Source organism: Rutilus rutilus (assembly GCF_951802725.1).
Source record: "Rutilus rutilus genome assembly, chromosome: 8".
Lineage (NCBI taxonomy): Eukaryota > Metazoa > Chordata > Actinopteri > Cypriniformes > Leuciscidae > Rutilus > Rutilus rutilus.
Genome location: NC_140222.1, coordinates 35,298,885 through 35,443,063, shown reverse-complemented (window position 1 = coordinate 35,443,063; position 144,179 = coordinate 35,298,885). Strand labels below are relative to the sequence as shown.

General features: G+C 38.0%; 6 protein-coding genes and 1 long non-coding RNA gene across 10 annotated transcripts in view; 6 read left to right on the top strand and 1 right to left on the bottom strand.

Moving 5' to 3' along the window:
• Positions 1–34,139, bottom strand: part of tp53bp2b (tumor protein p53 binding protein, 2b) — a 43,533-nt gene extending 9,394 nt beyond the window's left edge. Inside the window, exons 1-6 of one of the 3 annotated variants that reach the window (XM_084415998.1) lie at positions 34,054–34,139; positions 7,290–7,437; positions 6,159–6,272; positions 3,518–3,594; positions 2,133–2,234; positions 1,509–1,686 (exon numbers count right to left, since the gene is read on the bottom strand). In XM_084415998.1, coding sequence (XP_084272124.1) covers positions 1,509–1,686; positions 2,133–2,234; positions 3,518–3,594; positions 6,159–6,272; positions 7,290–7,437; positions 34,054–34,125 — 691 coding nt within the window. In that variant the 5' untranslated portion in view covers positions 34,126–34,139. Of the gene's footprint in view, positions 1–1,508; positions 1,687–2,132; positions 2,235–3,517; positions 3,595–6,158; positions 6,273–7,289; positions 7,438–16,912; positions 17,451–34,053 lie in introns of those variants that run through there. The other 2 variants (XM_084415997.1, XM_084415999.1) reach the window with 2 other exon arrangements.
• Positions 34,140–35,539: 1,400 nt separating this feature from the next.
• LOC311294914 (uncharacterized protein) lies at positions 35,540–43,021 on the top strand. The gene is made up of 8 exons (XM_084416000.1): positions 35,540–35,919; positions 38,586–38,694; positions 38,845–38,966; positions 39,404–39,502; positions 39,612–39,808; positions 40,119–40,182; positions 40,276–40,338; positions 41,556–43,021. Exons 1-8 carry the CDS (start codon positions 35,692–35,694, stop codon positions 42,747–42,749), a joined length of 2,076 nt encoding a protein of 691 aa, XP_084272126.1. The 5' UTR covers positions 35,540–35,691; the 3' UTR covers positions 42,750–43,021.
• A 35,204-nt stretch (positions 43,022–78,225) lies between these two features.
• On the top strand, positions 78,226–98,643 carry col8a1b (collagen, type VIII, alpha 1b). Its single transcript, XM_084416655.1, has 3 exons — positions 78,226–78,299; positions 94,563–94,857; positions 95,245–98,643. Exons 2-3 carry the CDS (start codon positions 94,566–94,568, stop codon positions 97,152–97,154), a joined length of 2,202 nt encoding a protein of 733 aa, XP_084272781.1. The 5' UTR covers positions 78,226–78,299; positions 94,563–94,565; the 3' UTR covers positions 97,155–98,643.
• Positions 98,644–99,744: 1,101 nt separating this feature from the next.
• On the top strand, positions 99,745–103,252 carry jagn1b (jagunal homolog 1b). The gene is made up of 3 exons (XM_084416654.1): positions 99,745–99,878; positions 100,868–100,982; positions 102,351–103,252. Exons 2-3 carry the CDS (start codon positions 100,894–100,896, stop codon positions 102,811–102,813), a joined length of 552 nt encoding a protein of 183 aa, XP_084272780.1. The 5' UTR covers positions 99,745–99,878; positions 100,868–100,893; the 3' UTR covers positions 102,814–103,252.
• Positions 103,253–108,045: 4,793 nt separating this feature from the next.
• Positions 108,046–119,643, top strand: LOC311295328 (adhesion G-protein coupled receptor G7-like). Of its 2 annotated transcripts, XM_084416649.1 has the most exons (15): positions 108,046–108,151; positions 108,754–108,855; positions 110,797–110,912; positions 111,286–111,423; positions 112,431–112,522; positions 113,904–114,040; positions 114,149–114,280; positions 114,377–114,537; positions 115,428–115,577; positions 115,884–115,996; positions 116,917–117,245; positions 117,645–117,726; positions 118,295–118,453; positions 118,680–118,839; positions 118,970–119,643. In XM_084416649.1, the coding sequence occupies exons 3-15, from the start codon at positions 110,808–110,810 to the stop codon at positions 119,066–119,068; spliced, it is 1,857 nt and encodes a 618-aa protein (XP_084272775.1). In that variant the 5' UTR covers positions 108,046–108,151; positions 108,754–108,855; positions 110,797–110,807; the 3' UTR covers positions 119,069–119,643. The 2 variants fall into 2 exon arrangements, with proteins under 2 accessions (XP_084272775.1, XP_084272776.1); XM_084416650.1 differs by lacking the exon at positions 108,046–108,151 and having other exon boundaries at positions 108,729–108,855.
• A 7,210-nt stretch (positions 119,644–126,853) lies between these two features.
• On the top strand, positions 126,854–129,269 carry LOC311295334. Its single transcript, XR_014628307.1, has 3 exons — positions 126,854–126,944; positions 127,068–127,217; positions 129,184–129,269. It is a non-coding gene; the product is annotated as an uncharacterized lncRNA (long non-coding RNA).
• A 4,350-nt stretch (positions 129,270–133,619) lies between these two features.
• Positions 133,620–139,871, top strand: LOC311295651 (adhesion G-protein coupled receptor G7-like; the record flags this gene model as incomplete). The annotated part of the gene is made up of 5 exons (XM_084417116.1): positions 133,620–133,899; positions 136,845–136,926; positions 139,193–139,351; positions 139,446–139,605; positions 139,701–139,871. The coding sequence occupies 5 exons, from the start codon at positions 133,620–133,622 to the stop codon at positions 139,869–139,871; spliced, it is 852 nt and encodes a 283-aa protein (XP_084273242.1).
• Between the last annotated feature and the right edge of the window lie 4,308 nt (positions 139,872–144,179).

Here is a 144,179-nt window from a genome sequence, read left to right as displayed (position 1 = left end):
TAATGGCAGTTTTATATACAGAAACAGCAGAATGAACTTTTCCATTAGTGGGCAAATGACCCACAACAAATTACATCTTCATAAAATGATTTTGGAAAAAGTCCTTTTTAAAAAAAACTTTTTAAATTATAAATATGGATGAATGTCTAGCTTTCAAATTAGACACCTCAATATAGATTATAATTAAAGTAAATCTGAACTATTCAGTAGAAAACCTAATTAGCTGATCAAACCAATTGGCTTGGATTTCTATTTTTAATAATTTATAAAAAAAAATATATATATATAAATAATAATTTCATAAAATACATAAAAGTTTGTAAATATATAATGTGTGTGTGTGTGTGTGTGTGTGTGTGTGTATATATATATATATATATACAGTGCTATGCATAAGTGAATACACCCATGCTAAAGTTGACTAAAAAGAGGAATAAAAAAATCATATTTTGGAAATTGAACTTAATGCCTTAATTAAAAAAATTAGGGAAAAATCCAACCTTTAAGGACACCAATTTTCTTTGTGAATGAATAATGTATCGTAAATAAATAAATGTTCTTCCTTAAAATACAGGGTGCATAAGTGAGGACACCCCTATGTTAAATTCCCATAGAGGCAGGCAGATTTTTATTTTTAAGTATTTAAAAAAAATTTTTTTTAGGATACTATGCATCCTGATGAAGTTCCCTTGGCCTTTGGAATTAAAATAGCCCCACATCATCACATAGCCTTCACCATACCTAGAGATTGGCATGGTTTTATTTCAGTTAGCCTAATAGCTAGTTTGATTTGCATTGAGAGATGATCTTATGGAAAGTACCCCATGCCAATCTCTAGGTATGGTGAAGGCTATGTGATGATGTGGGGCTATTTTAATTCCAAAGGCCAAGGGAACTTTATCAGATGCATAGTATCCTAAAAAAAAATTAAAAAAATACTTAAAAATAAAAATCTGCCTGCCTCTATGGGAATTTAACATAGGGGTGTACTCACTTATGCACCATGTATTTTAAGGAAGAACATTTATTTATTTACGATACATTATTCATTCACAAAGAAAATTGGTGTCCTTAAAGGTTGGATTTTTCCTAATTTTTTAAATTAAGGCATTAAGTTCAATTTCCAAAATATTATTTTTTATTCCTCTTTTTAGTCAACTTTAGCATGGGTGTATTCACTTATGCATTGCACTGTATATATACACATACACTCAGACTTTTATGTTAGACGCGATTAATCGATTTGACAGCACTAATAATAATCTATAATTTTCTTTAGTGATAATCGTTTTAGTAAAATGAATTGCTTTATTTTAGAAAACAGATCATTTCTACACCACTGCACCAAACAAAACAGCAAAAATAAAGACTATTTTTAAACTGGCATCCCAAACACTCTCCCTCTAATTTCACCTTGAACCAATATCCTTCAAAGAAGGTCAATGTTACAGTACATGCAGTTTCAGCGTTTCTAACCTACTTTCTCTAACGAGTTTACTGTTTCTGACCTAGTTTACTATTGCTGATGCGTTTCTGTTCCACTTGTCCTTTCAGAGCTCGAACCCTGCGCAGCTTGGCCTCCTGGTTCTCTGCGTTCTCCCGCAGCATTCGCAGTTTCTCCTGCTCGGACGCCTGCTGTTGCTGCTGCCGCTGGTCCTGCAGCTTCAGGAATCGCAGTCGCTGTTCCTGTGAGGAGGCGTCAGTTCACAATCTCAGCGAAACTCATTTGCAGACACCATTAAGCTTCAGAACTATGTGCCTACTGTTTTCAATCATGCTGATAATAAATAACAGCTCTGATATGGAGAACATGACAAATATGATGATAACTGCGTTCACTGTATGATACTATGCAGTCGTTTTATTCAAATGCTCAACTTGTGACACCATTTCATGTATGACTTGGTCAGGAGATGGTGTTCTTTTCCATACAGCCTTGGTCTCCATTCATTTACATTGTATGGAAAAAGCAGCTTGGACATTCGGCTAAATATCTCCTTTTGTGTTTGATGGAAGACAGAAAGTCATACAGGTTTGGAATGAGTAAATTACTTAAATTTTTTCAAGTGTCCCTTTAAGTTGTAAAAAAACCCCGCTGACTAATAATTTTTGCCAATGGCGCAGTGGGCTACCTTTGTGGCCAGAAGCTGTTGTTGTGCGTTGATCTGTTGTTGTTGCCGTGACGCCATCTCTTGCAACTCACTGAGGGTGATGTCCATATGAGGGGCCGCCATCTAAAACAATATCAGATTTTGCTATTTTATACAGGACAGCTTTATTTGAAACATTCTAAATAGGGATGCATGGATATGAAAATTCTGGCCGATACCGATAACTCTTTATATTAGAAAGCCGATAACCGATATATTGGCTGATAAATCTGAATCCAAATTTTTATATAATTTTTGAGAGCCTGATTACAAAAACAAAAGTCTCACCATTAAAATCCATGTCCCAAGCACACAATTGTAATAATAATTTAATTGTATGTAGCCTATATGACAGACTTGCATGTTGCACTTTACGGTATTTTCCTTTTTTGAAGTGATTCCCAATCATATTTCAAGCAATTAAATCATGGCGAACACTGCGCATCTGAAGTGACTCAGCTGAAGGAAATCCATTATTTATCGCTTTAATATATCGGCCAAATTTTCTTATCGGGCGATAACTATATATATATATATATACCGATATGGTGGCCGATATATCATGCATCCCTAATTTTAAACGTTGTTTTAAAGGAACTTAATATGGTAAAACTTTGTTGTCAGGTCACGTATACGATATACGCAATTATACATGTTACATGCAATTATATGTGGTTTGCTTTTCGAAATCTTTAAATGTATCTTGAGTACGGGGGATTAAACTATGAGTGGTCCCTCATTCCCAAAGTCTAATTTACGGTCTCCTCAGTTTTTAATCACGTTTAACGATTAATTAAACAAATTCTCTAAATTATAAAAATGCTTTGCAATGTCATAATTCATTACAGCCCATTTAAGAACATTATCTATTTAATCTTTACCAGTATATATGTGCACATTTTACAGAAAGTTTATAATTTATGCCTGAGTTAGCAACCGTAACCAAGGGGGGCGGAGCTTAGCAGATTAAAGTCCGCGTGAACCGGAAGTTGCAAACGACTTTTCTCCAGTGCTGTGACGTATTTCCCAGTGAAAAGGAATATTGAACAGAGGGCAGGGTTTTACTCTAGTGCTCCTCCTCTCCATCTCTCGCTCATTACAGACTAACAATTTGAGGGGAGTGGTTAAGCATTTCCCAAACCAAGCCGTCAAACCTACGTCATCAGGGAAGGTCCTCCAAGGCAGAGGGGAGGGGCATTTTCAGATTTTGATTAAAGATTACAAAGCCAAAAAAATGTTTTTCTGTGTTTTAACTGGCACGGATTAATTGTTCACCACAAGACTAGTAATATGCGCTAACAAAGTAAATAGGGTCCATTTTGATTTCAGTTGGACTTTAACAAATCTTTAAGGGAATTCATACTCACTCCATTTTCCATGTGTCTGTCCATTGTCCCCTTCCCTGCATTTCTCTTGGCAAGAGACTCTTGAGCTCTGTGACCTCCTGTAGTCAGAGAGAGTTAGCAGTGTTAGCAGCATGTTAGCAGTTATTGCTCATACTTAGGGTTAAGGATGTATATTAAGCTTTACCGGATAACTAGTAAAGAACCGTTTTTGCAAAGAACATAAATGATACCTCAAATCATGCAGCTTGTTGAGGAGGAGGGCATATTAAGACTTTGACTCAAAGCTCAACAGTTAGCATTTAGCAAACTAGCATTTGAACACACTAACAATAAAGGTCAGGAATAATGGATTTAGCCTGAAAGAAAGTGGCTGTGCTTGGGTGAACCTCATTACATAATGACTGTTTGGCTGGGGAAAACAACTAGTGCTCAATTATCCTGCATATGACTGCCTGTGCCAGGGTCCCACTTACATAACATCAACACTGGCACTGCTAGCGCCGCTTATGTGGGTTACTGGATAAAACAGTCTAGGAGTGAAACAATGCCCAAATAATACTCTTGGTCACAGTCTGACACCACAGGGGTCCTAATCAGGGCTTACAGATTACACAAGCATAGGGTTTTACCTCAATTCTGTGTGAAAACAAACCACAAACACCACGGATACGAGTCAAACTGCGTGTAATTGACATAATTATGCTCGACAGGAAAATAAGGAACTCTTTGTGAGGTAAAGCCAGGCGTACAGAGCCGATATCACTCGCATTGTTGTGTAACAGCCGGTCTTTGTCCGGAGAAGAAGGCCAAAGTCACTCAGAGAAATCTGAAACCTCACACATGGTTTCACATGACTGGGATGCATAAACTTCTCAGGGGAACAGGGAGGATTCACTTCAAACACGCCGTGTAAACAAACTACTAGAAATTGCGATAAAAGGAATTCATGAGTTAAAAATAACATGCAAAACAACCAACCAAAAATGTGTTTTATACTATATGTTATATATGTTTTATATATAATTTTTTTGTTAAAAAAAAAACATGCAAAATAACTGACAATTTTTTTTATATATATTATAAATTTGTATATTTCTAATTACAAAAATATAATATAATATAATATAATAATAAAAAGAAAAATTCAGTGGTACCAAAACTTCAATAATAAATACCAAATAAAAACAGTAAAAAATATTAAAATATAAAATATTTTAAAAAAGGGTATTTATAAAAAATAACAATAACTAAATAAATAATAAATAAAAATAACATGCAAAAAAAAAAAAAAAAAAAAAAACATTATTATAATATAATATAAAATAATTTAACTTGCTTACAAATGACTTAACTTACATAAAAGTACCAAATAAAAACAATTTATTTATAGTTTGTGGCACTTGTCACAAGAATTTTTGTGCTATTTATGTGTTTAATTATGTGGGAGCGGCAAAAATTAAATAAGAATTAGAAAGAAATTGTGTGCGTGCAGGACATGTATGTGTATTGGATGTGTGCGTGTGTGAATGCGTGTGGGCATGTGTGTTATTGACTGAATTCTTGGATGCATTTGGATGGAAAGTGATGACTCACACACACACACACACACACGCACACACACACACACACACAATGAGTGTCAGTGTTTGAACTACACGGTTCATTACTTTCACACAGGTGTTCCTTCACAAACTGCACTCTGCAGTATGAGCTGTACATGTCAATATTATCTTAATTGTTTCTGTGATTAAATGAATAACCAATCAGATTCTCAGAAGTTGTTTTTTTGTTTGTTTGTTTTCTCACATGTGCCTCCTCTGGTGTTTCAGAACATATCGTCCATTGTGTGTGCATGTTTATAGGACACAAGATAAAGATCCATTCTGATCTATTCCAGAGCCCCCCACCCTTAGGCAGTGCCCACAAAACAAGCTGTTCTGCAGTAAATTATTCATGCCCCAACACAGCCATAACCATGTCAAATTTACAACCTCTCTATTCACAGTCTCCTATAAAAGGAAATGACATTCACGCCTATCCGCAACAACAGCATGTCCACACTGACAGCAGACCGCCGACCGGGAGAGGATGTAATCGAACGTGCCCGTGATTTGGTATGGAAAAAGAGCCGGTCTATATTCAAATGGCCATCCAACCATCCAACAGATAATAATCCAACCATGCAGTAAATCATTCACACTATCAAACATTCTCCACCTCTTTTGCATTGCTACTGTCTTCAGTATTCAAAATCAGACATAGAAACTAAAAGTAGGTAATTGGGACCTTTTGTAAATCCATATTTTCAAAAGTTAGATTTTTATATATATATATATATATATACTGTATATATATATATATATATATAGAGAGAGAGAGAGAGAGAGAGAGAGGTATTAAAGAACAAATTATAGCTTTTACTTTTATTTTATAATTTTATTTATAATAAAAAAAATCATATTCACTATGAAATACACGGGCGCCAAAAATGCATCCTCATGATAAAAGGCAAAAGTTGAAATGTGTACATTAACATATAGTAAACATATTCTTTTTTGCATGTATGCATACGAGGAACAAAAGTGGCACCAGTTTTGTAAAATGACTTTTTTTCTGAAAGATTTTGGTGACTTCTGAAAGCATTGACCTTTCTCATTCTCACCTGTATCGTGGCCAGGTGCTCGGTCATGGCGCAGGAAGAATCGCACCTCCGCCCTTTGCTGACCCCAGCGCTGCAGCACTTCGATAATTCGCTCGCTGTCACCAATCACACGCTCTGAGAGAGGAGCCGACCAATAGGTAAGAAGTGATGCAAATTAGGTGGCAAAGATCCATTCTAGAGTGATGCATCACTGCACATTTAAACCACAGTCACATGGACAGGTGCAGCAAGATGATTTCTATCAGTTTTATTTCTGTAATGACTTTGCTAAAGGAATAGTTCACCCCAAAAAACGAACTTTCTGTCATTTATTCACCTTCAAGTCATTTCAAACCTGCATGACGTTCTTTCTTCCGTGAAACACAAAAGGAGATATTTTGAGAAATGTTCATGCTGCTCTATTACCTATGAAAGCTTGTTTCCGCCACTGAATAAAACATTTTAAGAGATAATTGCGACTTTTTATCTCACAATTGCGAGTTTACATCTCGCAATTCTGACTTTATTTCTCAGAATTGCGAGATATAAAGTCAGAATTGCGTGAAATAAAGTCGCAATTGCGTCTTATAAAGTCAGAATTCTGACTTTCTAACACATAATTGCGAGTTTATATCTCGCAATTCTGACATCTTTTCTCAGAATTGTGAGATATAAAGTCCAATTCTAAGGGGAAAAAAAAGACTGCCTTTTTTTTTTTTACCTCAGAATAGTTTATATCTCCCAATTCTGACTTTATAATACGCAATTGCGACTTTATATCATGCAATTCTGACTTTATATCTCCCAATTGTGTATTATAAAGTCAGAATTGCGTGATATAAAGTCGCAATTGCGTGTTATAAAGTCAGAATTCTGACTTTATAAGACGCAATTGCGACTTTATTTCTCAGAATTGCGTTAAATGTAAACTCGCAATTGTGAGATAAAAAGTCGCAATTATCTCTAAAAATGTTTTATTCTGTGGCGGAAACAAGCTTCCATAATTACCTGTAAGTTTTAAACTTGATAAATAATGACAGAATTGTAATTTTTTGATTGCTACCTTAAAGTCACATCAAATCAAAACAATTATTGGAATGAAGTTGCTCAATAAGATAAAAAAAAAACACAAAAATGCAAGTCAGCACATACCAGATCCTCTCCACATCTCGGCCAGATAGCAGTCCACCTCCCCCGGCTCTTTACACATTTCCACCACATCTCGACACAGCGTCTCCGGCGTGATGGGAAGCTCCGTGAAGTGCTTGTCGTTGTTGCTGAGGTACACCGTTAGGAACATCTGAGTCAGCAAAAAAAGACACAACATGGGACGTTACAACAGAGGACAGAAAAACATTCTACAGAAGAACATTTTTTTTGTTCCTCAGAGTCAGTGAACTTCGATTCTCTAGTTCTTTATAAAGCCATCGATGTACTTGTGTTTTAAAAAACCCAGAACAGATTTCAATACTCTCAACTGAAGCAGTGTTATTTTAACCCTCTAGTCTAGTGCTCTTCGGTCATTTTTGACTGCATTTTCTTTTTTTTTACACTTCATCAGAAGGGGTTTTGGTGTGAACACAAAATCATGAACATGATTCCTAAAGGTTAAATGGTCCTGAAAAAAAGGCAAACTTGCACTCCTCATGGTCAAAATTGGCCACATTGAAAATAAATTGTAAACGAATTTCATCAATTTCATTAATTTTCAATTTCATTAGTTTTGCACTGCGCCCAAACAAAATCTTACTGAAAGCTAATTTTTTGGATGTTTTTTCTCATTTAGATTTATGGTTTTGATTTTCCTCGCAGTTTCAGAGTAAAACATGTTTCGAAAAATATACATTTCATATAAAAGTTGAAAAGAGTACTTTTGTGCATTTTTCATAACAATAAAACTTCTATAACTTTTTAAGTTCACTTTTTTCTCACTTCAGCCAAATGTCTTCTTTAAAAAGACAAACTAAAGTCTGTGCTCTTAAGCATTCAAGATTTAGGACAGTGTAAGTTGGAAACTATGCTCAAAAAGTGACTAAATGGATTAGAACTACTGCATAAATATAATTTAGTACCACAAAATCCCCTAAAAATACTAACTATTAAATAAAAAAAAACATTACTGAACTAATATACAGTACATTAGTTTCACTGAAGCAAAAAAGGAGGCGCACCAGAGAGTTTTTAATATTATTTACATACTATTAAAGAATTTATTCATATTTTAAATTAGCTTTTAATTTTATATTTTCATTGTTCATTGGAATTTTAAATGAGTTTTTAAGTAATTTGATTTGTTTTTGTAAAATTTCTATTTAGCCTTTAATTTATTTGAATTTAACTTTTAGTTATTTTAGTATCAAGTATTCAAATCAAACTTATTATATTTCAGTTAGCTGCCAAGGCAACATTTCTAATTTTCATTTAAGTTTTTTAAGTGTTTAAAAGTGTATATTTTAGTTCAGCTTAAATTTTTATAATTCTGTTATGTGCTTCTGTAATGTTTTTGTTATATTTCAGATTATCTTTCAGATTATCAGCTCTTTTTATTTCAGTTAGGTGCCAAGGCAACATTTCAATATATATATTTTTAATCATTTTAGTGTTAGTTTTATTTAATAATAACCTAGAATGTAACAATTACTTTTTTATCCATACAGACTGACTCAAAATCCATATACAGCAGAATAAAGTTTCTTGAAGAGGTTCTTCACTTACATACATGAATATAGCTTTATTATGAATGCTCTCAACCATCCAGACCTATTATAGATATGTGACTATGCAACACATTCTCACAACTCGTTACATATTGACGCTTGGCCAGGACCCCTCGGCGTCACTTTTAAAGGGTAGCCCTTTAGCTTCATTTTTTGACGTGCAGGGTACTCCATTGCTTTCAATGAGAAACCCATGGCGTCATATTGGGAGTGAGAACGTGTTGCACTATGCTCACGTAATGTTCTAATACAGCAGTGCGTGTGGGTGAAAATGCCAAGATGGATGGTTGACAGCAAAAGAAATGCTGTATTTCTGTCTTGGCACTTTAATTGCAGCCGGCACAGATGGCTGTCACATCAATAGGGTTCTTATCCAGAAATAAAACACAAGCATGGGGTCATAATTAGGCAGAAAGCAAGGAGGTAATTGATTTATAATTACGAAGGAGGAAAAAAGACAAGGTTATTGCCAATGTGGGTAACAGCATTAATAAAAAAAATACTATACCTTATATAAATTCATGACAAAATGAATGTGATTTATTATTAAATAAACGTAAAAAACCGAATGAATAACAAAGACATGGCCTAAACTCAACATCTTTACCAATAAAGAATAAGCATATTTTTGAAGGACAATTCTGCAAGTGTGTGTTTATTTTCAGACTATCGGCAGCAGAGTTATTATCACTGCTGATAGAGTGCAAAAACACTCAGCAGTTCTCTGCTTCTATGTGTGTGTGTGTGTGTGTGTGTGTATGTGTTTACATGCTTTGGCAAGCGAAGCTGAGGTACTACTGTCACACCAGATGGGCAGAAGCGGCTCTTCAACCTTAACACTGGGACAGGAAACAGTCCTGCGTGAGAATTCCTGAACGCACATATTTTATTACACGCTTCTCTGGGATACTTGATTCTGATTGGTCAATTGCCGCATTCTGCAGTCAAGTGTTTTTGTATAAAAATTTCCGGCAACCGATTTCTTACACTGTGCTACTTTTATTTATATCACGTTCAGTCTATATGCACGTAGTGTTTCTTTACAAAGTGACATCGCCAACTACTGGCCTGGCATGAATAATACAGCGTTTTAGTCGTTTTCACGGATCCGTGTGAACGGGGATAGTTTTGACAACGTTGTCGTCTGTACGCAAAAAACACAAAGGAAAAACGTTTCAGTTTTTAGTACATCGTTGTCGTGTAAACATACCCTAAAACTAGAACTATTAAAGATGGTTCTCGTTCATTGAAATAAAGGTTAAATAAATAAAAAAATGTAGATGAAAAACTTAAAACTTAAAGAAAATTAGTAATGTTGCCTTGACAACTAGGCTAAATTAAAATATGTAAAAAATAATAATAATAATAATTTAAATGAATACTGAAAATTTTAAATAAAAGCTAATTCACAATGTATGTTATTCTAATATTATTTTCAAAGTTCTAGACTGGGAAAAGCCAGAAAATGTATTTTTGACTCATGTGGATGAAAGACAACAACTCCCAGAATGCACTTGCTTCGCTGCCCTACGAGGCCACTCCCAAGCCACGCCTACCGGTTACAGAGGGCAGTATCGGAAGAAATGATACAACTAGGCTACTAGTCGACTCTAAACTGAAAAGACGCCATTTTAGCGTGAGATCCCCCATCCCCTTAAGGGTGGGTTGAAAACATGCGGAACGAGCTCCTCCTACTGGCTGTAGTCTCGAGCCTCTGGACAAAAAAGCCTCAGATGATGCTAAATGACGTTTTTTGCGTCATCGGAGGTTTTTTTCCAGACACACAATACAGAAATCTCTCGTCTCAGGGGGACATGAGGGAGGGAAGCACGATCATTTGAAAATACTACCGGGTTTCTACTGATACAAAGCTTAATGCTAATCGGTGAAGTATCCCTTTAAGTTTTTCATATTTATATTTGATTTCAGCTTTATGTTACTTAACAAAAAGTAGTTTTAGTTTAGCTAACAAAAACAGCACTGCAATTCACCCACAAGCATTTTCCTGAACGTAATTCTCGATTGCGAGTCGGATGCTGTTGCAGACCACCGCAAACAGCTGTCATTAAGAAATTCCTTATTGCAGTTTTTAAAATAGCTAGACTTGTCCAAACAGTTATCAGTATTCCTGATCTGTGCAACATTGGCGTCGTGACATTCATCCGCCGTCACACACAGCTGTGCGAAAAGGGTTTAAGAGGCTTTCTCTCCTTCAATGCGCACACACACTTACACACATCAAGTCTAATCTGGCTTTCTAATGCGCACACGACTGCTAAAGCACTTGTATCCGCGCCTACTGTCATGCTGCAAGCATGTATAAATAAATGTTCAACAAGATTCAGTCAGGAATATCTGTGGTTAGGCTTGTAATCCAGCAGTCTTGTTGATCCAAAAGGGCCAGTAAAAATTAGGACCTCCACAGAAATGGCCACGAATGACAATAAAGGCTTCAAAAAGTCATCAAATAGGATCCAGTGAAAAAAGATAATCTTAGTGCCGGCATAAAGATTACGGTTTATATCAGGCAAATATGGAATTCTGCAACTAAATTACAGATAAAAGATTAAGAAATGGTTGCTATAAAGGTTCTATATTGGCATTGATGGTTCCATGAAAAACCTTTAACATTCATAGAAACTTTCCATTAAACAAAAGGTTCTTTATAGTGGAAAAAGGTTATTTAGATTATTAAAAGAATTCCTTTAAGGTTCTTTGGAGAACATAAAATGGATCTTCTATGCACTTAAAAAAAAAATAAAGGTTGCAAAAGTTGTTGTTGTTTTTTCACAGCGATGCCATACAGTAGATAGAAGAAGCATTTTTGGTTCCACAAAGAATTTTTAGTGAACAGTTCTTAGAAGAACCATTTTCTCTACAGTGTGAAGAACATTTAGAAGAACTTAAGAGAATCTTTTGTGCAATGTAAAGGTTCCATGGATGTTAAAGTTTCTTCATGGAACTTTCAATGCCAATAAAAAACAATAATTTTTAAGAATATTGCATCAAAAACCTCCTCTTGTAACCCCTTATTTTCAAGAGTGTAGACCGTAGCCCTACTTGTTAAGTTAGATGAATGAGTCTAAGAAGATGAATGAGTATATGTCTGTCAGACCAGTCTGTATGAATCTCTTGGGATGACCAATGAAAGCTTTTATTAGATGAATGTTTGCTGGGAATGGAATTTCATTAATCTCCCTTTAATGTATATCTTCCTCTAATGCACTTATGTTGTAAACTGCATACGTCTAAATCATGCTAAACACTAACCTCATTTGTCTCTGGGTTATGGTTTATAAGATGAGCTCTTAAAAGATCCTAATTGAATTATGGAAGGAGCATATTGTCTCATGGTGACTTGCAAACCGCAGACCTCTTACATATTTCCCTTTTCGGAGGGAATTCTTTCTCGAATGGTGGTGTAAATTTTGTCTTGGAAGCCATTGCTAAAAATGGTAAAATGTTACAATTAATTAAACACATTTATCCATTTCCCAAGACATACCCAATAGCTGACGTGGCTATTTTCCAAATTTCAAAGACAGTACCCTGGTTTCCATTACGGATTTGCGTAAAACTTTTACGATATTTTTCTAAATGTCGATAAAAAACTATTGCGAAATGATGCCGTTTCCATTAACCGATGTTATGAGACTAAAACACATTTTTTCCTCTCGCGATAAGTCATTACAAACATCATGGCAAGGAATGTTGGTAGGTTTACGTATATCGTAGCCACCGCACTAGCCATTATTTTGAATCAACAGAGACGTAGGCATGTTATCCAAGCATTGATGGCAAGGAAAGTCCCTTATACTTGGGAGCGGAACACACCTCACATGAGCGTAAAAACTTTTTAGCGATGTATGGGAGTTTCGCAAAATTTACGTATTTTCAAATCGCAATTTCAATTTGTGCAATTTGAAGGGTAATGGAAACGCAGCTAGTGATCAGTCTTTGTGTCCTCCTGTCAAAGTAGGACATGTGTCTAAATATCTGTCCGCATGACGAAAAGTGCTTTTGAATCAGCGTTTGATTCCATAGGGCATTAAATCCTAGAGAGATCACTGCTGTTATAGAAAAGCCCTTGTTCCAGAAGGCCAGCCTGCGGCAGTGATCCCAAACTTGATCCCTAGAGTAATATTTCTGAGAAATCTTAAATGACATGATGCTGTCCTAGGGCATGGAACAGAGATTTAGGATTACAGTATTATAGCACTTTTTTGCAACAAGACACTGTTTTTGTTGCCACAGGTAACCACAGGTGATGTAATGGATTTGAATAGTCAAATATCCTGGCATTTACCATCAGCTGACAAGCATTAAACTCTCATTGAATATTCACCAAATGTCCTGGAGACTTTCCATACAGGTTCATTTAAGTAATAAACTTAATTTAGTTTAAAGGTTTAAAGAGAAGGTTAACCCCAAAATGGTATTTCTCTTATTTATTCACTTTCTTCAATACTATACAACACAAAAATGACATTTTGAAGAGTGTTTCAGCTTTTTGTCCATACAATGAAAGCGAATGGGGTCCAAAACAACTCTGGACCACAGTCACATAAAAACACTAAGTTTCAAGAGGAATTTTTACGCTGGTTAGTGTTGGTATAGGCTAGCTGGTCAAAGCCAGGTTAAACTGGATGTTGGTTAAGCTAGTTAAGCTAGTTACCCAACAATGTCAGTTTTCTCAGCAGACTTTACACTCTATCCTTTCTTATCTCCAGTTAATAATGACACATAACTTCTCTAACTGACCTGATTTTATTTATGCATCGCCTTGTATGTGTTCCCTACACATTTCAAAAAGCAAACAGTATGTAGGCCAGTTCAGTGGGCCATTTTAAGTGGACAAGAAAAAGGACATCGTTCTCTTGCAATTCAAAGTCAAAGGCGTAGCCCTGGGCAACTTCGCATTTCGTGCACCAAAAGAATAAACACTAAACAAAAGGCATGATGACAAAACCATATCTTTGTCAACAGTGCATTTGCAATTGAGTGCGTAGCTTTGACGCAATGACATTCAGGTTAACGCCTGTACTCATTAACCCTAAAGTATCTTAAAACTAACCAAGCAAAGAAAGCAAACAAAACCTCAAGAATTAAATGGCATTTACAACATATATCCATAATAGGAACCATTCTTCATTATTTTTCTTGTTGTCAAATGCTGAAAACAGTAGATGCATTGTTCAGATGGGTAGCCTAAATGAGATTGTCTGTTCTACAACATACAATGTACATTCACAGCCTGTATTGCATGGTTTTCATTAACTGTAAAGGTTAATTGCCTTGACTATTGGACCTTGTGCAAGGGTGGGCAGTAATCACATTCGACAGGATGAATGAAAAGCGGTCAGCCACAAAGTCGAAGAAAAGCCACTATGCCAACACATAGAGGTAATCCAACGAACGCAGAGAGCATCAATTATTCAGTCTGATCACTACAAGAGCATCCATCAATACTTGCTCTGATCGGACATGGTTTACACGATAATGTGCCTTTAATTTAGGCTCTCATGCTTTGTTAGGAAGTAGCTTCTCCGTGCTTCTGTAAGTCACAGGACAGAACCCGCAGATTCAGCAGGCTGTCAGCCTGCAGTGTGTGTGAGGATACAGGCCCAGAATCAGCCATATGGCCCCTGCAGTGGATTGACACAAAGCACGACTAATATGAGGATTAGTCTTGAGTTCATACACTACAACTCCAACCCCCACGCACACTAAACCTCCAAAACCCTTTGGCCACCAGGAGAATAAAGGTGGTTTAATAAAAATGCTGAAGCTTCAAAAATATAGTCAACTCGCTCGAGGAACTGGTTTAGTTTGACCGCTGCTAGTCTAAAGGACAGGTGAGCGGACTTCATATGCGCTCTGTTCAGCAGTACAGACCCTATTTATTGTAGCTAGAAACATCTTAAAGGTCAAAGTTAAAACATTTCGAGTGCCTGATTACCGGTTGGTCCTTGGGAGCCAAGTTTTCCAAACACACTTCTCTGCATAGCAGCAATGTTGTTGTGTGGAATGTGATCTTGGCAACAGTTGCCGTGGCAACCGGCCGCGGCAATTCTGGTCATTGTTTCCCACCGAGGCCTCAGGTGGCTGAAAGGGCCCGACAACAATCAGCGATATTTATAACTCCTAATGCACAGCCTTTGAACTGAAGTGGGATACGGAATTAAATTACTACAAGCTAATCTTATTCCACAAGTGCTCCCGGCCCGAGACATCTATTCACCTGTCAAATCAATTTAGAGCCTTGAAAATAGCTGCTCTGGGTACTTTTCTAATCGACACAAAATGCATGACCACACAAGGACCCTTCAATGCGTTTCAACAGAGGGAAGCTATGCAACCCAAATCAACTTCCTCTAGGGGAAGTATAAACAATGCCTTGATATTCTCAATGCAGTTTTAGTTCAAAACGCACTGAGGAGGACAATGCAGGTTACTTCAGTAAAATGTCACACTAAGAGGAATATCCCACTTCTACTTTTTTTTCTTTTTTTTATCACAATTGTTGTTCCTTTGAGACTTAAGGCAGCTAGTAATTCACAGCAAAAAACAATGAACTCAGCGTCTGAGGTACGGAAAGATTTATGGGGTGGACAAAGAACAAAGTCACAATTCAGATAATTCAGACTGCTGAAAGAATATGCTTTGTAACAAGCTCATATACACTGCGGTTCTCTCAAACACAGTGTACGACTTCAAAATAGCTGCCTTACTTAAGTTAAGATTATCTAGGATCTAAAACTGACCATGACTCAAACTGAAATGATCATCTATGATCTTTACAAGCTAAATATACCATGCAGTTGTATCCACCTCAAACACACAACAATGCTACTGACCAGGACAAGTGTAAAAATATAACTAAATGTTGTAGTATGTTAAAACATGTCTCAGAATAGTGTATTTCCATTGAGACAATTCCAGAAAAATCTAAACGCCTAAAGAGGTTGTGTCCGCAGGTCATTATTTGCATTATTTGCATTTGAAAATCCATCAAATGAAAACTCATAATGTCCCATTCCATTATACACAGGGATTATAATTCACATTAACGTTATAAATCCATGGATACTGACGGTTCATCCAGATTGAAGGCAAACATCCGGTGACAAAGCCAATGGAGATTAAGGACTTTCTTGAAAATGAACCCATAGAGCAATGAGTTTTACCCAGAACTGTATCTTCATTAGAAATGTAATATAATGGAAAGATCAAAATGACAAATAGCCTTTGTGATCGTTGTGGTTAGAGGTGACACGATCATATGTTTGTGAATGGTTGGTGTATGAATGCGTGACACACCAACACACACCATTAGTGACTCACCCATAAGAGTAGAGACAGCAACGAGATGGCAGGTGCCTTAGCACACTAAAAACTCATTTCACTACATATATTATAATCTCAAAACATAACCAAGCTACGTTAACATCAAATTACTCTTTGTGCCAAGTACATTGTCTAACCTTAAGGGTCTGTCAGGTAAATTATATTGTGCCACACATCTTAAAATCGTAGCTTTGCTGAACAATCTTGATTATTTGGTTACATTATTTGTTTATATAATAATAGTCATATTTGCATATGAACATTCCATGAAAACTTATTTTATCCAAAGAGATGCTATTCTAGTAGAAAGTAAGATCTACATACAATCATTTTTGCAATTCAAATTCTTCCTGTTGATCAGTTATTTTTTATTTTTATTGTTTCAACACTTACTGAAATCAATTAAAAGATAAGCAATATTCTGTGTTTATTATTAGACAACAGGATATGAAATCTAAACAAGACAAACAGGCTATTCAACCTCTGCCTCCTATTTATTCAATAGAATCCCCTTTATCACCATTATGGTGCCTGGGAATGTGTATCTGTTATCATCCATCTGAATCTGATCAATGCAACTTGGATGAAAAAAAAGAAAAGAAAAGACATTTACCTAATGAAATCGAGTTGCTCAATGACAAAGAAGCAATGTTGATGCATGGAGATGAAAATCATTGTACATCAGCGTATTATAGCTTGATCTCGACTTACCGGCATCATATTGAAATTGACCTCCAGATATTGTATATCCTAATATTGTAGAAATTGGTCTCCAAATAAGTGTTCTTATTGTTGCTGTTTTATATGCAGGTGAATTGAGCACGTACTATCCTCTTCTTTTACGTATCATTATTTTAGATTAGTCTCCTCTGATGTTGTCCGACAATATTGCAGTGTTGATTAATTATAGAAACCTGTTGCAGAATGAACCCGAGATGAACTCGGTAAATACAGTAAAGTTTCTTGCACGAATCGCTCAGACTTAGGGAACCGCAGACCGCTGATCACACCGAACCATTTGCGACGCAGCGACTCGCTACCGCTATACGATACAAGCGATATAAAACATAACGGTATTCCGCGAACGTCTTGTATCATCTACTGTCCGCTAAGCTGATGGCAGGTCCACATTATATCCGTGCGAGAGAGTTTTTTTCGCTGGATCAACAAACGCAACCCAACCCAAGATGACGCTGCGCGAGATTCCGAATATCCACGGTGACGGCGCGTGCATGACAAACTCCGCCTCGCGCCACCCGCGCGCTTCCCGCCCACTTCACCATCATCCTCATCTCCTCAGGAGCCCGTTCAGCGCTCAACTAAGACACGGTTTGCGGATTTTATTTGTCTAATGTGCCCCACACTATAGAAGCCTTTTAGTAATATTACAGAAACAAACGCGCGTTAAATAGACTCAAGACCATTGCTGCCGTTACAAAACATTTCATTAAGTTTCATTGCACAGTACGATTAGCCTATACATAAGCTAGCTATAACTTACAAATACTTACAAAATGCAAACAAAACGTGAAGAAATACCATATAGGTAGCCTAATAGCCTAAATTAGAAATGACAAAAAATAGTCATCAAACACTCACTAGATTACCTGACCAACCAAGAAGTTGAAGTTGAATATGGAAATGTACCAGAAATAGCATGTGTTGCTGAACATGGTAATTTATGACAATACTGAATTTCTATGGACATTTTATGCATAAAGATGATCATCATTCAGTCATTTAGGCTACATGTCTAAGTACCCTATGACACCAAGTATTGTAGTGCCACTACATTGGTTTGATCAGGGCAAACAAGAATACGAGAATAAATGAACATAAGCATTTATATCAGATATTTGACAAGAATATATTGTCAACTGACCTGGGCTGTGTTTCTCAAAAGCATCTTGAGCTAAGTAAGTTTGGGTATGTCATTTTATGCCCCACTTGCCAAAATGGGGGTTGCATTAAAAGAGTTTAATCGTAGAGACCATTGGTGGCAATATGATCAACTTAGGCTTACGATGCTTTTGAAAACTGCAGCCTTGAAATACTCGGGTAAGGGCTGTTGTACACCAGTGGGAAGTCTGTAATGGCAGTACTGGAGGAGATAACTTTAGTAGGATGGAAATACCTCTGTTATCTTAACTATAAGTGTAATGTCTTTTCAGCACTGCGCTTGAGATGAGAGCCAGGTGGGGGTTTGCATGAAAACATGGTCTGAGAATGCAGTAAAATGGTGTTACAGTATGTGGTGCAAACCATTGCCATAAAGACAAGAAACCCCTTGAGGAAAAGCTGCTATAATCGTGGTTTAACTCCAGGGAGGAAAACTCCAGGGATGAACTGCCTTAGGAGAACGGCATTAATCAAACGTACCTTAAAATATACTGTCTGATCCGATTTTACACTTTTCAAAGCACTTTACATGATAGTGATACCTCATTTGTCCCGCTGAGGGAAATTTGGGCGTACATATAAAGCTAAGAAGTCAACGGATTAATAACAATCACACAGTCATGTCTTGTAACAGTCAAATTTGTAGCCAAAGGAACAAATTAATACTTACAGTTGTATCTAAACCTTGGGAATTTGAACAAGCCCTAAAATGAGAAGAACTATTTAGCTACGTTTCTTAGCAATGTGATCGAAATGTGATCGAAATTTTGATCTGGCAAATTAAAAAGGAAAGAGTCACCTATTGCTCATATATATCATAAGAATCCACCAAGATACCGCCTAAAACCCCCTAGCAACCATTTAGCAATGCCCTAGTAACCTTCCAGAACACCCTAGCAACGTGGATGCAGCTTCTGATTGGAGAAGCACCAGATTTCCTTTGGAAAATGTAAAACCTATAAACAGTACAAGCTTAAATCACACACTTACAAAAAAGGTTCAGTGGGGTTCTATATAGAACCATATAGGGTTCTTGACTCGATTTTAAAGAACACCTTATGGCAAAAAAGTTCTATGTGTAAGGAGAGATGCCATAAATGATTGCATAATACTTTCAAGTTCAGTGGGTCATTTCATATCTTTTCCACTTTTAGTGCTTGCAGCGCAATGTCTCTACTATTTCTCTTTACTTCCTGTTTCTTTTGTCCTTTCGTATCTCTCTTCCTCTCTCTGTCTTTCTTGACCTTGCGGAGCACCCATGATTGATGGGTTGGGGACAATGTTATGACAGGTTCTGGATGTTCTAGATTAATGATGTTTGGCTCAGATTTACAGGTATTTGGCTGTAAAACTGCCTCTGTTGTATGGACATCATAGATTTTAGGGCAATTTTCAAAGTAAAAGCTGTCAAAAGGTTGTTTAGGAGGACATACTGAATCTGTTTCTTTTCAATATACTGCTGATTTTCTTCTTTTTTTGTGTTCATTCTGTCCTCTACTGGACAAAAGCAGTTATGACAGATGTCTAACCACTCCCCAAAGAAAGGTCCCATCCTGTTAGTCAATGTTCACAGACAACACATCTCAGACAAATATTGCTGATCTAGGATTAGGTTGGACTTGTCCTTTGTTTCTTTACCTTAAATTATAAAACTGAGCCAGAAACTGCTGTTGTAGATTCACAGTCACCAGGGGGCATGACATCAGACCTTATTTAGTTTATGAGTTTCAGACAGGGCGGTGTATGTTGTGACGGATGGTCTGGGCTGAGCAGGTGGAGGGATGTTGTTGACTACCGCCAGATGACACTTGTCTCTGAATGTCCCAAAAAAGCAGGCAAATGACCTCTAAAAGCTACAAGTCATTTTTTATACATTACATATTATAATGTCAGTATCATTACTTAGGCCTAAACCAACATTTGCAAACATTTTTACTTATCACATATTTTTTTCATAGGTTTCAAAGGATCAACATGCATTTATGCTGTACTTACAAAAGAAAATTAAACTGATTGCACTTGACTGAACTTTTTTTCTCATGATCTTAAAAACCTTTTGAGCATAAAATTATTTAACTGCTACACATTAGTTTTGTAGACATGCAAAATGTATCAACTACTACCTATTTCTCAGGTAGTATGAAAATAAATGATTTATTATAATACATTAAAATGACTAAATAAATAAATTAAACAAAATCTTTATGCATAAAAAATAAACATTTTAATGAACAATGTAGCAGCGTCCTCTTTAATACTGTTCTAAAACATCAAGCATGCAAAGGTGTAATCCAGACAAAGAGTGGCTACTTCAGGTAAGTTTTGTTATACTATATATATATATATATATATATATATATATATAATTTTCAGTATTTTACATGCATATAGTATACTAACATAATACTGACAAATATGTAAATAATCTTTTCTTTAGGTGTAGATAAAACTGAGGAAATTACTATATTACAGTCCACTACATTAAAGTGTATTCTTTGAGGTGAGCCTTCACTCTTCAATTATTATTCAATTAGTGTACAAACATTATTGTGATTGATTAGATCAAGATGTTGTAATGTATTTTTTTTTTTCACTAGATGGCGCTACGAAGAAGCATTTAAAACAGTGGAATAGAATGGGACAGCGCTTCTATTCATATGATGCAGACTCAGTGAACCTGTGGCCATGGTTGCATGCCATGTGCAGTAACTCACTGCTACTCTCAAACTGTAATGTGCCATTATCTTCCACGCAAATTTGTATTTACTGTGTTTGAGTATGGAAGTAAATTAATGCCAAATGTTTTTGAAACAAAAAAGCCTGTGCATTTTAATGCATTGTATTTTTAGGGCTTTCATTTTTATGGGCTGAAATTCAGCATGGTTGAATATTTAAGCTGTGAATATTTCAATTCAAAACATTTCAAACACATTTTCATTATTCAAAATTCAATAATCCATATTCACCTTTTATATTTCACTTCCAAAATATTCAAACTGTTTAAAAATAAACAGCAATTTTCGTTCCATTTTATTTCGCTTTGCAGATTCGCCTCCACAAATTCAGTGGTTCAAATTCGACAGAAAATTCAACGTTGACATCCAGGAACTGCAGGAAAAGCAGTAGATTACCGAGCATAATCTCCATCTGCTGTTAGTCAACCTCACCAGCAGGTGGTGCAAAAGCGCGTGTTATTGACGAAGAAGACCAGAGCAACAGTTAGAGCAAGCCATTCAATCATAAAAAGTTATTTACAGCAATGTAAAGTGTATTTGTGATTATTATGATGGCTGTTTTAACGTGTGTTAACTATTCAGTGTCTTCACGGTTACTTTTCCTGTGTAGCCTACATGCATCTTTCTCTACCATGAACGAGATTATAATGTTATTCCCCCGATGCGGATGTACAGATCCAATGTTACATTTGAGGTAGACATATATTTCTCTTGGTTGTTTAGTTGCCTTAACTTTATATTGCGCCAATGTGCTGCATGCAGTAGGCTATTAGGGTTTCCCTCAATACTTCAGGATTCCCCTGCTGGACATATAAAACGCTTAACTTAGCTTAATGGACTAATACAGTGATAGAAAAGACCAAACTCGCAGGCAAGCAGATGGACTCAGAATATGAACTTAACGCGCAAAGTTTAATGCTGAGTGTTTCCCAGTGATATACTGGCATAAAGTTGGCTTGACATTGGACAGTCGCACATTTAGGGACCGTCTCTAAAGTTACATACGACATTGGTATACACGTTTCTAACTTCAATTGCATTTGAAGAGAATGACTTACAGTCATAAAACCAACAGTAAAGTGTTCATGTAGGTGTCAGGCATAATGCGTACCTTTTATATTTTTTGATATTTATTGAAATAAATTGAAGTTTGAATTTATATGTTGAATTTCAGCCCATAAAAATGCAAGCCCTAAAAATACAATGCATTAAAATTCAAGTAGTGAATTCAACAGGCTTTTTTGTTTCAAGAACATTTGGCTTCATTTTACTTCCATATTTGAGGCTGCGTGTTGTGATTGCTTGAGTATGTGAAGGCCAAGGATCTTGCTACACTACTGTGGTACGTACATTATTTAAAACACAGTAGGCATATCTACTTCATCATTTACATGTTTCATCATTTCTACAAAATCTGTAGACGTAAATGCATTTATTCTATAACCAGAAATGTTTTATCAGGGGTGCAAAGCAGAGTTATCCGTTCTAAAGAAAAAGTGTCACCCCAATTTCCACAGAGCGTGAACCACTGCCCATTGTGCTTGTGTGTGTGTGTGTGTGAGGGAGGGAGTGTTTTTTTTTTTATAAATCCGAAAAAAATCATTATATTTCAAGATGTGCGCAAGAAAAATGTCCAAGTCAATGATGTGAATGAATGAATGACTTGAATGCATGACATCATATATGTTTCCTGATGCATGTTTTGTCTGTTGCCACAGGGAAAGGACAGCAGAGAACAAGAACAGAGGAAGGGAAGCGAAAAATAATAGGAGTGTGCTTCTTCTGCTGTTTAATCTCCAGACAGTCCCTAATTTCTCTAATTATCAAGCTGCTAAGCAAACAGAGGCAAGCAGGCAGGAATTGGCCGTCTCCTGCGGCTTACACTTCAGGGGGTCGTGTCTAATTTGAGGGAAGACCTGGTCCATCTCTTGCACGAACACATCTAGGGCTAACACACCCCTACCAGCGCGGCCCCTCCCTTACAACCCCTACCCACATGCACCAGCTTTATGGCAGATGGCGTAGTTCACCCTCCCTCTGAACCTCCATTCCACCCCCACCCTCGGCAGCTTTTGTGCCCCTGTGCGTGCAGTGTTAGGGGGCTGCGAGAACAACAGCCCTCCCCACTGCTTCCTCCCGCCCTGGCCCTATTGTAAATGGGGTTCTGGCTTCATGCATGGCGCTGCGATCAGGTGCCCTAACAGGGTTGTCAGCGCCCGAAAAATCGTTTTAATCCCAGCGGTGGCGCGTCAGGGCCACTGGAGTTCGTAGTACTTTCCGAACACACTTGACCGGGTTTGATCCCGAACCATTTGGAGAATCTCAAGAATATTCTAAAGGCCTGTTGCAGTTTGTTGCAGTACTGAATGTTTTCAATAACTTAGTATTGACTTGTTTGCTTAAGTGTTGAGCATATGGTTGCACAAATTCATAAGTTACCGAATTCTACTTGCCAGTACATCAATTTAAGCTTTTTTGGTTTGGTTCCTTTGCCTGGGTTCCTTCGTAGTTCTTCGCTGCAACTAAATACCCAATGTAGGGTAGTGCAGCGGGCAAATATTCTGCTTGGTCAAGAGCATTGAGATGGAAAAACCTTGATCAAAGTCAGAAGTAAAAAAATTATACTCACTAGTGCTTTAATTGAGGCTTCGTCCAGTGTCATTTCTTTGCCAGGGTTTGTTCCTACAAAGCCCTTTTTTGCAACCAAACACTTGACAAAAATGGCAAATACAAGCAAAATTCTGCTTGGTCATGAGTGTTATGTAACTGCTAAGGGACTTCTGTTTCCCTGAGGTCATCTCCATGACAACAGGGTTCAAGTCTCTTGGGGCCTTTGGCACACGCGACCCTTCTGCAGGGCAAGACCCCTGGGGCCTGGGGGTGGGGACACGTGTGGGTTAAAGGTCACTGGACACTACGGACACTGAAAGCGAATTGGGAAAGGGTTACGGTGACACGGGCCGAGGTCGCCTCAGAAAATGCCTTGCATCTCCATAGCATTAGTTGCGGTCAAAGAAGTCCTTTCTGGCCGTCAAACCCATGATGACCCTTGGAGTGGATGGCACACGCCACCAATTTAATCTGATAGACCGCTAACTCACAATCCTGTTTCACCCTCTAGTTTCTTTCTTGAATAAATCTGTGATCTACATCTCGTGCCAAGTAGGTGAATCTTTGCTTATGTTGCATTCTGCTGCCCCTTGAGATTTTAGCAGAGATTTGAGATACGGCCTGCCACTGGTTTTCGAACAGATGCCCCTCTCCGAGGCCGTAACCACCCTCGACTTTGAGGAGGACACGTATGGCTCAATATTAAGAATAGTGGATGATTCTTGAACTTTTACTTTTTTGGCTACATCCTTGCCCCCTTTCCCTTCAGTTTCAGGCTACTTTTCATGGTTTGGTCCTTACATTGTAGGCAACAGAGCAAGGAGCCAAATAGGGAAGGGAAGGTGGACAGGGGAAAAAAAATCAATACTTAGCGTGTCCAGTGGCATATACGGATGACGAATGCGGCAACAGAAGACACGAAGATCAGTTGGCCAATGTGGAGAGAGAGAGAAAGAGAGAGAGAGAGAGAGAGAGAGAGAGAGAGAGAGAGAAGAATGAATCAAGAATAAAAAAAAATACAGGGAATGAGTTGGGAAAAGAGTTGGGCCCCCACTCTCTCCTTCCTCTTCCCATTGTTTTTCCCTTTTTCTTTTTTTGTGAACTGTAACGTGTTCCTCAGTTCGCTTTGTTATTGCCTGACAACCTGCTGACACTGACCCACTAACTCCCTGAAATTCTTGTTGCCTCTCCCACAGTCGTTCTTTTTTGGTTTCGCATCCATATTTCTGTCTCACATCCTCACCGTATCATATTGTTATAGTTACTATTTGTTACTTTCTCAACAAGTTAAAAGAGTCTGGGAAGGGAAAGAAGAGAGAAAAGAAGGGCGTCGGGATGAGATTTGTGGCTGTGGTCATTCCAGCAGCTCTTGTCCCACCTGCCATCCGTTCATGATGGAGGGGGTGAAAGAAGAGTAGAGTGGGGAGCTGCATCTCTCTTTCCCTCAGCTAACTCACCCTGACAGGCGGGAACGCAGACTGCAGAGAGGAGGAGGATGAGAAGGAGGCGCCTCAGCCCACACCCTCCAATCAAATGCTCCCTTCTCTCTCAGCCAGTGGCAGCAGGGCAAAACCAGTAGCAGGGCTAAAGCTAGTGGTCCTCTCTTCTCCTCTCCTCTTTTGCCTTCTCTTTTCCTAACACTCTAGGCATGGAGTACTATTCCTCCATCTCCTGGGCGTCACGCCTCTCTCCTCCACCCTGGCTGACCACTGCAGTGCATCCACGAGGTACTCTCTCCCTCTCTTTCTGATTTTCTTTCTCCCTTCCTTTGGCTCTCTCTCACGTACATTCTCTTTGGCTTGTTGCTATCGTAGATTGTTCAAAATAACTTTTTGGTGAATCCGATGCTGTCATCGTACTCTGTTTTGTCCTACTAATGAAACAGGACCTGTACATGTTGGAAATTACGAAATATTTAATTGTGAAAATTGCAACTTTCATTGCAACTAATTATCCAAAATTCATTATGTTGCTCTCATCGGTTAAGTTCTGCCTTGCATAATTTATGCACCGCATTGCTCTCTGGGTTGGAAAGTAGTAAACAATCATTTATGTTTTGAACCCACTGTGAATAGCATGTGCTGTGGTGCAAAATATTCCCTCTCATCACACTTGATCGTAACACGATGGAATTCAATTGCACAACTTTTCTTTTTCAACGTTTAATTTTTTTTGACTATTCTGCCTGTTATGTATTCAAGAAAAAAAAGCTGTCGAAACGTGCATGAAATAAGCGGAGGAGCGATATGCAGATATTCCTTCACAAATGCATTTTCTGCATTTATTTTTCAACAGAGCGTAAACGATTCAACAGAGCATTTTTTTTACTACCTCTCTCAGACAAAGTTCAGTTTTTAATAGCTAGATATCTGTTTAGAGCAGCATGGCACACTTATGTATGGCCTCTCAAATGGAGAACGCATTTCCAGGCTGCACATTTCTAAAACCAGTGTGTCCACCCCCTCTTCTGTCTCTTGTATTGATTGGTTAATGGCATTATTTGTGGAGTGTGCCTCTCTGGACGTAAGACCTTTTTGGCCCCCTCGCTGTATTTGTGTGTGTGTGTGTGTGTGTTTGGCAAATAAAAGGCCATTGAGGCCTGACCGATGGTCATCTTTCAGCATTATTTGCTTTCACACCAAAGGTCAGGGGGGGTCATAAGAAGTCAAAGAGTAATAAGTTTAACCCTGATAGGGCCAAGGTCACTCACAGCGTGACTCCAACGACACCTAATCAATACGCCCCTCACACCATCCTCTTCCTCATATTCTGAGCAAGACTCTTTCCCTCTAAACAAGCCTCTCATACCACCATGTGCAGACCTAAAGGTGTTACAAATATTCCTTGAAATACCTTGTTTTATTTTCAATCTTATGCCACTTGTTTTATGTCAAATGTTTTGTGAAGGCTTTTTACGATTCTTTTTTGGTTTTAAAGCCATTCAAAGATCTTCGTGTCGTCTTCGGTGCAGCGAGCCAATTGTTGGAGGCAGCGCAGGGCAACACCCACCCGACAGATTTGTGAACCTTCTGGAAATTATTCACTCTGTGCTTCTGCACCTGCACATGTCGTTCTTAAACCTCATTCTTAAACTGATAATCCTTTCACAAAATCTAATATCACTGTTAAAATTTCGTTTAAAAAAAATGGCACCGCCATAGAAAGTCTTTAGACAGTGTTGCACTGCAGTTAGGTGTGGATTTCGACTTTACGTCACAAGTCCTGAGAGAAAAACAGCAGGTGTTTGTGCACCATACCTTTGCGATAGAGACCAACTAATTGTTTAAACATGAACCAAGTATGAAAAACGTTAGTGTGGGAAGGCCACCGTCTGGGCCACTGTGTACGATAAGAGCCTCCATCTTCACTGAGTCAGCCATTTTACTACAGTACTAATCATCTTCTGGGCATCCAGTCTACACATGCTGACACTAATCCCGATATTTTTACTTTTTTTAACAAAGATTTTCAATCAATTTTGCGAAGCTTTTGTAAAGTACACTCTAGTAGACTCTTCGCTATGTATGAAAATCGAAAGGCTTGAACATGCGATCAGAATTGCGATTTTGCGCAATTTTTTTCCGTCAAAATAGTGAGCCAAATTTTAATGACAGCATTCTAGAGTAGTAAATATACACTTACCATAAAAAAAATTCAAATTTTTTGTACTATCTGTATTGTCGTAAATATAGTCATACAAGGCAAAAAACGACTGTGTCGGATTCATTTATTCAAGTTTTCCTAATTTGTTTATTTGCATTCAGGTAAGCAGATACACAAAGTATGCTCTGATCTTTTAGCATTGAAACCAGGTTGACAAAATTTACAACACCAGAGTCTACAAAAAAAAACGACTATTAACTCACATAACTAATAAGCAAATGCTCAAGGATCCTCTGATCATCTTGTAGTGTTAAAAATAGGTTGATGAATTGCAGCCTACACAAAAACCTGAAAAAAAAAAGAAAAAAAAAGAAAAAAGTAAGCAATCTACTTTGTGAAATACTGATTTAAACACGCACTCTCTGTTTGCGTAAACCATGCTGTCAAAACATGCGTTATCTCATTAACCTGAACCTCTCTCAGCAAGGGAAACTTAAGAAGAGCAGCGTTATAATACAGGCTATGTGGGATATATTTCTGTAAACAGCCCTACTGAACAGTGTCACCCCTTCAACCAGGCCACATACACTCAGTGCTCTTTAACACGCACATACTACATTCCTCCTGTCCCGCCGGACAGAACAAGGGGAAAGAGGGAAAAGGGAAGTGTCTTTTTCACATCTCTCCGTCTGTCTCTCTATCTGAAAAAGAAAATCCTTATGATGGCAGCTCTTTCAAGAAAACCAAGCAATGGTTAAACAGGAAGAAGTGACCTGCAGGGTGGAGCGCCTATCAGGCAAGCTGAAGATAGATCAATGAAGGGGGGCCATTGGAAGAAGGAGAGCCGTGTGCTGCTCTACAGTCAGAGAGATAGGGTGGGATTTCACAGGCTAGCAGCACATGCTCTCACCACGCCGAGAGCTGAAAGACGTATAGTACACGTGTGTGTGTGTGTGTGTGTTTGCACTAGAAGGCCCTGGCGTCTTGGGACTGTTGCTTTTGAGGAAAAGGCAAGGTAAGACGCTTTTACCACAATATACTGATAATATCCTGCTATTGCACATTTATCTTCGGACAGGGCTCGACTGGTTGGTTTCGAAAGCAAAAAGTGCGACGCAAAACGTGTTTAGTACCTTGGCTATGTTTAGTTCTTCAAACAACAAGATATCAATGTAAATGGTACGTTTTGCAAATTTGATATTTTTATGTTTAGTTTTTTTTTTTTTCGTAAAAATGTGCTTTGTCACCATGGGCCCCTTGCCCATATGGCACCTCCAGTAATTCAGTTGATTGCAGTAATGCATTCATTGATTGATTACTGAAGCCTCTACTGTACAAGCACATCTGCTCACTTCACAATGAGACGAAGACTAACCTTAATAGTACTACTACTAAAAAAAAAATTAAATATGATTTTACTTAATATTATTTTAAAATGGTCAAATAAAAAAAATATTCAACATAAAATGTAATTTTTATAGACAAATAGGAGTGTGATTAAATAAATGAATTAAAATACACATGTTTTAGACTGCAATACGTTTAGTTACCAATTTGTCACACAGCTGGGCTGGTGGAAATTGTCGCAGGTACGGATTTAAAAACATACATGTGACAGGGTGTGAATGTGTAAATGTGCAAGTTACTGTGTGTAATATACTATATAAATTATCTAGTACATATTGGAACATTTGTTTGATAATAGTATGGTTAAATTTAGGCTGGGGGTCTATCACAAAAGGCCTCTTTCGTCCGTAAGCTATCACTAATTAAAGATGACTATTGCTCTAATTATGAAAACGTCTAAGACGTCCAGGGTACCAGAGTAGCAAGACTTCAGAGAACACAATATAACAGCCCTCATTAATGAGACAAGTGCAACACCATAGATCCTTCTGTCAAGGTCTGGTCATATTGTCTTTTTTTGTTTTCAATTTTCTACCAGACAATACGACGACAGAGGGGGGTCCCAGGCTACATCCACTGCCAAAGAAGCTGTTCCACTTTTTCAATTGTTTTTTTTCCTCTCGCCCTCTGCCCCTGGTGGGAAAGTATTTAGGACTTTAGGTCTGTGACAAATAAAAATGTCATCCCTGCTCAAGTCTGCCGTGATTGTTTGTGGGCAAACTGGTGCTCTGAGGTCTTGAGATGTTGCCTTACAGTGAGGGCAGATGCTGGGAATGGCTCCGTCCCCTTCACACGCCACCTTTGGTCAAGCCCAAGTTCTGGAACACCACTGGCCGTTCCTTAACAATACCACTCTCGGCACAGGGGGTCTTCTCAAACCCAGAGCTCAAACAAATGCACATAGAAACACCATTGTACAGTAGAAGCCTTTTGAATATGACCACCAGCTGACACATCTCATCTCAGTTTAAGGGAGGAAGAAAGTGGTTGGAGAAAAGTGACTCAAAAACAAGAAAGGGGGCCGTTCACACAGAACGTGCTTTTCCATTCTACTGGGCTACTTTTCCATTGTTTTTCAATATAAACACACTCGTGTCTTTTGTATATATATAATTTATAAAACTGCATTCCAAAAAAACGGCGTTCAAGTTCAAAGAAGTTCAACTTTTAAAAAGTGTCTCTAGATCTCGCGCTTTTTCGTTTTACTGACCTGCGGCTCACGTTTCTAACAATACAAAAAAAAAAAAAAAGAGTGTGTATGAGGTGGGAATTAGACGATTTAGCATGGTGGAAGAAAAAAATGACAAGAACAACAGAACAAAATCCAATTAAAATGATTTTTTTCCCATTAAAACAACTGGGCTTTTGGAAAATAACGATATTCATAAAACATGCGCCACTAGAGATTTAATGGGAGGGGCACATTTTTGTTTTGAAAGGACCAATTCTTAGATACGACATATCATACAGGCAAACATTAAATGGTTTATGATAAAACTGTAATGTGTTTTCTCGTATGCTTTAATATGTAAAAAAACACACACAAAAAAACACATTCACACCTATGTGGAATCCTTTTGTCGGAAAACATTCACCGAGCACATTACGGAGACAAAAACACATTAGACGACTCAGCATTGGACATTCAGCATATCGGTTCAACATAAAAATGGCAAAAATCATCTCACATTTTCCAGACATATTTATAGTGCCAAAGACAAATGTTGTTCCACCCTTTATTTCCGGCTCAAGCTGTTGTTGTCCGATAGTTATGATCGAAAATATCTTAATTGACTGGACTTTGCAATTACAACACACTTGCCATGTCAGATGTATTCGTTCACATTTTTTAGTTAATGTGTATTTTTCCCCCTTAAGACAGTGAACATATTAAATTTTAAAAAAAAATCTATCTTGCTACATTATTTAAAAATAAGCATGTCACTTTTGATGTTCTGAACCTTAAATTAGCGAACAGAGCATTTCGAATTTTTATTAAAGTTTCCACACAGTCAGATTTGAGAGATATATAGATAGATAGAAGTTTTCAGTTTAAGGTGCATTAAAAAAGGCTAAATAACAAAAGTATAACCTACAACATACTGAAGTGCTCATGTTTTCCTTTTAGATTCTTTGGTGGGTATCAGGTGTTCAGTAGTAAATCACTTTTTCAGCAATAGTTGAAATGGTCAGTAATGCAACTCCCACAAGAGCTAAGCCCCTCATGCTTTGTAAAAGCTCTACTAGTTTTGGAAGAACTGGCCTTTGATCTGGCCTACACGACTTAGTCTAGCAAACACAGAACGGCTACTCTCTCTCTCCCTCCCTCATTCCCTCTCCCTCACTCCTTTCTTCCGTCTTTCTCAATTTGTTGCAGTGTTCAGGGGTGTCAAAGGACCCGAGCTGTGACTCTAAAGAAGAGACGGCGAGTGGGACATACACATCGGACGCTCTGACAATACAGGCTCAGGTTCCTGTGAGTTTGCCATGGCGACCAGCGGGCCCTGACAGCAGCGGGGATCACAGTCTTGCTGAGGAAGGGTGTGTGTGTGTGTGTGTAGATGAGGGGGTGTGGGGGTTATTGGGGGACACACGCCAGATGCCTTGGGGAGACGCCCTTCAGCTCACCAGCTGGGAGAGGCTAAACTGCCCCTCACGCGTCGGTTTTCGGCCTTAACGGATTAGAGCGTTTGTTTACGGCACACTTCGACTATCATGCGCTCACAAACACAAAAACAACAATATATAAAACAGTGCTTCTCAATTGGATTCAGGACCTAATACTGTAGCAAAACTGCTTATCGTAAAACATAAACATTTTCTTAAAGTCAGCATCTCTGGGAGTACTTATTTATGGAATATTGCAGTGTTTATTATAAATGATTCATCTGTTTTGTTCACAACATTGTGTCCTCATAACGACATCTCTTCTCTCCTCGCCTCCAGCAACTAGTAAGTCAGATGAGGTCGAAGCAATAGCAAACGACAACAATCGGATCAAGGATTTTTTTTCTCGTTCGAGAAGCCATTTTGTTTCAATATACTTCAAAATAGGGAAGAAAAGACAATCGTGACTTCCGTTTCATGCCGAATTTAACTCTTTCCCTGCCATTGACAAGATAACTCGTCATTTATCCCTGCCAATGACAACTTTTTATGGCTTTCCACATTATCACTGCTATACGCTAGGGGACGCTATTATATGGACGCTTGTTTCCGCCACAGAATAAAACATTTTAAAAAGATAATTGCGACTTTTCTCACAATTGCGAGTTTACGTCTCCCAATACCGACTTTATAACACGCAATTGAAATCTTTTCTCAGAATTGTGAGATAAAAACTTGCAATTGCGATCAATTATATAGACTGACTTTTTTCCTCAGAAATGCGAGTTTATATCTCACAATTCTGACTTTATATCTCTCAATTGCATGTTATAATGTCCAGAATTGCGAGTTTATTTCTCACAATTGCGACTTTATATCACGCAATTTTGAGAAAAAATTTCAGAATTGTGAGATAAAAAGTCGCAATTACCTTTTTTATTTTTAATTCTGCGGCGGAAACAAGTTTCCATACTATTACGCCTCTCCTGAACGGAATACGTCTACAGAACGTAGACGTACGTAGAGATGCGCCTACAAAATCTCCAGATAAAAACACAGGCAAAGAAGCAGAAACTAATCGCATATGTATGAAAAATAATGTGATCATCAACAATAAACAGCATATAAATCAAGTGGTATAGGACTGTGCAAGCATTAGGTTGATGATCTTTCTGAATATGATCCAGATGTAGTCTTCAACAAAAACGCGATTTTCTCAGCTTTTTGCTTAAAAATGTTGCTTTAAAAAAAAAAACGTACCCATATTCAAGTGTTGATAAAAAAGAATGCATGATTTTTTTTTAAATATCTTGCATGTTTAGATATACATACAACAAAATATTCTGGGAAACTTTTGTGAAAATTACAAAAAATGCTGGCGTAGGCTGTCTACACTAAAAAAAAAAACGCTGGCGGCGAAAGAGTTAAAATCGAACATTGACATTTATTAATATTAGCCTGAACTGTCCAACTCGATAGTTTCATGCTCAATTCATCATTAACATGTGCATGGCTATAGCGCAAACCATATTCATCCTTGCTGCCGACTATATTTAATGTAGTCTGTGATGTATTTTATTTACCTTGCAAAATTTTGAAGTTAACCGCGTCATGCAAACTGTCCAAGCGTCTCTACCAAGGGAAATTTGCGCCAATCTGAATGCTCTGACTTTAAAGTTGCCATGAAATAAAACTTCTCCCTATCTGCATGTTATTGTTCTTATTGCAAACATTCACCAGTGAATAAGTTCAATTTATTTATAAATGTTTTGACCTCGTAAACAAAATGTCAAACATAACCATGCTAGACTTCTCCAATCATTAAGTCCGCTTAAACACCACCCTTTTCTTACAGTTTAGTGGTGCAGGTATGACGTCAGAACCAGGACCATGTTTGGGTCAAATATGGACAAACCCAAATGTTAGGTTTAAAAATGGAATTTAAACATTTAAACCAACGGTTGCGTTTTTCCATATTTGACCCAAACATGGGTTGAAATGACCCAGCATTTATTAGAGTGAAGTCTAATTCGCCGCTGCTTCCTTCGAGATTTTCCAATGGGGTTTTGTAATGGAGATCTTCGATTTATGTGTAAAATAACGTCTGTGGTAAACATAACTTGACTGTACATTGACGTTTTGCTCTACAGCATAAATTACACACCCATAATGAAAACGTGAGTTTTGAAGCAGTTATGTTCATTTTTGAAAATGTACGTTTTTAATAACTAACTAGATAAGGCAGTTTGGGGTGTGAGTGTGTGCAGTGTATGTTGTAGAACAAAATTGCAATTAAAGTCAAGTTATGTTTACCAAAGGCTTTATTTTACACATAAATAAAAAAACATTATAAAACCCCATAGGAAAATCTTGAAAGAACCAAGGGCAAATAAGACTTCTGGGTTCTGACGTCATTCCTACACCACTCTGTTGACCGCAAGCATGCATTTAGATCTGCCTCCAGTCGACACAACCAAAAAAACAAGTCTTGGCCCACATTTTTTCTTTTTCAATAACGCGCTTTACTTGGATGTATTTTAAAAAGATATGTGTCCCCCCCCCCCCCCCCCCACACACACACACTCCCTAAAAGTTGGTAAGCATTGTTTTTCTATCCTGCAACCTATTTTGGGGCCACGACCCACCAGTTGAGAACCACTGATAATGCTCAGTTCAAACCCAATCTCTTTGTTATTGACTAGCATCACAACAAGCAGCTAAAGATGCGATGAGCCGACTGGGTAATCTCTGCAGGCAACTGTGATGTGATTACAGTCTCACATTGACCTGTAGAGGTTGAGTAGTCTGTTTACACCCAAAACCTGAGAGAAAACCACCTGAATCTGACTTTTACTTCGACACTACATCTGTGCTAATCTAATGCTAAGATGCTAATCTGTTATTTTACAATAGCTGCTTCACTTTTACACCAAAAGTTGATCAACATGCGCTTACAGCTCTCGAATAGCTAAAGTAGTTTGAATGTGTTACCTTTTCTGGGACGTGAACATCTGTGCGCCCCCTGCTGGAGGACCCCGGTCTCACGCGGCTGAGTTTTGGCATAATCTCAGCTGGCAACTGTGAGTAGTGTGTCACCCCTCTCACAGGCGCTGCTGGGGTTCTGTCACACACAGCACCCGCACACCATGAAGAAATGTCAGCAGTCTTCATCGGATACAATAGAGAAACCTGTTGAAAAGAAACCTGTGGAAAAGAAGCTTTAATTAAAAATGTAAATGTTTATGTTTGTTATTCATTCAATTGTAAATTCACAGACTTGTTCGTCCATCAAAATCTATCCATTCATCAGTAAATTATGGGTATCTGCTGTGGTGGTACTGGAGGAAGTTCATTGTTCCTGATCTAAGAGAACTTTCTGATGTTGGTGATACTGCATCAGGAACTGATTGGATGATATTTAGGAGCCATCAGTTCTTGATGCACTCCCTTCAGCATCGAAAGAGACACCTATCTTTTCACTTTACAAGTCAGTGAGCAGTACTAAACTATAAGATAAATAGCTTAATATTGTAATTGTTTTGAGAAGTTTGTATAGATATTAAAGCTGCAGCACTAAACATTCACAATCTGTTTGTTTGAGTGGCAAGATTGTCGCTGTTTTTTATTGTATTTTATTGTAGCATTGCTTAAACACATCCTGTACAATACTATAACATATTGTACATTCATTGTTTTGTGCTTTGTTTTTTATTAACAAGTTGTTCCACTGTCTTCAATAAAGTTATAATGATGCTTTACATTTATTTCTGAATAGAAATTGTCTCTGCTCTGACACCAAACCTTTCACTTATAGCTACTAAATACTTTAAGATACTTACCAATTTGCTTAGTATTCTGACTACAGACGATTCTGACACAGTCAGCAACACTAATAGTCTAGTCTCAGACTAGTGCATGTTTGAGCTGTTTTAAATGAAAGCAATTGCACTTACACATCTTAAAATATGCCAGTGCTATTGTTTTGTCTTAAGATTGACATCAGTGATGGATTTTTTAAGGCACATTTTAAAAAGCTACTTAAATATCCTAATCTAATCCCTGTCTGTGAAACCAGGCCTAGAGATGCCACACTAAATGTCATTGCATTAGAGAACAAAATATGGATACATATTTGTTAAATATCTTTAATGTTTTTAATATTTAATAAATACCACTTGGGTTGATATTCTGAACGAAACGACATCTACACATAAATATACCAAATATTTTGGAGGATACAACGTGGCCAGTCATCACAGCTTTTGGCGCCCTCTGCCGATTAATTCATTGCAGCAGAGCTGAAGAGGCCTTGCGTAAAGATAAACATTTATTTTTTGAACAGTGACGCTAGTATATATGGTATAGAAAAGAAAAGTAATATTTACTAGCGAAAATCAGCTAAAAAGCTATCTGTCATGATGAGTTAAACTGCTTGATAACAATGAGCGCTACAAGTAGCTTGTGCTGCTGTCTAGTGGCCGTCAAATGCCATTCCATGGATCAGCACATGGAGTAACTTTGCTTCTTTCTCCCCGAACTGCAGTTTGAGAGCTTGTTGCATTGTCCTTAAACCAAACCCAGCAACTTTTTAGCAAGTTAAAAAAAATAATAAAACCCGGGGCAGCTAATATGAGCTCGAGGAGAGGCAAATGGAAACGTACCAAAAATCCGTACCAAAATCATTCGGATGATTCGCCTTCACTAGTGCGATCAATACTCGATGGACATCCAAACAGTGTACCTGCCGGGCGACAGTTAGAGAGGACACCTCCATCCAAAATTGAAAGAGTCACAACACACCGGCATCCCAGCAAACCAGATGATTCTCCAACATCAGAAAAAGAGCCATGTGGCCAGGTAAACAATCAAACAAACATGCATACACAACGGAGGTATTTATCAGTCGGCTATGTTTACAAATACAGGTGTTAAAAATGCGATTGCTACGTGATGTAGACATTTACTTTTCGTTTAGCCATATTACCCTTTTGGCCTGTCCTCACCTCTGTTTCCAACTTCTTGATGCATTAGCAAATATTGGAAATATACTGATAGGACTGATAGACTGAACACATTTTTTTTAATTATTATTTTGTATGGTTTTTGACGTAATGATTAAATGACCATGACACTGCAACAATAAAACCATGATGTGTTTTATATGTATTCTTATTCTTAATATTTCTGAATGTGTATAATTATAAATAAAATAAAAACAATGTCATATTTACGGTGGCCGAGAGTGCTCTGCAACTGAAAAAACAAACAAAAAAAACATGCAAATAGAAGAAATACTAGCAAATTAAGAAAACATCTTTATCAGTTTGACAACACGTGTGCTCCAAATACTCAAAACACAACCAAATACAGAAATACTCACAACGCAACTAAATACATAAAGGTGCTGTAAATACTCGCAATACAGAAACGTGCTGCAAATACTCACAACGCAACCAAATACAGAAACGCACTGCAAATACTAACGCAACATAATACAGAAATACGCTGCAAGTACTCAAAACACAACAAAATACAGAAATGTGCTTAACATACTCACAACGCAACATAATACAGAAACGTGCTACAAATACTCACAACGCAACATAATACAGAAACGTGCTGCAAATACTCACAACGCAACCAAATACAGAAACGCACTGCAAATACTAACGCAACATAATACAGAAATACGCTGCAAATACTCAAAACACAACAAAATACAGAAATGTGCTTAACATACTCACAATGCAACCAAATATGGAAACACGCTGCAAATACTCACAACGCAACATACAGAAATGCGCTGCAAATACTCACAACACAACAAAATACAGAAATGTCCTGCACATACTCACAACGCAACCAAATACAGGAACGCGCTACAAATACTCGCAACGCAAAAAATACAGAAACGTGCTGCAAATACTCAACGCAACCAAATACAGAAACATGCTGCAAATACTCGCAATGCAACCAAATACAGAAACACACTAACTCACAACGCAACCAAATACAGAAACGCGCTGCATATACAACGCAACCAAATACAGAAACACGCTACAAATAGTCACAACGCAACCAAATACAGAAATACTCAAAACGCAACCAAATACAGAAACGCGCTGCATATACAACGCGACCAAATACAGAAACGCACTGCAAATACTCCCAACGCAACCAAATACAGAAATACTCCCAACGCAACCAAATACAGAAACGTGCTACAAATACTCTCAACGCAACATAATACAGAAACGCGATGCAAATAGTCACAACGCAACCTAATACAGAAACGCGCTGCAAATACTCAACGCAACCAAATACAGAAACGCACTGCAAATACTCACAACACAACATAATACAGAAATGCGCTGCAAATACTCACAACACAACAAAATACAGAAATGTGCTTAACATACTAACAACGCAACTAAATACAGAAACGCACTACAACGCTCACAACGCAACCTAATACAGAAACGCGCTGCAAATACTCAGCGCAACCAAATACAGAAACGCACTGCAAATACTCACAACGCAATCAAATACAGAAATACTCACAACGCAACCAAATACAGAAATGCACACAACACAACCAAATACAGAAATACTCACAACGCAACCAAATACAGAAATGCACACAACACAACCAAATACAGAAATGCACACAACACAACCAAATACAGAAATGCACACAACACAACCAAATACAGAAATGCACACAACACAACACAACCAAATACAGAAACACGCTGCAAATACTCACAACGCAACCAAATACAGAAACATGCTGCAAATACTCACAACACAACCAAATACAGAAACATGCTGCAAATACTCACAACGCAACCAAATACAGAAACATGCTGCAAATACTCACAACACAACCAAATACAGACAGTTTTGAGTATTTGCAGCTCGTTTCTGTATTTGGTTGTGAGTATTTGCAGCACGTTTCTGTATTATGTTGCGTTGTGAGGATTTGCAGCTTGTTCCTGTATTTGGTTGTGTTGTGAGGATTTGCAGCACATAAAGATGTTTTTTCTTAATTTGCTGGTGTTTTTCTATTTGCATGTGTTTTCTTCAGTTGCAGTGCATTGAGCTTTCTTGGCCATCGGAAATATTGTTATAAATTTCAAAGATTAATAGTAGCCTAGATTATTTTTCTTTTTTTTTTACATTGTTTATTTTTTTTGAGTGGATTTTTAAAAAAAATTTTTTGTCTAGTTTAATAAAGATACACATTTATCACATGAGAATGAGACAAGTTGAATGATTATTAAAACAATATATTTAATAATGTGTGAATAATATTGTTGAGGTAAAAAATAGAATGATAACATTCATATTAATAATTATGAAGTAAAAGCTAGCATTTTGGCTTTATCTTTAGATTTTACTTGACATTAAAAATACTTACGTTATTATTTTAGCTTGCGATAAAACTATGCATTTTATTATTGTTTTAGAATTTTCACATTTTTAAGATAATAACATTTCATAATTAGTTCATTCTTTCCAAGGAAACAACTAAACGCATTTCTTGCAATGGCTCAAATGATGTTCTCCAGCAGCCCAAAGTTAAAGATGAGAGGATGTCCATCAGGAGGTCTAGTTCTACAGCTGCATCAGGTGATTTCATTTGATCACTGGCATAAGAAATCAAATTCACTTATCTCTCGGTTTCTAAATTTGTAAGTATTGATATCACACGACATATATGCACTGGTTCTTGTTGAGTATCATATTATTGCTTTAACATTCTCTTTTATGGATATACAGCAATAACTGGGAATGCAGACCCTGAAACCTTCATCCAGGGAATGCAGGGATACCAGTGGACAGACACAGACCTGGAGTTTATCTATCAAACCAAATTGAAAAAGCAAGTTCAACAGGCGCAGGTTAATGAATGCATATTTAAAAAAAAGAAAAATTAGCGCACACTAAAAACGGCCTACTATTTAAAAACAATACACGTTATGCAATGCTAAACCATTCCAACTGTAGCGAGTGGTGTCATGTTGTAATCAGAAAGAAAATATGGTTATTTACTATGTTTAATCCAATGTTTTTGTCAAAAATTAAAGTTTATATGTTACTTATTAATTTGCATGTGCACTTTTTTGCAAATATAATTTGTCACCTGGTATTCTTTGAACATAGAAATGTTGCATACTGTGAATGCATACTGCATAAATTAGTAGTATGGTATTATGATATTTTGAACATCCTCTCTTATTTTTCCCATTTATGCTTGTACTGATCATCTGAATATTATCATCATAAGATTTTCTTTTTCAAGAATTGAATTGAACCAAGAGAACGATATTGTTTACAGCAAGAGTTAAGCGACATGCAGAAGTCTCTGAAGAGCACGAAACAAATGCGGGACATGGCCCTTGCTGCGCGTGACAAAATACAAACAGAGCTCTCTAAGGTCTCTGATACATTTGCCATGCATTTTTCTCTTCAAACGTGCCATTTTAATAATGTGATACCTATGAAACACCTGTCTGATCTCAATACTTGTGGTTCTGGTGTTTCAGGTGCCGTCGTGCGAACGGATACAGCAAATTTCCATGGAAATACTTAAGAGGCACCACAGCTCTAGTCAGCTGGAAGGGCTTGATTTTAAAGCTCTTATTGCTAAACTGAAGGTTGCTGATGTGCATTGTACTACTGCTGAGGAGAAGACAGAGGTCAGCATACTCAAGACGGTGGTGGAAAAAGCACAAGTAGTGAGGTATTAACCCAACAACTTGTACACAGTGGTTTTGACATTTTCGAATGGTACTTATGCAAAACTCGTTAGCATGATGCTAGGATATTGGCATGCGCTTGCTAACATGTTTTGGATGGTTTTAAGAACGTTGCCCACCCCAAACCCTTCTTGTCTCGTTCAGTCAGTGTATGTCTATGGGATGTTCTTTCCAGTTTTATATTGTCCACCAGGAAACTGTTAGCTCAATTGCTAATTTATCAATTCTACACTTCTCCTCAACAAGCTAAAGCAGATTAGCAGCATTTTAGATTTACGTTTATTTTATTTGTAGGGAAAAGGTGGAGCAACTCACGAAGGACATTGAGAAGGACAAGGAGAACATCAACCAAATCAAGGTGATTGCTAGCAAGAGCATGTCCTCATTGTTTGAAATTAGTAGGTTTAAAGTGTTAAAAAAAGCACTAGAGATGATCCTTTTTTCCGCGAAGGTAAATGTACATGCGCTTACATCAGAAATATCTGCACTGGAATCCAAGATGTCCGGTAAAGAGGTTAGTGGATCACTTTTAACCAATATTTGTTATTGATACTATTAGCACTTTGCAGACATTCAAACAAAATAAGACTTAAAGGGATTGTTCACTCTAAAATTAAAATTAAGTCATCATTTACTGACACTGGTGATGTTCTAATGTGTCGCCCTGAAAAAGCACACAATTTGTGAGAAACGCAACATGAAATACAATGCCTAGAAATCTGTGTACTTTCTTCACTGAATCCAATATCACCGGACTGGAACTCCGTTGCGTGATGTAAACGCAGATAACGTCTTGTTACGACAAACACAACTGATATGTTCACCTCAGAGAAGAAGGGTTCCTGGATTGTATTTCATGTCTCGTTTTTGTTAATCTTGATTTCTCACAACTTGTGTGTTTTTCTGTGCGAGTCTGAGTGAACTGTGACACTAATGGAGTCTCATGAATGCACAGTCGAGAACAGAAGACCCAACAGTCAAGGTCAGGAATTTTGTTAAATAATACATAAAATTTTGGTATGTTTTTTTCCAAACTCTATCGTATACTTATGGTGGTTGAGGAGATTCCCCCTTCCATTTAAAAGTGCTTTGAGTGCAGAGAAAAGCGCTATATAAATGTAATGAATTATTATTATTATTATAATTATTATTATTATTATACCCCCAGAACACTTACATGAATATACAACATGTGTCGCATGGGATCATTTTGTGATACTTTTGCCTCTTTTTAAAAAAAGCTTGACGCTGGTCGCCATTCACTGCCATTATATGAATGAGCGTGAGCGGAACATAATTATTTTCTTCTTCTTTTGTTCATAAAAGAAAGAAGGGCATATGGCATTAGAACAAGTACATTATGACTTAATTTTCATTTGAGGGTAAACTCTCTAAGGACCGTTTACACCAAGGGCAATAACTATAATGATAACTATAAAGCTTTAGTAATCGTACTAATTCTATGAGAATAGTCAAGACAACTCACAAGATTTAACGATAACGACACAGAGGAACAATATAATTGAATCACTTTCAGAACTATTTTTTTAACAATAAAAACATTGGCAGCAAATCAGAATCCACCTGACTTTAAAAGAGCTCAAGCATTGAAAGCTGCAGACAACAAATCTGGAGCACGCTTATAATAAACTTTATCGTTCTTGGTGTGACCGGGCCTTAATCTGTAGCTACAAATTTATAGTCAATGACAAATACTTTTGGCTCGCATAGGAGGCACTTCAGTCAACTAAACCACGGCAAAAAGTCCACAGAGGCCCTAAAGCCTCCGCTGCCCCTTCTGCCCCTAAACCCCTGAAAACCCCTGCAGTCCAAAAACTCTCCAAACAGCCTGCTGCTCCTTCTACTCCAAAACTCTCCAAAGATCCTGCTGCTCCTTCTACTCCAAAACTCTCCAAAGATCCTGCTGCTCCTTCTACTCCAATACCCTCCAAACATCCTGCTGCTCCTTCTACTCCAATACCCTCCAAACATCCTGCTGCTCCTTCTACTCCAAAACTCTCCAAAGATCCTGCTGCTCCTTCTACTCCAAAACCCTCCAAACATCCTGCTGCTCCTTCTACTCCAAAACCCTCCAAACATCCTGCTGCTCCTTCTACTCCAAAACCCTCCAAACATCCCGCTGCTCCTTCTACTCCAAAACTCTCCAAACATCCCGCTGCTCCTTCTACTCCAAAACTCTCCAAAGATCCTGCTGCTGCTTCTACTCCAGAACCCTCCAAACATCCCGCTGCTCCTTCTACTCCAAAACCCGCCAAAGATCCTGCTACTCCTTCTACTCCAGAACCCTCCAAACAATCTGCTGCTCCTACTCCAAAACCCTCCAAATCTCCTTTTGCAGCTTCTACTCCAAAACCTTCCAAAAATCCCACTGCTCCTTCTACTCCAAAATTCTCCGAACATCCTGCTGCTTCTTCTACTCCAAAACCTTCCAAAAATCCCTCTGCTCCTTCTGCTCCAAAACCCTCCAAAAATCCCACTGCTCCTTCTGCTCCAAAACCCACCAAACCTCCTGCTGCAGCTTCTGCTCCAAAACCCACCAAACCTCCTGCTGCTGCTTCTGCTCCAAAACCCTCCAAAAATCCCACTGCTCCAAAACCCTCCAAACCTCCTGCTGCTGCTTCTGCTCCAAAACCCTCCAAAAATCCCACTGCTCCAAAACCCTCCAAACCTCCTGCTGCTGCTTCTGCTCCAGAACCCTCTAAACATCCTGCTGCTTCTTCTGCTCTAAAAACCTTCAAACATCCCGCTCCTCCTTCTGCTCCAAAACCCTCCAAACCTCGTGCCACCCTAAAGGCACAGACTGCCTCAAAACCCTCCAAAACCACCACTGGCTCAAAGATCCCGGAGGCTGATGTTGTTGGCCTCCGCCGCTCTAGAAGAATCGCTGCTAAGAAAGAGAAGTGAAGAATTTGCTCAGAAATGCTCTATATGAGTAAAGTTCACCTCAGGAAGTCTTCTTCATGTGTTCTTACTCTCATTTATTACAAGCCTTGTTTTACTCTGCAATGACTTAGTTTAGACTTTTAGACCTAGAGGAAATATTGTGGTGCCCTCTAGTGGATATTTTGAGCTTAGAGTTTATGGACACTCAATGGTGGTTATTCACAAATCAGATGTACTTCTGTCAGAATTTACTTCACAGTTTAATGAAACTACATTAAAATGTCTTGAACATTAATGTGTTTTCTGTTCTTTTCTCCACGTTAAGAGTGTGTTTTCTTTGACGATGAATAAATGTTTTTCAGACATCTGGGTTATGTGTTGTAGAAAGCCCTGGCTTCTTCAGAATGTCTGAGAAGTTCAGAGTGGTCAAGTTTTGGAACATGGGTGCTTGAACTGGATTTTCCAGCAGGTGGCCTGCTTCTATACAAACTGTTTGTTTTAGCTATGTAGACTTTTGACCAGATCCTGCTCCTGGAGAGCCACTGTCCTGCAATGTTTAGCTCCAACCCCAATTAAACACACACGAACCAGCTTATCAAGGCCTTGTCAGGAATACTAGAAATTTCCAGATGCGTGTTGAGGCAAGTTGGAGCTAAACTCTGCAGGACATTGGCCCTTCAGGAGAATTGGCCCTTTAGACAAATACTTTTTCATAAGATCTGGACTAACTCATTTCTTTGTGGTGCTTTCCTTTCCTTTACAAAAACTCACTACCACAAATAACTAGGATGTTCTGGTGGCTGTGAGGACATTGCTGTGCAATTGCTGAAATGTTTTTGTTGGTTGTTAGCATGTTGCTATTTTCCTGTGGCGTTTTGGGCGCTTTCTAAGCTGTTTTAGAGTGTTGCTGTGTAGTTGCCATTGCATTGCTGTGTGATTTAATAACATGTTCTATGTTGGTAGTTGTTAGCGCATTGCTATTTGGTTGCTTCTGCATTCCGTGTGGATTCTTGGACCTGGTTAGATGGTTGTTAGTGTATTTCTTAGTGGTTGCTAGTGTGTTCTGGCTGGATTTTAGGGTGTTCTGAGTAGTTGTCAGCGCAATGCTAATTTACCTACCAAGTCCTTAGCGTGCTATATGAGACGGCTTTCATCTATATTGATCATTAGCTTTATATTACTACAAGTCACACTTAAGAGCCATTCACACCTAGAATGATAACTATATTAGCGTTCACACCAATGGACAATTTTGTTTATCATGAGTACGTTTGCAATTTGTCGTCTGATGCTTTAAATGCTAAATGGCTGTCAATGTTTTTATCATTCATCAGCTGGAAAAAAATCTTTCTGAAAGTGATTCAGCGTTATTGTTCCTCTGTGTTGTTATCATTATAGTTGTGGTGTGGACTTCCCTATTCAACTCATTGAATTAGAATGACGATTAAAACTTTTAAGTTATGTCCCAGCAAACACAGAACGTTCCCCTAATTATATGTATTTGGTTCCTGTTTGATTATTTTTTTGGGGGGAACTAAATTGTAATGTTCTGGAACATTCTTTTTAGGTTTTATTCTTTGCAACCATAAAATAATGTTCCCAGAACGTTGCAAGGAGGTTATTTTTAAATAACCAAAAAATATCTTATACAGAATGTTCCCTAATGGTAATTTTTAGGTTATTATTTTGTAACCATGTAATAATGTTCCCATTATCGTCTTTAGTGTGAATGGCTCCTTCACAACTCATAAAGTTAGTTTTGATTGAATGTTGTTGGGGATGATATAATGTTGATTATTTTGTGGTGATTTTTACCTCATTATAATGTTCAGACTGGAATTGTACACACACATAAATGGTTGGAACATTGAAGGACTGTAGAGGAAACACATTAACGCTTTGCTGACTCAATCAGAGTCACCCGTTATTGTTGGCTTAGAAAAAGTGGATGAGAGACCGAGAAAGAGTCCAAATGTGGTTAACATATCATACGGCAGGGAACAACTTCCACAGGGCTTACATCAACAGATTTCTGCTGGATCAGTTAAAATCGGCGTTGAAGCCGGGTACACTTTCAAAACAGTTGATTTTGGAAATTTTGTTTAAGTTTTCTCAACGCTAATGTCTTCCAGACACTAAATGGTTTCAGACTGTACTTCATCTTCAGCATTTCAGAGAAAATACAAGTTTGTATCTCACCAGCTTTGCTAATCACTTTCATAACATAAATATAAGGGCTTTCGATCAATTAAACATTTGAATGCAGACATTGAGGGAAGGAAGTTCCCCCCAATAATTAGAAATGACCACACTAAACAATATTTTATATTCTTGATATTGCTACAAGAAGTTTTAAAAGTTGCATTTTTAGGCTGCTAGTGGTCTAACAGCGCTTGTCAATGTCAAAATGATTGTGATGGCTAATCAGATCAAAGGAGGCAGGCCTTACTGTTCACAGAAGAGTGTGCGAATTCCAACGCGGCACTTTAAGTGGTGAAAGAGTGTGTTGTAAGTAGCTAATTTAAGTAATATTTGACAATTAATTATATAATATTTGACAGCAAAAGACAGTAATATCCAGTGATGCAAACTACTCAACTTTTTTTAATGCAATTACACTGTTTCCAATTGAACACATGCTATTATTCCAAACGTCCTGCTGCTCATTCTACTCCAGAACCCTCCAAACCTCCCGCTGCTCCTTCTACTCAAAAACCCTCCAAACATTCTGCTGCTCCTTCTACTCCGAAACCCTCTAAACCTCCCACTGCTCCTTCTCCAAAACCCTCCAAACCTCCCGCTGCTCCTTCTCCAAAACCCTCCAAACCTCCAGCTGCTTCTTTGCTCCAAAACCCTCCAAACATCCCGCTGCTGCTTGTACTCCAGAACTATCCAGTCCTCCTAATGCTCCATCCACTCAAAAACCCTCCTAACATCCTGCTGCTGCTGCTTCTACTCCAAAACCCTCCAAAGATCCTGCTGCTTCTTCTACTCCAAAACCCTCCAAACATTCTGCTGCTCCTTCTACCCTCAAAACAAAACCTTTGGTCCCCCCAATGTTCAAGACATGGTAACATCCTTTTTTTAATGAAATTGATTACTTATTTTACAATCTGAAGACTGATCTTTTCTTTATGTAAACCTATCATATGGCTTCAGAAGTTTTGGAATATTATTCATAAGTTGTGCGATCAACTACCTTATGCTTTTTTTTTTCATTTTTGGAGCTTGACACCAAAAGGTCACCATTCACTTTCATTAAGGAAAAGGGCAACGTGAACTTTCTGCTAAATATCTTATTTGTTTTCCATTGAAAACAAAGTCATTCAGGTTCGGAATGACACGAGGGTGAGTAATTGGTGAAACTATTTTATATTTTTGGATGTACTGTGCCTTTAAGAGGTTAGAATGGGAAGTTAGATTTTTTTCCAGCCTTTTACAGACAGACATTGGACAGTCTTCGCATGATATACCAAGATAGGATGCTTAAATATTTGAGTGAAAGATGCCTGCAAAAAAATGCCCAGCTGTACCAACAAGCTGTTTCCAGACCCATCAAAGGCCTTTATAGAGAGACAGAACAGAGGGAACACACACTGGCATTAAATTATAGTCACTGCAAGGTGTCCCTCTGGCCAGTGTCTCAATCTAAAGCAAACTCAAATGTCACTGGTGACCTCATGGTTAAGATGGAAAGATTTCTTTCTCTTTGCTTTCACGAGTGCAGCCATCTGCTGTTCGCTCTCTGATTTCATCAGTGGAACATTGAGACAGACCCGGTTAAAAGGTGAATTCCTGGTCTTTGCATGTGTCGAGTGTAGCCAGGCTTTATGACAGGTCTTGAGGGTCAGTCTGGCCTTTACGTTATAAAATAAAGCTCTCCATAATAATCAACCATAAAATAAATTCACTGCTTGTCCATCAGAATTTTACATTCCTACAAGAAATATGTTGTACAAGTTCAGTGGTACTTTTGTCGGTATTGCATTATTTAATTCACTTTAACTATTGCACCCCCTCCCTCCCTTTTTTTCTGTTTGTGTGTATCTGAATCAAATTTGTATGTAGTGCGAACAAGGCCTTAATGTGTCAATGACTCTGTCAAATACATCAACCGCAAGTTTCAGGATGAATCCTGTTTACCTTGCACATTCTGGTGCAAGGAATCGTGGGAAACATAGGACTCACCAATTGCTCCAGAATTTATGCCGCCTTCATTACTTTGGTCAGATGGGTTTCACGTTATCCCTTTACTGAACCTGAGGAATATTTGACCAAACAAATATGTTTTTGAAACATGGCCAGTATTGGACTCCATGAGCTGAAGGACATTGTGTTTGCTTTTTATTCTTGTAATTTTAGTTCTCTTGTCAGTTGAATCTGGAACATATATAGTTCATTGACAAAGATAAATAAATGGAGGAATCATGTGATTGCGAACAACCACCTTCTTTCATATCTTTAACGGTCTTTTTTGGTCTGCAATAGTACTTCATTTATGAGGCCGAGCTAGTTCAGGGTGCTGTTAGCATGCTAGGTCCTCATGAAAGCCTATTATTACGATGATAAATGCGTTGAGCTGGAAGCCACATGTGTTGGTGTAAGAGATTAGCTTCTGTTTTCCTAGTATTAGCGGTGAGTCCTCAGACAAGGTCAGCACAGGAGATTGCAGGCCCACAGAAAGCCAGCTGTCCTCCTAGTCCGATGTATACCACCGATCTAATTTAAAATCCATTGTACCATTAAAACTAACTCCTGTATTATGAGACGACTAGCTCAGGGTCAGTCCTTGATTAATCAGCCACGAACTGTGATTTACTTCCAGCCCAAATAAAGCATGTTCCTTTGTTTTGGCTAGTAAGACTGATAGGAGCTTGTATTAGAACAACCCAGCTTCTTTGATCTCATACACTGATCCTTTAATTGTAGTCATTGTACTCAAGGATTTCAAATGGACATGTTAAGGAATCCAAAACACACCTTTTCACTGAACCACACTGAGTGCACTTCCCATTGCAGCCACTAGAGGTCAGTGTGGTGCCAGAAGGGGCTTGTGTAAACTTTTGATAATTCAGCCAAGGTTTGGCTTGTTAGCATGGCCTTAGCATCAGCAATGAAAGCATTTTACAGAATCCATGTATTTTGATTAAGCAATTTTAGAAGTTAAAATTGCTAAAATTGTTACAATTGAAGTAGAAGTTCAAAATTGCTTTAGAAGCAATTTTATTGCATTATATTGCAGTAGATATTTTACCAGTGTGCAATTTGTTTTTAGAGGCCTCTAAAAATGTGAAATAGACATTTTTCCTTGTTTAGTGCATACATACATTTGTGATTGGTTTTGGACTAGGGCTGAATTCAGAATAGCATATTAACAGTGTTGGGGAAAATTACTTTGAAAAGTAATGTTACAATATTGCACTACTCCCTGAAAAAGTAACTAATTGTGTTACTTGGTTACTTTTTATTTAAAGTAATGTACGGTTACTTTTGCGTTACTTTTTCTCACCTGGGCTGGGTGTTTGTTTGTTTTTTAATAAGAAAGAAAAGTTCAATAGGCCCCCTGTGGTGAAAATCATGCTTTTAATGTTGTTTATATGTCTATGTGGTGTTTTTAATATGCTTTAAGACAAACCATTTTCTCTTTAAAACTGCAGTGATCTAAAGACCGTCTCAAAAACGCGGTTTGAAATCGCTGGTGTTTCTGACCTAACAAACTACCTTGTAACCAATCAGGTCAACGAGTGGATCTCTGAGCTGGAGTGAGTGAGTGGAGGCGGGATTAATTTACATATTCATAGAACCGCGTATACTAAACGAGGTAAGGGTGTAGAGTTACATTTAAGCTATTTTAAAGGGATAGTTCACTTTGAAATTAATTTTTGATATGTTTTAGCTTACCTCAAGGGCATCCAAGATGTAGGTGTCTTTGTTTCCGCAGTAGTTTCAATTTTGATATTTTTAGGTCAAACCGTTCTTGTCTGTCAGTCATATAATGCAGGTCTATGGTCACTGTCTCAAAACACAAGCACAGAGTCCAAATTAAAACAATTCCCCATCGTCCAAATGAAACAATTCCCCATCATAAGTACACATTGATGGCCTAAGACACGAAACGAGCGGTTTGTGTGAGAAAACGAACAGTATTTATATCGTTGTTATCTCTTGAAAACAGCACGCGTCCAAATGATCTGACGGCGCGGGCGGGTATAGATATATACATAGATGTCGCCTTGGCTACTGCAGTTCATTGGAACGAAACCGTAGCCAAGCGACATCTAGTGTATATATCTATACCCGCCCGCTGGCGGGTATAGATGTATATACACTAGATGTCGCCTTCGCTACTGCAGTTCATTGGAACGAAACCGTAGCCAAGGCGACATCTATGTATATATCTATACCCGCCCGCGCCGTCAGATCATTTGGACGTGTGCTGTGTTCAAGAGATAACAACGATATAAATACTGTTCGTTTTCTCACACAAACCGCTCGTTTCGTGTCTTAGGCCATCAATGTGTACTTACGATGGGGAATTGTTTCATTTGGACGATGGGGAATTGTTTTAATTTGGACTCTGTGCTTGTGTTTTGAGCCAGTGACCATCGACCTGCATTATATGACTGACAGACAAGAACGGTTTGACCAAAAAATATCAAAATTGAAACTACTGCGGAAACAAAGACACCTACATCTTGGATGCCCTTGAGGTAAGCTAAAACATATCAAAAAATAATTTCAAAGTGAACTATCTCTTTAAGGCATGAAGACTTTTTTTTTCAAGGAATTTTTTTTTTTTAAATATGTAATTTTGGTGATCAAAGAAGAGTTTTAAGTGATACAATTATTGACTACAGGAAGACTTTAAATGATTACGTTTCAGGCTGAAATAGATACAAATACACGCCTGAACAGTAGAGGGCGCATCTCAAACAAACCTTTCAGCTGGGCTGCCATTCTGGACTACAGAAGAATAAGATGCAGGAAAATAAAGTTCAACACACTTCAGCAATAAAAACAACAATAACAACAAACACAAATGTGATGTTTAACCAAAGTAATTTTTGCTTATTCTTTGTATGGTTGAATTGGATCATGTAAAGTCAGCATCAAAAACATTGGTTAATAAAGTGAGATTAAATGCATAAAGTATATTTGAGTTAAGATATTTAATTATTGCAGGTTTGTGTAGAGTTTGTATTCTACTGTTTTAATTCATTTTGAGCAATACTGAATCTGGTTTTGTGCATGTGAGATGAGTAAATGCCTGCTCACATTTAGTCTAGAACTACAATACCATCATGTTTACACACTTGCGCAAACAACGTATCTGCACTTACTTACGATTTCTCTCAACATGGGGACAGGGGAGCTGTCAGTCAATAAATAGGAAAACAAAGTAACTTGAGTCACTTATTTGAAACTGTATCTCTGATATTTTGTTGTAAATTTAAAAGTAATGCATTACTAGTTACTTGAAAAAAATAATCTTATGTAACTCGCATTACTTGTACTGCATTACCACAACACTGCATATTACTCTGACTTTTTCTGCCATATCAATGCATTTTTAATGGGTTTTTGGTTAAATGCTTTTATTTGTCTTGAAACAGGCGGTTGCTAACATTTTCTAACTTGCAGATTTTAAATAAAGATCAAAAGAGTTGTTGGAAGATGCGACCATGGTGTAGTTTATTTATAACCTTTAGCTTTTTATTTCTGGCGATTGTACTGTATTTAGGCTTCAAAATTCATAAAAGCTGCGCTCATTTGTGAAGATTTTCTGCAGAAATCCTAAAAGACAAAATCTTTTTGGCTTTCTGTTGAGGGAACAAGGAACTGAACAAAAACTGAGCGCTTGAGTGTGTTTTGATTCATCCCACTTAAATCTTTTGAATCCTCTAAAAATATTAGTTCAGATTCATTCACTGATTCAGAGATTCATTGATTCTGATTCATTAAGAAATTATTTCTACAGAATATGTTATGTCTGCAGGGGTGACAAAAGTGAGTGTTTTTGAGTCTTATGAGTGAGTCATTGAATCATTCTCAACTGATTTGAACAAAGTTGACTAAAACAATTTGTACAAGTCTACTAAAAACTCAAGAAAGAGTGCATTCAAGAGTTATGCATCATAAATGCTTTCCATGCATAGTACACCAAAGCAGAGTTATACATTTTTCCCTCCATTTTGTTTGGTTTGCTTGACAGTAGATCCTTGATTTGTTCATTTATAATACGTCATGTTAAAAGTTGCAATGCTCTAGTAGAGACAGTCACTTTAGCCCAGTCATTCCACCACATAAAGCCTGCCTGTCTCCCCATGTAATGTTTGTTGTTTGGGTTTGGAGATGATCTATAGTCATCTCCTGAAGCCAAGAAAAATCTCATAAAAGTGTATTAGAGGGATGAAGGGGCTTAACTTTTGAATGTGGCGGCGGTCGCGTGAAGTCTGGCCAGGCGGTGTGAAGCATGCATAGCTGGTTCTACAAGTAAGGGAAGTGTGAAACCAGGCGTGCAGATGGCCCTGCCAACCCTGATACAATCCCAAAAATGAAAGCCCTGGTTCTGAGAGACTGTCTGACAGGGTTATTTGATGGTCTTCTAAAGTATCCCCCAAAATCTAAGCTTATCTCCCTGGAACTGATTATTTTAGTCTAGCCAAACACACTGCGGGTGTTACATTCAGACTACATTAAAGGAGAAGTTCAACCAAAAATGAAAACTTTTTGGACTCACCCTCTGAATTTACTCACCCTCATGTCATTCAAAACTGGTGAATAGCATCATGAAAGTGGTCCATTCAACTTTTGAGCTATTTTCTAAGTCTTCTGAAGTCATACGATAGATTTGAGTGGGGAACAGTCATAAATCACTGATTTTTATTCGTGAAGGAATCCTTTTTCTCAGTTTTGTGAACTAGTTCACTGAAAAGATCCAGAATCATTTGTTCACAAATCGATCATTGCTACTCTAATGAACTTTTATGAACATACCACAAACAGCTAAAGCGGATGTCAAGGTTTTAAGTAAATAATTTTTCTTCAAATATTTGTATTACAGCCTGGTTTTACAGACAGGGCTTTGAATAAGCCAGGATTAGACCTTAGTTCAATTAGGACATAGCTTTTATAAATGTGCCTTAGAGAAAACATGACTGATGTGTATCTTGAGACAAAACAATGGGACTGACATATTATTTTAAGATATGTAAGTGCAAGCTACTTTCAGTTAAAACAGCTCAAACATGCATTTTAGTCTGAGACTAGACTTATTCTTAAACCAGGGGCATAAGTCTTTAATTTTGTTTATTTTTTTATTTTAGAGTCCCCATACACATTCATTACAGTGAACTGTTGAAATTCTTCAAAAAATCCTACTTTGTGTTCCACTGATGAAAAAAAAAAAGTCATACAGGTTTGGAACAACATGAGGGTGAGTATAATCACATCATTTACATTTTGGGGTGAACTGTCCCTTTAAATCCACGCTAGTCCTCCAGCAGCATTGAAAACATTCTTCTGCTAGTTGCACATGCGTGAGTTTTATTTTCGCTTTAAATCAGAATAGGCATTTATAGTGGAGATAGTAAGCCTGCAGGACATTTATTACTCCAATATTCATATGACAGGAAACACACTGATATGTCAACAAAAAGATCTACTTTTCTCAAGATAAGCTCATATTAATGTCTGTTTTAATGCTGAATGAGTTACGGAGCTAGCACACCGGCTAGCACATTTATTATGACATGCTCCATAGAGAATGTGCAATAATGTTTATAGTAACCTCTATCGCAAATTAGAAATTTAATTTATACTATTTATTAAAATATGGTAAAACAATTTAAGTGATATAATTATACTCTTAAAGGTACAGTACACCCATAAATTGAAATAATTTACTCACCTTGGTTTTGTTCCAAGTCCATATTTCCTTGCATGCGGTTTGTTCCTCACAGCGTATGGCTTCCGAAGACTTGTATCATTGCACACATAAAGTCATATAAACTACTTGCATGGCACTTTTCTGCAGTATGAATCACCAATCACTTTCATTGAATGGAAAATAGCAACACGGATGTTCTCCCTAACTTTGTGTTTCATGGATTAAGGAAACCAATACAGGTTTGGAACAACTTGAGGGTGAGTAAATGATGATAAAACAGACATTTTGGTGAATTATCCCTTTAAATTCTAAATAAATCATGTTCATCTATGCTTTTCAATTGGCTTGGTTGCATATAAGGCCTAAACGCGAGGCAGCAGGAAAGGCCTGAAGTCATTTGTTTTACTACTCCATGAGGAATGCTTTCAGGAAGAAAGTGGTTTCAGGAGGAAGGGGGAAACAGGAGTGTTGAACGAAGTCTCAAATGTGCACTGGCAACAATTTGTAGGGAAGGCAGTAGAATAAAGCACATGAGACTAAACATTTGGACAGCGTCTAAGTACACACTCTGTTCAGGATAGGAAGAGGGTGATGGGGGTCACTGGTCCAGCTGAGAAACTCTGAAACCTTGCATTCTTCAAATCCTCAGCCTGGAAATTCATGAGGTGCGCTTTGTTGCGTTGTGGATTATTTGCTTCCCAGTTACTCTGGAAAAATCTATTGTAACATACCAGGCACTGAAACCCGCTATCAGACTAAACATGTGAACATTTGGCCTTTCAGAGATACACAAACCAGTTTGTTCCTCAATGGCTATTGGATCTTGAACACTCAATAAGCATCAACTGGAAACCCTGCTATCTTTGCCATGAGTATCAGATGTAAACTGAGAGGTTGCTGTGGTTGTGTCCTGGATGACGCTTCACTAGTGGTCTTGAGATGAGATCCCATGATGCACTGGGTTATGGATATCTAAAGAACTAGTAGGTTTCCTTTTTCTTCTTGAACTCTTTCAGCTGGAGCAGCTATAGCTCCATAGGAAAATAAGGGGGTGTCTACACAATACCGTTTTCAACTAAATGGAAAACTTTTTCTGCATTTTGGCCATTCGTTTACATGACAATGGCGTTTTGGAGGCCTGAAAGTGCAATTTTGAAACTCCCTTTAAGTTTTAGCTTAAGTTTAGCTGGCTCTTATTCGTCCCAATAGGACCTGTGGTTTTAAATGTTAAACTGACACCTATTGGCCTGGATGTACAGTATGAAGGTCATTCACCAATTACTGCCTACACACTTTTTTTTTTTTTTTTTTTTTTACATATAATTTTTATTGTTTATATAAGGGGTCAAGCATCTGTAGCCCACTATTGTATCTTCTGGTTTCTTATTTTCTTATTATATGGCACCCCTATGAACCGTACATAGGAAAATTGTGAAATTTGGCACCCTGATTGTGGCTTTCCTGAATAGTAACCTGACCAAATTTGGGGTCTCTAGGACCAACTCTATAGCGCCACCACCAGTTAAAAAATAAAATCTCTGTTATAACTTTTGAACCCTTTGTTTTAGAAAACATTCTAACAATTCTAATTTCGGTAACACTTTATTTTGATGCTCCCCAACGGACATCCTACTGACTAGAGTAACTTTGCAATTACATGTCAGCTTGTTTTACTAACCAGAACCCTAAGGACGCCAAACACTCTACTAACAGTCCATTATAGTCTACTTATACTTTAATGAAAGTTAGTTGACATGTAGTTGCAAAAGTTATTTATAGTTAGTAGAATGTCTAAAGTGGACCATCAAAATAAAGTGTAACCCTAATTTCACATTCAATCAATACAATGGTTGACAATGTGCTGTGTTTAGGTTTTATTTTTTTCACTACTACTTCAAATTTGTTCAGATTCTTCCCAAAATTGGCTCAGATAATCACTGGACCAAGCCACACGGAAATGACCAAACAAAATATCTATGTTCAAAAAAGTTATGATGATGTGAACTTTCAGATGTTGACCAAAAATTGGATGCAAAATTGGAGAGTGTATCTCGAAAATACTTTGATCTATTGAAACAAAAGTAGGTATGATATGATTCATTATCACTATGAGTGTACGTGCAAATTTGCGTTGAAATAGTTGTTGAAAGTCGAAGTTGAAAATTGGTGTGCATCTTATCTGGTGGACGTATTAACATGTCTTTCAATCAGACTCAGATACTTCCAGAAACATGGCCGCCAGCCATAATAACTTGGCCGGTTGCATGTCAATGTGATGTGATAATATGTCTAATAACTAATATGATGTTTCATTTAACGTGGTTGAACACAATTTTAATTACATTTCTTCTAAGTGATCTTCATTTCTATGTGTAAAACATTTCATAAGTAAAAAATGACTCTGTGCTCCTTTAAGAGCAACTAATTTGGCAAAATGTATTCACCTTTTTTCTCACAAGCCTACTGCGTTCTGAATTATGGGAGGCACTTCCGGTTTGGGAAAGTTACACTCAAAAAGAGCAAAACAAATCATTTCAGATTATAAGGTTATAATCATTATCTGTCAGTTTGACCGAATAAGCTGTAAAATTTCCTTATAAAGAATAATGTAACGTTTGGTATTTTAATGTGACAGGGTATTGCGAGAATATTTATGGCAAGAGCTCTTTTCAGTCACTGCGTTCTTTTCCTCCTGATTATTTCATTTTTTCCTTTGAATTCCGCTGTAACGGTATGAAAAAAGACAACATATATTTCATATTTGTGGTCTGTTCTCCTGATTTAATTTATGATATATCCCATTAATAATTAACTGGAATGCACAAAGAATCTCACGTTTTTCTCCCCAAGTCCTCGTGTCTCTTTCCAGGTTTGTTTTCATATGGATGCTTTAAAATGTAATTCTCTCCCCCTTTCAGTTCTAATTATATTAGCAGTGTTTACTGGATTGTTTCTGAATCAAGTAAATCTGTCACTTTGAAATATTCTCACTTAATGTTAAAGGTAATGATTTTTTTATTTTATTTAGGCAACATATGTTACATAATACACACATATATTACTACAGTCCCAGACAGCAACATAGTGTCAGCCCAGATCCGGCCCACATCTGGTTCGTGTGGAATCCACGTGCACCAGATCTGGGCCAACACTAGGTTGCTGTCTGGGGTGATATTAAACATGCCATTGCTACGGAGGGTAATTTAAGGTCTGTTGAAAGTAATTTGTTAATGCTTTTACATTTTTAAGTTTTCTTTTAATATTCAATAGTTGAAAGGTGAGTAGAATAATGTCACCGCGTTGTGCCCAGTTTTCTTTTTTAAAGCTTATTGCGTTCATAAAGCGAGCCGTTCACTGGTTGTTTACAGTTTAACGGAAGTTATTCCCACAAAGCGTCATGGGACGTAGCATTTTTTAACCGAAACAGGGTGACAAGTCAAAATAAATAACTTGGAATCAAACACTTAACATAATTATCACTGCCACAAAATAAATCCATATTCACCCTCCGAAGGCAGTTGAGATATTGTGAAGGGAAACGGATGGTGTTAGCTTCTGCCTTGGAAGCCATATGACACCCTAGGGACTCCTCTTCCATCATCGGTAGCCCTCCCCATCCCAGATGAGCTTTGATTATCGTAAATCTCCCAGCCTGCAGCCGTAGCGCTCCTGCCAGGGTTGATAGATAGTGAGGAGCCGCATGGTGTGTACACTGGCACGGGGCTGTATGAGCATGTGTCCAATATGTGTTTGGAATATTTGCGGAGCTGTCTGAGACGCTCATGGCCTCGGTATTCAAAAATAAACGGTAGGACGGTAGAAAGAGACAGAGTGAGTCGGCCTCTAGAGCTGATAGAGGCGAGGGAATATTTGCATCTGCGACAGACTACGACATGTCTGGAAATCCCACTAAAAACCCTTGCAGGTTCTTTCAAGTCTGTTTACAGATGTTGCTGGAGGTTTGATTTGTCCGGGTTGTGACCCTCGATGTTCCAGCGGTTGTTTTGAGGTCCAAAATTTGAGCCTTCTTAACCACCCAAAGCCATTCAGATTCTATCGGAAACTTGCCGTAATTCCTCGTTTGATACATTTGGCTGATAAGAGTGTTTACATTGTTCACAGTTTGATTGAGAGAGCGACCATTAACCATTTTGGAATAATCAATGTTATTCCATTCCACAAAGTCTTAAAGGAGAACTCAAAATAGAATGCATTTGACATTGTCTGTCAGAGCGTCTGCTTTCGCTTACAGTGTGTGACTGTGATCTCGAGGTTGACTGACTGACACACACACACACACACTGTCTTGTTCACACTGCCAGGATAAACGTGTTGCATTGAGGAGTCATGGAGGGAAAAAAACAAAAGTAGTCAAAAAGTAGGCTACTGACTTCGGTACCAAGTCGGTACTGAAATTTAAAAATGTGATGATACCAGCATTTCCCTCTAGCATTTTGAGCGCTGTTGAATGGGTTTTTAAACACAGCTGATTGGCCATTGTGTTGATGCCCTCAACATATATGTCTCTGATTGGCCATTGTGTTGATGCCCTCAACATATTTGTCTCTGATAGGCCATTGTTTTGACGCCCTCAACATATATGTCTGTGATTGGCCATTGTGTTGATGCCCTCAACATATACAGTGGGTACGGAATGTATTCAGACCCCCTTAAATTTTTCACTCTTTGTTATATTGCAGCCATTTGCTAAAATCATTTAAGTTCATTTTTTTTTCCTCATTATTGTACACACAGCACCCCATATTGACAGAAAAACACAGAATTGTTGACATTTTTGCACATTTATTAAAAAAGAAAAACTGAAATATCACATGGTCCTAAGTATTCAGACTCTTTGCTCAGTATTTAGTAGAAGCACCCTTTTGATCTAATACAGCCATGAGTCGTTTTGGGAAAGATGCAACAAGTTTTTCACACCTGGATTTGGGTATCCTCTGCCATTCCTCCTTGCAGATCCTCTCCAGTTCTGTCAGGTTGGATGGTAAACGTTGGTGGACAGCCATTTTCAGGTCTCTCCAGAGATGCTCAATTGGGTTTAAGTCAGGGCTCTGGCTGGGCCATTCAAGAACAGTCACGGAGTTGTTGTGAAGCCACTCCTTCGTTATTTTAGCTGTGTGCTTAGGGTCATTGTCTTGTTGGAAGGTGAACCTTCGGCCCAGTCTGAGGTCCAGAGCACTCTGGAGAAGGTTTTCGTCCAGGATATCCCTGTACTTGGCCGCATTCATCTTTCCCTCGATTGCAACCAGTCGTCCTGTCCCTGCAGCTGAAAAACACCCCCACAGCATGATGCTGCCACCACCATGCTTCACTGTTGAGACTGTTTTGGACAGGTGATGAGCAGTGCCAGGTTTTCTCGACACATACCGCTTAGAATTAAGGCCAAAAAGTTCTATCTTGGTCTCATCAGACCAGAGAATCTTATTTATCACGATCTTGGAGTCCTTCAGGTGTGCTTTCATGTGTCTTGCACTGAGGAGAGGCTTCCGTCGGGCCACTCTGCCATAAAGCCCCGACTGGTGGATGGCTGCAGTGATGGTTGACTTACTACAACTTTCTCCCATCTTCCGACTGCATCTCTGGAGCTCAGCCACAGTGATATTTGGGTTCTTCTTTACCTCTCTCACCAAGGCTCTTCTCCCCCGATAGCTCAGTTTGGCCAGACGGCCAGCTCTAGGAAGGGTTCTGGTCGTCCCAAACGTCTTCCATTTAAGGATTATGGAGGCCACTGTGCTCTTAGGAACCTTAAGTGCAGCAGAATTCTTTTTGTAACCATGGCCAGATCTGTGCCTTGCCACAATTCTGTCTCTGAGCTCTTCAGGCAGTTCCTTTGACCTCATGATTCTCATTTGTGCTGACATGCACTGTGAGCTGTAAGGTCTTATATAGACAGGTGTGTGGCTTTCCTAATCAAGTCCAATCACTATAATCAAACACAGCTGGACTCAAATGAAGGTGTAGAACCATCTCAAGGATGATCAGAAGAAATGGACAGCACCAGAGTTAAATATATGAGTGTCACAGCAAAGGGTCTGAATACTTAGGACCATGTGATATTTCAGTTTTTCTTTTTTAATAAATGTGCAAAAATGTCAACAATTCTGTGTTTTTCTGTCAATATGGGGTGCTGTGTGTACAATAATGAGGAAAAAAATGAACTTAAATGATTTTAGCAAATGGCTGCAATATAACAAAGAGGGAAAAATTTAAGGGGGTCTGAATACTTTCCGTACCCACTGTATGTCTCTGATTGGCCATTGTGTTGACGCGCTCAACATATATGTCTCTGATTGGCCATTGCGTTGACGCGCTCAACATATATGTCTCTGATTGGCCATTGTGTTGACGCGCTCAACATATATGTCTCTGATTGGCCATTGTGTTGACACGCTCAACATATATGTCTGTGATTGGCTACAATGATCAACAATGACATCTTTGACGTTCTTCACCGAGCGCTTACACAGATGCACAAAGGAGCGTTTAAAAGCAAACATCTATCAGCGGATCCCTAATATATCCACTGATAAATGGATGCGCTGATAGACGCATGCTTTCAAACGCTCCCGTGTGCATCTGTGTAAGCGCTCGGTGAAGAGCGTCAAAGACAACATGTTTTTGAAGCATTGATCATTGTAGCCAATCACAGACATACAGTGCAATGCATAAGTGAATACACCTATGCTAAAGTTGACTAAAAAGAGGAATAAAAAATCATATTTTGGAAATTGAACTTAATGCCTTAATTTAAAAAATTAGGAAAAATCCAACCTTTAAGGACACCAATTTTCTTTGTGAATGAATAATGTATCGTAAATAAATAAATGTTCTTCCTTAAAATACATGGTGCATAAGTGAGTACACCCCTATGTTAAATTCCCATAGAGGCAGGCAGATTTTTATTTTTAAGTTTTTTTTATTTATTTTTATTTTAGGATACTATGCATCCTGATAAAGTTCCCTTGGCCTTTGGAATTAAAATAGCCCCACATCATCACATAGCCTTCACCATACCTAGAGATTGGCATGGAGTACTTTCCATAAGATCATCTCTCAATGCAAATCAAACTAGCTTTTAGGCTAACTGAAATAAAATCATGCCAATCTCTAGGTATGGTGAAGGCTATGTGATGATGTGGGGCTATTTTAATTCCAAAGGCCAAGGGAACTTTATCAGGATGCATAGTATCCTAAAATAAAAATAAATAAAAAAAACTTAAAAATAAAAATCTGCCTGCCTCTATGGGAATTTAACATAGGGGTGTACTCACTTATGCACCATGTATTTTAAGGAAGAACATTTATTTATTTACGATACATTATTCATTCACAAAGAAAATTGGTGTCCTTAAAGGTTGGATTTTTCCTAATTTTTTAAATTAAGGCATTAAGTTCAATTTCCAAAATATGATTTTTTATTCCTCTTTTTAGTCAACTTTAGCATGGGTGTATTCACTTATGCATTGCACTGTATACAGTATGTCTCTGATTGGCCATTGTGTTGAGCATGTCAACGTGTGTTGAGGTGTTTAAGAATCTGTTTCACAGTGCTCAAAATGCTAGAGGGAAATGCTGGTATCGTCACATTTTTACATTTCGGTACCGAAGTTGTTACTTTTGACAACTGTACATTTACATGCTTCATAAACACTGTCTGATTCTAAAGCAATTCCTTGTGGAGACAACAGACGTTAATCTCTAGATATGGCTTGGGTTGATGTATGTCTGTAGCCTGGGCTTCCCCATGCTGCCTTGCGTGCAGCGCGATTTTATTCACGCTGCTAGGCAGCCTGGATTCCATGGACCAGATTTTCGCCTCAGCGAGGGGACCAATCACAGAACGGGGAGGGAGCAGCAAGACGATGACGACGTCTATGCGACACACCGAAGCAGTTTGTTTATATCTATGGATCCAACATGGCAGCAGACGCGAAGTTACCTTTCGATGCAGCCTTAGATAGTGTTCCAAGTAGTTTAGTCGCTGAACGCCATCGTGTACACATAAATCTCTGACCCATCGTCTTCTTCCTCGTCGAATTTCTGTCGCTCTACATACGTCATCTGGTATAATTGAAACGATTGGCTATGAGCACAGTACAGTACGTACAGGCGCATTTGATAGACATTCGTAGCGCCCAATAAACGGCTCTGGGCATTCGTAAACCACGCCTCAAATACGAGAAAACGAACATGTGGTTCCCAGACCACGTCTCAATGAGACGAGGTCTGACGTTAGCCAGACTAGTATGTCTGCAGGCAAAACCCACAAATTTGATTGCTTAGAAAAGTAACAGCACACCTCTCCTCAACAGGCCACAGATTTTGAAGTATCCAAATAGTGCCAGATAAGTGTGTGTGTGAGTTCATGTCTTGCTTCAGCAATCTCTTTTCACCACCCATCTCTCTGTTTCTCTCCTATATAAACACACTCACACTTACTCGGCCATGAAATGTGCGTTAGTGTTTTAATTTCCATATTTTCTGTAAACACACATCATCATACCGAGGCTGAGACCAGTCGTATTTGTTCAGATGGAGTCGGGCAGTGATACTGAACTGAAAGCGCTTGAAGTTTTGGGCCGGATTTCAGAACTGGACGCTACATGGGAATATGACAGGACTTTGGTTTGGTATCAAAGACACATCTGTTAGGACCATTAAACATTCGCATTTACTTGAAAAGGCTAATACTTAACAGAGGTTTACAAACTGACGTGTATAAAAACAGTCCAGCATTTTGTTTGACACGCAACCCTGTCCGGCTTCAGCATCTGTCCAATTCAAACAGGGTTTGTTTGCGTAATCGATACAAGCGGAATAATTCCTAGTAGTTTCTCAAGTTTTATTAGTCAGCTGCGGCGGCATGCGGTTGGTGGTGTTTTTTTTTTGCGGGGGAAATGTTAGGCATGTGTTTATATTTGAAATTGTCTGTGAATGTCGTGAGAATGAGGATCCTGCCCGTGGTTCGTAAACACGCCGAACCTGAAAAGAAATAAGCACTTCTCATCTCAGCGATATTCAGATGAAGTAAGAAAATACTTATCGATCTCTGTGAAGTCGTTGCCAATTGAAATTCTCCATCAATTTGAGCAAAACCTCTCGTTAAAAGTCCCAGCCTTTGCTAAACTACTTTAAACAGTCAGTTCCTGTGATTATGAGCAAATGAGTTGAGCCAAGGCCATTGGGAACATGATGGAGTGCTCATATTGCAGAGAACATTGCAATTTAAAGGTATAGTTCTCACGAAAATTTAAATTCAGTGTTTTGGGTGGTTGCCAGTGGCGTTGATAAATGCAGTTGGTAGTTGCGTACCACCCCAAATCAAAAGAGTCCACCCTCAAGTCTCAATAATACTCTTCTCTATTAAAAGTCTCTGTTCTAAAGTCTCCTGCAGGACATTCTTCATCCAGATGCAGTTTATTGTCATTTCCACCCACGATACATTCTTTTCACAAAACAGCATGCATCGCAGATGCTTACAGATCCATGGCGTCATAGATATTTTGACCTGTGATATTGTAGGTTTGGTTGATTTTGGTCTGTTGAAAGTTTCCAGATGGGCCTGATGTTTTAGGTGTGCTTAAAGGGTCATTTGCAAGCTAAAGGCTGATTAAAGAGCTGTGGCTATAATAACAGCTCTGTAAAACACCATCTTGCTGATGGTTTATTGATGAGGTCATGCTTTAGTTAGATTGTTAAAGATGAAGTGCCTAATTTCTAATGCCAGCTATTTTATTATTTTTATTTTTATATTTATTATTAAGAACTAAACTGATAAAACATTTCGGAACTAATCATTTGCAGGATTCTTTGATGAATAGAAAGTTCAAAAGAAATAATTTCAAGAAATTAAAATATAATTATTTTAATTGTAAAAATGTAAAAAAAATTACTGTCACTTTTGATCAATTTCATGTGTTCTTGCTGAAAAAAAAATTAATTTCTTTGAAAAAAAAAAATGAATAATAATCTTACGGACCCCAAACTTTTAACTTTTATATAATATAATGTAATTATTGCTGTCAAATCGATTAATCGCATATATATGCATACATTGGTGTGTGTGTGTGTGTGTGTATATATATATATATATATATATATATATATGATAGATGCAATTAATCATGATTAATCAATTTGACAGCATATAATATAATGTAATATTTATATAATATAATATAATAGCCCATAATATAATATAAAAAGATTTTACAACCCCAAATCAAGAAAAGTTGGGACATTTTGAAAAATGTAATTAAATCAAGAATCTGTGTTGTAAAAAAAACGATTTTTTGTACGAAATTTTATTTCGTAAATATAAACGGTTGTGTATAAGCAACACACTCCAAAAAAGTGGGGACATAGGCAAAATAAAAGTGAAAAGACAGAATACAGAATATCCAAGTTAAACTCTTTTGAAACAGTCCACAATAAGTTATTGAACTGGTAATAGATGAGGGGTTTGTAGAAGCTTATCCAGTAAACATTTTAGTACATCACTTGTTCTCTTGAAGGATTTTGTCTGGAGTTCTTCTGGTTCAGAACCTGCACCTAATATCATAGAGTTGCTTGTGCATTAACATAGACCCATACTTGGGCAAAAAGAGCAGAACTGGAAAGTAGAGATGATAATTCTTCCCACTTTAAATGTGACTGTCTGTCTGAATCTGTTGGTCAAAATGATTTTGGGGGATTTAGCCAGACAGCCACCAAATGACCAGACAGTGTCTCAGAGACTGTTGACCTCACAGGGTTTGGGACCAAACACCTCCAAATATTCATTTGATTTAAACGAACAAGAGGCTCCAGTCAAAATAACCCCACGCTGCCGCAGCTTCCAGACCACAGCGAAATAAGATACTGGCTACATGTGCTAGCCAAACAAATAAGAGGCATTTAATAGAGAAAAGTCTTGACGGATACCATGGTAGTCTGGCATAAATACTGTAATTATCACATGAAGGCAGTGTTCCCATGATATTTGCCATGAATTATTTCCTAAGCACACAAATCAGAGGAACTGAATTATCTTAGTGTGTTGTTAAGGCAGTTCTCTCAAATATAGATTTAACTTTCAGGCTTTTGCATCATTCCCAGCTTGAACGTATTTCATCCTTGTGATTTATATAAATTAGGTGTCAAATTGTATTAATTACTTTGATAGTATTTACTAGGGATGTGCCAAGAATATTACTGTATCAAATTAACTGGATAATGTCAATAATTTAGATTATTGGTCTCAAACTACAGGCAATGCAGGCCTAGATCTGTAACATGGCCGTGGTATATATATATTTTTTTATTTGTTCAATTGTTTTGCTTTGCTTTGTTTCATTTAGTGTTTTGCTTTGCTTTGCTTTGTTTTGCTTTGCTTCGTTTTGTGTTTTGCTGTGCTTTGCTTTGTTTCGTTTTGTTTTGCTGTGCTTAGCTTTGTTTCATGTTTTGCTTTGCTTTGTTTTGTGTTTTGCTTTTTGTTTTGCTTTGTTTTGTTTCATTTTGTATTTTGCTTCGTTTTGTGTTTTGCTTTGTGTTTTGCTTTGCTTTGTTTTGCTGTGCTTTGCTTTGTTTCGTTTTGCTTTGTTTTGTGTTTTGTTTTTTGTTTAGTTTTGTTTAGCTTTGCTTCATTTTTTGTTTCATTTTGTATTTTGCTTCGTTTTGTTTTGTTTTGTTTTGTGTTTTGCTTTTTTTTGTTTTGTTTTGCTTTGCTTCATTTTGCTTTGCTTTGTTTCGTTTTGTGTTTTGCTTTGTTTCATGTGTGGTTTTCTGTGCTTTGCTTTGTTTTGTGTTTTGCTTTGCTTTGTTTCATTTTGTTTTGCTTCGTTTTGTTTTGTTTCATTTTGTGTTTCGTTTTGTGTTTTGCTTTGCTTCGTTATGTTTTGCTTTGTTTCATTTTGTTTTGCTTCGTTGTGTGTTTGGCTTTGCTTTGGCTTTGTTTCGTTTTGTGTTTGGCTTTGCATTGCTTCGTTTTTCTTTGCTCCTCTTTTTGTTTTGGAGCTACAAGTCATGTGGACTATTTTAAAAGTGAATTTATGGTTAATTTTGTCATATTTTAAGCTAAATAGCACCTGTCCAGATTCACTTTCGTTGTATGAAAATTGCAGCTTGAACATTCTGCTAAATATCTCTTGTGTTTCACCGAATGTTTGAAATTATATGAGAGTGAGTAAATGATGACATTTTTGAGTGAACTCTCCCTCTAAAAAGTTTCTTCATGCCTAAGGGAGTTTCTGAGCATATTAACAGATGCTCTTATTTTTACATGGGACACTGACGATTAATAGTTTAACCCTCAAATCCAATAACTAAGCTTTTATAAAGCGCCTCGAGCCGACAGCCTGACCCCATGACTGCATCTTTGTCCTTGTATATCTTCCTTTCTCGTCTTCTCCTGTCAGCTGACTTGAGTGATGCTTCCCTCAGCTCTTGTAACACATCTGTGCTGACTTTCCGCCATCAAACTGCCTCTCCACCTAAAAAATAAAGGCCCTAAGGGGAGAACATTTCGGTAATAGACTCATCACAACCGCCATACATTCACCGGGAGACAGGCAAGTTGCAGCTTTGGTAGTATTTCTTCGGTTGGATGCAGCACAGCATCTTCCAACAAATTTTTAATTCACAAATGGCTGACAGTACTGTGCACTCCTGCTACCCTTGTCTGCTTTTATCATTAACTTAATGACTTGAAGGGCCCACAGGTGCTAAGACAAAACCGCAAATGTTTCTTCTTGAGTGAAAATGTCTACTGTTTCACAAACTTCCAATCCTTGAAGAAATAAACTACCAGGATGTGATATTTATTCTACTACAAGTCATGTTTTGGAACAGACATGGACAACATGGAAAGCTACGTTCTGGTGGGTGAATTTGGAGATAAACTGACCTGTTATAATGATTCTGTGACCTCATAAAGATACCTAGACTGTTCTCTAGAGTCTCTGAAAATATACTGAATATAAATATGAAGACAAATATACACTCTCATAAATAGGCTCCGGTACAACACTTAGTGAGCTGCCTACATAGGGATTATTTTAAGTTAACTTATAAGATTCCTTTTTTTAAAATCCACATTCTAAGGGTGTGTTGCATGTATTACTTGCAATAAAGACAAATTAATTGAGCATTATGCTGAGCTCAGTGAAGAAACCCATCTAAGATGCCTGACAAAGCTAAAGGTTGATTTTAAGTTTACTTAATTTATATAATAACAAAAAAGTTTGATTTTAAATTTACTCAATTCATGTTATAAAAAATAATTAAAACTTTGTAATATAAATTAACTTTTTATATAAAAAATTAAGAATAATTTTGTGCGTGCTTAGCTATGTGAAGTGTCATGTTGTTAGCTTAGCAACATGCTAATGCAAATCTATTGTGAGCTGAGTCCGAGACGATATGCATAAGGTACTAACAAGGTTAAATTTTATTTAGATTGCTGCCTTAGAAGGCACCCTATGTCGGTAGCTGACTAGGTTTTCGGAACAGAGCCATTGTAAACATTACTCACGTTTCCTCCATGCAGCTTCAAGCTAAGCAAGCTACAACTCACCTTTATAATGGCCCATTGAGAACTTTCTCCAAAATTCCATTATGTGTCACCGGTAGTTTTCCAAAGGTTTTCTTGTTTTGGACTACAAACCGAGCACTATGCATTGGATGACAGCAGAGGGGAACGGGCCAAAATTTGGTCCTGACAAAAGCCATTCAAGCGTGTCTGACAAGAAAATTGGCAACGTTTATAGTGCTGCTCAGTGATATATATGTGTGCATATATGTGTGTGTATAAGGTTTAATACTCTCCCTTTGTAAACAAGCTGGATTTTACACAGACAATGTACCTTAATGTAATATTATGCCTGTATATGTATAATCTGGCTATCGCTATTGCTTACAAAAAGTACTTTGGCAGTATCATGGTACAGTGATGGTATCAGGCGGTGCTTGATATATATATACATGACACACACGCACAATATGCTTTCATACAGTATACCCTAGAATTTGTAATGGTACATGTCCAAAAACCACAGTAAGTGATAGTGATATATGTAGGCCTATAACACAGTTAAAAATTAAATGACTCCAGAAGCATTTACCGAAATCTGCAGCATGTTTACACGGCTAGAAAGGAACTGTGCAAGCTTATATTTTTTTACGCCTATTTTCTTTTGCAAATTACTGCACAAACATTAATTTTACAGAGCCATGCCTGTTTAACTGGTCAATCTGTCAATTAACTTAAGCATTTAAAATAGCTCCAGCAAATATGGAAATTTACGTCTTTGCAGAAACTTGAGTCGACATTACAGGGATAGTTCACCCAAAATTTTTATTTCATCATCATTTGGCGTTCCAGTCCGTTATGAATTTCTTTCCTTTGCGGAATACAAATATATTTTGAGAAATGTTGGTAACCAAACATTTTTGGTGATCAGTAACTTCCACTGTATGGACAAAAAACAACAAAATGTTGACATTGAGTCAATGTCAAGAGTTGACATTTCTCAAAATATCTTCTCTTATGTTCAACAGAAATAAAGTCATACAAGTTTGGAACAACATGACATTCATCATCATCAAACTTTATTACAGACTCAAGGTGCAAATAAAAAAACAAGACAGTACATAAAATAAAATAAAATACAATAAACAACATACAACAACAACCACAAAATGTAGAAAAGAAAAAACTACAAATATTGCAAATCAGTTTAATACAAGACATTGAGTAAATTACCAAATTTTGGGTGAACGACCCCTTTAATGCAGAAGTATTGAAGAGTGGATCAAAATATCCAATATGTGAAAATATTTCACCATATACAAAAGAGATTTCGTTTTTTTTTGTCCATGTAATAATAGTCAATGGGTTCCAATGTTGTTTTGTCATTGTATGAACCAAAAATATAATCTTAGCAATACGCAGAAGAAAGCCATGCTGGTTTAGAATGACATGAGGGTGAGTAAATGATGACAGAACTGTCTTTTTCGGGTGTACTATCCCTTTAATGTTGCTACTTGTGGGCGGGGCCTGTCTCAAAGTATGCACAAGGGGGCGGAGCCCCACATATTTGCGGTGTGCCACTGATGGCGAGATAATGGCCTGTTTCCTTTGATTTAAGTGACATTTTACCCTTTCTGCAGGCAGTCCTGACCTCATCCACCGCAGCGAGGCCGTTCCAGTGCCTAATGAATTGAACACAGTGATCTCGTAATGTTTTTAAACCCTTCGTGTCTATCATCACGTGCGCTGGCTCATGAGTTCAGCATAAATGGTCTGTGGTGACGACTTTTATTACTCTGACTGACTCAGGCCGGACAGGTCGACGGAGAACAAACAAGGATGTTGTGAGAGCAGTTAGGCTCATTTTCACAAAAACGTGGCCTGTCGCCGACACGATAATGTTTGTTGTGGAAGTCTGGAAGGGAACCTTTATAGAAGTTCAGAATGTGTGAATGCCTCTTTGATTTATTTGACCTGTAAATGATAGTTTCTGCAGCGTCAGGTCTGTACTCAGACAGGTCCTCGATCACAGAAGAGACGTATTCCAGCAATTTCATACTGGGTGGTTGTGTGAAAGTATTACTTTTCTGCAGTATGATAATGACTGAACATAATCCTTGCGCCTTCCAAAGCTGTCACTTCATCTTTCTAGAAAAGAGCCTTGCGTTGGATCGAGCCCAGTGCATTATGGGTGTTGATGTTTTCCTACCTTTTCAAAAGGGAGCATCACAGCCCATTTTCTCTATCTTTTTATGGCATTAAAAACCGAGGTTTAATAAAAGCTCATCTTGCCAGTGGTGAATTATCACTTTAAATACCCCGATATACTCACGGTGAAGTTCTTTTTCGTTCTCCGCTTAGAGGTAAAAAGAAGTTTGAAATATATGACCAGCGATATACTGTTTGTATGACCGCACACTCACTTGCAAATACTTTATTACACCAACGTTTCGGCAACAAGCCTTTGTCAAGGTGTCAAGGCATTACAATAGATTGCTTAAAAGCAAGTAGTTACTTCCCTGGAAATCCAGAGTTCTCGCGAGAGCACACGTTGAATTTGCTCAGCGAGTTACTCTGGTGTCGAGTAATGATGTTCATTAAATATGCCCCTCGATCTGAGCTGCACCAATCACATCGGGTTATCTGATATAGGCAGGCCAGAGGCGAGCTAAACAGATGACGACAATGCTGTGACGTCGAAGTCATTAATAAACATTGCAAGATGCCTATGGATGAACACCAGTTGTTTGAAACGGCTTTGGCCGCTACAATGAACGAGTTAGACTTGGCTTTTTATCTAAAAGAGGAACAGAAGACGGCGCTCGAATCGTTCCTTTGCAAGAAGGGCGTTTTTGCTGATTTGCCGACCGGATACGGTAAGAGTATAATCTACCAGTTAGCTCCGCTGGTAGCGAAGTGTATGGGGCTTGTTGTGATTGGTCGTAGTGTTATCCAATTGCGTGCAGTGAGATTTTCAAATGCATGCTTGGTGCCGCCCCTCGAGCTGGCCGATTTTCATTAGTCGATGCCAGACCATTAATCTTTCAGATTTAGGTCTGTATTTTCAGGCTAAGTAGTTACAGTATTAAACATGAAAACAAAAAAACTGTGCCACTTTCAGTTAGAATTACTACTTAAATTTTTACTATAAAGCGGTTCTCCAGTGTGTTCATGTTTTTACTCGCTGCATGCTTCTGTCCTCGACGGACTGAACAGAAGAAATGAACCAGAGAAGATTTCCACATCAAAGAAGGCGGAGCCTCAGAGCCACACCCACCTATTACATCATCCAATGGGAGTTTGAAGGTGTTGACTAGCCGCAGCAAAATTTTACGTAAAGTTCACTTTGGCAAGCTGTTTTTAAACTCCTGAAACAAACACCAAACGAATCAGTCACTGGGACATTAAACATCTTTATATTTATGATAGAAATTTCCATGACTTGTATGATTTTATTAAATGACTTCCCAGACCTGAAAATCACAATTTTAAAAAATCCTTTCCATGATTGTGGAATCCTGTAATTAATTTCAATTGTGAACTGCTGCAGCTTAATTTGTGTGTTCTACTGCAAAGACAAAAAAAGAAAAAAAAAAAGTTTCGTAAAACGTTTTCGTAAAGAAAGTTCGGTCAGGTGCAGACCGACCTAGACGAACCCAAACTGACCCTGGTGCTGGTCCATAATAGATAGTCTTATCCAAGACTCTCCTATGGTTCACTGCAAGAATGCTCTGCTTGCTGTACAAGCTGGACGTGTGGAAACTATTTCGTTTCTAGACATCAAGGGAGGTTCAGTGTTTGGTTTGATGAAAGACTGCTGCTCTGTCTAAATTCCCTGTTTGATGAATCGCTTCCCAGAGAGGAGCAGAAGAATAACTTTGCTCATCATGTTTTGTGTTCATGAGAGTTGAGGTCCAGTTTTGCATAGGCTCTGCTAGCATAAATCATCTACAACATTGCTTTTTGGAGCCCGAATAAACGAATAAATAATAATAAACAATAATAATAAATAATAAACATGAATGTATATATTATTGTATATATACTAAATTCAAGTTATATTCCGATTTTTCATCAGACTTGGCTGCCGTACTGCTTCAGAAGGCTTGGAATAGTGCGCAAAAGCCAACGGAAAAAATAACACATATAAACATTTGTCTTTCAAATGCAATTGCTATCAAATGTTGCATTTGATTTATTTTCCCAAATCAAGACCTGATGCTATCATGTTTGTTCAGTAGTTCAGTCTGATATTTAGAGCCGTCAATCATTGCAGTGACATCATAAGCGTATAGCGTGAGCCGCGTGTAAGAGGGTGATGACAGGCACATCCTTTCAAAGTGAATTTACCCCTCAAATACGTTCCACATGATTTCTCCTCAGCCGGGACATAAACCAGAGGCTGACCGTGATAGAAAACACCACAAAACGAATACAAGCCTTCAGAGAATTGCAGACCCGGGCTATTTAGAGAAACCTGCATGAAAGCTTCTCTTTGTCACATTTAGCCTTAATGTGTTTTTCACATTCACAAAGCGAGAGCTGTTTTACATCTTTTGCTCACTTTGTCATGTAATGCTACCATTACAGCCTACTTTGTCATTCTCTTTAGTTTTGGTAGTATATTTTTAAGCTGTTTTAAAAACATTATGCTGTTAATTATGAAATACATATTGTATATTGGATTAAAATGTGAATGTGAGTGCGGATTTACAACGTAGTGACACATATGGCTTCACATTGCAAGTCACATCAAAATATTAGCATGCTAGTGTGCTGAAACATTAGGTTATCTCAGAAAAACATAGCAAGTGTAATATATAAACTGAGATAAGTAAAAAAAATATAGAGTTTGCCTTTATAGTGATAAAAAACCTGCTCACCTGTGTTGACAGTATTAGCATGGTATTTTATTTGGTAATTAGACCACCAAATATGAACTCAAACTTACTTTAAATGCCACATAGCATTAAAAAAAAGACATATTTATACTTCGTTGGTCAGATTGTGTCCATTTAAATGTGTTTCTTCAATTATAGGCTAAATCTGATCTTCCCATGCTAGTTCACTTCAGTGAGGATGCTAATGCTAATACAGCAGTATTTTCTAAGCGCTCTCTGTGCCTCATGGTAGTTAGAAACCGAATCATGCTAGCCAAAACTTGATCTTTTGGTGTAGGCTGTATCTACGTGCTTTTTGTTTTTCAGTTCTGTAGCCAATGATTTGATGGAAGAAGATTTGCTAGTCTCTTTCGTTAGCCTACCTTTTGCAGGGGGAAAAAATATTTAGAGTAAAAATGTGCTGTCGCAGCGGTTCTTCTGCTAAGCGCATTCATTCAGAGCTGTCTGTTTACGTCTCCAAGTCTTGAACAAGTGACTCTCACTGGCTATTTGAAAAGATTCAAATACCTTGCAGACTTGGAAAAGTCCACCGCCGTCTCAGACATATGCCCTAATATTTCAGAAACACCACTTGAGTGTGTCATGATGTTTTTATCTGAGCCTGTTTTATGGACTTTCTTCAGGTGCTGTGTTTGCGCTGAGAAAGCAAGAATTGCGAGAATTAGGACTAGGAAATGATCTCAAATATTTCCACAGCTGCAGTGTATCCAAAGTAAGGCCTGCAGCGTAACTACAACAGCAGGCTCACACTGTGCTTTCACACCGACTACGGTCAACAGAAATGAGGCTCTATACAGAAAACAACATGTTAGGAATTATTTTCATAATGCCGATAAATTGTAAAATATGGAGTGAGAATTATTATGAACTTAATGTCTATTGTAAACTACTACAAACGTTATTCATCAAATATAACTGTCATTGTTTTAAACAAGTTTTCTGAACCCTTCATTTTGTGTATTTATTGAATTATGATTATTGCAGTGGGATGAACTTGGCTTCCCCCCCACCTTCTGATCCTGAGACCTTTAATCTGATAGAGACTGTGTTTGGGAATATGACTAATATGCACCTGTATTCAGGGTCAATGATCAAATTTAATTTATAGAAAGTTCTCAAAGACAAACTGAATGTCTATACAGTTCAGCCAAATTGTGAAGATGCATTATTGTTTGTTGACAGCAGGGGGCTCTATAGATGTTTCTTCAATTAGAAGAAACTTTTCTTTTGCCTAGAATGATTTTAAAGAATACTTTTTTTTTCTTTTTTTTTTATGATTCTTGTTTTAACATGTAGATTTTTGTCTTTCTTTAATTACTTTATAACATTTCATATTTTATAATGTTGTGGGATCCCTCTATAATAAATGTATAAAATCTGTGTTGTGAAAACATGGAATATTTAAATTTAATTACAAATTTTAAATCAGTAGATTTAAATTTAATTACATTTTTACATCATAGTCTGAGAGTCCCAAACCAGTTTGTATGAATGACAAATATGAAATCCACTTGTAGGTTAACCCTTTCACGGCACGCATAGAGGTCACTACGGTGGACAGCTATTCAAAAAGTGTTTTCTTCCATATGCATGGGTTTTGATGGCATAGTTTCACATCAGCCTCTACAGTGGACAAACTAAGATGGCCGACAGCCAGTCAGAAATGCCAAGTTAAAGTTAAATGGCAAATATCCATCCATTCCTTCTATCCTAGGAGACTCTTGCAGGTAAAAAAAAAAAAAAAAAATGGTGTATAGATACATCAAGTAACATCTAAGGAGTCATATCATTGTCAAATCTTCCAAGTATTGATTTTAGATTTGGAAGAAATTCTGATTAATCATTATTTGGACATCATGCATCACTATATTTCAGCTAATTCATACTATTACCATGAACGTTGTTCTTGAAAATACTTAATCTGCAGAAACGTTTTTGGCTGTAAATAAATGCATTTGTGTCATTATAATATAATTTGAAGTTACATCAAAAAAGTAATGTGATGTACATTACTTGTAATTCTTTACTCTTTACATCAGAAAAGTAACCTGATTATGTAATGCATGTTACTTGTAATGCTTTACTCATTACATAAAAAATGTATCTGATTACATAATGCACGGTTCTTGTAATTCGTTACTTTACTTGTTCCATCAAAAAGTAATCTGATTACATTATGCATGTTACTTGTAATGCGTTACTCCCAACACATTTCAGATGAGATTTAAAAACACCTGATCGCTAGTTTTTCCACAGTCTGAAAACATTAATATATCAATGTAGATTTCAGTCTGAGCCTGGTTTATCTCAGAGAGGAGAGTTATGGTAGAAATATGTCCATTTTGTGTATAATCAGAATGATCATCTAACAAGGGTGAATCAACATAGACTGTAGGGAGCATGAGCGTTTTCTAGTCTGAGTTGCGTTTCCATAGCCTGGATGCCAGCCGAACTTAGCCCCGCCCACAACATTTAAAATCGGGAAGTTCCAAGGGGTTAATCCAGCATCCGGAAAGCGTACCTTCTATGGGGGCATCTATTGGCTAACAAGCCATCACCTGCTGTTAGCATTCCATTGACTCCCATTTATACAGACGAATAACTTTACATCTGAGGCGTTTAAAGACACTGTTTGTCCATTGTTTATTTCTAAAGAAACACAACAATGTATAAAAGGCTCCATTACCTTGTATCTTACGTTATGGCCCCGTAAAAGCCGTTTTTGTAAAAATAGGCTAACGATTGTGTCATAACCATGCGTCTCTCTGTCACACAGTAGAGAAATTACTGTATAGACAGGAGGAGAAGCTCGCAGACAATCGGGGGGACGTGGAGGCATAAAGTCCGATAAATTTAAGAATACTTACCAAAAGTTGCTCCTGCTTCTAGCTCATGGACAGCTCCTACTCACCATCAGGAAGAGAGAGGGCTTCTTATTGACTTCACTTGTCTCCGTTGAAGTCTATGGGGTCGCTGTGTCCATTTCTTCTACTGTCTATGGGAAGTTCGGTCTGGACTTGATCTGTTGTGGAGCAACTATGCTCGAACCAGAGCTGTTTGGACCAATCAAATTGTCAGGGTGGGCTTTATACAATGATGGACAGATGATCAACAGTAACGTAATCATCCAAGTCACCAAAGAGCGCTTGGGTTGAATTCGTTTACAACAAAGATGGCTGCCGCTGGAGAACTGAGATGTGTAGATTCCGCCATCGCGTCTGTTATAGAAGATATCGACAGCGCATTCATTTAAAAAGAGGAACAGAGAACCGCGATCAAGGCATTTGTCGCTCAACATACGTCACTTACTCCGTTGCTCTGATTGGTTGTAGGTCTATCTAATTGAGTGCAGAGGCATTTTCTTTCCTGTTTCGATTGAAACACGCCCTATAATCACAGCCCAATGGAGCAGTATCAGACTCATATACTGACTAGAATATATCTCATATTCATGTCATATACGTCATAGGAGTATGACGACGTCAGGCTAGGGTTTTCCGCAGAGTATACCTTCACCAGTTGGCGATCTTTGATGGAATCATCAACATCACATCCTGGTTGAACAGGATCAAACTCAATTGCGTTTGCAATAATTGAAGCTGTATTATCTTTTTTTTATATATTTTATATTTTTTCACATGATTTTATATCATTTTATTTATTGGTATGTTAAATACACACAGTGGTTTGGTTTTCAGTTAAAATGTCCAGTCAAATGGACATCTGAAAATATCTTTGACAAATATAAAAAATAAAAATAAAAGTCAAAATCTTGTTTTTCATGCCCTAAGAGCAAAAGAAACACATAAGAAAAAGAAATCCTGACTGAGGTTGTCATAATTTATGCATGAAAGCGTTAATCAAGGCCACCATGATCACCAGATTCATATTCTAGGTCATGTGATATAACAGTTAGAAACAGGTAATTTCTTTAATATTTCAAGTTGTCAATAGTGCAGCTAACTGAAGAATCATCCATAAAAAGATGGAAAGGAAACAAGTGAGATTGCAATGGTACTTGCCTGAACACCTGCCTATAATAACTCTTGACTGTTGCATGTCAACATCTGTTTAGACCCATAAAAACATGGGAAAAGGAGTTTACGGCATTGCTGCCTTATCATTGAAATTGCTAGTAAATTTCACAATTACTTGCATTGAATTAAATATGAACTTTTGAAGTATAAACACTGAAACAGTATTTTCTTATCAATTTTCTTGTTGCATTGCCAATTCTATCTAAAAATGAATTTTGAGAATGTGAACTACCCTCATTTTAAGTCAGTATAAAATAGTTTCACCACATAAGAATGATTCTTAACTTGTTCAGTTGAGTATTAATATGAGCACTGGGCAAGATCGCGCCATTTACGCCATTGTGAATCCAAACAACATGATTAAACACGGTGGTTGTGTATGGCTGTGTGTGGCAAAAGCAAATAATATCCCGCCATACAAGGCAACATTCCAAAACACAATAGCATAATCCGCTTAAAGGGAATGTTGCTGCTTGAAAATCGGGCACTTGGTTTTGCCAAAAGGAAGATTTTTAGCCACGCTTTGGAAAACACATGGCTTGGTGACACAGTGCTCTCTTGTCTCTGAAATGGAGGGGAAAATTAATCGAATCAACAGCAGTCTAAGTCTCATTCACTCTCTTGATATGATAAATAAACAAACTCAATTTCAGGTCAGATATTTTTGAGTTGTTTTTGAACAAATGTCAAGAAATCTCGCCTCTTTAAAATGAGCTTTTTCCGCTGTGGCAGAAATAATCCAGACGCCTTCAGTCCGTTGACACTGTCCAACAGCTCAAGAACAGAAGGGAATAACCAGAGGTTTACATCCACCTGTTAGCGTGAGTCACCGGATAAAGTCGTTTCATCGCACAGCTGGAAACAGAACATTAATAATTCATTAATGAACAGAGCATCTGGCCTCACGCCAAATAACAACCGATTGCAAAATTGGTGCGATGTACAATTCAGCTCCAGATTTTGAGGGAGTTCGTGCTTTTTGGCCACTTGGAATCAAAGATCCGCTTGTTATTTAGAAACTAGACAGCAGTAGGCTATAAGAACGTCCCTTTATAGACATTCAAACGATTTTTGAGACCATTTCAAATGAGACCATTTAAGCGCAAGAAGACTCGAAAGAAACTCAATTTTGGCACCCATTTTGACGAGTATCCTTGTAAGCACAGTCTTAACTGAGTAAAAAAAAGTCTTAATGAACGTAAACAGTCTGATGTTTGTCAAATCCGCGGATTTGGTCTTAAAGTGACAGTAGCTTATGTGTGTGTGTGTGTACAGTATATGCACACACAGACTGTCACGATACAGAGAGAAGCAGACAAGTAAGTGATACGTAAACACTTTTTATTGTGCAGTGGCACGGATCCGAACAGTTATGCAGACAGGCGAACTTGTGGCAGAGAGACAGAATGGATGAAGGACTTAGCTGGATGATAATACGGGTCTATGTCTTATAGATGAACATAGAGAGAGCAGCAGGCTGTAGGCGGATGACAGGAGGCTGAAGATGGATGACTGAAGACGGATGACAGAAGACGGCATTCGGGTAAGGAATCCTTGAAGCGGGTAAGTACAGGTAGGTATCAGGGTAGAGTCTGTATGCGTTCGTAGGGACAAGGGAGTGAAGGAGAAGAGAGTCTATATAGTGTATTTCGTACCTGAATACTACCTGAAATTTATATAAAAGAATACTTTGTTCTATTGTTTTTATTAGTGCTTTTGCTTGTAATTTCTTCATTAGTTGGAATGAACTAAAGTGAAAAGTTTGGCAGGGCAAGTAACCAGTAAACTCTGTGTTTATATATAGAGTCCATTTTAAGACCTGCCCCTTTTGTAATAAAATAAAGTTACAAAATATGCTTCAGAGAAAAAATGTAAATAATGTTAAAACTCCGGCCCACCAGGAATGTCACTTGGCCCACCTTACATCTCAAAGCCGGAGCCGGGCCTGAATAACTGTATAAGTTATGGATCTCAGACAGAGAAAAATATGGCTTTAGATCAAAACAGAATGAATACAAGACCTGCGTAGCAAATAGACTAAGAAGGAAGCCCTAAATAATGTTTAGATAAATGAGATGTGGGGATTTTTCAGTGACGCTTTCTGTAGATTACGTCATTGCACCAGTAGGTGGCGGCAAGGGACTATCTTTATGAGTGAGCCAGAATCTGAAAAAAATGAGTAATGATTCGTTCATTCACCGAAACAAATTCTGATTCATTCAGGAGTGCAACAAGTGACTATGGCTATATCCGAAATCTTAGGCAGCTGACTTGTTGTCTCGCGGGCCAAAGGCAATGACTTTGTATGCAGCGTTTGTGCACGGTTCCTCACGAAACTGATTTCAGACAGACCTTTGAGGCAGCATTATTGTTTAATGATCAGCAAAATAGAGCAAGCTTTGGTGATAACCTAGGAAATATTTAATAACCACAATAGTAATTTCTCACGAGAAATGTCATCAGAAGTGGAAAACATTGGTCAAAAACGCAACTCTCAGATCTGAATTTTTTAGCTCAACTGTCACAGAACGGAAAGCACGGGATTGTGGGATATCAAAATCAGATGGAGACAGGAAGTGAAGCTAACATTGGATTCGGACATGCCGATTTTTTAGTTTTCGGATGAAGTCCATGAGTGAGTCATTGAATCATTTACTCGAACACTTCAAAACGCTTAAGTTTACTTATTCATTCAGGAACGCAACACTTGCTCCGAGATGAACTGGAAAATATTTTCATTATTCACGGGGCAATAGACAGATGTACTGACAATATTGTGTCTAAAAATTAAGTTACTCAATATTAACTAAACGGTATCAATAAATGGTGAAGTTTATCTTCTTGCGGCTGATAATCTGAAACTTTGTTTCCGAATACAAAGCATCTAAATGGCTTAAATAAGTAAATATATTAGGCTACTGTGGGTAAATGTCATAACTGAACCAAATAGCTACTGCATCAACGCCCTGGGTGGAGGCTTACGTGAACGTTTTTCTCTCTTTTTCTTTTCCCCTCTGCCCACCTCCTTTGAGGAGTTGCCTTGCCCCTCCTACCTGCCCATAAAAGTGGAAACCACGCTGCCTGAAGCCTTTAACTACATTTCTCCTTCTGACTTCTGGATCTCCTTCGTCCTTCACTTCTCACTCAGAGAGAGAGATAAACAGAAGGCAGAGACAGAGAGAGGCCAAGAGAGAGAGAGAGAGAGAGAGAGAGAGAGAGGTGAGTGCTGTACATATGTAATGAATGTTGTCAAGGGGGGAAATGAATAATAAAATAAGTGACTTGAAATATTGCTTTAAGTATTGATATTGATCTGAATGGGATTTTACATGCAGAGGAAAGTAATATCAGTTCATGATAGATGTTCCTTGATGATGCAGCTTGATTATTTTTTGGGTTATCCATCTTCTTGGATTTGTGTAGACTGTGGAGTAGGGGTTTCCATTGTTAATATTAATGGGGGGAAAAAAGGCATGAAAAAAATTATGGTATTTAATAAAATATGAAAAATTACTAAAAAAAATTTTTTTGTCATCCTTGGGTGTGAAATATTTCATTGGCAAGTGTTTTCCAGTCACAAACGAGTAGAAAAGTCTTGGAAAATTCATGAAAAGTCATTTGTCACAAGGGTTGGGAACCCAGAGAATTGTTTATTTTATTTAAGAATTTTTTTTTTTTGTATTTTATATATAGCATTATAAACGGTCTTTAAATTTCTGGGGAGTTTACATTTTATTTATTTATTTATTTATTTTAATCTTGACTAATAAGAAACCCAAGTGGCAAATTTTTTATTTAATTTTGGATTGAATATAAGTGTGGATTCCTACACCCGATTGAATCTAACTCATATCCTGCTGCATGCCACACCTGCTGTTGTGCAAGAGACTTTATCCAGCTCTGCTCAAGGGTTTGTATATTTATAGAGCCACATTCACTTTAGTTTCACTTTGATTTTCCTGGCACTGGGCATGGCTGTGAGCCGGAGGGCGGCTGTGTGTGATTTTCCCAGCTTCCTACAGCGATCAGTGCTGGATGTTATGTCTCCAGGGTTCAGAAGATCCATTCCTGTGGGCACACGAACAGCTCTGGACACTGAGGCAAAGCTCTGGTGCTTGGCAATCTTTCTTCCTAACCTTTCCCTCTTGATCCTTTTCTCTAGTCCAACAGGATTGCAAAAATGCATTTTTTTCCACTTCGGCCTTGACATTGATCACTAAATAGATAAACTGTCAATGCAATTCGACCAGGGACGTTGTATGTCTTAATCCAGAATATGTTTTGGTATCTGTAGAGTTTGTGTTTGTAATAATGATTGTCTTATTTGTTTAGTTTGACGATCCTTAGTGATTAAGTTTTCTTTTCACAGTACTTTCAAGGAAGCCATTTATTGATATGTCTCTATCTAAGATTCTTTCTACTGTTTTTTTTGTGTTATTATTTCAAACTATATACTTAAAGGGATAGTTCACCTGTCATCATTTATTCATCCTGAATTTGTTCTGTTGAACACAAAAGGAGAATGTCGGTAACCAAACTGCTTCTGGTCTCCTACGACTTATATAGTATTTTTTCTTCTTCATATTATGGAGTTAAATGGGGACCAGCAACTTTTTGATTACTCACATTGTTCAAAATATCTTCTTTTGTGTTCAGCAGAAGAAAGAAACTCATACAGGTTTGAAACAACTTGAGGGTGAGTACATGATGACAGAATTTTCAGTTTTGGGTGAACTATGCCTTTAAAGGGGAACTATGCAGTTTTTTTTAAGCTTAATTTACCTTAACTGAACAGCTTTGGAGTCATTGGAATGGTTATATGACTTTTTTCGGGTTGAATGGTGGTCTTCTCGCACCCCCCTAGCGCATGTGAGCGGAAAAACCACCCTTGCAACTTTGGGCCTGCGGGCCCAATTTTTTTTTCGACGAAATTGCAAAACTGCATAGCGCTGCTTCAATAATATCAAGAAATGTAATGATTCTATATTGCAAATCCAGTTCCTGTTCCTTAATGATTCCAATCCTAATTTTGTAGAACTTGAACAATAATTTGTCCAAACTATATACTTATAAATAAATAGTGCTGACAAATCTAACATAAAAGTGTATAAATATGTGTGTGTATGTGTATATATATATATATATATATATATATACACACACACATATATATATTTACAAACTTTTATGTTAGATGCGATTAATCGCAATTAATCGTTTGACAGCACTATTAACAAATATACTAAACAAAAACAATACCTTTTTTTTTTTAAATATGAATATATTTATTCAGAATTAAAGCACCATTTATTACAAGAAATCTGTTCTGAATGTGTATATTTAACATATTGTCATGTAAACAACCAGTTTGCATAAGTCTAACAAGCCTTAACTCTTTCCCCGTCAGAGCTTTTTTTTTGTTGTCGTTGTTGGCCAGCACCAGCATTTTTAAAATATTTTCACAAATTTTTTTTTTTTTTTATATATATATTTTGTTGTATGAATATCTGAGCATGCAATATATCAAAAGAAAGAACAAAGCGACTGATTTTTAACAACAACAACTGCTTCATGCATTCTTTTTTTTTTCTTTTTCTTTTTATCAACGCTTGAATGTGGGAAAGTTTGATAAAAAAAAGCAACATTTTGAACAAAAAGCTAAGAAAATCGCATTTTGCAAGACGTGCATAAGCAAAAAAATTTTATCGCTTGTTTCTTCTCCATTTTTGCCTGTGTTTTGATCAGGGGATTCAGGACTCTTTCAGAAGATGTGTAATAGATGGCATACCGTATAACAGTGAAAAGTCAGAAAATTCCATTATTGCCGGGGAAAGAGTTAAATACACATAGCACAGTGAGGTTTTGAGTTATAGTGAAGAACCCTTCGAAACGATTCTGATTCAGTCAGTGAGCGAATCATTAGATCCAATCATTCGGTTCTGGTGTTTTTGATTTGTTTTTGTTTTTTGGAACCAAACGGAACGAGTTCCGAATAAGAACTAGTTCTCTGTTCTCAGAGTTGTTTAGCTGCGGAGCATCTTTAATCTCCATGGAACGACCCTCTGAACCTTGCAACCCTGCGGTCTCTCTTTCTTCCATTATTTGGAACTTTCTTGTGCAGCCTGATTCATTAAACAGTCACAGACGTAGCCTGACCTGTGAATGCTCCTCCCTCACTTCCCTCCGGCCATTAACAGATTGATGTTTTATAACTTTGTTTTTGATCTGAATGAAAGCCATGCACTCTTACACAAATAGGGAACAAAGAAATAGAAGGAAGGCAAGTCTTGCTTGAGATTTTGTAGGGTTGTGGGTGGATTGGGTTCCATAGAATTATTTTGTGACGCGTATTATTTGGAAAAAAATCAAACAACTGTTTTTACTACCACGTACTGCAGTTTGGATCATGAATGCGGCTATTGTGCTGACCTCTATCCGAAGGCCAAAAGCTGTGTACCGTACAAATCTTCTCCATCATAGACTATAGAATTACAGGTCTTCCCTGGCAAAAGTTTCTCATGTCAAATCAGCTTTGTGCGGAAACACGAACACCAAAATGTGGCGGCCCAACAGTTCTCTGTTTAAAGAGAGGTTTGGCTCTGTGCTTTGATTTGGTTTCTAAGACGCCAGATATTTGCAAGGCTGACAAGGCTGGGGTCTGATCAACCATTTATGCATTTATTTATGCATTTATCTTGGAATAATCGGAAAAGTGTGTGTCACAAATATACAGGTATAATAGGAAGCAGTTTGATCTTGGTATAGAGATGCATCATGTCCACAACATAATAAAAACATTTTCACTGTAAAAAAAAAAATCCGTTAAATTTACGGTAAAAAACTGGCAGCTGTGGTTACCAGAAATTTACTGTAAAAATACGGTAGCAACATTTTAGGTTTTACAGACTTAACTTACAATTTACAGTAATAAACCGTATTTCATTATCTGATATAATGTTAATTTACCAACCTATTGAAGTATTAATATCTGTTTTGTACCATTGTAATACACTGACAACCAACAATCACAGTAGTAATGAGAGTCACATGATCAATCAAAGCTCATCACAAGCAGTTCTTTCACAAGAAAGTTAATGCATAGTGTCATTCACACAAACATTAAACACCATCATGGTAACACACATGAAATTTTTAAAATACAATAATCATTAATTTAACAACATTAAATGTAACATAAAACTCTAATGTACATAACTGATTAGAAAAAAACTAAGAAAATGATGATGAAACAGTTATTTCAACAAAAATACATCAAATGTGAAGTGTCACGCAGGGAATTGTGGGAATGTCAATTTACGTTTTTTTCACCGTAAATTATATGACTTGTTCGTTTTCACTTCCAAAAACTGTAAATTTAACGGTATTTTACAGTAAAATTACATAAAATATACCATTAGATCTATCACAGTTATTTACCGTATATAGTAAGGAAACTTCCTGTTAACCAAGTAACAGTTTTTCACTGTAGCATTTTTACAATCTTTTACTGTTAAAATCACGATAATTTTTTTGAGGAATTAAACTGGTCAATACATTTTATATGTAATTAGCTATTGAAATAGTTGTTTGTACAGAACCTAACTAATATTCATAAGTTTAGCATTTGTTTATGTTTTATGACATCACAACCAGCACAACTTGCAGTAACACTTTATATGAGTGAGATTTTTGTGCCCTGCGAGAGCTTTTACTCTGCAGAAGGAGCAAACAAATATTTTATTTAAATTTTTGGTAAAATGTTTAGTTAAGTTAATGTTTATAAAAAAAAAAAAAAAAAAAAAAAAACAGCCACGAAATAGCAACTAATTACCATTATATTAAAATACTAATTTAAGTAAAATCAAATTATATATATTATTTTTGCCTTTATATGCTTTCACTTTTCACTTTCACTATTTTTTCCCTAAACTCCTAAATTTATTTTCGTTAACTAAAACTAAAACCATACATTTTGTTACTTGAAATAAAATAAATATTACCTAAAATATTTAAAAAAGTTAAATATATTTGATTTCAGTAAGTTGCGAGGGAAAATTTGTAATTGTCGTTTAGTTTAGGTTGAAGTACTAAATTGAATGAATACAATTTTATGAAAAACTATAGGCGTGTTAAAAAAATATAAAAATGACAAAAACAGCAAAATCATTGAAACTTTAACTGAATTTAAAATGAAAATGGAAAATATAAAAATAAAAGCTCATTCAAAGTATTAATAAAAACTATAAGAATATTCAAATAATTCCAATATAAAATATGTCTGTGTGTTTTACCCCCTCAAAACCATTGGCCTCATATTTGGATTGTTGATATACAATCAACTCCAAAACATTTTGAAAGTAGCAGATCTGAATGCTCAGTCAACAAAACATGCTTTGAAAGAGAAATGGATTTTATATTATTTTACTACAGCATTTTACTAATCATATATGGCACACAAGAATCTAAGCGACACTACCAGAGTCTTCTCTGGTATGAAAATAAGTTTTGGTACCAAGTGCCTGAGAGTATGTAAATGATGACAAAACTTAATTTTTGGGGTGAAATATTCCTTTAAAAAAGTCAAAATATACATTTAAAGTCTGATGAATATGTACAGTGAGGAAAATAAGTATTTGAACACCCTGCTATTTTGCAAGTTCTCCCACTTGGAAATCATGGAGGGGTCTGAAATTGTCATCGTAGGTGCATGTCCACTGTGAGAGACATAATCTAAAAAAAAAAAAATCCAGAAATCACAATATATGATTTTTTAACTATTTATTTGTATGATACAGCTGCAAATAAGTATTTGAACACCTGTCTATCAGCTAGAATTCTGACCCTCAAAGACCTGTTAGTCTGCCTTTAAAATGTCCACCTCCACTCCATTTATTATCCTAAATTGCATAAAGACACCTGTCCACCCCATACAATCAGTAAGAATCCAACTACTAAGTTGGCTCTGTAAGGCTCTGTAAGAAGCATATCAAGGTTCTGGCGTGGCCTAGCCAGTCTCCAGACCTAAACCCAATAGAGAATCTGTGGAGGGAGCTCCAAACCTGAAACCTGACTGATCTAGAGAAGATCTGTGTGGAGGAGTGGGCCAAAATCCCTCCTGCAGTGTGTGCAAACCTGGTGAAAAACTACAGGAAACGTTTGACCTCTGTAATTGCAAACAAAGGCTACTGTACCAAATATTAACATTGATTTTCTCAGGTGTTCAAATACTTATTTGCAGCTGTATCATACAAATAAATAGTTAAAAAATCATACATTGTGATTTCTGGATTATTTTTTTTTTAGATTATGTCTCTCACAGTGGATATGCACCTACGATGACAATTTCAGACCCCTCCATGATTTCTAAGTGGGAGAACTTGCAAAATAGCAGGGTGTTCAAATACTTATTTTCCTCACTGTATGTAGGATGAGCCTGAGATAAAAAAAAATTAAAAAAAATGTTTTTTTGACATTTTCAGGCGCAAATTGCACTAATTCAATTTTTATATGGAGGAAACAGAGTGGCTTTCTGCTACCTTATAATGGTTTATATACTGCCCAAAATATCCTATTCCCCATAGAATAAAACATATGGTTACATGAAAATCTTCCCTTCAACCTGAGAGAGAAGTGCGAGTTACTGAGTGAGCGAGAGAATGTGTTTTACAGCAGGCAGCAGTTCTGGCGGACGGTCCGTTCTGTCAGCTGATTCTGCATTCCGCTGTCCTGAGGAATAACTGCAACTCCACCTCAGTGTATCTGTGCAATATCACACGAGAACGACACTGGACTGAATACCAGTACAATGCCCAGCTCATATTGTGTAACTTATGAGTTACTTCATTATAAAAATGCAAGGTTTCTTTTTGGTGTATATGAGTAGGGTTATATTTTGGGTTAGTGAGTAGGCTAGTATTTTTAACTAGCTTTATATATATATAGCAGTGATGCAATAAACTAATCATTTTTGTGCCATTAAGAACCTTTCAGTGAACAGTTCTTAAAGAACGATTTCTTTCTTAATGTAAAGAACATTTTAATAATCTAAAGAACATTTTTCTACTATAAAGAACCTTGTGTGCATTTGAACGGTTCCATGGATTCTATGGAAATGTTCTTCATGGAGCCACAATTGCCAGTAAATAACTTTTATTTTTAAGAGTAGGTAAATGTGTGTGTGGGAGAATTCTATTATGTCTGTTTCATGGGAGAAATGCCTTGAAACTCTCTCTCTCTCTCTCTCTCTCTCTCTCTCTCTCTCTCTCTCACTCACTCACTCACTCTTCCCATTTCCAGAAAAAGCAAGACCTGTAGTAATTGGTAAGGTGGAAACACGGAGCGGTGTGTGGGTGGGTGGGTGAGTGTGTCTTTTGGCATCTTCTGCTGTTTACTGTCGGCACCTCATTATCACGGTCATGCTGACTGTAAAGCATCATAAGGCTGTTCAAATTCAGTAGCCAGATCTGAAAGAGAATCTACAAAACACTGCATCATGAATCCATTTGACAGCATGGAGAACAACACCCTAAACTGAACCTCTCTTAAAAAAAAAGAAAGAAAAAAAAGATTACATTTATAAATGCATTTTGCGGACAAAGCAACTTATATTGCAATCAATGATTTTATCAGTTCATGCATTCCCTTGGAATTGAACCTATGACTTTTGTTTTGCTTGCGCCATCCTCTACTGTTTGAGCTACAGGAATGCAACTGTACAAAATTATAATCACTATTAAAAAAATAAATAAATTGAGATAATTTGCATCTGTTCCATCTCATTTGGTTTAGTTGGCAGGCTACAGATGCTTTTTATCCAAAGTGTCTTTTTGGTCATTTTATCCCATTGACTATTGCTCTTGAGCAACCTGGGGAAAAAGTGCAGGGTTCCCTTTTTGGCTCATGAATTTCCATTACTTTTCCATGGCCTTTCCATTAATTTGTAATTAACTGAGCAGAGCTTAAGTAGAAAAAAATGTATACTCAGTATGAAAATATTCATGACATATAAGGTTTTATTAACTCTTTCCCCAACAGTGTTTCTTTTTTTTTTTTTTAAGAAGTTGCCAGCCATCACCAATTTTTTTTTTTTTTTTATATTTTGAATATTTTGTTGTATGAATATATGAACATGCAATATTTCAATGAAAGAACAGAGCCTCTGCTTTTAAACAAAAAAGATTTATTCTAGCTTAGCTTTGTGCATTCTTTTTAATCAACACTTGAATGTGGGTAGTACATTTAATAAAAAAAGCTATATTTTTCAACAGAAAGCTGAGAATTTTTTTCCAAAGATTATAACGTGCATAAGCAATGCTTTTATCACTTGATTCTGCTCCTTTTTTTGCATGATCCAGAGATTCAGTACTCTTTCAGAAGTTGCGTAATAGCGTTTAATAACTTTGAAAACACGGAAAGCCGGGAAATTCCGTCAGTGAAAGCGTTTTGTCATAAATGACGGAAAATTCTGTCAATGGTGGGGAAAGAGTTAATTTCCATGAATTTACCAGGCACTGATATGTTTTAAAATTCTGAAATGTACGGGTTTTACTTGAAAATGCGAACCACGAAAGAGTCTCAATGCAAAGAGTACTAGGTTCAGATCCCGGACGAGCCCCCAGTTTATGTCCGTAGCAAGGGCACGTACAAAACATGTGGACTAACTTTTGGACACAAACTTTAAGTTGCACTTAAAAATGTCAGAATTTCACTTTGTTTTTATAGATTAATCAAACCATCATTATATTTCTTTGAACAATTTCAAACTAGCAAGTTTTGCTGTAAATTGGACACTGTAGCCAGAAATCAAAAGCAAAGGCTTCAGAGCTGAATAGGCCCAAAAAATGCAAGGCTGAGCATATAATCATCGTATTATGTCAGCATCAACTATATGGTTGACACCCAGCATGCTATTCTTTATTTGTTTATTGTGAATTGACGGCACATCTGGAAGCAGTCAGAAAAGGAGGAATGGAAATTTGATTATATTAGAATCAGGGCAGGGCGATAACAGAGCTGTGGCATGAAACCAAGCAGACAAATGCTGCGGTTGCAAATTTTGGCCAAAAAGAACATTGATTCCTGCTCTCTGCAGTGGACGTGTAGGGTTGCTGTTGTTCCGTCATGCTAGTCCTTGTGGTTTTGACCCTCGCTTGTCAACATATTTCTCGTTTGACCTTCATTGAACATCGGATGTAGGCCAGAGGGAACAACGTGAGATGCTTGTTTTAGCCTTGTGAATTTGATAATCACGGAGATTCGACTGGGCCTGGTTGTGAACAGTTCAGAATGAACAGAAGCTTTTATGAGCCATGTTTTTTTTTTCTCTCCATGACCTCTCCTGAAATGCTTCTCTTGAGATTGTTTCGGCATCTCATTTGTGATTAATGCTGGTGGGTATCATGGATGCAAATGAGGGCTATTGATTGTGATATTCTGTGTCACTTTTCAGACATGGCCAGCGGTAATTGAGAAATGTTCCGATGGAATGTGTTTTTATGTCCACAATTTTTTGGGGGGATATAGAGAACATTGACCAGTTGTTCACTTTGACATGCCAGCCTTGTCGAATACAGAGAAAGAGTTGTTTTTCCAATCTAAGAATGACACAAAATCCTCTGAAAACATATCTCTGGAAAATTGGAATATCATTTCTGAGGAATGACGTGTCTGGGTTGGGTGCCTAATGATTGAATGAGCGAACTAATGAATGAAGGAATGAATGTCAAAGGTTGTAATAAATAGGAATGTCACTTAAAAATAAGATTAAGGGATCAATTATCTTTTGAATAAATAATTAGATAAATAATTTATTAATTTAAATCAACTGTGAAGTTAATCTGTTTAAAATGTATGTTTTCAATTTGAAAAGTGATTGCTCTTGAATACTGTATATTGATAATTGATTCCTTCCATTTATTTTTAAGTGTCACTCCTGTAATTTACATTTATGACTCCATCATATATATTTTTTTCAGCATTTGTAAAATATTTAAAACACTTATTTTGCTTCTGTATTGTTGGCATTGTGACTGTTCAGAATAGAGTGGATTTTCTATTCATTATTGTTGTTAATGCATATATTAATGAGTTTTTAACATGGTTAAATAAAGGTTACAAATCACGTGCCTTATAAAGGTGTGCTCTCTCCTGGAGAGAAACTGAATATAGAGTGAGGTTTGAACAGATAATACTGTAGATGGTTTAAATATGTGGAAGCGGTGGAAAGTATCTTTGGAGTCGCAATCAACCTGGCTGGCAGCGTCCCAAGAAAAATGGTTTATGTGTTACTTAGTCTTTTCATTCTATTCATGCTAGATCAATCAAGATCTCTGATTACAGTAGCTCACAAAAGAGAATCAAAGCTCTGGCATCCCACCCACACACTGATCCCAATACGTCTGTATGTATTAGAATCAAAAACCGATTCCGTAAAAAGCATTCCAGGTTTTTTTTCCCACTCTCAATCAAAGCAAGATGCCCCCTCCACTCTGGGGTCGGCTTAGGTTTAGGCTCGCGGTTTGGATTTTAGCGCAGCTGCCGGCTGGGTGGCTGGGTGGCTGGGTTTCCCATTCATCAGAGTTTCAGGACAGACCTGAAAGGACATGGCTCTCAAACAACAGACAAAAAAAAAAAAGACAAAAAAAAAAAGAGTAAGAAATAAAAAAGTTGTCTGTGCCATAGTGTTCTGAAAATGAGGCTTGACAATAGGTGGGCCTTTATGTTTATTTGTAGTGATGGGGACGAGACCGCCTATGCCGAGTCCGAGTCAAGACCGAGTCTTTGAAGGGTCGAGTCCGAGTCGAGACCGAGTCCGTTGGTTTTCAAATTCAGTCGAGTCCGAGTCAAGACCGAGTCTTTGAAGGGTCGAGTCCGAGTCGAGACCGAGTCCGTTGGTTAACATGGGAGGATTTGAACTTGAAACACGGAGTGTACTGACGCCTTTCCGTGGTTAAAACAACATTGCTTCTTATGTTTGTTCATGTTTATTTGAGGCTATAAATTAACTAGAAGGAAGAGATGATCGGTTCACGAGCAGCTTTAACTGATGCTCTACAGCGATCTGTCACTACACATTTAAGAGCCACAAAACGGTATTTATTGTTTAAATTTCTTTTAAAAAATGACCAAGTTTGAAAGGCGAGACTTTGTTTAATATGTTTAATATCAAAAGTAACCGAAAAGTAACCTGGTCTGTCCTGTCTGTCAGCGTGTTGTCAGTCTCCTCTCTGCTCCGCGATGTATTTTTCACTGCGTGAGAACATGGTGTGGCGTGAGAACGGTGTAGCTTGTCGGACATAGCGACAGTAACTAAGGGGGGCGGGTCTTTGCGAACAGTCAATTAAAATTTTCTAGTGGAATGTATTCTAGTGGACTAGTGATGGGACGAGACCGCCTATGCCGAGTCCGAGTCAAGACCGAGTCTTTGAAGGGTCGAGTCCGAGTCAAGACCGAGTCTTTGTAAGAACAAGTCCGAGTCGAGTCCGAGAAAGCAGAAATCGGTCTCGAGACCGGACTCGAGTCCGAGACCGGACTCGAGTACTACATCACTATTTATTTGTGTAACTTGCAGTGTAAAGTTTTGTAAAATTGACAGTCTACATCTTTTATGCTTTATTGGTATTTGTGTGATAATTTAGAATTTTTGTAAGAGTTATGTTTTTTCTAAACAACACTGAATACAAAGCAGTGAATAGTGACGAGAAACAGGGTTTATATCTGTTTTGTGGGCAGTTACTGACCTCTAGTGGTCATGTTTAAGTATAACAAATGTGTAGGTCTGTTACAGCAAACAAAAATCACTCTTTTTAATGAATAATTTTTCGTATTGATTAATAATAAAGCCTATAGTTTGGCATAGATTATATAAGATATAATGTACAATCAGTTTTAATGTGGCTCATGTGAGGCTGATTTGAATTTGGAGGGTCATTGCTTCCATCAATGACTATACAAATAAACATTTGACAAGCCCTTTTAATTTAAGAAAACCTTTTTTTGTGTGTGATTTTTTTATTTTACTTTTAGCTTCCTTAACTTGACATGAGAAAGATGAATACATCACTGTCCAATTTTGCATGTTAAGAAAACCTAACAGATGTTTGGAAACTTCTGCTGCCCAGGCAATAGTGGCTAGAAGTAGGATAGATGCATGCGATTAATACTAAACAAAAGTATACGCAAGTTCACTAAATGTTGCACTGTTCCTTGCTGTGTGTAGCACCTGCCACTCTACATAAGATTTTGATATACTGACAATATAAAAAATAATCTGAAATTCATAATTTGTGGTTGATTTTGTTGCAAACAAAGAGCACGTTTACATGAACACCAATATGCTGATAACTACCAAAAATCAGTTTATTGAAATAACCTGATTTACTAGTTTGCATGCAAATCATTAACCTGCCAATGCAAGTAAACTGCGTTTACAAGACCGTAAAAAATAAATAAAAAGGTTATTCCCGGTGGTGACATAAAAACTTAAGCATCCATGTAGGCTATTTCACTCAGAGTACCCATACACAAAAGAAATGTATTTGAAATATATTTTCAGAATATATTTTTGGAATATATGCAAATATTTGAAATTGGCCCAATAAATATATTTTAGTTAAATATATGTAAATGTATTTAGAAATTTAAAAAGTCAACATTTTCACAAACAAACAACACATTTTCAATTTATTTTTTAGATAGACCGCTTCAGCCATGGATGTGGGCATGGGAGAGCAGTGCTCTACTTCACCCACCCACGTTTCTCCTACTGGTCGGGGATCGAACCGGCAACCCTTCGATTACAAGCCCAAAGCCCTAACCAGTAGGCCACAGCTGCCCCTTTACTGACTTTATTGGCCTAAAATTACAATTTTATGTAGGAAACAACACACAGAATGCAGAGTTTTTTTCCCCCTATTTTTACAGAATTGAATACAGATATTTAATAGTGTGTGTATGCAGTGTTAGACACTGAGTTCTATCTATTGTTTAAGTGCACTTCACTGTTGGAGTATCATTGTTATACTTGCATCATAAATATTGTGCATATTTGCAATATTTAAATTACTTCAGGAAAGATGTCAATAAAAGAACAATAAATCTAATAATTGCAGTTAGTGTTAGGTACGTGCCACCTAATATGGCCTAACAGTCCTAGGAAAGCAACTATCTGTCATTTTACATTGCAGTCATTTAAATGTAAGTACAGTATTTATTATAGCTGTGTGTCATAATACAGTAGTGAAATATGGTAGCCTATTGTGTATTGGGGAAAAGGTAGTGGAATTACTATGATCAAAATACATTTTCGACCCTTCTTTAGCAAACTAAACATTTTATGACCATATATTTTGTCATATATTTTACATTACATGTTATAAATGTAAATATATTTCACACTTAACATCATATATTTTTGTTATATTTCAGAATATATTTCAAAATGATAAATATAAGTGGACAACGTCAATGTATTTGGAATATATGCCACATATATTTTTGACACTTTAAAATATATTTACATATATTTCTTTTGTATATGGGTAGCTCTATTCTATTAATTATGTGAGTTGTGATGTTAAATAAAGCATTACAACCCCAGAATGTCATTTTGAACGTGTTTCGAAATGTCATATTGCACAGACTCATTTTCCTCTCATATTTGAAGTTAACTACAACTGTACCACTTGTCCTTTGGCTGCAAGAGATGAGAACACATTTTCCATATTTCTTGGGTCAAGAAAAAGTCGGAATTTGCAATATTTCTCCTACCCTACTGTGAAACACTCGCTATGGCTGGATGCTCTTAAATCTGCCGAATAAAGGGCCGTTGACACAGAACACGATTTTCCATTCTACTGCGCTTCGTTTCCATTGTTTTTCAATGTAAACACGTGCTCGGCAGACGTCTTTAACCGTTGCGCTCGTGTCTCGTGCATGACAGGGCATTCTGAAAACGCGGGGCTCAAGTTAAAATAAGTTCAACTTTATAAAAAAAACAAAAAATAAAAAAAAACAGTCTCTAGACCTTGCCCTTTTCTGTTCCACTGACCTGCTGTTTTTAACAGCAAAATCGCATTCTGTGTGAACCAGCCCTAAGTAGGCTTTCCTGTCATGTCACAGATGCGCACTTCACTATGCTGACAGAATGCAGGTTAAGGTGTTTACATGCCGTGTGAAATCAGGGTAATGGGGAAAAATCTAGCTCTGTTTATTGTTAAGCCGTTTCTGACCTTTTGCTGATAAAGGAAAATGGTTTAACACGTTTATGTGACCACACACATTATCGTTTTAAGAAGCATAATCGGCTTAAGAACGTGCATGTAAACTTATATATATATATATATATATATATATGTATGTGTGTGTGTGTGTGTGTGTTTACATGCACGTTCTTAAGCCCATGCAGGTACAAAAAGACTTGTATATATGTACATATGTATATGCATGGGTGACATTTAACTCTCGAGTTGGGAGCAAGAAAAATAAATAAAATTGTACCTGCACTGGCAAATTATTTGCCAAAATTTTAAGCAAACAAGTTTAAGTTTCCTTGTTATTTGTTAATTTACCTACTTGTTTATTTACTAATTTATTTAATGATTTTCTTAATTTTATTTTGGGAAATTACATGCACGAAATTTGAATCAACTTCTCAGCCTCCCTGGGAAAGTCTATGCCAGGGTACTGGAGAGGAGAATCCGGCCGATAGTAGAACCTCGGATTCAGGAGGAACAGTGTGGTTTTCGTCCCGGTCGTGGAACACTGGACCAGCTCTATACCCTCTACAGGGTGCTGGAGGGTTCATGGGAGTTTGCCCAACCAATCTACATGTGCTTTGTGGATTTGGAGAAGGCATTCGACTGTGTCCCTCGCGGCGGCCTGTGGAGGGTGCTCCGGGAGTATGGGGTCCCTGTACGACCGGAGCAGGAGCTTGGTTCGTATTGCCAGCAGTAAGTCAGACTTGTTCCCGGTACGTGTTGGACTCCGGCAGGGCTGCCCTTTGTCGCCGGTTCTGTTCATAATTTTTATGGACAGAATTTCTAGGCGCAGCCAGGGGCCGGAGGGGGTCAGGTTTGGGGACCACACGATTTCATCTCTGCTCTTTGCGGATGATGTTGTCGTGTTGGCCTCATCAGACCAGGACCTCCAGCATGCACTGGGACGGTTTGCAGCCGAGTGTGAAGCGGCTGGGATGAGAATCAGCACCTCCAAATCCGTGGCCATGGTTCTCAGTCGGAAAAGGGTGGTTTGCCCACTTCAGGTTGGTGGAGAGCTCCTGCCTCAAGTGGAGGAGTTCAAGTATCTTGGGGTCTTGTTCACGAGTGAGGGAAGGATGGAACGGGAGATTGACAGGCGGATCGGTGCAGCTTCTGCAGTAATGCGGTCCCTGTACCGGTCTGTCGTGGTGAAGAAGGAGCTGAGCCGCAAGGCGAAGCTCTCGATTTACCAGTCAATCTACGTTCCTACTCTCACCTATGGTCATGAGCTGTGGGTCATGACCGAAAGGACAAGATCCCGGATACAAGCGGCCGAAATGAGCTTTCTCCGCAGGGTGGCTGGGCGATCCCTTAGAGATAGGGTGAGAAGCTCGGTCACTCGGGAGGAGCTCAGAGTAGAGCCGCTGCTCCTCCACATCGAGAGGGGTCAGTTGAGGTGGCTCGGGCATCTTTTCCGGATGCCTCCTGGACGCCTTCCCGGGAAGGTGTTCCGGGCATGTCCCACTGGGAGGAGACCCCGGGGAAGACCTAGGACACGCTGGAGAGACTATGTCTCCCGGCTGGCCTGGGAACGCCTCGGTGTCCCCCCGGAAGAGCTGGAGGAAGTGTCTAGGGAGAGGGAAGTCTGGGCATCCCTGCTTAGACTGCTGCCCCCGCGACCCGGCCCCGGATAAGCGGTAGAAGATGGATGGATGGATGGAAATTTGAATCATTGTCCATCATTTTTCAAGCAACTGGTGATAAAGAAAAATGTCACGTCGCAATATTGAAAATATTGACATTTTAAACCATTAAGGCAAGCCAGTGGTTCTCACACAGTAATTATCCAGCGTATTGGGACGCTTAGCCATTTTGTCCTATCATTTAGTTTTCCCTAATCATACTAATGATGATAAACTAATAAGTAACCTGTTGCTCTTATTTTGCTCTGCTGCCCCCTAACACGGAGATGTACATATAAATACATATTAAACACATATTAAACATGTAATAAATACATATTAAACACACACACACACACATGACTACAATATGACTAACTTCATGACTACAATTAATTGATGGTGATATTACAGAGTGTTTTGACACACTGTAACCACTGTAGAATCAATAACATCATCCAGCAATGAGAACAACAATATAGTTAGTACCAATGCTTGAGTAAGGCATAGACGTGCTTTACTACACTTTGGTGTGGGCCCTTACTGCTAGCTTTTTTGTGTTTTCCCAAGACTACTAACCTTCTCTCCTGTTCTCCATTCCACAGGACATGGCTGGGCCTCTCCTCTCTGCCCACTTGTTTGTACTGGTGGAGCACTTGTGTCTGCTACATCATATCCATGCAGGTGCATTTTATGGACACAAGCCACTGCCTCAACAGCACCAGCCTCTGCCTCAGTTACCTCTCCTGCCACATGGCAATGAAGGGATACCCCAACACCATTACCATGGAAAGGAAATGCCACACATGCCATATGGAAATGAGATGCCTTTGCTTCCTCAGTATGGAAAAGAGCGTCCACAGATACCCATGCACATGGGTAAACCCATTGTAGGAAAAGGTTGGTATTTTTGCTAATTCTTTTATAATAATTTTGTGTGCAGCTTTCATGATATATTCATTTATAGATTAGATGGAATATTGTTACTTTTAAAATTTCATTTTAATGAACTGTTATGGTAATGTTGACAAATGTTAACTGACAGGAAGCAATTTTTCAATCTTTTTGATGGGTTTACCTCTTGAAATCACCTTTCATCAGATTTTTTTTTTCTGGGAAGGTGGGCATGTCTCTTTTGTGCAATTTATTCATAGTAAATTTTTGTTTAATCTCATTTTAGCTCACAGAAATACATTAATTTACTTATTTACCCATTCATTTTAACATCCAGAAATGCAAATAATCTGTGCGAGTGTTTCTGAAGTGCTGACTGGTTATTCTTTTCAGGTGAAACTATTCCAAGAGGAGAAAAAGGTCCCCCTGGTGAGACTGGTCTAAAGGGGCCTCCAGGGCCCCAGGGACCCCCTGGACTTCCTGGTCATGTCATCCCAGGACCTCCAGGCAAACCTGGTCCACAAGGTCCACCAGGACTCCCTGGAATTGGAAAGCCAGGAATGCCAGGTTTGCCAGGAAAACCTGGAGGTATAGGTTCACCAGGACCGAAGGGTGAGTTGGGGCCATTTGGCGGTAAAGGGCCGATAGGAATGCCAGGACCTCCAGGTCTTCCAGGGCCACATGGTCTACCAGGTGTGGCGAAACCAGGTGGACAAGGACTTCCAGGACAACCTGGTCCTCGTGGAGAACCTGGACAAAAGGGATTCCCTGGGATCCCTGGTCCCCTAGGGCCAAAGGGTGAGAATGGGATTGGTCTCCCAGGACTGCCAGGTATAAAGGGACCTTCTGGACCTCCAGGACCACCAGGACAAGTAGGACTACCGGGAGTTGGCAAGCCAGGACTGAATGGACTACCTGGGGCTCCTGGAGGGCAAGGTAAACCTGGTGCACCTGGAGAATCAGGATTGGCAGGAGTCCCAGGGGAGAGAGGACAAATAGGACCACCGGGACTACCAGGCTTTGGCAAACCTGGTTTGGATGGCTTACCAGGGAAACCAGGTCTCCCAGGTGGAAGGGGCGAACCAGGTCTTTCTGGTTTACCTGGGGGCCCAGGCTTGCCCGGGTTTGGCAAGCCTGGATATCCTGGCCCTAAAGGTGATACGGGGCATGGTGGTTTGCCTGGCCCTCAAGGCCCTAAAGGTGAAAAGGGTTATGGTGGTCTTAATGGAATGATTGGACCGCCAGGGCCAAGTGGCCTCCCAGGTCCTCCAGGTCTCATGGGACCCCCTGGAGGCATTGGTTTCCCTGGTCTAAAAGGAGAGGGTGGTGCAGTAGGACCTAAGGGACAACTGGGTCCAAAAGGTGAACCAGGGCCCCCAGGACATCCAGGCAAGCCAGGATTCCCAGGAGAATTGGGGCAACTAGGACCGAGAGGCTTACCTGGTTCCTTAGGACCTAAAGGTGAAAATGGACACAAAGGCCTACCTGGCCTACCTGGAGCCCCTGGAAAGCCTGGTGTAAAAGGAGAAGGTGGATTTCCAGGAGACAAAGGTCATCCAGGGCCTATGGGAATCCCAGGATTAATGGGTCCAGCAGGACCAATGGGCCAGCCTGGTCTACCAGGCCCAAAAGGGCAATATGGACCACCAGGAAAACCTGGAATGCCAGGTGAGGGAAAACCAGGGCTTCCAGGCCCAATAGGTCCTGCTGGTATACCTGGAATGGGTGGGCACCCAGGTCAACCTGGAAGACCTGGTCCTCCTGGCCCACCTGGCCTACCTGGACCTCCCGCTCAAGCTCCGTTTATTGGGCAAATCCTTCCTGAGAGTGGTCCTGGGCTAGATGGGGCAAAAGGTGGTTACAAGAAAGAAAAGCCTGGAGGAGCCATTATTGGTAGGAATGGCCTAGAGATGCCAGCATTTACAGCTCTGCTGACAACCCCATTTCCTCCAGTTGGGCAACCTGTTGTTTTCAGCAAGATTCTGCATAATGGCAACCAGAATTACAACTCTCAAACTGGCATCTTCACTTGCAAAATACCTGGAATTTACTACTTTGTCTACCATGTTAATTGCAAAGGAAACAATGTATGGGTGGCCTTATACAGGAACAATGAGCCAGTAATGTATACATATGATGAATACAAAAAAAGTTACCTGGATCAGGCATCAGGGAGTGCAGTGCTTCCCTTACAAGTTGGAGACACTGTTCATCTTAAGTTACCATCAGACCAAGCTGCAGGACTTTATGCTGATCCATACGTCTACTCATCATTCTCTGGGTTTTTGTTATATCCCATGTGAATATGTGAAAAAAAAAAGTCACCCATATTAAATCAATGCTACATTTTTCTTAAGTAAATTGTGCCACCAGTACAGAGACACTTTTTATATCTGAAAAAATGTAAGAAATTGATAAATAAGTCAGAGATTCAGTCAGGTATGTTTTATAGCAGACTGTGCTACAGTGGCAATGGAACTACATATATAATATACAAGAAAATGTTAAATACATGTTTTAAGCATACACATAATTACATAATATAAACAGTCTTTCAAAATCTTAAGGTATTCATTCATCCATACGGTTAGCACTTTGTTAGAACTTTTGTCACATTATTTATTTGCATATTTCCTATTGTTTGACAGTATATTGATTGTATATAGATGGGGTCACATTGACTTACATATCAATGTAAAATTATATTGGGACTGTCATAATGAAGAATTTTCAGATTGTTGGATATGCACTATTTTTCTGCTGTCTTAGTAGTTTCTCATTGTGCCATCTCAATTAACTTCAAGAGAGTATGTGAGCACATAAGGGTTTAGGTTGTTACCATTTTGCTTTTCAATAATCTCATTAACTAACACCATCAGTAAAATACATGAAATGTCATGAACCCTTACATTTAGGTTATTTTACACCCAAATGATTTGAGTATATCAGATCATTGTTTATCAAAATAAAACTCAAGGGTACTGATTGTTAATGAGCACAGTATATCAATATTTAAAAGTCGGTAAGGCCAGAGTTGGGTTAGTTACTCTAACAAAGTAATTAATTAGCCTGTTAATTATATCTTCAACAGTGTAATTAGATTACTATACTAATTACTCTCTCTAAAAAAAGTATTGCATTACTTGTTACTAAATACTTTCTAAATCCCATACAGTAACATTTACCAGTTGAACAATACAAGGATAGACGAAGCTGCTCTTTTAATTCTTTCAAATAAATTATATAAAATTGCATAAATGATTCTTGAACTGACCATAGTATTTAAAAGGAGAAGGTTACATAAAAATGATGCTAAATCCATTATGGTTTTATATAGATTTGTTCTATACTCTATACAGTATTACATCAGAAGTAACTCTAATAAAAAAAAAAAATTAAAAGAGGAAATTAAAAAGTAATCCCTTACTTTATTTTATCAAGGGAAAAGTAATTAAATTGCAGTAATGAATTACTCAGTAATGAGTTACACCCAACACTGGAAACGGCCACATGAACACTAAGTTAAACAGAAACAGTCTTAGGAACCTCTCTGTAATTTATTTTTATTTTTACTACTGAATGACTAAATTTGTATATGTGCCAAGAGATGGTGTGGGGCACAAAAAAGAATGTATTATTTGTCTGTAATTTTTGACAACGGTGCTGAACGGTTAAACAAACATGGATTTAATGTCATTGTCGTTGTTGTTTTTTTTAAACAAAATGAATTAACGGAAATTTTGTGAATTTGTAATTAGGGAATTCCACAAAAAATAAAGAATCCCTGTTTTCAATCTTGATGCTGACCATCATTTATGGAATTTTGTGTCAGGACACACTTAGCCAAACATTATGGTAATATAGGCTACATACAGCACAAACAACCGCATTTATGTGCAAGAGTAAATCTACTCCATTTCATGCTTGTTTGCAATAAAATTCAAACAAATTCACGTAAGTATACTTTTATATATATATATAATTTATATAATTTATTTATCAAAATGGTATATCCATAAAAAGTTAGAAAGTTAAGAATTTATTATATAAAAACCTTTAATGGCTGTATTGAACTTAGTTTAGAGAAATATATTTAATCAGTTAAACCACGAATACACACAAAACAAATTGAATGTATTCGAGGAGTTTTAAAAAAGTATCAAATACTTCCCTTGTGGGTCAATTTGACCTCATAGGAATGAATGGAATGCAAGGAATGCTTCAGTACATAGAAAAACCTAAAAATGCTCAAAATTCAAACTAAAAATGCTAAAACTTTATCAAAAAATGATTTTATAATGTCTACATGTGTATCTGAATGAATGCATACTAAAATGAACTGACTTCAGGACTCAGCGGAACAGCTCATTTGCTCCAAATAGAGCTGTAAGGCCATCTAGTGGCAAGAGACATGAAATTTCATGTTATATATATTTTTTTTCCACAAGAGGTCGGCAAAGACACCCAATGTAAGATATTTGAGCTGAATTAAAAGGTTTAGGCAGCTAAGGTTGAAGTTGAAAGAATGTGAGGAATGTGCTTAAATTACTAAATTACTATTTCATTATTATTTATTGATTAAATCTAGTAATTAAAATAAATAAATAAAAATCTCCCCCCAAAAAATGTGCATTAAAAAATAAAAAAAATATTATCAAAATGAAATCAAATAAGCTTTCTGGACCAAAATAAAAAAAAGAAGAAAAAACACGAGGGAAGCATGAGGGTTAATTAGACCTTAAACAGACCAACAAAGAGCTTAGAATGACACAAAAGTTTTACATATTTTCCCAATTGATTTAACCAATGTAATGCATAATTTAATAACCAAGTGTGTGTATCCTTTGTATCAATCCTCTAGATGCAAATCTCGAAACTATTTTCATAAGCGTTAGTCGTTCCTACTCCGCACCAGAGAGGGCGATATTGAAGTATGTCCAAACGAACGCACATGTAAAAGAAGAGCTACTTTGATCACATTTCTACTGTGTCTGAGTATATGAAGTTGTTTGCTGGTTCAAAATAAGGTAGGCATTTTATACTACGTGTGTTCATAAGTTTGATATAAATTAGTGCGCGTCTCCTCGTTTGTAAAGCCGATTATGACTGTGAATGAACATGTATGGTTCCTGTATGAAATCAAGTACTGTATCTGTAGGAAGCGTCAGCAAAAGCTGTAGAAGTTGGCTTGAGTGACAGATAGTTGTGATCTTTGTTTTAGAATCAGAAATACCTTGACAATCAGTAATATTCAATAATAAATCATACTATGCGTGGATTTATTTAGGATCAACTTAAGCTGTTTTACGGATCAGTACAACAAGGTCGTGAAGTCATGAACAAACAAAAACTACAGAGAAGTTTAAACTTTTAAAAGCCTATTAGTACTTCACTAAAGCAGGATTCTCAGTAGGAATATTTCGCTTTCGGAAATAGAAAGAGCATTTGTAGTTTTTGCAATAACAAGCTATAGTTTGGTTAAAGCCAATATATGAGACAAAAAGATAAAGTGAAGTATTTACGGAAGCGTACGTTACATTGCATAAATAGTGCCATTCTTTGTGAAATAATTATTTAACGTTAGTCAAAAGCGACAAAGTATAGGCTTTAGTTATCGCGGTACATAATTTTAAGTTTATTCCATAGTGAAATTCTATTTTTATCATGTAACGTTACTTGTATTTTTTTTTTCTTCTATAAATGTATAACAGTTACGTGAAACCCAAAATATATTAGGCAGAATGAGTCACGGTCATCATTTACGTTACTTGCATATTATAGAAAATATGGAAAAGTGTCACGAGTCTGTGAACCTCCAGCCTCTGTTCGTGTTTCTCGGGTAACTTTTCTGCCTTTCCGTGGTTTAGTACACGTTACACGTTGGTTAATTTTGTGTCCTTGCAACATGTGCGCTTGACAAACTGCAACGCGAGTGAGCTGTTTGTGTTTGCCTCATGTAGACTTTCACACAGAAGAACTGAGTAATGTAAATTCCGAGTTTACCTTTTTACCTCAGGTTGTTATCGACGGTGTTGGGTTGCCATGGCATCACGAGCAGGGCCGCGCGCCACAGGAACGGACGGCAGCGACTTCCAGCACCGCGAGCGCGTGGCTGCACATTATCAGATGAGGTATGTTGAGAACCGGAGTGAATGTAAACAATATGATTCGTAGTAATATTTTAATCTTGTATTTACAGTGTCTCTCCGCTAATGTTTTTTCCTGTTGTACAGTACTTTTGAACTCTTGAAAACAAAAAGCGCCTAAGAAAATCCATTTACTAATACATAACGTTATATGTGCGTTGTACTTGTACTGTACCTTGGAACCAATGTTATCATAGTTGTGCATTTTTAAGTTAATTTTTATTTTAATATCGTTTTCAATTTTGCTGTACATTTCTTTTTTCTTTTTTTTAGTTAGTTTCATTAATGGTTTTGTTAGTTTTAGTTTAGTTTTTATGAACACATTTCTATTTTTAGGTTTAGTAATTATAGATTAGTGGAGTCAACAGAACACTATGTAGACCAAAGCAAGACATTTCATTTCAGCAAAGTTTAACGTTTGCACTGTTTACAGTTAACTCTTGTGCAGACATCTTAATAATAAAAATAAAGTAATGGTTTGAGATTGAACAAAGAACTAAATAAGTGCAACTTAAAAATGTATAAAAGTAAAAAATTATGAAAAACCCAGACACACTCATTCATATTAAACATCATGCCTAGTTTACTTTTTTCAGTTGTATTATGTAGTATTGTGACCACTCGCACATAAAAAAAAACAAAAACAGTTTGAGTCATCTACAGCAAACACAACCTGCTGTGAAGCCAGAAGTGTCTATGTAGTGTCTATTCAGCCTGTCATGAAATCTCAAACATAGTAGTAGACATGTGTCTTGCATTCTAAAAACTCAAGTTAAAGGAGTGGAATAATGCCCTTTTCGCAAGATGTAAAATAAGTTTTTGATGTCCCCAGAGTGTGTATGTGAAGTTTTAGCTCACAATACCCCCCAGATATTTTTATATAGCATGTTAAAATTGTTACTTTTTGAGTGAGCAAAAACACTATTTTTGTGTCTGTCCTTTTAAATGCAAATGAGCTGCTGCTCCCAGCACAGGGGGCGGAGCTTCAAGAGCTTGTGTCCTTACATGCACTTAAAACCGCTGCTTAGGACTAGCAATGTGTTCTACGTTTATGGTTCTTCATTGAGCGGGAACCTTGCTTAACCTTCCTTGGAGCTTGGGATAATCCACTTGTAGTCCTAGACAAAGTACTGAAATTATTTAAAATTCATCCCTATGCTCACAAAACTGTTATATTAAAATAAAAAGGTAATAAACTTGTATGATTATTAACATGTTATCCAATAAATTAAGACATGATGGGGCATATTTAGGGAATGACCCCTTAAAACTACTAATCTATTACAGGATTAATCTCTGAAGTTACAAAGTTCCTCTGATCCTGTTGAACTGACCCTTCTCAATCCCCCCCAGTGTGGCCCTGAAGTCTGAGATCAAGAAGCTGAACATCGCTCATGCAGTGGTCTGGTTTCTTGTAGCAGCACAGGTGGTGGTCAGCCAGCTGAACCTGGTGTCCCATAAAGTGGTGGCCTCTCCGTACCAATGGGAGTACACGTATCTTCTGAGCATCATACCCACAGTCTTCAGCTTCATGGCGTTGCCGAAAAACAACATCAGCTACCTGGTCATCTCAATGATCAGCGCCGGGCTTTTTTGTGTCGCTCCTATTCTTTATGGAGGGATGGAGATGTTTCCTGTGGCTCAGCAGCTTTATCGCCACGGCAAAGCTTATAGGTTCATCTTTGGCTTCTCTGCCGTGTCTATAATGTACTTAGTCTTGATTATTTCAGTTCAAGTACATGGCTGGCAGATCTACTACAGCAAAAAGCTGCTGGACGCCTGGTTCACCAACACACAAGAGAAAAAGAAGAAATAAGAGACTGCTGGAGAGTAAACGTCTTGTCAGCTTCTTGCTTGTGTCTTTGTTTCCTCCTCCTGAGGGCTCTTTGATCACATACGGTTTTATGATTACCTGACTAACTAATTTGAGCCAAAGAAGAGATCAGATTTGTTAAACCAGGATCTTCTGTTCTTCTCATCCACTGGCTCTCGGCCCAGATTCTGATTAGGTTTGAACTGCTGCCTTTGTAATCTCTCTGTCTGTTTCCACCACGTTTTCCACATGCTGTTTAACAGATCCTGTACCTCAAATCTTATCCACAAGGGAGCCAGTGGGATCCAGGCGATCCTGGGAAATATATCTTCAGTTATGAAACCCACTGCAAAGTAATCCATTTACTAGGCTACAGTAATGTATGTAAGATAGTCTGCTCTTTTCCACGAATCATCTTACAATAAAATTAATACAAAATGTACATTTTTGTCCGTTTTTCAATATTTACACGTGATCTTACTGAATTTTATATTGGCTAATTTTAGATAGATTAAAAAAAATCTTTCCACTGAACAACCTAAGGGTATTGTTTTCTAGAAATGGTCAGCAGATAATTAACTAAGGTTTGTGAGGTAGTAAGGGTTGACATTGGGTTTATATATTTGCTTGAGATTTGCAACTCTTTTTATAAGAAGCCATAATTTGTGACTGCAATGGTGTCCAAAAAGTTAATTTGAATCAAACTAACCAATAAATAAATGAGCGAGTCCATCAGTTTCCACAAACTCTTTAAACTGATAACGAAAATAGCATACTTCTATCTAGATGACTTCGAGATATTTGAGCTTTACTATAGTTTCAAGTTGATGCATGAGACTGGCTTTTGCTGTTTACGACTGACTATTTCTTTAGGTCTCATCCTTTTAAAACCCTTTTGTAGCCAGGATGTGAGTGGATAACAGCTGACTTGATGTGAAGGTTTCTAGGTAAGTGCATATCCTCCATCACTCTCATGGATGCACGGGTTCTGAGCTTTATTAGCTTACGCAGATTAACTGTTTAACCTTTGCACCTCTGTCTTATTCCTTTCCTATGGACGTTCTTGTGCAGCACATTTCTGTCATCATTCCAAATACACTGTCATAATCTCACAGTCCGTTTTCAACATTAAACCATCAAATTGATGTATCTGCATAAAAAAAAAGAAAAAAAAAGCTGGTTTCAGCCTGTTGGGTTATTTTATTTAGTGGGTTATTAAAAAAAAAACTTACATTCTAAAACTTTTACAAAATTATTATTATTATTATTTTGTGTATGTGTGTGAGTATTTTATGATTGTAAAAGACTGACTTGCCATTGAATAAAAATATTGTATTTGAACTGATCCTGTCCTATTTTTTTTTTTTTATTAAAAACCTTCAATATCAGGTTGACTGACCCAGCACCATCAAAAAACAACCCAGCAAATGGGTTTATGTATATGACCCAGCATGAGTTCTGTCCAATATTTACCCAGCGCTGGGTTGCCAATAGGCCATAAATGGTTATTTTGAACCCAGCATTGTTTAGTGTGTTTACAAGCTGTTTAAATTTCGATAAAACTATAATAACAAGTTACAACCATTAATATAAATACCCTTTCAATACCTCGTTTGTGAAGTGGAGTTATTCGTGTCGTGACATCGAGGAAAACCACTGACCTCCTGACAGGAAAATACTCGTCTCGTCTGAATGTTCACGTAATTATACAGTTGTCCAGCACGTGCATTTAGGCTACTAATTATTTCTGTACTATAAAGACAGAAATGTTTCTATATTATGATAGATTACAGCTTTTGGGGTTTTTGCAGTAGAGATTCGCCGTTAATTTGCCTGTTGTTCAATGGCGTATCTGAAATGCGTGAATGCTGACAATAATTTGCATCTTAACACAAGGCTCACTTTGAATAACAAAATGAAATTGAGACACACGTCAATCTTTTACGCATTAATCTTTAATGCAGTGTTTATTTGGACGTGAATTCAGTTTGTTTGTCGTATCGTGACTGTGATTGTAATCGCGTGCGCCTGCTTTGAATCTCTCCATGTTCTACACAGATTTATTATTCCGTGAAGACATATAATGACGTGTATACAAATATTAAGTTACTCACATAATATTTGGCCCATCTAGGCACGTTTGACGTTAATTTAAAATCCTTAAAGGTATAGTCTTTTAAATCATTTACTGCCTCATCCAGAGATGGATCTGACTTTTTCTTCAGATGAGGTTGGTCATCTGAAGAAAGTCATTTATATCTGGGATGGCATTAGAATCAGTAAACAAATGATTTCATTTAATAGCTAGGTCTACATGACACTTTTATCCAAAATAGTTAATGCCTGTGTAGGCCTTCTTGTAGGTTCTCTTATTATTTTAGTTCAACAGCATTGCAGTCATGTAAAATGTTATCACTGTCAGGTTTATTGGCACGTAATGATTTAAATAATTTTGCCATCCTGTATACTTAAAGCCAAGTAATGATACCACCTGCCTGACCCATGTTTCTTGTCATTTTTGTTTTTTTGCAAAACATTGCCCATAACCGTGTCCATAGCTTTTTTCCCCTTAGAAATGCAAATATATCATGTCAAACTCAACATCTGAGATCCTCCTACATAAGTCATAACCAGGCATGCTCGTGAACCAGATCATTAATGGGGAGATGATGGATCGCTCCGTTCTGCTGCTCATATTTCTTTCAGGTAAGTTGTAACATTATAGATTAACTTTCTAACTAAAAATAGATGTAGTGCAGAGATTTATACCTATACATATGGAGACCGTGCTCTATATAGCTCTCATTATATTTATATATTCTATATTAACATAGCTCTCATGAAATTATACATCTGTTTTATAAATGTGTAAACTGCAATTCAAATGTTTGGGATCGGTAAGATTTCTTCATGTTTTAAAAGAAGTCTCTTATTTTTATTAAAAAACAGTGATATTGCGAAATATTATTACAATTTAAAATAACTCTTTTCTATTTTAATATATTTTAAAATGTAATTTATTCCTGCAATCAAAGCTGAATTTTCAGCATCATTACTCCAGTCTTCAGTGTTACATGATCCTTTAGAAATCATTCTGATATGCTGGTTTGATGCTCAAGAAACACTTTTTATGTTGAAAAGAAAACTGGTGTATAATTTTTTTTTTTTTTCAGGATTCTTTGATGAATGGGAAGTTCAAAATAATGTTTTGTAACATTATAAATGACTTTACTGTCAATTTTGATCAATTTAATGCATCCTTGCTGAATAAAAGTATACATTTCTTTAAAAAAAGAAATCTGACCTGACTTTTGAACAGTACTGTAATGTTAGAAAAGCTTTCTGTTTCAGAAAAATTCTGTTTTAAAAAAACAACTTTCTATTCATCAAAGAATCCTGAAAAAATCATACTCAACTCATTTCAACATTGATAATAATAATAATAAATGTTTCCTGAGCGGCAAATCATCATATTAGACTGATTTCTGAAGGATCATGTGACACTGAAGACTGGAGTAATGATGCTGAAAATTCAGCTTTGAATGCAGGAATAAATTAGTTATTTTAATAATATTTCACAATATTACTGTTTTTTTTTATTTGTTTTTTTATTAATTAATTTTTTTATTAAATAAAATAGAAACTTCTTTAAAAAAAAAAAAAAAAACATCTCACCGATCCCAGTATGTTATGTTATATATTATTTTAGTGTGCTATTGATTCAAGATCATGGCAAAAATTCCAGAGCTTAAAAAATTATATTGAATCATTTAACAAAAACATGTTTGTGTAAAAGCAGAACCATCTCGATTTGACTATTTTTATTTTATAATTATATTCATATTTATTTGATGAAGGTTTAATCAATTTATTTGATTAAGGTAGGTGAGACGTACATAAATGTAAAGTTTTTTGAATGCCAAGACTTTAATAGCCCAAATCATTTTATGAAATATCCAGTTTGGCAGTTTTTTTATTTTATTGGCTGGCATCCTAATTTGGATTGTCCAGGTTAGGCTGATTTGCATGTGTCACGGTCATTTAAAGAAGTATGTGCAGGAATTTCACTTGCAAATGACCTCGAGTTGCAGAGCTGTCATGGGGTGGTCTATCTCTATAGTATACGGCACTTATTGGGCCAGGGAAAAAGCGGCCCACCCATACAAATATTGTCTTGGCCCTATCTGGGTGCATTACATAAACGGCACATAAACTGTCAATAGGATAGAGCTTTCATTATTTAAAAGGGTTTACAAAACAATAGGCCTATTTGAAATCACATTGTACCAAACATTTTTTGCTGATCCTAATCAAATTGTTTCTTCTTTTTGAACAGCATTTACAAATGAGGTGTCAGTGATTGCTGAAAATGAAACAACTGCCAACTACGCAAATACTACTACACCTCTTACTACCACTACCGTCATTTCCCCAAGCACCACAACATCTGCTACTACAACCATCCCGCCAACAAATACAAACACCACTACAACGTCTACTGACACTACTACATCTAGTACCACTCCTACTACCTCTACTACCACTGCTACTATGTCTACTACCACTCCTACTACCTCATCTACCACTCCTACTCCTACTACCACTCCAACTACCACTCCAACTACCACTCCAACTACCACTCCAACTACCACTACTACCTCTACGACTACGTCTACTACCACTCCTACTACCTCATCTACCACTCCTACTACCACTCCTACTACCACTACTATCACTACTACTACATCTACTACCACTCCTACTACCTCATCTACCACTCCAACTACCACTCCTACTACCACTACTACTACGTCTACTACCACTCCTACCTCATCTACCACTCCTACTACATCTACTACCAATCCTACAACCACTACTACCACTCCTACCACTACTACCACTCCTACTACATCTACTACCACTCCTACTACATCTACTACCACTCCTACTACATCTACTACCACTCCTACTACCACTACTACCACTACATCAATTATCATCCCTAACCTGCTTTTACCAACTCCTAAACCTACAGGTATGCATTGCAGAAGTGTTCTCTGAAACCACATGTCAAACTCAGCTCCTGGATGGTCACTGTCCTGCAGAGTGTAGCTCCGACCAGCTCCAAAACACCTGCCTGGAAGTTTCTAGTAATTCTAGTAATCCCTTGATTAGCTGGTTCAGGTGTGTTCAATTAAGGTTGGAGCTAAACTGGAGAGGAACCCTCCAGGAACTGAGTTTGACATCCCTGCCTCAAAACCAGGCCTGTAAGACCATGGGTGCGTCTCAATCAGCTCCCGAGTTGTGATTCAGTATATCGTGTACAGAAATCCGGGCACTGGTAAGGACCCTAGTCACTACACAATGGGACAATGATTACTCAATGTCCGGCGACGTGACTGTGCAACTTCAACGTACAATGTTGATGAACGTTACCGCTGGTATTAATCAACAACAGGCAGGACCGATATCTGTGTAATATATTTTGTTACGCTGTGTAAACACATTGTTCAGTTACATATCCTTACAATATTTCAGCCGAATATTAATTATAAATGTTAACTAGATGTGTTCACTACCTGTCTAGCAATGTGTGTTTATGCTGACATATAATAAAAAACGGTTTGTCTTTTCAAATCTTATAAATCAGTATATTGAGTGAGTTGGCTCTTGCGTTTTATGTTTCATGCTTCAGGAATGTGACGTAATTTCTGGTAAGGGAGCATAGTGAGCATCAATGCTCTCTGGTTTTTGCGGTATACATTTGTTAGGGAGCAAACTGGAAGGATTTTGCGAGTCGCGAGTGAGACAGCCCTTATAATGACCGACTCCCTGATCAGTGTCCTGACTACTGAACTAGGGAGCTGATTGAGATGCACCCCATTTCAAGTTTTGGTCCAGGATGACGTTGATATAACAGTACCCAAAATGATTTTGTTGCAGGTACCTGTCCAGAGGAAACACTCAACGGTTTGACCTTTCCACTCACTGTGATCGGCCAGTTTAATTATTCAACACAGCTATGCCCTCCAGGAACAACCAGTGGTATGTTATATTATAAAGTAAATAAATAAGCATGGTGTATAATACATAAGAAACCCCAATATGTTTTACACTAACTGTTCCAAAGTGTGGGATCAAAAATATTTTATATATATATATATGTATATGTATATGTATATGTATATGTATATGTATATATATATATATATATATGTATATGTATATATGTATATATGTATGTATATATATATATATATATATATATATATATATATATATATATATATATATAGCTGAATAAAAGTATTAATTTCTTAAAAAAAAAAAAAGTATATATATATATATATATATATATATATATATATATATATATATATATATATATATATAGTGCAATGCATAAGTGAATACACCCATGCTAAAGTTGACTAAAAAGAGGAATAAAAAATCATATTTTGGAAATTGAACTTAATGCCTTAATTTAAAAAATTAGAAAAAATCCAACCTTTAAGGACACCAATTTTCTTTGTGAATGAATAATGTATCGTAAATAAATAAATGTTCTTCCTTAAAATACATGGTGCATAAGTGAGTACACCCCTATGTTAAATTCCCATAGAGGCAGGCAGATTTTTATTTTTAAGTATTTTTTTTAATTTTTGTTTAGGATACTATGCATCCTGATAAAGTTCCCTTGGCCTTTGGAATTAAAATAGCCCCACATCATCACATAGCCTTCACCATACCTAGAGATTGGCATGGGGTACTTTCCATAAGATCATCTCTCAATGCAAATCAAACTAGCTTTTAGGCTAACTGAAATAAAACCATGCCAATCTCTAGGTATGGTGAAGGCTATGTGATGATGTGGGGCTATTTTAATTCCAAAGGCCAAGGGAACTTTATCAGGATGCATAGTATCCTAAACAAAAATGTAAAAAAATACTTAAAAATAAAAATCTGCCTGCCTCTATGGGAATTTAACATAGGGGTGTACTCACTTATGCACCATGTATTTTAAGGAAGAACATTTATTTATTTACGATACATTATTCATTCACAAAGAAAATTGGTGTCCTTAAAGGTTGGATTTTTTCTAATTTTTTAAATTAAGGCATTAAGTTCAATTTCCAAAATATGATTTTTTATTCCTCTTTTTAGTCAACTTTAGCATGGGTGTATTCACTTATGCATTGCACTGTATATATAGGCTATAATTTTTTTTTTTTTTTTTTTTAAAGAAATTAATACTTTTATTCAGCTAGGATGTATTAAGTTGCAAAACTCAAAAGAAGTAGTAATACATTTATAATGTTACAAAATATTTCACTTTCAAGTAAATGGCTGTTCTTCTAACATTCTATCCATCAAAGAATCCTGAAAAAAGTATCATGATGTCCACAAAAAAAAAAAATGTATACATACAAAATGTATAATAATAAAGGTTTCTTGAGCATCAAATCATCATATTAGAATGATTTCTGAAGGATCATGTGACACTTAAGACTGGAGTAACTGCATCACAGGAATAAATTACATTTTACAATAGAAAACACTTATTTAAAATTATTATAATATTTCACAATATTACTGTTTTTACTGTATTTTCGGTCAAATAAATCCAGCTTTTGTGAGCATTAGAGACTTCTTTTTGAAAAACAATTAAAAATCTTCCCCCAAACTAATAAATGGTTGAATATGCAAAGCATATGTGTGTGTGTGTGTGTGGCTTATATCACTAATTATAATATAATGTTGACAAACTACACATTATTAGAAATGTCTAAAACTCAAGCTGCATCTATTGTACCTCTTTTTTTTTGCAATAGAAATCGTATAACATCTGTACAGTGATTTAACTTAATTTGAGTCAGAAGTACATGCCAAAATATGCTAAACTGCAACTATTTTCGTTTAGGTTTGTAATTTTTTGTTTGTGTTCTTAAGTTAACCTGTGTTGTATGTCTTATATGTGTCCTTTAGCTGGTATTCCTATGGCTTCGGCTCAGTGTTTGAGCTTCACACTCTTCCACGCATTTGGTGAACTTAAACTTCTGAACTGTGACTTGACCCTGGAGCTGTTCGAAAGCAAAGTCAACGTCTGTATTTACATCTTTGAATAGTTTGAACAAATTCACAATCATTTTGAATGACAAAAGTTGATACTGCCTGTTTTGTTTTACTTTAGATATGTTGGGACAAGTTGCACTTTGTTAAATATTATATGATATAAATTTTTCAGGTCAAAATTGCCCTCTATTGGCTATGTGTACTTACTATAGGGTTAGTTGTGTGTAATTATGCATAATTTATAGTCATCACTACAGTAACTACATGTAACGTGTAATATGGACACTGTACATTAACTGCCTCTGCTTTACTGTAGTCATGATAGTCAATAGTTACTTTGAACTCTGCCATTTTAATGTGCTTTTGATTAGACACCAGATTGACACAGTGGTTTTGATTTAGGTAACTCTGGAAGAGAAAATGCATGTTGCCTCAAGTGTCCAGATGTTAACATCCAAACCTGAGCAGCTGACGTCCCAGAACATCACCTCTGCTGCTACGATTGCCAATAGCTTGCTGTCCTCCACAGTGTTAAATGAGGCAAGAATCCTAGATGACTTTCAGCACATGAAGAAACATTAAAGTTCCCCTCTTATGCAATTTTAAAGGGTCCTAATTTTTTTTTGGAGGTCTCCTACAATAGGTTTACAAGCATCCAAGTTGAAAAATAATTTTGATGTTCTCAAAATTGCACATCACCACTTTTCTCAGAGTCCGTAAACGGTCATTCAAAGATTCAGTCTCTCTAAACCCCTTCTTTCTGATTGGTCAGATGGCCCAGTCTGTTGTGATTTGTCTACTCTCCTCTGATTGGTCAGATGGCCCAAGTCCGTTATGATTGCTCTGATTGGTTAGACGATCCAGTCTGTTGTGATTGGTCTGCTCTGCCCTGATTGGTCAGACGGTCCAGTGTGTTGTGATTGGTCTATTCTGCTCCGATTGATCAGATGGCCCAGTCTGTTGTGATTGGTCTACTCTGCTTTGATTGGTCAGACGGTCCAGTGTGTTGTGATTGGTCTATTCTGCTCCGATTGATCAGATGGTCCAGTCTGTTGTGATTGGTCTACAGCAGGGATAGTCCAGCTGGTCCTGCAGGGCCACTGTCCTGCAGAGTTTAGCTCCAACCCTAATTAAACACACCTGAACAAGGCAAGGCAAAAATGTTTTCAGGATTACTAGATAGATACAGGCAGAGTTTTTATCAGGGCTGAAGCTAAACTCTGCAGGACAGTGGCCCTCCAGGACCGAAGTTGCCTATCCCTGGTCTACAGGAAGTGAGACTGGATTTACTGATGACTCGTTTCAGCAGCTCAAAATCAATTCTTTCTTTTAGGAGACAAAAACTTCATTGCGCACTTTGATCTTTGAAATTTTGCAGAACTTTTACATTCACAAACAGCTATATTACACATTGCATGAAAGGTAATATTCGGAAAAAAGCATAATAGAGGCACTTTAAAACATGTTAGTACTTTTGTCTGACAATGTTTGACTACAGCAAAATCATTATAGATGTAATGTAATATAAAATGTTTTTTATTGTACAGACAGTTGCAGTGTCAGCAATGGCCACCATCAGTCAGCTCATGCAAACTGATGAAGAACAACACTCTGAAGACACTTATGATGCCCTTGAGAGGTATTTACACACTACACTCTATATCGAATACATTTTGATATTACAAAAAAATAAAATCAATTACCTGGTCAACCAAATGTAAATTTCTTGATCAGGTTAAAAGGATACTCCACTTTTTTTGGAAATAGGCTCATTTTACAACTCCCCCAGAGTTAAACAGTTGAGTTTTACCGTTTTCGAATCCATTCAGCCGATCTCCGGGTCTGGCAGTACCACTTTTAGCATAGCTTAGCATAGATCATTGAATCGGACAGGACCATTAGCATCTCTCTCAAAAAAATGACCAAAGAGTTTTGATAATTTTCCTATTTAAAGCTTGACTCTTCTGTAGTTACATTGTGTACTAAGACCGACGGAAAATGTAAAGTTGCGATTTTCTAGGCTGATATGGCTAGGAACTATACTCTCATTCCTGCGTAATAATCAAGAAACTTTGCTGCCGTACCATGGGTATAGCAGGCGTAATGATATGATGCAGCGCCTGAAAATAGGTCTAATAGGTTAGACAACCTTAGTCCCGGTCACGTTGGAAGTTACCGAGCTGGGGACTATTTTTAGGCGCTGCGTCATATCATTACGCCTGCTTCACCCATGGTACGGCAGCAAAGTTTCTTGATTATTACGCAGGAATGAGAGTGTAGTTCCTAGCCATATCAGCCTAGAAAATCTTAACTTTACATTTTCCGTCGGTCTTAGTACACGATGTAACTACAGAAGAGTCAAGTTTTAAATAGGAAAAATATCGAAACTCTTTGGTCATTTTTTTCAGAGAGATGCTAATGGTCTTGTCCGATTCAATGATCTATGCTAAGCTATGCTAAAAGGGGTACCGCCAGACCCGGAGATCGGCTGAATGGATTCGAAAACGGTAAAACTCAACTGTTTAACTCTGGGGGAGTTGTCAAATGAGCCTATTTCCCAAAAAAGTGGAGTATCCCTTTAACCTCACATTTTAATGTTTATTTGAATTAAACATATTGAAAACAATAACAATGTACCCAACATAGTTTACGGGCAATTAATACACTCCTTGATAATAGGTCATTGGAGATAAAATATAGAGGATATTTACCATAGTGTGTTCAAAATATAAGAAAATTATGCTGCTCACATGGTTTTGGGTTAAACCATTTATTATTTCTCACGGGATTGTTTGGTTAGTAACATAGTTGACAATTCTTTTGCGGACATTAATAACATGAAATATTTTCTTTTTTAGAATTTAATTTAATCTCAATCTATTTTTAGATTGTAGAAAAAAAAAGAGAATCTTGACTTGTTTTAAACTAAAGACGGACATTGAAAAAAATGTAATTTCATTTATTTACTTTTCATTAGGATGGATGTGTGTTTAACTTTTTCATGTGTATTATATCTGTAGACTCACTAAGACTTTGGAGGATTTTGCTTTGAACGTTAGCAGCATGAACTCTAGTGCACTGGTGCAGCCAAACCTAGTGGTGCAACACATCAAGTTGTCAAATTGGACCCCGGAAGTGCAATTCTACGCTCAAACAGGTCAGAGCAGAAACATACAGAGCAAATAAAGCTTCACATGTAATTGTTATATCTTTGTTGATATTAGAAAGATATTTCTACTTCCTAAACTAAGCTGCATTTCACTAGGACTGTCGGAGAAATTTACTCCAGAAGGAATAGGTCTGGGTGGAGACGATGCTAACATGACATCCCCTTCAGGAAATCCCATTGATCTCATGTTAACTATCAAACTGCAAAACAATTCCCAGAAAGATTGGGGTACCGTTTATCTCTCTGTTGTTGTTGCTCTTGGTTTGAGGAGCATAATTAAACTCAACATTTTGAATAACTTTCTCTCCTTCTCCTTCCCTGTAGGGAACAAAAATCTAAGTATTGGAGTGGTGCTTTATGAAAACGACCGTTTTTTCAACTCAAAACAGTTTGATAGCCAACTAGATACGAAGAGAAGGGTGATCTCTGCAAGCCTCTCAGACAAAAGCTTGCTTGATACCGTGGAGTTCGCTATTAGGCCCAAGGTGAGTGAGCGTAAACTCATAATGATTACATTACATATAGCGGCTTCTCTGAATCACTCATGTTACCAGTCAATAAAACACCTACACATGGAATAACTGTACAGTTAGCCTTTCGTTATCACAAAATAAACCCTGTCAGGGTTATGAGGATCAGGAATGACCGGTTTGCATACTATCCTGCTAATTTTGCTTAGACTTTCCCAGAAAATAAATCAATTAACATGAACTATGGATTATTCCACTGGAATTTGTAAAATTATTAATACACTACCAGTCATTGTTTGAGAAGATGTCTCTTTTAAATACAGAAAAAAAAGTAATATCGTGAAATATTATTACAATTTAAAATGGCAGTTTTCTAGTTAAATACTGTATATTTTAAAATGTAATTTATTCCTGCAAATCTGAATTTTCAGCATCATTACTCCAGTCTTCAGTGTCACGTGACCCTTCAGAAATCATTCGAATATGATGATTTGCTGCTAAAGAAACATTTCTGATTATTATCAATGTTGAAAACACTTGTGCTGCTTAATATTTTTGTGGAAACCACAATACACTGACATTCAGAAGTTTGGGAAAAAGAAAAAATATATGAGTAACACTTTTCTTTATTTTACTGTGTCCCCGTAACACATTTTGCATGTACTTACTATAGTAATAACATTAAATTATGCATAACTAAGCAAAACAATTTGATGAATTGCATTATAAATTATTAAAATAGAAAACAGTTCTTTTAAATTGTAATAATACGTTACAATATAACTGTATTTTTCATCAATTAAAGAGAAGAGACTTCTTCCAAAAACATGAAAAACTCTTAATTATTCCAAGCTTCTGATGGTAGTGCACACATAGATTTTTTTTAAATATGTTTATGTTTTCAGAATATGTCCAGCTTGACACTTGGCGACTTTGCATGTGTGTTTTGGGACTACGCTCATGGAGACTGGAGAACAGAGGGCTGCGTCAAAATACTAGATCCCAGTAGTGTCCAGTGTAAATGCAACCACACCACCAACTTTGCAGTTCTAATGGTTAGTTTAACATGCATGTGTTAAAGAAACTATTGAAACTTTGCTCTAAAACCTATAGTGATCTCCCTAGATAGGTAACTAAAGTGCAACATCGCTTCCAGTGGAAACTTTCTAGTAAACATTGCCCCTCAAGTAAAGGACACAGACAAGACTCATGTTTGATGTTGTTAGCATGATGCTAAGCTAACACAATTTGTTATGTTAACTTACCTGTAATGTGGTAGTAAAAATACACAGTACACTTGAAAATTTGGTGAATCTAGGTGAACTATATTAACTATCAAGATTTCTTTCTCCTTTTTGTAGAGCTTTAGAGCAGACTATAATTATTCTGAGGCTTTAAACTGGATCAGTATTGTGGGATGCAGCCTGTCTATTGTGGGTTTGATCCTCACTACAGTTTATCAAATTAAGACCAGGTACGTACTAAAGCACTGGATACATTTAAAGAATATTAGTAATAGAGTAATATAGTAATATCATTGTACTTTGATAGCAAGCTACTATATAATCACCATATTCATATACTGTAATATTCACATGGTAATCAAATGTACTTACATGTCCAAAATACCTTGGTATTTTGTCTTGTTTTTCAGTAAAAAAACCTAAACATACTTAAAACAAGGTAGATTTATTTTGAAACAAACTGCTATCTTGTTTTTGAGAGAGTATATCTTGAACAAAATATTTTGCTTATTTGACAATTATGCATTTATTTTTTTGTCAAATCGTTTTTTTTTTATTCAAACATCAAATAGCCTTGAAATAATTACAGGTTACAGGATTAATTTTCTTACATGCACAAAAATAAATAAACTTAATAAAATCGAAAATAAATAAATAAATAAAAACATTACTATAACCAACTATATCCATGCATTTTTTTTTTTTACAGCACAAATCTAGCTCATTTTTGTGAAAATAACCATTTTACCAATAAGATGACTGCTAAATGTAATATCTCTCAGGGAATTCCCTTGTAACATTTAAAACGATTAATTTGAGATATTTAGGTATTTAATTTTTTTATTATCTGGTCAAAATAGTATTTTAATATCAGGCATGTATTAGTTATCAACCTTAATCGTAACCATAACTATCAGCTCACCGGTATCAAACAGAATTTAATATCGGTGCATCGACAATATTTTTTACTGGACAACAAAGACAGATAGGAAAAACTTTCTTTTTTTTCCCCAGAGTATTTCCATTCTCTCATGTGTAGCCAACTAATGGTATTTCCATGGTTCTGGTTTGTGAAACAGGCAAAATATAAAGAGTGTCCTCTTAATTTTTCCCCCATATCAAATAAACGTAATTCTTTACAACTCTACAGGAAACTGAGAGGAACCAACTCCACTATGCTCTTAGTGAACATCTGTTTGTGCATGACCACCTATTACCTGCTGTTCATTTTTGGAATCAACAACCCCATCCAGAGCTCAAAGGCCTCTGTTTCCGAGCAGAACGTTATTCCTTCTTCAGATATGCAACAGAAGGTCGATCAGGGTCCTTGTACGGCAATCACAGCTCTGCTGCAGTACTTCCTGCTGGCCACGTTTGCCTGGAACATCATGTATGCGGCTCACGTGTTTTTCCTCATCAGAAACGCTCTCAGTGGTCCACCACGAGGTTTCCGCACCATCGCCATCACAGCCGGCTGGGGTACATTTAATAAAACACACTGATTTAACTTAAAAGATATGACACTTTGATTCTGTCTGCATAACTGTAAACAAAGATATGGTATTAAATATGTTATATATTTAGCCTTTTTTAAAATTCTGGCTGATGATTTCATGTTATTGCCGGTAACCAATAAATGGGCATATTAAAACTATATTCTATTTTGGTAGTGTACTACTATAACAGTTTAGGCATTACATCAGTTTAATTTACAGGATGAAAAGTGGATATTCATTTTGAGGTTTACTAAAGAACTGTTATTAAATTTGTACTTTTATTTAAGATTCACTTTAAGCGAGTAACCCAATCTAAATGTAGAAATGAGCATGCGTATAATAGGCTAACATTGAATCGTTCTGATCAATTATAATATCTTAGGTCTGCCAGCTGTTATTGTCGGCATTTCGCTGGCCACCACCTACAGCTTTAAGGACCCTTCAGGTTATCGACAAGAAGAGTTGTAAGTGAAAAATCATTTCGCTTTATCCAAGCTATTTCCTGTGACTGTGCGAGACTTCTGATTCATTGATCGCTCTAGTTTAGCCAAACTAAAAGAATAACAAAGTGCAGAAAAACTGAAATGGTAAAACTAGTTTTGCTACAAATTGTGTTTATGATTACAATAATACATTTTAATTGATATGATAAAGAACAGTTTGCGACATCAAGCAGCATAACACGTGTAAGCGGAGACACCGGAAGCCTCGCACGTTGTTACAAAAGCGCCATATTTGATTTTTAACAGGAATGAAAGCGAGGCTGTGAGAGATAGATATACGTCTCTTCAGTGGGTTGTACTGTTATTTAATGTGTTTTGTTCTGTTCTGCTGACGAAATGCTGCAAAAAAATACCTTTCCAAAACATTTCAGTAGACAAAAAAAAAAAAAAAAAAAAAAAATCCAGACAACATGAGCTGTGGAAAATTACAAGTGATCAAGGAGCTTTACAGCTTTCTGGTCCTCTTCCTCTTACTTACCCATTACTTACACATCCCAGTATTTCCTGTTCTCTCTTTGTCCTGTTTTAGCTGCTGGTTGGCGTCTCTGGACAAGGCGGGAACGTTTGATCCGAAGCGGCCGATGTTGTGGGGTTTCTTGCTCCCTCTAGCGGTCATGTTGTGTTTTAACACAGCTCTGCTTGTCTACTTCTCTCAAACCATCTGCTGTGCAAATCCCAACCTGAAGAGGTACGTAACTGACCCGTAAACGAATGTTCCGGGTTTAAATCAAGTCAAAGGTTATAAAGACATTCCTTTAAGATTTGATTCGGATTGATAATAGTTTATTGAAGATAATGTAGGCCTAACTACAGTAGTAGCTGTCTAATTCTCAGAGCTTTGATGTTTAATGGCAACATAATATTTGCAGTTCAATTAAAGTTAATATTGTCTATATTATTTTTTGGTTCTTTAGCTCACGGACCACTCCTTTAAAGAAGAAGATTTTGAGTAGTTTCTCTCTGGCTGTGGTGCTCGGTTTGTCCTGGGTCATTGGTTACTTTGTGCTCATCACCCATGACAAAACACTCTACATCATTCTCAGTGTGGTCTTCTGTCTCTGCAATACAACACAGGTGTGCTATTACACTGTTAATAATATTTTTGACACATTATTTATACTAAGGACAGTACATTTTTATTGGATTTATTCAAGCTGTCTTGCATTGTTTGGTGACTGACAACCTCATTTTCTATCTTTCAAAGGGTGTTCAGATCTTCTTTTTATTTACACTGAAGTCTTTTCTAAAGACGAGAGCTCGATATAATCTGGATTCTAAGACTGAATCAAGGGGAGAGCTTTAATGGAAAATGGACACAAAAAGCCAAGGAAAAGACAAGATGTCTGCTGACATTTATTTTAGTTCAGTTTAATATTATTTAATACATTATTTAGTTATCTCATATACTTTCATTAGGTACTGTACAAGCTGATTTTACTTAAAAATAAAAGATAATTTCAACCTAAATTACATTAAATTAGTTGAACCTTGTATGACTTAAACAAAAAGTAGAAAATTGTATAACTTATTTTTATGAGTTAAGCAGTGTAAAAGCATAGGTTGTCATTACTTATTGATCACATACCTTTTTACAGTGTATAGTAAACTTTAGATATTATAATATATATATATATAATATAATATGCACACAGTCTTTTCAAAAACTTTACTTTAGTCAAATTTGTCAAATGTTGATGCTTAATGATTCAGTAAAGTAAATATACTTCTAGAGATAAGGACTTCTATTGCGTCTACATGTCTTTACTTAAGAAAATGTTTGGTACAATGTCCTCGTGTTCATGTTTTATCTTGTTATTGAGGTAGGATACAGGTAAGGTAAGAAATATATGTGCTGTGCCTGTGTGAATAACACAGAATAATATGTAATATACTGTTATTGTTTAGCGCTGTTTTCCTGCCTCGTTTAGCTCTGTCTGTAATGCAAGTTTAATTGGAAATGATGGTTATTTCCTTGACTGAAGGACTTCCCACTCCAGCAAAGATCCAGCCCTTTATAAACCAGACAGTAACAAGAGTTCATATTAGTAGTTAGTTTTATGTTTATCGTGTGTAATGGACCACTTTCTGCTCTTAATCTTTACTGCAGGTAAGGTTCTTTACTGTTCTTTTTAACTTTCTATTCATCATAGCATCATGAAATAAAAATGTAAATAACTGTTTTCAACATTGATAATAATCAATCATAAATGTCAAATCATAATTTTAGAATGATTTCTGAAGGATCATGTGACACTGAAGACTGGAGTAATGATGCTGAAAATTCAGCTTTGATCACAGGAATAAATTACACTTTACTGTATATTCACATAGAAAACAGCTGTTTTAAATTGGAATAATATTTCACAATATTACTGTTTTTGTTTGTTTTTTTAATCAAATAAATGCAGCCTTGGTGAGCAGAAGATACTTCTTTTAAAAACATTAAAAAATCGTACTGACCCATGTATACGGTGCAAAAAGTGAACATTCACAGTTGTTATCTTGAGCTATTTCTGGTCTGACCCATATCAATTACATTTATTGCTATAGTCCAATGTATTCAAGTCATATCAAATAGTTTTTGACTTAATTTTGATGTTTTAACTAAAGTTTTGTTTGAGACTACACACTTCTGCTAATATTTGATGTTATTTAAATTAGGTTTTTCAACCTGCCTAAAGTGCCTAAATGGCACTTAGAAATCAAAACAAACTGATATTGGTTGCTTTTCAGGTTAGTTAGACTGATTTTTCCTGTCTTAATGGCTGGTTCTTGGAATAAGTTGGCAAGCTGGACCAGATTTATACAGGGACTTTGGTTCTATAAAGGCAAGTGATCACAGGTTGATACTGTCAGGGATCTCAAGGAAAAGGACTCAAATGTGACTCAAAATTTGAGTTATAACAGTCAATCAATGTCCCAGCAAAAGATCCATACGGGTGGCTAGATAACAGATGAAGAGGTCAGGAGGCAAAAAGATGAGCACGTCTCTCAGGTAAGACTCAGGGGAAAATCCAAATCCGAACTGGCAGCCAGTTTATACAGTCCATAAGAACAGGCAGAGGTTCAGACCCAGACAGATGATCACTTGACACGTTAAAACGCAGACAGGAATAATCCATCGGAGCAAGTCACTAGCCAGAGGTAGCGAGAATCACTGGCATAGAAAAAAGCCGGGCTGAATAAACAAAAGAACCAAAAACAAAAATGAGACAACCGTGTAGTCAAATATACAAAACACACTGGCAATGAAAGAGAAATGTCTCGGTTACTAACGTAACCTCGGTTCCCTGAGAAGAGGGAATGACTATTGCGTAAGTAGCTTACGCTATGGGAAAACTCCTTTTCTCGAGAATATGAAGCCAAAATTTTCAAAACGCAGTGTAGCTGCACAGCATACACAGATGAGCGGCTAGCGAGGTCATTGGCTGTGCTGCGGCAACTGCATGAACCTATGACAGGGCGGCTCAGAGGCGCGGTCCAATCGGCAATTTGCGCCCTGATGCGTCATAGCCCGCCAGAATAGCCGTGGTCAGAGGCTATAAATATAGCCCCCCGAGCTGTCATAGGCCAGGTTAAATCGACTGAAGCGATACACCGATTAAAGCACAAGCACAACGGTTTACTCAATAGTCGTTCCCTCTTCTCAGGGAACCGAGGTTACGTTAGTAACCTAGACGTTCCCTTTCGAGAGGTCTCTCCTATTGCGTAAGTAGCTTACACTATGGGAAGTCCCTTCAAAACGCTGTGCGTGCTTGACTTCGCTTGTGCTTACACATTCATACCGAAAGTACCCTAGAATATAGGGCAGGGATTTGTAGGTTATAAAACCTGGTAAAAGTGGACGGCGAGGCCCAGCCGGCCTCCGCACAGATATCCTGTATGGGTATTCCACTCGACCAAGCCCAAGACGAGGCCATGCCTCTAGTGGAATGAGCTCTGATGCCAATGGGGCAGTGAAGGCCCTTAGACTCATAAGCTAGCGCTATAGCGTCAACTATCCAGTGCAATAATTTCTGCTTTGAGATGGCGAGACCCTTGGTGTGGCCCCCAAAGCACACAAAAAGCTGTTCTGGCTGTCTGAATGAGGCAGAACGCTCCAGATACACTCTGAGAGCCCTGGGGGGACAGAGTAAATTCGCGTCTCTTTCGTCCTCTGGTGAGGAGAGAGCTGTTAGGGAAATGACCTGTGCTCTGATGGGGGAGCACTTTAGGAATATACCCATGTCTCGGTCTTAGGACAGCTCTGCAGTCGTTAGGTCCAAACTCGAGACAGGATGCGCTCGAAGACAGCGTGTGCAGATTGCCCACTCTTTTAACTGAAGCGAGTGCCAGTAAAAGAGCGGTTTTGAGCGAGAGGTGCTTCAGGTCGGCAGACTGAAGTGGCTCAAACGGGGCGCCCTTCAGTGCTTCCAGGACTGTGGAGAGGTCTCAGATAGGCACAGAGGGGGGACGCAGAAGGTTTAGCCTCCTTGCCCCATTAAGGAAGCGGACGACCAGGTCATTTTTCCCTAGTGATTGCCCGGCCACGGGAGCGTGAAATGCCGCTATGGCCTCCACATATACTTTAAGCGTGGAGGGGGTGCGACCCGCGTCCAGAAGCTCTTGTAAAAAGGCGAGTACACTCGGTATCTCGCACGAGTGTGGGCTCAGGTTTCTAGCGGCGCACCAGCTAGAGAACACTCTCCATTTCTGAGTGTAGAGGCGTCTGGTTGAGGGCGCTCTAGCTTAGCTTTTTGCCACTGCCTCGCCGAAGGTGCTCCATATTAGCTGAACCGTCTGAGGGTAAAGAGACCATTCCCCCGGGAAAAGTTTGCCTCTTGATAGCATGTCTGCACCCTGGTTCAGAATGCCTGGCACGTGCGCCGCCCCCAGGGAGCGCAGGTTGTGCTGAGCCCACAGAATTCCTGGCCACGGTGTGCAAGGTATTTGACCTGAGGCCGCCTTGGCGGTTTATGTAAGCCACCACTGTCACGTTGTCCGTTTGGACTAGGACGTGGTCGTCCTTCAGGTACGTGAGCAAGGCTTTGAGTGCTAGAGCGACCACTCTCATCTCCAGACAGTTTATGTGTAGGCGCTTCTCTGGGCTCGACCAAAAGCCAGAGACAGGGCTGCCCTCGTAGAGGGCTCCCCAACATAGGTTGGAGGCATCTGTCGTGACCACCTTTCTCCTCGAAATCACACCTAAACTCACGCCCAACTGGTACCAGTCGACAGCTTTCCAGGGAGTCAGGGCTTTGATGCAGCCGCTACTCGCCTTGATCAGTAAGTGGCCGGAGCGCCACGCGTGAGCTGGTACACGGCTGTTTAGCCAGCGTTGGAGAGGGCGCATTTGCCGTAATCCGAGCTGGAGCAATGCTGATGCCGAGGCAATAAGACCCAACATCCTCTGGAATCTTTTGAGGGGGGCACGGGCGCCCGCTCGCTTTCATATGTATAGAGTCTATTACTATACCCAGAAAGGAGGTGTTCTGTCTGGGGGATAGTGTGCTCTTGGAAAAATTGATCCTCAGACCCAGGCATTCTAGATGGCTGATGATCCAAGATCTGTGCGTTATTAGCTGTGCCTCTGATTGTGCTATAACCGGCCAATCGTCGAGGTAGTTTAGTATTCGCACTCCCCGCTGTCTCAGGGGGGAAGTGCTGCATCCATACATTTCGTGAATGTACGGGGGGCCAACGATAGACCTAACGGTAGAACCGTGTATTGGTATGCTTGTCTCTCGAAAGCGAATCTCAGAAACTGCCTGTGATGAGGCGATATTTGGATATGAAAATAGGCGTCTTTCAGATCCACTGAGAAAAACCAATCTCCCGGGCGAATTTGCGCGAGGATATGTTTGGTTGTCAGCATTCTGAACGGGCGCTTCGCCAGTGCTTTGTTCAAGCGTCTGAGATCTAGGATGGGTCAGAGACCACCATCCTTTTTCGGGACGAGGAAATAGTGGCTGTACAGACCCGACTCGCTCTGCGAGGGGGGTACTGATTCGATAGCACCCCTTTCTAACAGTTTGAGCACCTCGGTGCGGAGAACATGTGAAACATCTTTTCTCACTCTCGTCTCAACCACGGCTGAAAAGCGTGGCAGTCTACGAGCAAACTGTAGCGAGTAGCTGTGTTTTATTATGTTCAACACCCATTTTGATATGCCGGGGATAGCCTCCCAGGCTCCGGCCCGTATTGCTAGGGGTTGAATAAAGGGATAGGGACCCGGCCGTCAGGCCATTTTGGGCTATAGATGCCATGTGTACAGCGCTTATGAGCGGAGGCGCGCGCTGCACAGTGGGCGCACTCTTATTCACATTCCCAGCATGGGTTAGAGGGAAAACTAATGCGGGAACAGTTTTTATGTGTAGCTGTGCGCGCTGAAGAGTGGGCACAGGATCTACATTTAATATCTCTCCTGTGCTGGTAGGGGGGAGAGTGAGTGTCGAGTTGAGTGTTTGTGTGTAGGGGTGCGTGTTGTAAAACAGACACACTCCCTACTTTTATTAAACTTCCCGCGTGAGTGGGGGACACATTTGTGACTGTAGGAACAGTGCTTATGCGCAGGGGTGTGTGCATGACAGCAGGCACACGTGCTACATTTATGTGACTTCCAGCCTGAGCTGGGGAAAAATTAGAAACTGTGGGAACAGTGCTTGTGTGTAGGAGTGCATACTTTGTAGTGGGCACGTAAACTACATATGACATAGACAAAAAAGAGCTCCTTTTTGTGCTTTATTTGCGTCACCGTAAAACCGGCGTCTGTTTGCAGGTGAGCATGTTTTGTAACAGGCCCATTGACTCCAACATCGCAGTTTCCAGCCACCTGAGAAGAGTACTGGGGAATGTGGAACAGCTTATATTTGCAGGGGAGCATATATTGCTGGGATTACATGGGAGGCGGGGTCAAAGTTGAGCTCAACCAACCTAGCTTCGGATGCTACCAAAGAGAGTGAGTAAACGGGGGGCGGGGGCGGCGCCGGCGTGTACTTGCTTACTTTGGTGAAAAGATTCAGCACAGCCGAGATTCGAACTCGGGTCTCTGGCGCGAAAGTCTCAGATTCCACCACTGAGCCACAGAAGGGGTGTGGATAAACACAAGAGAATAAGTCTGTCTCTGTAAAAAGTGAGCCACGCGGGGGGGCAGGGCCGGCGTGGGCTCATACGTTTAAACGCTCATAAATACTCGAGCACCGTCATTTTGTGAATGGGAGGGTGTGAGGGGCGGGTTCGCTCTCTGTATGCAAGAAAGCTGGCCGCGAGCTCAGAAGAGAGCAGCATAAATTTATATCTGCCGCCAGAGCCGGGATTCGATCATGGGTCTCTGGCGCAAAAGCCTAGAATTCGACACAGGGGGAAATGACATAAGCTTTCAGTTAGTGTGAGCATATAAGAGAGCGTCATCATGTTTTGTGTCGGCGTTTGTTTGCAGGCGTGCATGTATTATAACAGGCTCATTTGCTGCAATATTGATATTTCCAGCTGCCTGAACTTAAGAGGGGACTGAGAAATGTGTGAGAATTGGAGGTTGGTCCGGCCTCGGTGGGACTAAAACACTCTCTTTCCTCCTTTCGCCGGTGAGTGATGCATGTGAATGGGGCGCAAGGGCGGGATATCTTTCTTGTAACGTAAAGAAAGCTAGCCCCGGGTGCTGAGCATTGCTTGTGACTGTCCGCTCTGAAATCCCTTGTGAACGGCGCAGTTTGCGTGGCTCAAACAAAGGGAGAGAGAGCGGGAAGAGGGGTCAAGCCCGCAGGGTGGGGAGATCAATCTAGTCACATTCAGGGCAGCCACCCTTAGCGAGTGCAGCTTCTGCATGGTAACGGACCAGACAGGATGCGCAGAGGATGTGACTGTCTCCACCGACGAGAGGGCCTCTGACTCGTTGGAAATTTCTCTTTTAGAAGTGTCGCGGCTGCGAACACTTGTGATCAGGAAAGGATACGGCGTGCTGGAATGGCTCAGCAGAACAGCGGTAGGCGGCGAAAGAAGCTGGCGTCCTCAGTACTGCGAAGCAGTGGCTTGTCCCGCTGCTGGGTGCCTGTCGACGGCGGCGAAGGCTTCAATTCGGAGTTTCAGCGAAGTGGAGGTTCCAATGACCGCGCTAGCCGCTCATCTGTGTATGCTGTGCAGCTACACTGCGTTTTGAAAATTTTGGCTTCATATTCTCGAGAAAAGGAGTTTTCCCATAGCGTAAGCTACTTGCGCAATAGGAGAGACCTCTCGAAAGGGAACTGATGGGTAGAAATAGGAACACATAAGAAAAGAATGAGAAACAGCTGTTTGCGCATGCACGTCCGCATTTAATACGAAGCCCGATCAACTGCGTGCGGCCAACACGTGAAAAACTAAAAACAATTGAAGGAGAAGAGACAGATAAAACCTGCAACCTGACAGATACCTTTTGTCTAATGTTTGTCTCTGTAAACAGCTGTTTTTGAACAGACTTGGTGTCAAAACAATTTGACTGACTCTATAAACATCAACACCTCAAAATTCAGCACCTTTACACTCCAGACAACAACCCAGAGATTCACCACTACAGCACCCCTGAACACCAGCACCTCAACATTCGGCCCCTTTACACTCCAGACACCAACCCAGAGATCCACCACTACAGCACCCCTGGACACCAGCCCCTCAACATTCGACACTTTTACACTCCAGACAACCCAGAGATGCACCACTACAGCACCCCTGGACACAACAACAACCAAACCCAATCTGGTGTGTGAAAACAAGGGTACCTTACTAAACGGAATCTGCCTCTGCCCAGACGATTGGACTGGAACTACCTGCAACATCTGTAAAACCCATTTAAAATATTGCATGATATGTAGACTGAATAATTTGCTTAAGTTCTCAAGGTTACTGACAGTCTTCACTTTTTTTTATAGCAAATTTCTGCCTTGAACAAAGCTCCACACAAACTAGTAAATTCACCTTTCCAAAAACGTTCTTAGGCCAGTTTGCTTCCTCAGTTGAGCGATGTCCATCAAATACACCAAATGGTATTTCAGTCTACCTTTCTGTATTTACAATATACTCTCTACTTTAAATATCTCTTCATTTAACATGAATGTTTTTCAGCTGGAATCCCCAAAGCTTCAGCCCTCTGTAATAGATCTACTCACTTATTTGATCCTCCAAACACTCTAGAGTGTGGTTTGACCCTGGACACCATTAATAATGATGTAAGTAATCAATGTCTAATGATTGTAATATATAGTCATATACAACATGAATTTTCCTCAGATGAAAACAGAAAAGCTTGCATGTTTGCATAATTGATATATATATTTTTTTGTTAAATGAAGCTTTCTGGAGGTCAAGCTGATGTCCTCAAATTAGCCTCCAGTACCCAGATCCTCACATCCATACCGGAACGGCTAACAGCCCACAACATCACAAATGCTGTTAAAATAACCAACATCCTGCTCTCCCGTGATGAAACTGCACAAAGCACGGTACTTATTAAACGGTCTCCTGACATGAGGGACATTTTTAGATTTTCTCCATTTAAACTGTGTGTGTGTGTTCAGTACCTGTTTGGAAACATTACCCTTTTTTATGTTTTTGTAAGAAGCCTCTTATGCTCACCAAGGCTGCATTTATTTAATGTAAAATATTACAAAATATTATTAGAAATTAAAAGAACTGATTATTTATTCCTGTGATCAAAGCTGAATTTTCAGCATCATTACTCTAGTCCTCAGTGTCACATGATCCTTCAAAATCCATTCTGATATGCTGATTTGATGCTCAAGAAACATTTCTTGTTACTTCTTATATTCATATATAAATGTTTATAATGTTTTATTATCATTATTAATAATAATTATTATCAAAATAATTATATATTATAAATTCATTGTATTATTATATAAGAGTACATTTTTAAATGTTAATTTTTAGGGTAACAATATAGCTAGACAATTTGTACTTGCTCTTGTTCATGTCTTTTTTCTTTCTCTCTTTACTCTGCACAACTTGTTTTTCATAATTTGCATGTTGTTATTTCCATATGCAGTGTAAACATTGCATATCAGTGCCGAATTTTCCAAACTTCACATGAAGTAGACAGATATACTCATTTTAACTACTCCAGGTACACCACAAAACACTATACATAATCGACTGCGCAGGTCCAGTTTTAGATTCTGCGTATGCAACCATGCAAGCACATTTTTTTGCACTCCTTTGCTAAGGTTTTTCTACTCAGCACTCATATTGTGATAAATCACACCCATCTTCCTCATAGAACCAAAAGTATGTCTGCAACATGTTTATAATACTACTGTACACAGATGAGCAAAAACATTGACCACATGCCTAATCTGCCGTTAGTCCCTCCGCGTGCTGCCAAAACAGCGCCGACCCACCGAGATATGGACTCAACAAGACCTTTGGTATCTGGCACCAAGACATTAGCAGCAGATCATTTGAGTCCTGTAGGTTGCAAGGTGGAGCTGCCGTGGATCGAACTTGTTGGTCCAGCACATCCCACACATGCTCAATTGGATTGAGATCTGAGGATTTTGGAGGCCAGGGTAACACCTTGAACTCTTCATCATGTCCCTCAAACCATTCCTGAACAATGTGTGCAGTGTGGCAGAGTGTATTATCCTGCTGAAAGAGGCCACTTCCACCAGGGAACTCCACTGTCATGAAGGGGTGGACTTGGTCTGCAACAGTGTTCTGGTAGTTGGCACGTATTAAATTGACATCCACATGAATGGTCAAACCCAGGGTTTCCCAGCAGAACATTTTCCAGAGAATCACACTCCCTCCACCGGCTTGTCGTCATCCTACAGTGCATCCTGGTGTCATTACCTGTAATTTTTTACATTATCATTTTTATTATGTAAAAAAAAAAGGGACTCATTGGACCAGCCGTCCTTCTTCCACTGCTCCAAGATCCAGTTTTGACGCTCAAGTGCCCATCGTAGACTCTTTTGACGGTGGACAGGGCACTCTGACACTCTGACATAGACACTCTGGTCTGAGCTACGCAGCGAGTGTGATGCACAGTGCTTTGTAGCCAGCCTTGAGTGCCCAACACCCTGTTGTCGGTTTGTGGTTTATCACATCTCGGACCACTGTTGGTAAATTCTCACCACTATTGACCGTGAGCAACCCACAAGCTTTGCCATTTCAGAGATACTTGGACCCAGTTGTCTTGCCATAACAATTTGGGCCTCATCAAATTCAATCAGATCTTTATTCCTGCCCATTTCTCATGCATCCAACATGTTGATTATAAGAATTGTTATAGTTTGCTTACCATCTAATCTACCTAGACCTTAATATGTGCTCTTGATAGGAGATGATCAGCGATATTTGCTCCACCTGTGACTGGTCATAATGTTTTGGCTCATCAGTGCTTATACAAACCAGAGTTGCTTTGAGAAACTCTTTTTCTTCATTGTTCAGGATATTGCAGTGTCAGCAGTCGCCACAGTCAGTCAGCTCCTGAGCGCAAGTCATGGGATGTACTTTTCCGTCAACCAAACTGCAATAAATGAGTAACAAAACAATTCACACTCACTGCACTGACACTGACATACAGAACCATCTCAACCAAATTCATAAGCACTTTCTTTTTGACCTGCTAGTCTGACTTTTTAATTGTGTTTGTTTAGACTAACACAGACTCTACAGAAACTCTCTCTGCGTGAGAAGTCAAATCCATTGCTGGTGCAACCGAACATGGCAGTGCAGTCACTGAAGGGGGAAACTCCAATCCGACAAGTTCAATTAACCTCTTTTAAAGGCAAGTCTGAAGCTTTAATATACAACAGAACTCTCAAGAAAAAAGGTGCATTCACGACATGTCAAAATGACAAGTTGATTCTCTCACACTTACCTTTCTCTCTTGCGACAAATTGCGGGGAGGCCAAGTGTTTTCTCTCCACCAGGAGAGATCCAGGATATGTGGTACGTATCCACCAAGGTTCTGGTGCGAGTATTTGATGTCTGGGCATCGTAAAAAAAACAAGGGCCATGAACACTGTGTGTGTGACCCAGGAAAAGAGAAAATTGCCCCAATAGGCATAAGCCTGCCCTCTGATGCTGTGATTGATAACTCATCTTCCTCATGAGCCCAGATTAAGAAATTAAGCTCACCCGTGGACTAGCAGCCTAACTCATCGAGAAACTCGACTGGGGGACAAGAGTGTGCTGAGGAACAGGGGGCCCGCATTATCCCGGCAGAAGCTCTCGCATTGTAACCTCCAGATCGTCCTGAGCACCTGCCGCCAATGCCTCGTACCCAGAGGTAGAAGAACCAGGAGAGAAAGCAGCTGAGGAGACTCTATGCCTCTTGAAGAAGTACGAGAGTTGCGACCGCAACGTTCCCATGGGCATGCTCTCGTAGTGAGTGTATGACCTATCCATAAACACCATTTCATCATCAGGGTTCGTACCCCTTTTCCAAGGTCAAATTCAAGCACTTTCAAGGTCCATTTTAAAGTTTTTTTTTTTCCAGAACCTTACACCACCGAAAATTACATACCAATACATAGTCAAAATTATTATTTAGTGTTTTTATCACATTAAATGAGATAATGCTACACTGTAAAAAATTTCTAACCCTCCCAAATCAAAAATTTCAAGTGACCGATAACATCTACATTTTTCAATTGGCCCAAGTGAAATTCTGTAAATTATCAAATTAAATGTACAGATTTTCACTTGTAAAATTATTGGGCCAATTGAAAAATGTAGATGTTATCGGTCACTTGAAATTTTTGATTTGGGAGGGTTAGAAATTTTTTACAGTGTATAAACAGCCAAAATTGTGTTTCGTAATAGCAGAAAGATCAGATATTTAAGCAAATCACAAATTTTTTTTTTCAAAATGCATCACTGTCTAAGTATGCCTATGAATAATACTTTTCATTATATTGATGTCCAAATATTGCTTCCCAGATAATGTGATTTTCAGGCTGTAAAACTGAAGTAATTTCAAGGGCTTTAAATATGAAGACATAGGATTTGAACAGAAATATTTTACAGGCCTTGGTTTTGGGACACATTCTTGATATAGACAAGGTTTGAACAAAATCTGAGACAGTGCGGCAACAACCTGTAATTCCATTTTAACCCAGAAGACTCTGACAGGGCACAGGCATGATAAATAGCTTATATTAATAATAAAAAAAAAAATGTTTTTCATTGCCAAGACATATACATTTATCTGAATGGAGCAGTGTAAATATTGCATAAAGCCATCCTGAACCTTACAGTAGGCTACTTGTATGACTCTCCATCTGACACGATTTCTGTTCAGCAATCATTGATTGTTGTTATGCACTGGGTTAACGTTTGTAGGTTTTAAGTTGTGGGTAGTTAACATTACAGTTACTGTGCTGTAACTTTGGCTATGTTCACTGCATATTCCACAAACGAACGTGACATAACGGACATGTATTACAAACATTACATTATCACACCAAGTACTCTGTCACTAATGGCCCTTTCAGACAGGACATGGAATGCGCTGCATTATGAAACCCATTTATTTCAATGGCTTATGCCGCGCGAGGACGTTTTGTTGCTGCGTCGACCAAAGCAGAGCGCAGAATTGGCGAGTTCACGCGCACGCCGAGATCAAAGTTAAAATTAGTTCAACTTTTGCCGCTGCACTCTGTGATGATTACCCGCGCGGCCAATAAAAACGGGGCATCCAAACAAGCGTGGAAATCAAAATGAAAACTCCGCCTACTTTTGCTCTGGCCAGCGTAGCGCAAATTGCTCTATATCTGAAGAGCTACATTTAATTTCTCCATTTAATAAACACACTTCAGTCAGATAGGTATTTGTTGTGAAAGAAATACAGTTGCAATTTCAAGCATTTTCAAGCATTTTATCCAAAATGTAAGCACTTTTCAAACCTTGAAAACAACATCAAAATTCAAGCATTTTCAAGGATTTCAAGCACCCATTCGAACCCTGCATCATGAGTGTGGTCCATACAGTGGAAACATCACTCGTGGCCATCGAAGAGAGAAATCGTCTGCACCCAGAAGGACACGGACGGAACGGCATCTTTTGAAAAAAGGTGATCTGCCGTGCAGCTCTTTTAGAGGAATTCACTCTTTTATTAAGGAAATTACCTCTTTCAGAACGCCACTGATGGGAACTCTCTGCACTTATCTCTGCAAACGCTGAGAGAGACCGCTGATGTTTACTCTGGTTGAACATGCCAATTTCATTGACCTTTCCTGAATACATCAGAAGTGATTGGGGCTCCCAATAGTGACCCCTAGTTTCTGTATTTCAACACAACGTCAGAAAGGGAACTATCCGTATACCTACAAGTTCACTTATGCACTAAAAAAGTGGGCCAATTTAGTCTTAAGTAGTACACTCAGGTATACTACAAGTATATTGATATTATTACTTATACATAAAGTAAAAATACTTGAATTTTACTTATGTATACTGAATTATTATTATGTGGAATACTAGAGTGCTCCTAACAGTCATGTTTCTCTTCATTTCTTCAGGGCAAAGTGATAATTTTTTACCTGACAGAATAAAACTGGATACGACACAGGCTGAAATTTACAAAGATAACATTGACCTTCAAATGAAATTGACTTTCAGTGAAGGTCTACTTTTCCCCTTGTTTTATTTTGTGATTATTCCACATGAAATTATCTGTTGAAAGTGATATTTTAACTATAATAACTTTGTCACTCTTTCTGTAGATTTTGATAAAGATGTTGGGTTTGTCCTCTATGATAGTGATCAGTTCTTTCAGACAAAAAGCTTTCAACCTTCTCTGGATACCAAGAGAAGAGTAATATCTGCTAACCTTCAAGAAAATCTTGGATTTGTCGACATTGAGTTTGCAGTCACACCATCGGTGAGCAGCTAGTCCAACATCACACTTCCTTCTGGGCACGCTTTTGTGGTTCGTGCCTTGCTGTAGCTTATTAATAATGAAACTCTTAAAAATAAAGGTTCCAAAAGGGGGGTTTGTTTCCCTTAAAGAACCTTTCAGTATATAGTTCTAAACCATTTTTTTTCTTAGTGTGATATTGACAGAGGTCGGCACAGGTATAGTGTTCATGAATTAATACATTGTTGAACTTTCAGGTCGATTCCACACTATCCCTCAATGACTTTGCATGTGTGTTTTGGAGTTACACTAAACATGACTGGAGCCCAGAAGGCTGCACCAAAACAATGAACCCCTCAGGTCATGCAGTATGCAGCTGTCAACCGAAAAAATTAAAAAATGCAAACTTTGCCATTCTGATGGTAAGATATATTTGTAAAAGGATGTAAATATCATTGATATTTGACTTTAATGGGTCAGTACACTCTAAAAAATAAAGGTGGTTTTCAGAGCAATGCCATAGAAGATACATTTTTGCTTCACCAAATAACCTTTGACTGAACAATTCTTTAAAGAACCATTTTTTTCTTAGTGTAAAGAACATTTTTAATAATCAGAAGAACCGTTCTCCACTATAAACCTTTTGTGCAATGGAAATGTTCCATGGAATGCAAACGAACCAAAGATGCCAATAAAGAACCTTTATTTTTAAGAGTGTAAAGTCTATGATGCTGTGAATTAAAGTCCATTGGAAATTTTCTGCAGTCATTTGATATCAACTATAAATATTCTGAAGCCTTGCATTGGATCAGCATCACTGGCTGCGCTCTGTCTGTACTGGGTCTGTCTGTCACAGCTGGGTACCAAATCATAACCAGGTAAAGGCTTATAGTTTACACTGTTAAGCATAGCCACAGCTATTTGAGTGGTGAAACTTTTTATAGCTTATATTCAAGCACTTTACCACAGGAAGTCAAGAGGAGGCAGTCCTACTCTGCTAGTTGTGAACATCTGCATGAGTATGACGGTTTTCTACCTTCTCTTCATCTTCGGCATAAACAACCCTGTCCAACATCTGAGTGTGGCAAAGTTGTCTGATCAGAACATAGTCCCTGAGTCAGACCATCACAAGTACCCAGATGAGGGTCCCTGTACAGCATTTACAGCTCTGCTTCAGTACTTCCTGTTGGCCACGTTCACTTGGAACACTCTGTACGGCATTAATGTGTTCCTTCTCTTCAACAACGGAGTGTCTGGAACACCGCCATGGTTTCCAAAGGTTTCCCTGGCTATTGGATGGGGTAGGGGACATTGAACAAAACACTAATGTATTGTGTAGTTTGTGACTAACATCTTGGTTTTCAGTATAGGTTAAAACGATATATGCGTAAATGCATCAACTGGTATAAATATTAAACATTTACTGCAGTTATGCCAGTGTTACCTGTGCCACTTTTCTGCTGCTGAATCATTAGCACCACTGCAAAATAAATCCTTTTTTTTTTAAATGTCAAGAAAGCATTGCTTTCTGGTGAGTTTTCCTTACAAACTTTAATGAAAAATTTCTCCTCATTTACTCAACCTGATGTTGTTCCAGTGCCGTATGGCCTTCATTCTTTTTGTGACCACAAAAGGAGAATTAAAAACAAAATGTCCTGCTCGTGCTCGTCCATACAATGGCAGTGAATAGCAACCAGCATCAAGCTTTTTAAAAATATGCTAAAGCATCACAGAATGATCTCATGCGACTCATGCCATATATTCCAAGTGTTTTGGGAGTATACTATAGGGTTTGAAAAAAACAAAAAAAAAACAACAACAGAAACTTGCAAAAAAAATCCTGACCTTAGCCGTTGGTCTTCTGTGCAATACTGGGCGACGTGCGAGTTTGAGACTTCCCAGAGATATTTAACTTGGTTAAAATAGCACACAGATACTTTTCATGTTGCGTTTTTGTTAATCTTGATATCTCACAACTTGTGTGCTTCTTCTGGGCAAGACGGAGTGAACTGGGGCACTAATAGAATGCACACATTGTGCAGCCGTGCAGAGAAGACTAACTGCCAAGGTCAGGGTTTTCATAAAAAAATACATAAAACTTTTGGTTTGGTTTGTTTATTTATATACCCCCAGTACACATGGAATATAAGAAACGTGTTGCATGGGATCATTTTGTGATACTTTTGGTTATTTTTTAAAAGCTAGATGTTGTCCGCTATTCACTGCCATTATATGGATGAGTGCAAGTGGCATTTAAAAAAAAAAAGAAAAAAATTCTCCCCTTATGATCTGAAGAAGAAAGAAGGGCATGTGGCATTATCACAACACCAGGGTGAATAAATAAAGTATTTTTTTGTCATTTTAGGGTGAACTATCCCTTTAAGGTTTGTTGACCGTTAATCATCTAAAGTACTGTATTGTGTGGAATTGACCCTCTCGCTGTGACGTTTTCTTACCAGCATGAAGAAGCGATAACGGTGAGGGAAGTACCTCAGTTATTATTAAAGGAGTTGTTCACTTTAAAATGAAAGTTACCCCATGATTTACTCACCCTCAAGCCATCCTAGGTGTATATGATTTTCTTCTTTCAGAATACAATCGGAGTTATATTAATAAACACCCTGACGCTTCCGAGCTTTATAATGGCAGTGGATTGCAACCATCAGTTTGAAGCTCAAAAAAAGCTTCCAGCCAAACGAACATACGGATTCGACTTAAGTCTAAAGCGCAACTTATGGGAGTAGTGCGACATATTGCTGATATTTACGCTACGCCATGCTACTTCTGTCGTCGTAAGTTGCGCTTTAGATGCAATTAGACTGCGTTTGGCTGGAGGCTTGAATTTTAATTTGTAACGTGTTAAATATGAATATGTTTCTTACACAAAGTCATCGTTTTTCTTCAGAAGGCCTTTATGAACCCCCCGGAGTCGTGTAGAGCACTGTTATGATGGATGGAAGCACTTTTTTGAGCTTCAAACACATGGTTGCAATTCACTGCCATTATAAAGCTCGGAAGCGTCAGGGTTTTTATTAACTCCAAATGTATTCGTCTGAAAGAACAAAGTAAGATACACCTAGGATGGCTTGAGGGTGAGTAAATCATGGGGTAATTTTCCTTTTAAAGTGAACTACTCCTTTAAGCATTATCTAGAGTAACCATGCGTTTCAAGCATGTCGAGTATAAACATAGGCCAATATATAATCGCCAAAAGGTTTTCAGTATGTTTTTGAAGATTACAATGTTGAAGAGGCTTCAGAAATCACTCATCTTGCTTAAAGGAGAACTCCGGTCAATTTTAACATTGAGCTCATTTTTTTGTAAATTTGGAGTGCTGTCAGTACAGAGAACAACGACAAAAATCGGTGTTGCCTACACCGTGTTATCCTCTTTTTAAAATTTGCACCCTGTTGACTTCAATGGGGCAAGTTTTAAACCTGCTTTTAGCCTCTTAACATCCTTTATGTGTCATTACAAGTGCACAGGTCATGTGAGTGATTCCTTCGGGGTGAACGTGGGTTAATCTGACTGCAGTAGATGTGAAAGATATGAATAAAAATGATGTTTATTCAGCCAGCGCACATACCTGTATTTACATCCTGTTTTCGGTCGAAGTCCACAGTAATCGATTGTCGTGTTCACGTGCATAGGTTTAGTACCTATGATCACGCGCGTGAACTCGACAATCGAGGTTTAAAACTTGCCCCATTGAAGTCAACAGGGTGCAAATTTTAAAAAGAGGATAACACGGTGTAGGCAACACCGATTTTTGTCGTTGTTCTCTGTACTGACAGCACTCCAAATGTACAAAAAAATTTGCTCAATGTTAAAATTGACCGGAGTTCTCCTTTAAACTAAATACGAAGTCTTGCTTGTATTAGAAAAAAAGAAAACACTATTGACTCTGTGAGAACGAGAAGATATTATAAAACTGTATTTCAAATGATTGTTTAGTTATATTGATCAAGTAGCTTTACTGCAGTGTACATGACTGTATTTTAATTAAAATGTTTTTCAGCATTTTTAAATCACTTTTCCAAAAATGAAAGAAAGAATGGTGTATACTTGTGTATATTGTTATCAACCAACATTTCTATGATTATTGGTAAATCGTTTTTTCTTATTTCACCCACCCCTGCATCCTGGATATTAACTGCAAAATCAAACATAAGACTAAACCCTAAATATGAAATAATATATCCAATATATAATGTCATTAAATGTCAATAAATCTTTTTCTGTTTAGTTCTACCTGCTGTTATTGTTGGTATCTCATTGGGTTCCACCTACAGTGTGAAAGATCCTTTAGGTTATCGACAAGAAGAGTTGTAAGTATCAAATATTTCCATTTTCAAACTTTATTGCTTTATTAATAATTAAAACTTTATTACTTTATTAAAAAATTACATTTTTTAAAACTCAACTTTATTACTTTTATGCCCAGACTCACAGACAAGTCTGCTCAAAGTGTCAAAGTGGTTGTTGCGTAGACTGTCTTAAAGGTATAGCGGAGGATTTTCTCGAATTTTAGAAAAGAGCCGCCCTCTCCAATTTTTGAAAAAATGCACATGCGCAACACTCTACCTGCTCCCGAGAGGGAACGGCTATTAAACGTGTGCACGAGAGAGCATGCACGAGCTAATCATAGCTTACATTAACTTTTACTAGCAGTGATTTTAAATGGATTTATCCAAATAGCATGCCAAACTTTACCTGTCAAGAAACTTCACGACTGAGGCATCACTGGGAAGCCCAACCTGTGTTTTGAGCGCATGCCATCGTGTGAATCGTGTGCACAAGCACGTACGACGGCCTTATGTAAACATATCACCAGAATGATTGACACTTAGGAGGACCAATGTCTTGATGATCCACCCGGAAAAAGAAAATCCTCCGCTATACCTTTAACTAGTCCAAGACTAAAATGCATATTTGAGCTGTTTTATGTCAGTGCCATTGGTTTGTCTAAAGATGCACACTAATGTTTTTTTAAGGCACCATTAAAAAAAGCTACTTCAGTGCCCTAATTTAAGACCTAACCCTGGCTCAATCTAAGCCCTGTCTGCGAAACTAGCCCTTCGGATAGTTCACCTAAAAAGGAAAATTCTGTCATCATTTACTCACCCTCAAATCGTACCAAACCCGTAAGACTTTCGTTCATCTTCAAAACACAAAGATAATTTTAATGAAATCTAAGATATTTATGTCCCTCCATTGACAGTCTACGCAACAACCACTTTGACACTTTGAGCAGTTTAGTCCAAATTGAATCACTATATATGATGAACAGATTGAATTTAGGCTTTTATTAAAATATGAACATTGCTCAGCGAACATAAACAAGCTCAAGCATCCTTGCTTGCGTCGCTGAGAGCGTCAGGCTCGAGTGAAATCCTCCACTGTGTCGCAAACGCTCAAGACTGGATGATTGGTATATTGGGGTGGGCCATGTTGAACAGCAGCTTCCCACTCCAGTGCCTTTCTTCCCCGGAGCCTCCTCCACACCCTCGAATGGTTGGGTGGCCAAGGGGTACGTGGGTCTCCCCTCAGTGGAGCGTGCCGTCGCGATGCAGCTATGGCTTTAAAATGCTGCCATCTGGTGGGGTAATACACATCTCCCATTCAAGGCCTGTAAGTTTTCATCCGTGATTACGGCCAAGGCTTACAGCAATGCTGGACAGGCGTCTCTGCCTCTGCCCTGCACGCCATGGCCCTCCTGCTAGTGTATCAGGCCAAGGCACTCAAAGAGTTGCACGAGGGTAGTTCTGACCCAGGTTGATGCAGGAACTGCGCACAGCAACAGACCTCACCCTACGTGCGTGAATGAACCTCATTGGTGCTTGCTGAAGCTCAAACGTGCTGTGTAACACGAGAATGAACCTCATTGGTTCTTGCCGAAGCTTAAACGTGCTGTGTGACACGAGAATGAAACTCATTGGTTCTTGCCGAAGCTTAAACGTGCTGTGTGACACGAGAATGAACCTCATTGATTCTTGCCGAAGCTTAAACGTGCTGTGTGACACGAGAATGAACCTCATTGATTCTTGCCGAAGCTCAAACGTGCTGTGTAACACGAGAATGAACCTCATTGGTTCTTGCCGAAGCTTAAATGTGCGGTGTAACACGAGAATGTACCTCATTGGTGCTTGCAGTAGCTCAAACAATGCTGTGTGCAAGCATGCTTGTGCTTCCATATACCATAACTGATGCGGGCTTTGATGAATGTTTATATGTGAATAAAAGCTTAAATTCAATATATTAATCTTATAAAGTGATCGAGTCAATGCAGGAAATTTGGACTGAACTGCTCAATTCATGTGGATTAGTTTCATGATTAGTTTCAGTGGTAGTGCGTAACTGTCAACGGAGGGACAGAAAGCTCACAGATTTCAGTAAAATATCATCATTTGTGTTTCGGAGATGAACTATAGTCTAATGGGTTTGGAATGATATGAGGTTGAGTAAATGACAGAATGTTCATTTTTGGGTGAACCAACCCGTTAAATGTAAAATATTTGTTTTACTTTATTTGTGTGTTTTTACATTGTTCTCTCTGGATTTTAGTCGTTCAGTTGTCTCTCTTCTTTGATGCAGTTGCTGGCTGGCTTCACTGGACCACAAACAGAAGTTCAGTATGGGGAAACCCATGTTTTGGGGATTCTTGCTCCCATTAATGCTCATGCTGCTCTCAAACATGGCAATACTGCTGCACTTCTCTCACAACATCTGCAGGACCAACCCTAACTTAAACAGGTATGTTTACTTTGGGACCAGAAAAGCTCTATCAGTTATCAACCAAAAGGCGTTTATGAGAATATAATTAACCAATAACACTGTTGCTGTTTAGATCACAAAAAACTCCTCTAAAGAAGAAGATTTTGAGTAGTTTCTCTCTGGCAGTGATTCTCGGCCTGTCCTGGGTCACCGGCTACATTTTGTTCATCACCCATGAAACAAATCTCAAACTTATTCTGAGTGTGGTTTTCTGTCTCTTAAACACAACACAGGTGTGTTAATGCACATTGCACAAAAATGCACAACATCTTATAATGGATTATAAATGAAATCAGCAATGCTTCTGTTTTTCTTTCCATTTCCAAAGGGTGTTCAGATATTCATTTTATTCACTCTGAGGCCGTTATTAAACTCAAACCCAGCATTTCTGGACAGTGTGCGTGTATCAAACATAAGCTTTCACAGGAAGAGTTTCTCTTTATGGAAAAATAAGAAACCAGATGATTATTTTGAGACTTCCTTTAATTCATTTCAATGAACTTCAACTTCAAAATCAGTTTTTGTGTGTGTTTTTAGTAATTGTTGGTTTGGTGTGTTTGAGTGCTCATTGTTACAATTACACAGCAAAAGTTCAGTGACATTTTTATTTGTGCATGGTAGAAAGCAAATATTGATACTGACTGACATAATGACATTAAAGGGATACTCCACTCTTTTTAGAAATAGGCTCATTTTACAACTCCCCCAGAGTTAAACAGTTGAGTTTTACCTTTTTCGAATCCATTCAGCCGATCTCCGGGTCTGGCGGTACCACTTTTAGCATAGCTTAGCATAGATCATTGAATCGGACAGGACCATTAGCATCTCTCAAAAAAAATGACCAAAGAGTTTAGATAGGAAAAATATCTAAAACTTGACTCTTCTGTAGTTACATCGTGTACTAAGACCGACGGAAAATGTAAAGTTGCGATTTTCTAGGCTGATATGGCTAGGAACTATACTCTCATTCCTGCGTAATAATCAAGAAACTTTGCATTTTCCGTCAGTCTTAGTACACGATGTAACTACAGAAGAGTCTAGTTTTAAAAAGGAAAAATATCTAAACTCTTTGGTCATTTTTTTTGAGAGAGATGCTAATGGTCCTGTCCGATTCAATGATCTATGCTAAGCTATGCTAAAAGTGGTACTGCCAGACCCGGAGTTCGGCTGAATGGATTCGGAAACGGTAAAACTCAACTGTTTAACTCTGCGGGAGTTGTAAAATGAGCCTATTTCCAAAAAAAGTGGAGTATCCCTTTAAATAAATATGGAAAATTGAACTACACGATTCAGTGAGCAGGCTACACAGTGAACTCAACGTTATGCTTGAGCAAAATGGGGGAAAATGTTTTCACACTTTAAAAAAAGCTAGTACTGCCGTACTAGCAATTTTATGTGTATATGTGAATTTTGTGTGTTTATACACAAAAAAAATGTTCTGAATTTAATGTGTATGTGTGATGTATTTAATGTATATATTTACAATGTTTTATTGTATGTGCCATTAGGAGCTTTTTGGGCTTTGTTCACACTGTACACAAAACTGATTTGGTTTTAAATTTCAATCTTTAGGACTTACTGTTGAAACATTTTTCAGGTTATGAAATCTGCCCTGCTAATTACAAAAGTAGTATAGGCTTCTATTCACCACTAATGAATGTCATATAATTCACAGGAAAATGTGCCACATTCCAAATTATGATAAAAACAATCGAATCGAACAATCGGAGAAAACAATCGAATATAGCTTTATATCATCAATAGATATAGCTTTGTTTAACACCTGATTTCATTGGCTTTATTTGCTGTTCAGACTGAAGAAACAATTTTTTTTTTTTAGAAAGGGGGTCTATTGTCCGGTTTATTGTCAGCTGCCAGTTCTGTTTTTTTCCAATGTTTGATTTGCTCTAATGTAAAATAATTTAAATGTACTGTGAACACACCAATCTTCACATCAAGTTTGGCTCATTTCTTCTTTTTTACTAATCACTGTTGACATATATTAAACATTGATGGAATGACACATAGACTGTTGGGTCTGAATTAATGTTTTCATGATCTTAATGAGATTATATGTATGAGTTTATGAATTTCTTTACTTTAGTTACCATGGTCATTTTAGTTGAGATCATATTAGCGGTTAAGAAGTTATTGTAATACGGCCCCAGAACCCTAAAGCCAAGTCAGGAGAACGTTTCCACCAGGGGGAGCCATTTACAAGAACATACTTTTGTGATGCCTGAAAGATACTTAAACTGTGGTTGACCTAGTTTGCATTGTTTAAGCACATACAGTGGCTATTTATTTCCAAAAATAAGTTTTTGTTCCTCTTTCATTCAATCATATCTGACGCAGATCAATTTTGCATTGAGACAAGATAAGCTAAACAAATGGAAAGTTGCTGTCATGCAATTAATCAGAAAATAACATCTTCAACATTTTAAATGCTATATACTGTATTTAAATTTTTTAACTGATTATGGCACACACACACGCACACACACACACACACACACACACACACACACACACAGACACAGACACAGACAGACAGACAGACAGACAGACAGACAGGCAGACAGACGATGCAGCAGTGGCATGTGAGCTCCTTCACACTACAGTGTCACAGCTGCAAACATCGCACCCCCATTCCCTTCTTCTCATCTCAGGTGATTTTTAATCATGTCTCATTGTCCTCAACGCAGTATGTTACATGCCACACAAGGGATAATAAGACCCTGGATTTACATTATGCAAATGTAAAGGATGCCTATAGTTCCTCCCCCCCGCTTGGTCGCTCAGATCATAATCTGGTCCACCTCATATCTGTCTACAAACCTTTAGTTCAACAACCTCCTATGACAAGGCCTGTGAGGAGATGGACAGAGGAGATCTTCTGTGCCACCCTCATATGTCTACACCTCTCCATCCCACTGTGAAGTCGGGAGAGCTATATATGCCTCACCTACCCTCCATCAGCCTGCCTCCTCATTATCCATTCTCACCTCTGTAAGGATCAGGTAAGAAGAGAACTACAGAGAATCAAGGTGAAAAAAAGCTACAGGGCCAGACGTTATTGGCTCAAAACTGCTCAAGGACTGTGCAGACCAGCTTTGTCAGGTGGTTCTGTACATTATTAACAGTCAGCTGACTGTGTGGACCATTGACTACGTCACAAACAGACCACAGTACGTGAGGCTTCATGGTTGTGTGTCTGAAAAGGTGTTCTGCAGCATAGGGGCTCCACAGGGGACAGTGCTCTCTCCTTTCCTGTTTACCCTGTACACATCAGACTTCATTTATAACACTAGCAGTTGTCATATCGAGAAGTTCTCAGATGACACATTGTTGGACGGGTATCGGATGGGAATGACCTGGGGCCTCATTTATAATCGCACAAAACAGGCCCTGAAAGAGGCGTATGCCACTTCCGACAAATAAGTTGTGATTTATAAAAACAAACTTGATGGGAAAATTTGCACACCTGCACGCAAACTCTGACCCATGCGTACGAACGTTTTGGAGACGGAGCAGTTTAGCGACACTGATGGTGAGCTGGAGTTTTGTCTTTTTTGGTCACTTTTAGACAGAAAATGTAAAGAAAATGATACATGTACAGAAAGATAATACAAATATAATTTCAATCACTTTGAAGCAAATATCCATCCCTTCTTAAATGTCCGCGCCAGCGAGCGCGTTGTCCCGTTTAGTGAAACTGAAACTGGCCCGTAAATCTTCATTAGTCATAAATACAATGCATGTTCACCGTAAAAGTTTAAATAAATAAACTAATGATTTAAAATGTTTTACTCCTGATATAAACATTCAGATTAAATATGTCATTCTTATTAATGGAGTTAAACACTTAAATTACATGAAATCATTATTGAGAAGTTATTTTTTTTATATTCAAACAATAGAAATATTTGTAGTGGATGCAATGCTTTTGAACACCTTTCCTCTGGCAATGCTTTTCCTTAATCACTCAAATTAGGGAAAAGTGACCTCAACATGCGGGTTAGCGGTAGCATTAGCCATCAGGCAAGTGATATTTCAATAAACTCCTGATGTACTTACAAACTTTCCAATGCCTCATTTTATGAGTACAGAACCTATTTGTTCTTCTGTAGAAGTTTGGAACCATTCCGGGCATTATTAGTGGGGTAATTTACAAGATACAGCCTAGGATCCATTAGCGCCTGCACTAAGCCATATGGCTGATATCTCTAAATATATATATACACACTCACCTAAAGGATTATTAGGAACACCATACTAATACTGTGTTTGACCCCCTTTCGCCTTCAGAACTGCCTTAATTCTACGTGGCATTGATTCAACAAGGTGCTGAAAGCATTCTTTAGAAATGTTGGCCCATATTGATAGGATAGCATCTTGCAGTTGATGGGGATTTGTGGGATGCACACACTGCATGAAAAGTGGGATTTTCGACAGTTACCGGCGCTGTAGATTGTCGTGGAAGTTCAGGTTTACGACTGCAAACGGCAATTTACAGGCAACACTGCAAACTGTCGGAAATTGTCGGAAATTGACGTGGGACTTGCTTGCCCCGTGACCCCCCTCCCTCTAATGCTTTAACATGTAAATGAGACTGCTGTGAGCTTTACAAATGCAAATGAGGGTAGCAGGGGGAGTTTTATCCCAGGTGACTCAAAGGTATTAACTTAATTCTAAAAAAAATACTATATTTATTTATAACGCAAAATTAAAAACAGCCAAGGCTGACCAAAGTGCTGTAAAGGGCAATAGATAAAATGCAGGGCAGAAACAGGACAATTAAAAAAAA

Coding starts and splice junctions, on each gene's coding strand:
- LOC311295328 (XM_084416649.1), top strand. CDS start 110,808: ATGGCTTCGGCTCAGTGTTTGAGCTTCACACTCTTCCACGCATTTGGT. Junction 115,578..115,883: donor CCAACTTTGCAGTTCTAATG/GTTAGTTTAACA, acceptor TCCTTTTTGTAG/AGCTTTAGAGCAGACTATAA. Junction 117,246..117,644: donor CGCCATCACAGCCGGCTGGG/GTACATTTAATA, acceptor ATAATATCTTAG/GTCTGCCAGCTGTTATTGTC.
- col8a1b (XM_084416655.1), top strand. CDS start 94,566: ATGGCTGGGCCTCTCCTCTCTGCCCACTTGTTTGTACTGGTGGAGCAC. Junction 94,858..95,244: donor TAAACCCATTGTAGGAAAAG/GTTGGTATTTTT, acceptor TATTCTTTTCAG/GTGAAACTATTCCAAGAGGA.
- jagn1b (XM_084416654.1), top strand. CDS start 100,894: ATGGCATCACGAGCAGGGCCGCGCGCCACAGGAACGGACGGCAGCGAC. Junction 100,983..102,350: donor GCTGCACATTATCAGATGAG/GTATGTTGAGAA, acceptor AATCCCCCCCAG/TGTGGCCCTGAAGTCTGAGA.
- LOC311294914 (XM_084416000.1), top strand. CDS start 35,692: ATGAGCTCGAGGAGAGGCAAATGGAAACGTACCAAAAATCCGTACCAA. Junction 35,920..38,585: donor AAAAAGAGCCATGTGGCCAG/GTAAACAATCAA, acceptor ATTCTTTCCAAG/GAAACAACTAAACGCATTTC. Junction 38,695..38,844: donor TAGTTCTACAGCTGCATCAG/GTGATTTCATTT, acceptor ATGGATATACAG/CAATAACTGGGAATGCAGAC.